The sequence below is a fragment of the Epargyreus clarus genome, unplaced genomic scaffold, assembly GCF_041222505.1.
Source record: "Epargyreus clarus isolate Ecla_fem2 unplaced genomic scaffold, WU_Ecla_fem_2.2 ptg000002l, whole genome shotgun sequence".
In the NCBI taxonomy this organism is placed as follows: Eukaryota; Metazoa; Arthropoda; class Insecta; order Lepidoptera; family Hesperiidae; genus Epargyreus; species Epargyreus clarus.
In genome coordinates, this window is record NW_027332210.1 from 8,931,969 (window position 1) to 9,076,147 (window position 144,179).

The window sequence follows — 144,179 nt, forward strand, 5'->3', positions numbered from 1 at the left end:
AATTATAGGATAACTGAATAATACAATACAATGAACGAATATTTTCAAAATAAGCAACCTCCTTATCATTTATTAGAAGTGTTTTTAAGCTGCTCGATGTTCCGAAATTAATTATATTTCTTTTTTCAAAAAATATTATTTAATTGAATCAAGTATAGGACGCTGAACCCAGATGAAACTCGTCAAATTAAAAATAAATTAATTACTTTATTTTTATATGTTCACACTAGTATGTCATGAGTTAAGAACACAAACAAAAATACAAACGCCCACTGAATACATATCTAAATTCATCATTCAAGTGTCCGCCGGGCATCGAACCCGGAACCACGGAATGTTCTACATACTAAACTCGCACTATACTAATCATCAAAAGCGTTAAAGATTTAAAAGAATGTGTATTTAACTTTAATACTTAACGAGAATTAGCTGCTCTACATAAAATAAAGTTAATAAAGTGCGCTCTCCTTTCCAGCTCATAAATCGCATCCGTTCGAGTTCATGACTGGCTCATAACTTAAAAAAAATAAAGACCCAGACAATGTAAGCGATTACATTCATAATTCGAACGTGGTTTGCCGCCCAAACGTGATGAACATGAAAAATTCGGTCTGTAGGGGAAATATTTTTCAGTGAAACCAGTATCCGCGCGACACGCGTCGAGTGAAGACGTGTCCCTGTGTCGTCCTTCTAAGTTTCCGCGCGAAAGTTTTCGTACATATTGTATTCAAAGTGACTCGAAATAATTTGATGATCGTGTTGAATAAGTGTTTACGATATTTTTATTTGTGCTAACGTGCCCTGTGATTGCGAGCTGCGCCCAATTTTAACTCGGTAAGTACTTTAAAAGTGTCTTAAACTTTATTTTATTGGAGATTTGATTATTGTTGCATCTACCAGTTTAGTGATAATGAAGAGGTTGTTGACCTCGAGAAAATGACGTAAGAACTGATAGGTTATTTTTGCGTTTTTGCATTTTTATGTGCAGCCTACATTGTGCGTATAAACGGAAAATAAAAATTAAGTAACTACTATTACAAAATATAATCTGCCTGATGCTCTTAAATGCTCTTAATTATTACATCATTTTGCGCATTTTTAGGCGAATATTTTTGAACAAAATAATACAAAAATAATTTTTATATCATTTACTAACGATTTTGTTCATACTATATATTTTGGGCAATTTAAAGAAAATATAATATTTGTCTGAAATATTTTTATGATTTCCATATAATAATGAAAAATATATTAAGAACTGATATAACCCGTACAATTTTCAAGTCTCCTCTTTTAAATACCTGCCCACTTTGGATTAAAAACCTTATCAACAATAAAACTATCTCAATTTTTTTCTTTCTGAGCCTACCACTTTATTCTACGAAGACAAGTATTTCTAAACTTTAATAAATTCGTAATGTGATTTAGTTTGAATTTATGGTCCAAATATAAATTATTTATAGCGACTTGTACTCTTTATCGCGTTGAAAGCTTTGTTTGATCTCATAGGCCATTATTTTTGAAAACGTGATCATAGGATTTTAGTCCGTAACAAATATCTATCTACCTTGGTAATTTATTATCAAAAATACCCACATAGGTTACGACATTGTTTAATGTTGTTTTAAGATGTTCTGTGTACTTGCGTACTAGAAAAGAAATTAAATTTAAAAATGTTTAATTAAGCGAAATTTAGTTTTTAAAAACAATTAAATTGCTAATAAATTGGGTTTTTGCTCTACTTGGCCTCGAGGCGACTCGAGTAGTGGAGTGAGCGAATGCTATTCGCAATTTTCCAGATTTGATCTTCGGCGAAGTAGATTAGATTAGTAGTAGAAAAAAAAGGTCTGGGTGTTTTTAACCTCTCATGGTATTCACGACACTGAGCGCATGACCGCGGTATCCCAGTGTGAAGGAATGTGTAAGTATTAAATAAATAGTACAAAATAAGAAGATTATCCTGCTTCTGGTTAGTATGATCTATTGTCAAGAATAGTTATGCAGGTAACTAAGTTAATGATTTATCCTTAACGAGTTCAATGATGATTAAATGACATTTCAAAATTAAGTTAAATCTTTTCCTTATATTATCGTATAACAATAATATTATGATGAACTTCGATGCAACAAAAAATAGCAATTGCATTTTTTGTAGTTACTAAATTCATTACAATTTATTATCAAATAAACATTTGCGTCCAATTGTTACCCTTCAATGTCATATTGGGTTTATAATTTCGTAATTTTCGCAAAATTTCGATGGAATTTTTTCTCATGGCCATGTTGCATTATTCTGATATGAAAGGGTTATGGTTAAGGGTTAAGGATTATGTTCTGATAGTGTAGTGAGTTCTATGGTTTCAGTAGATTCATAGTTCCCACACACACACATGACACCCAGGATTCAAATCAAATCAAATCAAATTCGTTTATTATGGAATGTAGGTGAGCTAGCTACATGTACAGTCATAAAATAATATTCCTCTACATACCCGCCGCAAGCGGGCATATAATAATTATAAGAAATACAAAAAAAGAAAACCATGCATAATGGATGTCATATACATAAAGACGAGTACACAAACGTTCAGATCCAAACAAATTAATTATATAGATGCCTGGCCAGGGATCGAACCCGAAATCCAACGTAACGACCGCTTAAATGATATAGGCCTGTAATATAACCTGAAAATATAATATGCCAGTGACTTAAAAAAATATTTTTTGAGGTATGCATGACGAGATTTTTCCTCCATTATGTGAGTTATAATACCAGAAGGTTGAATCGAATTCTATCGGACTTTACTAAAATATAGTTTTCTTATATAAATTACATTTTGATACAAAAGTATGAAGGGTGTTGCCTTTAATTCCAAAAGGTCGGGTTGTGGCTCATTTTCTTAGTTATATGATTTGTTGCTAATTTTAAACATGCCCCCAGAGGTTCCCGAGAAAAAGGGTTTTGACCGACAGAGGGACAACAAAGTGATGTAAGCTAAATAATTTAGTTCACTTAATTTCGTATTTAAATTTAGATTAAAAGCCTTGAGCGACTAGACCTTACCTTAGACGTAAATTGAGAAATATCTGGGATTTTAGGTTACTACTTTTGATAAGAGTTCAAAGTCCGGGGATTTTAAGATTTTACTATAAATGAGCGTTCAAAGTGTACTCGTCAGTCCTGAAGCTTATTGTCGGAAATAGATTTAAAAAATCTGATTCGTGATTTAATTTCTGACTTAGGACGAAAAGAGTTTCGGCCTTAGTCCACTATGCTGGCCAAGACTACCAATTTCCCATACCTTCGAGAAGTTTTTGAGAACTTTTTAAGTTTCGTCACGATGTTTAAGATGTGATACTTTCGATCCATTTGTTTGAAAACGATGTCAGAATCAATTTAAAACTTTTATTTAAAAGTGAAGGGAGAATGTTTTAAATTCCGAATAATTTATAACTTAATTCTTTTTCTTCTTTTATTTTTTCTATAAAAAAAGAACTGTTAGTGTGTGTGTGTTGAGCTCGATTAATAAAAATACGATATTGTAATGGGTATATTTGAAATTCCGAATATTTTTTTCCTTCTTTTGTTTTCCTTTAATTATAATCAACGAACTATTTATATGGTATGTGTGAGTTGAGCCTCGTATATACAGTGAGCTGTCCGTCCATATATAAAAGCTGGACCCCTCGTGTGTCTTTATTACGATCGAAACAAATGTTCTATAATGCGTTAGGGTGTTAGTGTGTCCATGTTTCTTGGTAAAAGACTGGATCAGCTAGGCTATCTGAAACACCATTTTATTCTCACGAAAACTGAAACTGTGAGGAAATATCAAATTTGTATCCTTTAAAAGACGATAGTACCAGAGCCGAACTTTTAAATGACGATATTTAGAGCAGTCGAGTGTACACATTATCTTAAGGGTATGTGACGATTTTTAATGTACATGTATGATGTATGAAATTATATGAGGGTAGGAAACGTTGAAGGGTCAAGTTTTATTATTTTCGAAATACTAACACTTGTCTTCATTTCAGGTAGATTTCATATCATTTTCGTGTCATTTCGTCTCATTTTGTTTTTAATGCGTATGTTTATTAAATACTGCTTGACTGGTTTTATGGAAATATCTCTGTTAGAACGACATTGATATAAAATATTTATTATAGTACAGATTACATAGAATCGTAAAACCTAAAAGGTTAAAAAGACTGGGTTATAAAATTAATGAAAACTTGCTTATCTTTGCGACTTTTCTTGTGTGTCCTTTTTGTAGATTTCTTTGGGTTAACTCTTACCTATTCAAAATATATTTAAAACTTTTTGTTTAAACCATTTTAAATATTTCTCAATATTTAAAACTTTAGGTGCAAATCCCGCTACTGGGCACCAATCACGAGGATTGAATTTGAAACTGCTTTTTATTTAATCTGTGACTAACATTATGTATATCATCTACATTTTTATCAAAATCGATTGAGCCAAGACCATATAGATATGACACAAACCAATGTCCTCTACATTTTATACACATTATTTAATAAATAACCCTAACATATAAAATAAAGGTTTAGAAATCACATAACGAAACATCATTTTATGTCTACATAATATGAAATATATTATGTAAATAGACCTAACATAGAAAACGGAGGATTGGAAATCACATAACGAATTTTATGTATATATTTATATACATGTCGTAATTTGCAAATTAGCAAACAAATGACGTGTGCGTGACGTTCGGAATCCAATGCCACAATAAAAGTTTCATTCGAATATTAACCTACATTTAACCAGAGATGGTAGGTACAAACGAATCTTGTTCTATAATATTACATTCATATAAATAATATATACAGGCTTTTTATATGATATGGTTAAGGTGGGTGTGTGGTAATGGAGATATGTATACTCCAACCTAGTCCTCAGGGAAGCAACGCATCTTTGCGAACCTCAAGCAGAACTCCCATCTTATCAGGAACTAGCTGACCTGGCTAACTTTGTACCGCCTCAAAATCTATTTATCAATTATATTTCATATAAAATATTTCGAGTGGTGAAAGAATTTTTAAAATCGGTCCAGTAATTTTTGAGCCTATCCATTACAACCAAACAAACAAACAAAGTTTTCCTCTTTATAATATTAGCATAGATATGTTATCCTATCTGGCGTTGATTAAAGATGCCCATGGGCGGCAATCGTTGCTTACCATCGATTACTTCTTTCATTACAAAAAATGTCTACATCACACACTTTAGAACGGGCATTTGAATTATGATTAGTCTAGCTGTTATCATTCAAAAACAGCAGTGATATAGTCAAATTTAAACTCTAAAAACTCTACCGATACCATTTTCAGAGGAGATCTATGTCATCCATAGAAACAACCTGAGAATGAATGCCCTACACTCGGTATAAAATATTGATAAACAGATTGCAAAATTGAAAAAGTTTATTTAGTTTCGACCTATATTTTTTATATTTAAAAAAAACCTTATAAATATTATTAGTCACCGAAACCGAAACAAAATGTATGGCTCCATTATAAATGACTACAACACAAACCACAACCGCGGGGCATAACTAGTCAACTAAACAACCAAAAAACACACGACTTAACTTTTCAGTGACAATAATTCACTTGAACCGTCGCCAACAAACAAACACGTTGAATTTGTCACAGTTTTTAACGCCACAACTCTTTTAACGCCCAAACTTGTGTTGAGTTGAGAGATGTATCTGTTAAACATCCAAACCATATAAAATGTATGTTTTTATTTATTTATTTAAATTTTATGAACCTTTTTTTATTAACGAGGGGGAAATCTTCAAAAGGTACCCGACGACGTGGGAGCGATGTCGTGTTATGTGGGATTTTCACCGCACTAAAACCCCCCCGGTTGCCGTCCTCAACGCTTGTTGGATAACTCCGGGATCCGACGGAACACTACCGGAGTCCTCCAAGCGCGATGCCCCGATCGGGCTCTGCCCTGGGAGAGCAGTTTTCGCTCCTCCCACACCATCTGGTGTTCACGACGGTATGTGAGCACGCATACCGCCGTCCTTCCCGGGGTCGCTTACTGGACGGTTCGAGCTCCCACTCTTGCCGCCCGCAACCCCGGAAGCCCCCTTTTAGTCGCCTCTTACAACAGGCAGGGGATACCGTAGCCCGAATTTTACTCGTAGCCCTATTCTAGAAACTTTATGAACCTACGGGAACACTTTGTGGTTCGACTCCGGCGGCACGACCGCTACACCTACTTCTGCTTATAACAGTAGTGATAAGCGCTGCTGTATTCCGCTTTGAAGGTAAGGGAGACTTATCTGAGGCGTAATAGTTCTCAGGGGTAGGAAAACATCTGTGGCCGACCTCAGGTAGGATTATCTTATCTGCGGATGATTACAGATATCCATGGGCAGCAGTAGCCATATATAGGTTGACTGCATGCTTGTTTGCTATTTCAGTATCGTTGGATTTGCCCAAATTGCGCGACTTCGACTTGATTGGATTGATTGGTTCGACTCCGGCGGCACCACCGCCACACCTATTTCTTCCTAATAACAGCAGTGTTAGGCGCTGCTGTGTTCCGGTTTGAAGGGTGTGGTAAGGGAGACAGACTTTTCCGAGGCGTTCCAGCTTAGTCCTCAGGGGTAGCGGCGCATCTGTGGCCGACCTCAGGTAGGAATATCTTATCCTATCTGAGGTTGATTACAGATGTTCATGGGCGGCAGTAGCCACTTACCATCAGGTGGACTGCATGCTCGTCTTCTACTCCTATATTATAAAAAAAAAAAAAAAAAGTATGGGTTTTTTATTTTATAACAATTACTAGCTATTAGAGGCAATTCACGTAGCAAGAAAAACGGTTTCCTTAGACTCAAACATGATGGGTGAACTTTAAATGGCTCAAAAACATTTTTAAAATTTTATACGCTTTGTTGAATAAATCTGATCATAGAAGCTTTGTAGTGAGAAAAGATTTAACTAGCCGGCTTTCAAAGTTCGCTAGTTCTTACATAATTCAGTCAAAAAGTGTTCGGAACTAAACCTATTGAAGAATAGTTTGTGGAGTTACGCCCAAGTTGGCTAAGATAGTGTTTTTTCTTATTTCCTGTTTTTAAGACTTGCAAATTTGTACTGGCGGACTAAGGGGGTAGGGGCGGTTCGCGCCCGGGTTTTTGTTCTTGTTCTTGCCCTGGGGAGCCTCCTAATGTCTACAGGTACACTTCCTACACTAGTACACTTCCACACAGGTACACTTCAGGTCAAATCCTAAACAAGGCTTTATATATTTGTATATAAGTACATACATTTTTTTCCTGTTTTCTCGGGAGGAATCCCTTCATGGGTTCCTCTCAGTTGCGGGCGGGAGTGGATATGCTGGACTCCTGGCTAAAACCCCACGATGTTCCTCTGGACGCCCTTTGTCGGGACGGATACTCTATTAGCACTCGTCCGCGGTCTCGACGGGCAATATAAGTACAACCTAGTTAACAACAAAGTTGTAAACGCTTGTCAAATTAAAAAAACTTCTTAGATTCGGGCCTGAGTCAACTATTTCGCCCCAGGTCTTATCCAACTCTCTGCACCAGGCCTGCGACGAGTTTCCGGTTCGCCATTGCAAATTTTGGTTCGTTTTTTGATGGATAATAATAAAAAAAACTATTGCTTTTAGAAAATCGTATCATTGTCAACATCAGAAAAGCTGTGATACATCGTCGATATTCGAGATGCCTCTATTGCGAACCATGTTTGTTGTTGCAACATTGCCAGCTTTGGACGGATGATATAGGCCATCGTTGCATACCTACTGGTCTATTGTTATCGGCTTTAGGCAGAAACGCTACTCCCTAGGGCTCCATGAACGGCAGTGATGTAAAGTTATTACGGGAAAATAACATACATTTTAATATCGTACTTTATAAAGTTAAAGGTGGTAGAATCTGAGACTTATGTTTTCCTTCACGTTATGTTTATATTCATACTCGGCTGGGGAGAGAAATGGTTTTCGAGCGTATGCCGTACAGAACATGTCTAAGAATTAGACACCAAAATCAAGATAGCCATAAAAACAAAAAACAAAGAATCAAATATGAGGCTTCCAAAAAAAATTCATGAATTTTGATAATTGAGTTGTCGCTAGATTCGTCTAAATTGTGGGAATGACATAGGTTGTATTATTTTGTAATAATCATGTTTTTTACTATAATTATCACTTAAAACAAATTCCATACGTCAAACCTAAAAAAATAGTTCCAATATCACTTAAAACGTGTGGTCCCTCGCCGGATGACCACCAATGGCCTGCAGGGTCATATGACCAATGGGTCATAAATCGTGTCAATTGGAAGCAAAATTACCATTACGCTGTTGACTGATTTATGAAGCAGCTAGTGAGCTGATAAGAATGCATTTGTTGTTTATGAGCTCGGAAAATAGGGTACTGGGAATTAATTTTCATTTGATACATACTAGCTTTTGCTCGCGGCGCCGCTCGCGGTCGGAGGTCGATGACAATTGGTGTTTTTATATATCCCTTGGGGACAATAGCTTTTTCAGGATAAGAGGTACTCTATGTCCTTTCCTGGACCCTTGACAACGTGTGTACACAATTTTATGAAAATCGGTTTGGTAGTTACGGCGTAGCAAACATACAAATTAATTTTCATATTGATAATATTACTTTGGATGAGGATACAAATTAGAGTGAGGATAATGATATTGAAATAATAAAAAATAAATAATGAATTGAGTAATATGTAAAATTGTAACGAACAAATAACTTTGCAGTGTATCGGAGTTCATGTTTCATATAAGAAGAGAAAAAAATATTAAAAATCTTTCAATCCACATTGGAGTAGTGTAGTTCAGTTTATATAAACTTCTCTAGTTGTGAGAAATGAAAGGAATTGCTGTTGCGAAGTGGAAGTAGTTGATTTCCGTTCAACAAGTATTCAAATTAATTTAAAATTTTTACTTGTTGTTACAAGTAACTGATGCATACGACCCATAATCCAAATGTTATTAAGATCATGTTTTTCATGGATTATGTAAGTAAAAACAATGTAGACAGAAAAATTAACCAGTTAATCAACAAACGATTGCCACTGACGACAATAAAACGGGTATTTAAACGTGAGGTTAACGATAACACTTGGATCTTCATTACGCATTTACGATACCCATAAAATACTTGGATGGAGCTCTTATCATTGTTTTAATGGCAAACAGTCCAGCTCACGGCCGGACCTAGTTAGGACCACTTATGTTTAGGTCCAATTCCTGATTTGTAATATAAAAAGAATTAAGTAACAAAAAACGACTGCTTTTAAATTTAGCTTATGTCACTTCCAGAATTTAGACGAGTCCAACGACACATCATATTATACGACAAGCCGTTTGTGCTGAAAAGCTAATGAATGAGATACACATACCCTGTCCACAGAAATCATGTTTTTTTTTAAATACACGTGTAACAGGCGAGCATGCAGTCCAACCTACTACCATCTCTTAAAACAATATTATTTTAATCATACTTTTACTTTTTTGCAGGAAATTTAACTTTTTAAGCAAAGTATAACAATTTGAGTTGGTCTTATACAATGGATAAGCGAAAAATTAATAAGGGTTTAAGTTTGTTTAACTATGTATGACGGAATATTTTACTGTTTTAAGGAGGAAATAAAACTTTCCTGAACTATGATGGTTTTAAAAGATGGTGGTAGGCCCCCCGATGTTAAGTGACTCCTGCCGCCTGCTAGGCATCTGTAATTAATTTCTGATTAGATTCCTGCCTGATGTCGACCACAGACGCGTTTCTACCCGATTAAACTAAAACATCTTGGAAAACTATATCTTTACATTAGAAGAGATCATCGCTTAAAACTTCTATTATTAAGCAGAAAAATATGTGGGGGGTAATTCTTCCGGAGTCGAACCACAAAGGGGTCTTACAATTTAATAATTTGAATTTATAAAATGCGACTTAAAATTATATTTGTACGCCATTTATGATAGAATGAGCGAAAATTCTTGATCATACGGTGTATAACCTTATTCTACAAATAAAGATTTTTGTATTTGTACTTGTATTATTGATATTGCTATTTTGTATTGGACTGTGTATTATCAGCTGTTGCAGTATATAAATTCCAGCGCTATTCCGATTGACTGTTGCTAATAGTTCTAGTTTTACCAGCTGTTTTCATCAGCTCATAGAAATTTCAATCGGCGTATATTTAACAAGTCGATAAGTCTGTCAATGGGTGTGGTGAAGCGAGGAGAGCTTCGCTGATTAAGTTGTTCAAGCGAAAATAGCTCTTATTTCAATATGTAAGCCTGTTTTTTTTATAGGGTAATCAAAAAATATGGGTCACACATTATATGGATGTCGATTGGCTTACATATGAAGCGAGAACGTAGTCCTAGTAGTAGGCTTGAGCTGTACTGTGTGGACTTCATTGCAGGTAACAGTGGTTACTTACCATCAGATGAATTGTATGCTCGTTTGTTACTTGAGTCTTTTAAATTATAGCTGTGGATATACAGACACAATATTTTGATTTAATTAGTTGTTAGAAACGATACATTTATTTTTGGTTTGTTTCGAAAATGACTTCATCGATTTTGATGCGTGTTTCAGGATGTATAGAAAATTTTATACATAATTCTAATAATATTATGTAAAATCTATACATTAATAATAGTGGGATAGATAATGTGGTTTTCCTATAAAGTCTTGATTTTGTCTTAACTGGCAGATAATACGTTACGTTACGTTTTTGATATTGTTCATTTCTGTCCTTAGATTTCCTGGAAGTTTTTCTAATTTAACAATAACGCCGTCTTTTCCCTTCTATAGAAATTATATTTCTCTTTCTATACAAATTTTCATTGTTTACTAGTGTAATTGCTCGTTTGTATTGGGATAGTAAAGAATTTTCTATTTTATGAAAAGGGGTATTTATTTTCTTTGTCTCTATTTTTTGACTAGAAACGGTGAATCTAAAAATGAGTGGTCGATATAAATATGAATTTACAGCGAACATAGATACTTTTAAAGGATATGACCTAAATACTTTTTTTAATTATTTCTTAATTATTTGTGGAAATAAACGAGCAATAAGCAATACGGTGTGATGGTCCGAGGAGTCAGAGGTTCGAATCCCAGGCACGCCAGCTCTGATTTTTCAAGAAGTTATTGTTAAGTGCATATTAGAAAATAACAGTTGCCTCAACCGCCACGAAAAATATTTTAAGAAAACCGACATGGATGAGAAACTTTTAAAGTTGTAAGGACTGACGACCACAAATTTACAATTATTACAAAATTTCCTCAAACATCAAGTAAACCTACCCTATAAATAAAATGAATGAGCGTTCAATTCAATTGATTTCCTTCAATTTAGTACTTAACTATAGTTCAAGTCTAGGGGACTTTATGGTGGCGTTATTTATACTGTCTGTAATATGAATTGCTGACTTTTGTCTGCACTATTCGATTAAATATTTAGTAGTTTAGCAAACTTTATAGTAAGTCATAAGAATAATTTATTGGTTTTGTTCAATATATTTTACTTTGACAGTAATTTTAAGTAATTATGGTTTTATTATTTTCAAACTTTAATTTCAGTTTCGATGAAATGAAATGAAAATTATTTATTGCCAGAATGTAGATGTGGTAGATGGTGACAAATATTTTATTTATAGACCCATTAATGTCCCACTGCTGGGCAAGGGTCTCCTCTTAGAGTAAGAGGGATTTATGCCATAGTCCACCGCACTGGCCATCTGTGAATTGGTAGACTTCACACTTCTGCGAACTTTTTTAAGAACTCTCTGAGGGGTTTTGAACGTGGGACCTCCCGATTGAGAGTGAATTTCAACCACTGCTTATAGTGCAGCTTTAACTTCATTAGAATATGTAGTAGTTTATACATTTCAGCGAGTTCAAAATATTCAAAATTTTGAACTGTCACTGAACCATTACTAAAATTATTTTTATTATAGCTTTGATTTCTATTTTGTTAATACCATATTTCCTTTACTTCTTCACTGAAAGATAGTAGCATAAAACACTTTGCAATTACATCTCACCAAGACACGTTATGTGACCGAAATTTAACCTAGATGTAATACTTTAAAGATCACGTGACACGCCGTGGTGAGTTGCATAGCATAATTTATGTAACTTTCGGTTTCGTAGCCCCAGTGAAGACTATAAATAGCTCTTTTGGAATGCAATTTCATAGACAAATAAATACAGTTGCCAAAGAGGCAACTTGTAGAACGTTGAAGATATTCGTATTGTAGAAACGTTTGAGTGAAATATTTGAAATTTTAGTATCAAAGAAAGAACCCTTCGTCGTTAGACTGAATAGGAGTAGCAGACAAGCATGCAATCCACCTGATGGCAAGTGACTAATGCCGTTAGAATAAATATTCCTACCTGAGGTCAGTCACAGATGCGCCGCTATCCCTGAGGACTAAGCTGGAACGCCTCGGAAATGTATATCTCGCTGATCACGCCCTTCAAACCAGAACGCAGCAGCGCTAAACGCTGCTGTTATGAGTTAAGTGGATAAGATAAAAGACATGTAATTGATTCTTTAGGAAGTAAGTTGAAAGTAATTTGAAATACCGAGACATCTATTTCGCAGTGTCAACAAAGTTTGAAGGGTTCGTTTCACGTCCGTACTCATGACCAGATGTAATATAACATACAAAAATCATAAAGCGATAGACTAGATTATATAGGAATTTAGTTAAAATGCAAAGAAATATTAAAACAATAAAAGTAACTTGAAATACTGAGACATCTATTTCACGGAGCGGGAACGCTGTGTCAACAAAGTTTGAAGGGTTCGTTTCACGTCCGTACTCATGACCAGATGTGTTATATCATACAAAAATCATAAAGAGGTAGACTAGATATTTGTTTGTATATTCTAAAATTATTTCGAAAAACTATTGGACTGGTTCCAATAATACTTTTGCTGTTAGAAGTCGTATTATTTTAAATTAACAACTTTATTGTTTTTTAATGTCTTGCTAGGTCGTTGAACTCCATTGCAGTGGCACTGTCACGTATCAAAGACTATTTAGTGCTAGTTAGGTGGTAGAACCCTTTTTGGTTCGACTCCGGTGGCACCACCGCCACACCTATTTCTACCTAATAACAGCTGTGTTAAGCGGTGCAGTGTTATAGTTAGAAAGGTGTGGTAAGGGAGACATTTACGTGTCGAATATTAAGTTTATGGAACTTTTTTTTTTATAATATACGAGTAGAAGACGAGCATGCAGTACACCTGATGGTAAGTGGCTACTGCCGCCCATGGACATCTGTAATCAACCTCAGATAGGATTAGATATTCCTACCTGAGGTCGGCCACAGATGCGCCGCTACCCCTGAGGACTAAGCTGGAACGCCTCGGAAAAGTCTGTCTCCCTTACCACACCCTTTAAACCGGAACACAGCAGCGCCTAACACTGCTGTTATTAGGTAGAAATAGGTGTGGCGGTGGTGCCGCCGAAGTCGAACCACAAAGAGTTCTACCACCTTCAGAACAACTTATTATACCCATCTATAGCATAATGGAAGTAATTGGAGTTTCAGAGGGTTCCAGGTTTAATTCTTGGCCAAGTTAACATCTAAATTACTTTAAACTTCTTTTCCGGGCCTGGGTGTTTGTCTACTCATTTTTACGTCTAACACCCACAAAACAAAATCTTAGTGATGCTACGAGTGTAAAAGCTGTTTTTATTTATTTTAGTCTTCAAAACTTCTTCTGTGAACTTTGTGTTCGAACGCAAAAATGAATTATGGCGTCTACTACCCCTCCTGACGTCACCGTTTTAATTTAGGGGTAACTTTGCAGACGCGAAGTTTCTGCATCCAATAAATACTTGTTGTGAAGGAATCAAGTTAAAGCCTTGCACGACATGTAAACAAGATATATATTTATTAAAATAAATAAAAATGAAATTTTGCATTACGAAAATTATGTTGTGATATCTTCATTTGGATATCGTAAGTACCTGAAGCCTTTATTCGACCTTACCACAACAGAAAAGTACTTCTACAGTTAACTACGAAAATGTATACTACGATTTTAAAACTAAAAGATTTTCGCTTAAAAACGGCGTCAAACTTTGTGTGTTTAACTGTTTTTAAACATATTTAAGAAGCGGACTTTCGATTTCTAAATATTGATTTTAAGGGCGGTGAAAGTTGTGTTTGTCGTAGTGGTGGTAATGTTAACATTAACACTTATTTCAACATTATAACAGCAGTGGAAATACTATGTAAACCCTTTAAAGAGAGGACAGTGAGAAGGTACACTTACCCGAGGCGTTTCAACTTAATCCTCTGGGGTACCAACGTACTTGCGCTAAAATAAGATTACGTATTTGCCCATACAAATTCCAATTAGCGCCCCTAGCGGATTGTGTCAGAACTAGGAAATCGTATGGGCCAATACGTAAACAAATACTAAAACAGTCATATTTGTCGAAACGTAAACACTCCTGGTAAGGGTACAGATAAATGATTGCATACCACTGTTTGAACGTGAATTGCCACGAACGTGTAAAATGTGGAATGAACTTCCTCCTTAAGTATTGCCGGCCATGACATGGGGCTCTTCAAAAAAGGTATAAAAATAGCCCTCCTTCAAAGCCGGTGTTGCATTGGCGACTCCTCTGGTGTTACAAATGTCGATAAACGACGTTGACTACTTAAAAATATATGACAGCACTGGAAATGTGGAATATGTAAACCCTTTAAATAGAGGACAGTGAGAAGGTACACTTACTCGAGGCTTCCCTGAGAATTCCAACTGAATTCTCTGGGGTAGCAACGTACTTGCGCTAAAATAAGAAGCGTTTCATCCACAACATAACATAAATCTGTGTTGTGAATACAAGTAATACCTATTAAATGTTTATTGTTTGCAATGTCTGGTCGGATCGTCTGTGTTTGCTTGAAGGGGTCAATTCGGTTTGGGGTTTCCGTGGCGGCTAAATGTGTCAATATTGGTCCTCAGCTGGGTCGGTGAATCAGATCGTAAAATATTGTCTAAGAGTTGACTGCGTGGTTGCTATACTATTTATCTGATTTTCAATGGAAACATTATTTCCCTCTCTGTCCACACCTGGGGTAGCTCTGGAGTTTATTCCACCATATCTAATGCGTAGTGGTGGAGGAAACACGGATTGTTGGCGGATTTCAAGCCCATAAGATCTCCGGCAAGGTATAATCTGCCCGGTAACCAATATACGTCTCCTTTAGTTACATGAACGTGGCAAATAAATGCATATTTTTCTATATGATACTTTGAAGGCGACGGTTCACAGTTGAGTACGCGTTTTCCCTTAAAATTAGAGGGTTTAGGTCCACTCAGCTGGCCAAATGCGGATTGGTAGACTTCACACGCTATTATTCGACATAAATAATGATATCCTCATGATATTTTTCTCACCCTAAATCAAGTTATAACAAAATTCTAATACATATACAACTCCGAAATCAGAATATCTAGAATTCATACTTCGGACCACCGATTCAGAGTCTAAGTTTCACACCGCTAGTCTATCACTGTTTCTTCTCCTCCAATACAACAGATAGAATAACCAGTTAGAACCTCGTTTATTCCTCTGTAAGCGTTGAAAGATAATTTATTAGCGATGTGGGCATTGGCGCGATCTCGAGTTTTAATTCAACGCTTTGCTCTTCGTATAATACACCAATTTACATTCACTATACTACAGCTTCAGCTGTCTGTCTGTTCATGGCGTGACTAGAATAATATATTTAATTGTGTTTGATAAAAGTTCATAAAAAAGGTATGCGGTTCATACGGTTGCGCTGTTTAGGGTTGGGGAGTGTACTGGAATTCTCTGGATATTAAATTAGAGTATGACAGCGTTTGTTCCAGAAAACAGTTCTCCCATAAATAAGTCCCCAACTTTTTTAATAAAAAGTAATATAGAATGAAGACCAAAATTGCATCAATTTAATTTCCTTCTCGTTTGTTCTTTATGACTCGTGAGTTAGAAACATAGACAAATGCCATTTTAAACACTCTTCACTGAAGCAAAGCCTTAAAGCCACAAAATCAAAATAAACCTAATTTTGCTTGACAACAAGAGAAAATGTGCTAATTAATACTTCAAGAGTGACTTGAGTTGAGGTGGCGAGCTAGCCAAATTACTAAATCCAGACGGAGTCAGGTCAAGAGGCTAGTATTAATTAAGTAAAGTTGAACGGCACCAAGATCGACTCGCTCAAACGGTTGTAGACACTTGTCGTATTGTTTAAGGGTAGCGAGAAGAGAGTAAAGCGATGAAATAAATATTAGCTATGTCAGTCACATTATGATATGAGTATTAGAAGAAAAAGTAAAAGTGTAGCAAGGTTATTAATGTGAATTGATATTTGGTGATGATTTTACGTTAGATCAGTCAGATTAGTCTGACTGATCTAACGTGATCCGTCAGACCCAGCTTAGGCTGGAACGCTTCGGAAAAGTCTGTCTTCCTTACCACACCCTTCAAACCGGAACACAGCAGCGCCTAACACTGCTGTTATTATGCAGAAATAGATGTGGCGGTGGTACCGCCGGAGTCGTACCACAAAGTCGCTCGCGATCAAACAGGTTATTTAGTATTATGGACATGACGTAACATTTACAATGGAGTTAAAATGTTATATAATTAAACATCTCCAATTTAGAGGAATTTTACGAGTTTTATTTTAATAACGGATATCGGTGCCATACCATTAGAGTCAACGCCTTTGCAAATATTATTAGTTTACTATATTTAGTTTATAGTGTCAAGCGATTCCTTTAGTGAAAACTAAAATTACTATATAAGTCCTAATAATATTGTTTTTTGATAACTTTCTAAACCATTTTCGTGGTCGTGGTCTCCGATATCTATATATATTATTAAAAGGTGGTGGAACCAGTATATTTCGGATGGGGAAGTACCACGGCCTACTATTATAAGTATTACTAGCAAGCCTTATTATTCAGTTTCGTTATTATTACCTTATATGAGATTCACAAAAGCAGTGATAGCCTAGTGGTTAAGAAACTCGGCCACCCCCTCGAGGGGTCCAATCCTCAATCAAATCCCAGGCCTCTGAATTTCAAAAGTTATGTGCGTATTAAAAAATAATTATCACTTGCTAAACGGTGAAGGGAAACATCGTGAGGAAACCTGCATACCTGAGAGATTGATGAAAAAAAAAATCAAAGGTAAAGTCTACCAATACGCACTTGGCCAGTGCGGTGGACTATGGCCTAATCCTTCTCATTATGAGAGGAGACCCGTGCCCAGCAGTGGGACAGTAATGGGTTGTTGATGATGATGATATAAGATTAGATCCGTAACCGAGATTGCCTATAGTTTCGCCGCTATCTCTGCCGACTAAGCTAGAATGCTTCGGATAAGTATGTCTTCCTTACTACACCTTTAAAAGCGGAACATAGCAACCGTTAACTGCTGTTATTACGCAGAAATAGGTGTGGCGGTGGTGCCTTCGGTGTGAAATCTCAAAGGGTTCTACCACCTTGTTGTTGTAAAGTGATATAAAAATAAGGTGCCAATTTGTTCTCGGTGGTCAAATCATTTAAGATTAACCTGAATTGGGACTTTTATCCTATTTTGTTGGACGCATGTCTCTCTGGCAAGACCAACATCAGATGGGCTGCTCAAATGAGCCGCAAATGCTGCTAGTATAAAAAACATCAATGAATTGAATATCCTCTCTTGGGAAAGCTAAATAAAAATGGCCGTCGATTTTTATTCGCATCTATCACAGTGATTCCCTAGACATTAATCACGTACGTACGTACGCCGGAGTCTATTTTATTTTATAAATTAACTACAGCAAGAATTTTTAATTTCCCAAAACATCCAATATTGCTCATTAAAATACCTCACTACAAAATTCCCAGTACATTAATTTGTTTTCACTTACATTTTGGAGTTTCTATACCAAATTTAATTAAGTAGCGATATCCTAGTGGTTAAGAGACTCGGTCTTCTTACCGAGGGGTCCTAGGTTAGGATCCCAGGCAGGCACCTCTGGTTTTTCAAAGTTATGTGCGTATTAGATATAAATTATCACTTGCTTAAACGGTGAAGGAAAACATCGTAAGGAAACATGCATACCTGAGAAATTAAAAAACAATTTTCAAGGGTATGTGAAGTCTACCAATACGCACTTGGCCAGCGCGGTGGACTATGGCCTAATCCTTCTCACTCAGAGAAGACCCTTCCCAGCAGTGGGACAGTAAAGGGTATGGGTATAAATTTGTTGTTTTCACTAACATTTTGGAGTCTCTATACCAAATTTATTACCGAAAAGATCCGTACTTAATTAACTTGAGCACTTGTAACAGATGAGAACAATAGAATTAATCTGTATGGATAAATCCGTAATTCTTCAGGTTCTCTTGTTTAATCTATCAGGTTTTGATAAATCTTCAAAAATGTTAAGATAAGCTTGTACGTATCATTTGTAACTTTAGAATAACCTTTGAACGGATTAAATTTGTTATCCTTTTGAATTTTATTTGTTAGGTAAGCTTAGATAAAGGTCTTCGAATTGGATGGTATAGTCCGCGTAAAACTGTTAGTCCGCTCTGAATATAGAAATGAATCGCGTCGCCATAGCAAATCGTATGACTACAACTGCTCGCAACAACTTCAGAGCGGACTAGCAGTTTGGCGCGCACCATACCACCAACGCATCTACTTGTAACATGAAGCAGTTTTTGCGTTTCGCTCATAAGGTTTGGATGCTGGCTGATCTTTGTACGAGGGAACCATCCTAGCCTTTAGGCGTGTCAACGCATCTATACTAGGCTGCCTGAATGTGGTAAAACGATCTGTGGTTCGACATACTCTTTCAGGACATTCCAGCTTAGAGCTCAGAAGAAGCGGCCCATTTGTGGCCGACCTTAAGTAGGAATATCTAATTCTATCGAGGGTTGTTTACGGATGTCCATGAGCGGCAGTAGCTTCTTAACATCAGGTGGACTGCATACTTATTTGCTACTCCTATATTATAAAAAAGGTTTTAGCTAGGACGTCTTTTCCAGTCGCGTTACTTTGGAGATCCCGGAGTCCTCTACGCAGCGCCGAGGACGGCCACCGGGGGGTTTTAATGCGGTAAGAATCCCACATAACCCCATGCCGCTCCCACAGCACAGGGTACCTTTTGAAGGTTTCTCCCTCGTAAACAAAAAAAAGGGACGTCTTTTCTGTATGGAGTTGCTTACAGATGTCCATCGGCGACAGACCATCTGATGGTAAGTCGTCTTAGCATCAGATGGTTATACAAAAATTGTTCAACAGTGGATTATAATAATAATAATATTAATTTAATTGTAATAATAACCAAGACTTATTTTTTAAATTACAATTAAAATGTTTAGTTACATTACAATTTTATATGTAGAGAACTGCAATGAGAAATAAATCTACAGTCTACTCTATTGCTTATCATCTTCAGGATTCCTTATAAAATGCTTTCCTATAGATAAACTTAAACTTTATTTAACTAATCAATCAAGCTGCAAATCCAGGCATCTTTGAAGAAAGTTTTCCTTTACCTAAGAGTCCAGTTAACGAAGTAGGTTGAAGTAATTTTATTTTTACAGCGTCACGGATTCCGACGTAACTCGTTTTTTATTGTTAACTCTATTGTTTTTCACTTTTATTGCTACTTTTGGAAGTTGATTAGAAAGTCTATCAACTGCCGTAAACAGAAAAATGGGAGTTTTCTTCGTTTTGTTTATGTTGAATTGTTCTGTTTTATTATCAAGATTTTTTATATTGTAATTGTACTGCGCAGATTTAAACGATGTTTTTATCGCAAAACAGCTTTATTGTCTTTTTATTTTTAAACTTTTATTTTTAATTTCATGGCCCAAAAACCTAATTATCAATGTATTCAACGATGAAACAATTTCGTTTATGCAAAATTAATTTCTATAATAATTAATTAATCCAAATAAATTGATATATGAAATATTCGTGAATTCAAAATATCATTCCATGCTATTGCTTAAGCTATGGATACTTAAATACAAATACCTTAGTTAAAAGTTAATGGCATTATTTGTTTTAGAAATTTTCATATCAATATTTAGTTCTGCCTTTCTTTATCTTACAACCTTTGACCATGTTTAATTTTGTAGATCAGTTACAATCTACAATACCGACCTACGCACTTCAAATTTCGCAACTAATGAATATTTTAAGCCAATTATGACGCATAACGACTTTCTCTCTTATCAAGACATAAGCCAAGGAAATGCATCGTGCATTTCCATGGAAGGAAATGCATTGTGCATTTCCATGGCTTATATCTGTTAAGTAACTTTGTAAAATGCCACTTAATTTGTAACAAGAAAGCCTATTTTCCAAGCAAATATTGCTAGAAGTAGCCTACTGCGTTGAATTTTGCAGTCTATTCAAGAAATATTAGAGTTTGTTTCGAATAAATAGAGTTACAGTAAGTTAAAAACTTGTAGGGATGTGAAAAAATTATCGATTTTTAGATTATTATTACCAATAATCGGATTTAAATATCTGTTATATTATTTAAAAATAAATTATTAAGTCGATTATTTTAAACTAGCGGTTGACTTCGCATGGTCCATGACCTACAATTTTAGAGTAACTTTGTGACCTTATTTATTTCTCCGTTAAATTTCAGCAAGTTTTGTCGACAATTTTTTCTTTTTCGCCGGCGAACTTTCATTTCACTTTAAAAAAAAACGTTTATTTTTAAAGAAACAAGAATCGATCATAAATTAATTGATTCGTTCACTTCACAAAGCCCTAGAAACTAATCGATATTTTTTAAAAAAGGAAGAAGTACCGAATAAATTAATCGATTCTTTTCCTTTTCACATCCCTAAAAACCAGTTATTCCAGTTTCAAGATAATCGCTGCTATGCTAAGTATTTGATAGCGAGTGCATGTGAATTTTCCACCGTTGACATGATTCGCATAACGTGCGTTTATTTATGGAACTAGTACGCTTTTTCATGAATATGCATATTGGCTTAGTGGGTGCTTTTATGAAGAAATGTTATTAAAGGATTTTTTTACTTTGCAATTTATTATAATTTTAAGTAATAAGGTGTGTTGCGATAATGCCTTGTAGTAGTATTTAATGTTTCTTGTTCTGGTTGTAAGGGCGAGATAAAGGGGAGACGTTCATACGAGGTTTTCTAGAGACGTAGGTGTCCAATACTATCTTGGGTTGGTTACAGATGTCCATGAGCGGCAGTACAGTTTGCTACTTTTGTATTTAAAAAGACGCTTTCTATCCTCACAGGCCCACATTAAGATTTCCTGTCATGAGTAGCATGAACACACACAAAGACGAATACATAAACATCCAGATCAAAAATACCATTATTCAGACATCAGTCTGGCTGGGAATCGAAGCCGGAACCTTGTGCGCATGACATCGGTATGGTGACCGCTCCGCCAATTTTTTGCCACATTACACAGACATGTTACACATTACAAATTATTATTTAAGTGTGTGTAACTACATAATTGTGGGTATATCTTTCATAACATAAACTAGAAAAAGTAAAAATGGCTGTTCCATTCTCTTAACAGAAACTGCCGCGCAGTTTAAGCTCTTAATTATTCTGCCTTTTCTCAAAACTAAATTAGCTTTCTCAACATTTAACTCATAATTAGGTAAGCTTTACTGCAGACACATTAAAAACTAAGAGTACGACTAAATTATGTGGCATACTAATGAATAGGATTGTAGACTTGTAGTTCGAACTAAGAAAAGGATGCTAGTTCGATTCCCGTGAGAAAAAAAAATGGAGACTTATTATGGCCATAAATGCCCTGAGGACTAAGTTGCAATGCCTTATGTAAGATTCATATATAAAACACTAATCAAATCAAATCAAAACATTTTTTTTTAATTCAAAATAGGTTCTTTACCGACCACTTTTTGAATGTCAATACAACTACCACTTCACAAGGTGTTTAGTTATGGAGAAGAAGCGGCGAAAGAAACTCCATAACACACATCTTTTAAAAAAATGTTTTTTACAATGTTAAACTTAACCTACTGGTACATGTGGAGTTGGAACTACTTCAGTCCACACCGTTTTGTCAGTCAAATAATCACTTAGTTTATAGTACGCTTCTTCACATAGCGTTTGGTTAGCGACATGTTTGAACTTTTTTTCTGTGAGATTCAAAATGTGGTCGGGTATTTTATTGTAGTAGCGAACTAACTAGAAAGCTAACGTTTTCATAGCATTTAAATGGCAAACTAACACGTAGTGCACCTGATGAGAAGTGGCCACTGCTTTTTTATAAGGTGTAGCGTTGGTACTGCTGAAGTCGAACCACAAAGAGTTCTACCATTTTCAATGCATTTTATTTCGTACATACAACTATTCCATGTATACAATTTGAATCCATCATACAGTCTCATCCGCACAAAGTCACAAAGCCCTAAATCCGCTCACGGTTCCATTCATGCAATGTCATTATTTGAGGACTAGAAGCGGATTTCGTTCAGTTTGTGAGTTTCTGTTGTCAATATGCGACGGGGAAATCCTGTCGTTCAGTTCAATATTTGTGAATATTGAAGCAGGATAAGGCTTGGTTCACGTGTGTAGTTTTTCGTGAATGATGCGAGCGAAAATATCAAATACTAGTAGTACTCCGTGAGTCTCCGTGACTCCGGTACTCTGTGAAATTGGAACGTGAATTCTAATTTCTATACACCCCGATTGCGATTTTCTTGAGAGGGTTAAAACAGGACGACTGAACTTGTGTTTTGAAAACCAGTAAACTTGAACTCCCTTTAGGACTGGAACACACTTTCATAATGCTGGATACATATAAACAATTTATGTTAGTATATATAAAAAAATCCACGCAGTTGTTCCTCTCATCTTAATATGCGAAAGTGTAGCGCCAGAGGCAGTGTCGAAAAAAAAACATAATTGAATGTTGGATTCGGGATTAAAACACGATCGTATATTTGGTGAGCGCCTTTCAAATGATATCTTCATATTTTAAGTACACATTTATATTTTTATCCAGAAATGAGATAACAGGTGTATTTTACAATGATAACATGATGGTGATAATAGGTGTAAGCCAACTAGAAAATGAAAATATACATTATTTACATTTATTAGTCTACAACACACATATACTATACATATGTATATCCGACGTAATTCATATAGGAATATGAAGAATTCGAAAGATTTTGCTATATTTTTTTATACTTGTAAGTAGATTTTCTTAATTGTCTATTCATTATATATCTCTAACTAACTCTACTTTTGCTGTTTGTGTGTTGCTTTATTGTATCCAAACAAGTGAATGAATTACCCCATTTCTTTAGGAATTGTGAAGAGTAGCCCAAAAAACTTCATTTATTTACGTGATCGTCAAAACTAACTTTGTTTCGTCCATTCGTTCACACGAATAAACTAAGGTTAGAAAAGGGCAATTTCGGAATCGCTAGACATTTCAATTTAACTTATATCACAAATAGTCTGATGATAAAAGTGGTGGAACATTCGCCGCACAATTTGTTTCATTAGACCCCAAGGTCGTTGGTCGGCGAACTTTCAGCTTTATGAAGTTTCTTTTAAATTCTGCAAGTTACACTGACGAGGCTTCGAACAAAATGTTCTGACACAATTTTTCGAAATTATCTACCAACACTGCTTTTTAAACTAAAAACTTATTTTTTAATAGGAGTAGTCCCTTACCACACCATTCAAACCAAAACACAGCAGCAGTTTACTGCTGTTATTAGGCAAAAATTGGTGTGGCGGGTGGTGCCACCGGAGTAGAACCAAAAAGGGTTGTACCACCTTAAACAAGCTGATTTACTTATAAGCTGATGAGGCTTCTAACAAAATGTCATCATCATCAACCCATTACGGTGCCACTGCTGGACACGGGTCTCCTCTCATAATGAGAAGGATTAGGCCACAGTCCACCGCGCTGGCCAAGTGTGAATTGGTAGACTTCACATACCTTTAAGAACTTCTTTTTTTTAAGATTTCTCAGGTAGGGACTCATGGGGTTCCCTCACGATGTTTTCCTTCACCGTTTAAGCAAGTGGTAATTCATTTCTAATACGCACATAACTTGAAAAATGAAAACAGAGATGCAAACTGTGATTTGAACCTCGAACCTCTGGATCTAGTGGCCGAGTTTCTTAACCACTAGGCTATCACTGCTTTGAACTTAACACAATGTCACTTAACAACAAAATGTCCTAACACAATTTTTGAGATTATCTGCCAACACCGCTTGTTAAACGAAAAACTTTTACGATTTCTGTCATAAACCCAATTTGGCCGTCAAAATAAACTCCAAAATTAAGGGTACACATTTCTTGTCAACTTTGCGATCACGCGACCATTTAGGGAGGAACTTAAATTAAGTCTGAGGGGATGTGTGTCCACAGATACGGCGAAGATATTCAAATACTAGCTCTTGCCCGTGACTTCGAACGCGTCCAATATAAAATACAAATCAAAAAAAATTTTTTTTATTCAAAATAGGTTCTTTACAGAGCACTTTTTGTTACGTCTACCGCCACTTTACAAAGTGTTTCGTTTCAAAAATTCAACATCTGTTTTGTAGCCCTTGAGGTGGATTTTCTAAAAATTTTTAGAGTTGTTGAATTATTTGTTACCAAAAGGCCACATATTCATTTGATGGGCTATGAATATATGCACTATGCATTTTTAAACAATTGTTCAATCCCCATTCATCTCTCCTAGGGCTGGCGTATCAAAAAATGTTTTCTAAGCGGGTGTTTACATTATGGAGTGTTGAATCCGTTTTCCAAATTTCATGACTGTAGCTTCAGTAGGGTAAGCTTGATGATTTATTAGTTGGCGACGGAATAGGGATTTTTTTTAAACGCTTTCTACACTCACAGCCCCGCACTAAGATTCCCTGTGTCGTGGGTGCCATGGATACATATATAGACAAATACAGACCCAGACCCAGAAACAGTCTAAATTCATCATTTTAGATATCTGTCTAGCCGGGGATCGAACAGAACTTTTGCGCGTCGGACCGGTATGGTGACCGCTCCGCCACGCGGGTCGTCAATTCTTTCGTGTATGTATAGAAGTTGAAACGTTTCGTGTACTATATCTATTGCTTGTACCCTTAGAATTGTGTGCATTCCCAGAATTAGTGGACGCACAGCCGTGCGTAGATAAAGGTGGTATGTTTAATCTCCTTGCTCTTCTGTACCCTTACCATGAATTTTTACGTTTTGACAAATATGACTGTTTTGGCATTTGTTTACGTATTTGCCCATACAAATTCCAATCAGCGCCCCTAGCGGATGTATCAGAACTATAGGGTCACTAACGTACCATTAAATGTCTAAATTGTCAAAATGGCGCTTTATGATTTGTCCCTCTCTTTTGCGAACATGTGAGGCAGACAAAAAGACTTGAGCATTCACGTATTGTTACGTTTACTCAGTCTACTGAAGCCAACGGAACAGGATTGAGTAAACGTAACGTAAAATTGTGGGATGTTTTGAAAACTCATGGTAAGGGTACTGTTCGCAAGAAATTCCTGCTATCTGTAGAAAAACCATCCTTTTGTTTACATTGTCCCTTGGTTTAAGAGCCGACCCTTGTACGCCCAATGTCGGCTACCTTATGTTTCGTAGGGCACCTTAACATTGTTGTTAAACATTCGACAAGGTACGTTCCTACCCTAATTGGTTCAAATGTTTCGAATTTGTTGATATAGATTTGTGTGAGTAATGACTTAGACTTCGTTTTTAGTGTTCCGTACTTAAAAGGATATAAATGGAACCTTATTATTAAGCCTCTATCTGTCCGTCTGTCACAGAACTCTATCTTGTGAACCATAATAGATAGATACTTGATTTTTTTACAAAGTATGTATAACAATGGTCGCTCTAACAATAAATACTCAAAATAAAAACAACTTGAAAATAAATAGGGTTCCTTATCCATTGAACCATAGTAGATAGTTGAATTTTTCACAATGCATTTACTTCTATGGCTGCTATGGTGACTAATACTGAAAAAATGGTATTACGGAACCCTCCATTTGCTACTTCGACTCGCACTTTACTCATTATTAATATCGAAAAAACATGCCAATTTAGCCTGAAACATGGTGGTCATAAAACCTAATAATCTGATGTTGTCAACACTGTCTATTTACGGCGGAATGTTGATGGAACACGCAACGTTTTTATGTAGACATAACTTAATATTCACCAGGAAATATTTAGAAAACTCTGCATAAAATTGAGAATTGTCAACACATATAGCGTTATTTATAGCTATTATTTCCCCTACTACGCATTCTACTCTCAGAATGTATTAGGTTAAAGGCCATACCCTAGCAATGTATTACACTTCAAATACCTTTGAGACAGAAAACTTTCAGGCATGTACCGCAAAAGGAAGAATAGTTCTGAAGTATAAAATTCGCTGTGGTAGAGCCAGTATACCTCAACCCGGTGGGTACCATCAGCACATTTATTACTACCCTTAAGCAGAATCACCCTTAAGCTTCCACTGTAATGCTTCTTGGTGTAAATGCCGACAGACTTACATCTAAGACGACCATTTTAGTTTTTAGGAGGTGCGACGCATTTGTGATCGGCTTCAGGTAGAACCTGCTCTATATGGACTTGGTCACAGATATCCATTAGCGTAGTGATCACTTACTTTAAGTGCGTATTGGTAGACTTCACATACCTTTGAGATTATTTTTTTTTAAAATAGAGGTTTCCTCACGATGTTTTCCTTCGCCGTTTAGCAAGTGATAATTAATTTCTAATACGCACATAACTTTGAAAAATCAGAGGTGCGTGCCTGGGATTTGAACTTCGGACCCCTCGATCGAGAGGCCGAGTTTCTTAACCACTAGGCTATCACTGCCTATTAGATGAACTGCAAGCAAGTTTCTCAATTGTTACTCTAATCATATAAATAAATAGTCAATCACTCAGTATCTCGGTCGTTACAATGGAAACAGTTCCCATAGAGTTTTGTCCTTAGTTCGCACCACCCCTACCTTAGGTACGTTGCTCTATAAAGTACCTATTTTTTATTCAACTCGGGTTTTGCTCAGAAGGGTTGACTACTGTAGGTAAGTTTGCAGAAAAGATAATTTTGTCAACAAACTCGACGACTAAGCAGTAGGTATGTGTGTAAAATAGGGTTACATGAACCTTTTTGCGTTTCGTAGTGGGCAAAGGAAAGATGTAATTTCGTCCTGTTTTTGTGTCTACCTGCTCGTACATCCATTTGTCCAGCCTTCTTTCCTACTATCCGAACATTCAATAGTTTTTCGAATAAATTCTGTTTACAACGCTTTTTGAAGAAAGCGTACCTTAAAGTTATTTTTTTCTCTTTTAAGTCAGAAAGTGGAAGTTTTTGAAATAGTCTTATTTGATATTGCCTACAATTGCTCCCGAGGACTGAGGCTAAGCGTATACTTGCTACCGTCGCTTGGTAGCATTACCGGTTTAGTTGAAGGTGGTAGAACCCTCTGTGGTTCGACTCAGACGGCGCCACTGCCACACCTATTTCTGCCTATTAACAGCTGTGTTAAGCGCTGCTGTGTTCTGGTTTGAAGGGTGTAGTAAGGGAGACATACTCCGAGGCGTTCCAGCTTAGTTCCTATTATTAGGATAGTGGTGTCTTTATGAGTAGGAGTATTGATAAACACAGTCGAACCACGAAACATTTCTACCACAAAATCCAGCAATTTGGATTATCCGAGATTGATGACTAAACCGATTTATGACATCACTGAATGAGCACCATTAATACCATAGGTGTAATAAAACTCATTTGTTATTGGGCCCTAAACGAATGGAGTCATTTGTTTTATTAGTTCAACGCCCGACCGCCGAAATGGTTGATTTACAAGATGAGTAAAATACATATAGTCTGATTCATAATTAGGTGTCCAAAATGTAAACAAAGGTGTTGACGTATCAAGAACATACCCTTCAAATGGTAGATTCTTATTTTTGACAATATTAAATTAATACAACAATAATAAAATAATAATCTAAAAAAATTAAGATCAATTCACATTGTCTAATATTTATATTACCTCAATTTCGTTCCATACAGTAATTGTAATAAAAAAACAAGGTTTATGGTAGAAAATTAAAATGTGATAATGGTAACACAATCGGAACCCAGAACATTTCTTGTGCCGTCATTTTTAAGTTTCGTAGCTGATGTTATTCATTTTCGTGATTGTAATTGAACTCGAATGTATTATTGTTTTCATAGCGCGTTTGCTAAATTGTGAATAATTGTAAAGTTTTCGTTTTATGTTGAGTTTGTTAAAATTTTTATTTCTTGTTCATTTTGACAGTGACATTTGTTTGTTTACATTTTGGACACCTAATTATGAATCAGACTATAGATTGATCACTCCTAACAAGAAAGTGTAACCAGTTTTGAGAATTGACATTGTTGCGTAAATAAAGTGTTGCCACGTCTCCGTTCTAAAATGTCCCTAAAATGTTTGAAATACTTATTTATTACGAAATTTACGTAGTATTAGTATTTCTAAAAATGTTTTTTAATTGTCAAGAATTTAAAAATAAATGATAAAATCATGTTTTTGTGACTTCAATTTTAAGACAGTGAAGAATTTTTTATTTTATTTATCACAGATTTACATCGATATTCGCTTGCGGGGGTTTAAGATAAAGTGAAGAGATGATCTCTTTTGACAACGTGTGATTTAATGGAATTGTTCTGGGTTCGATTTCCAGGCAGACACACGGTGGATTGGTTTGATCATCATCCTTTTGTGAAAGTTTTCAGTTTCAAAGGTATATTATGTGCGTGTGATTGGAGCGTGTATGTAGTTGTAAGTGTACATTTTGTAAAAAATGAAGGTTTTGGTAACGTATTAGTTTTTCATATTCTTCTCAGTAAACCCTATCATTTCATCGTACAAAATAATTAGTCTGACATCTCGGGGCGGCCATATTGAATTTAGAATGACGTCACTATTGTCATCTGACCCAAAAGTGCAAAATTTCAGCTTAATCGTTTGGGGTTAACTGGATAAAATTTAATTGCAAGATTTGACCTTCACATACTAACTTCGCAAGTTAAAGAAAAGATTGTCGATAAAGAAATGCCTACCTACTAGATTCCAAAGAGACTAGATTCTTTGATTAGGACTATTATTTTATTTAGATTTGGAGGCAGGTGTTCGGCAGCGGCTACTTATCCATGGTGATAGACTAAATTTTCTCAGCTATCACATAAAAAACTAATTCAATAAAATAGATTCAATCTAAACAGTTTCATTACAAAATAACATTCGCACAGACAGAGATGTGTATCTTACGATTTAAGTTAAGTGAATTACGAGATACCCTAAGATATTGGATTCGAAACATTTATTGTCGAGGAATACGAATAAATAGACTCCTAAAACAAGACTGGAGCAAAACGATATATATTGTAAAAAAATAGTTAAAATATACACGAAAAATGTAAAGTGTTTTATGTAAGTCAGTGATTATTTTGATTCACATTTTAAATAATTACCGAATGAAAAATATTTTTACTGTGTGCGATTTAAAAATCTTGCAAGTTGCAATGAAAAAATACCTTTGTAATAAATAATATCAATTTATACTTTTATTACGTCCACGATATAGCGACTTTAAAACTCGGTTTATTTATCTTATTAATTAATAATTAAAATATAAATTATGTGAATGGTAAGTTTTTTCCTGTAAAAATAATTATATTTTCGTACACACCTGAATTTTATCTCTCGTATTATTTGTCTTTTTGAATAACGAATTTTAAAACAATTATCTTCTACACATATTTTATTTGAATGGTGAATTCAGAAATTTATTAATCCTATCTATTAGGAATCCATTTCTTTATTTCGTCTGTAATTTAGACAAACGATTTTTGTAACGACCAAATAGCTCTTCAGATTTTCGCAAATTTACGACCGAGTATAAAATATCTGATTCAATCGAGTGTTTTGCAAGTATACTTATTACTATACTGTCCCTAATACTGTTATAATACTTTTGTTTTTATGCAAACCAAATTAAAAAGTTTCTGAAAATCAATATCCTTAAAATTAAAATCTTTGAAGTTGGTAGAACCCTTTGTGGTTCGACTCCGGCGGCACTACCGCCTCATTTCTGCCTATTAAGTAGTCTTAAGCGCTACTATATTCTGGTTTAAAGGGAGTCGTAAGGTAGACATGCTTTTCCAAGGCGTTCCAGCTTAGTCGTCAGGAGTAGCGGCACATCTGTGGTCGACGTCAGGTAGGAATATCTAACCCTTTTTGGGGTTGATAACAGATGTCCTCGGTCAGCAGTAACCACTTCCCATTTTTTTTCAGCCGTTTTAGTACAGTCAGGATTTTTATTTTTTAAATTATATAACTTGTATTATATTACACTAATTCACTTAAGTTTATATCAATGCAACCAACAGAGCATTTGCAATAAGAGTAACGCAAATAGTTTGCTTTCTTCCACTTTATTGTGTTTTAGCAGAAACATCTCGGCCAAGGTTTATTCTAATGCAAAATCTGATTTTCTTAGAGCGAGCTACTCTAACATCTAGGATATAACGCTACTATAGGCTAAGCTTTCAACTAGGGGTGTACAATGTACATTCAAACATGTTTTTATAATATAACAGTAGCAGACGAGCGTGCAGTCCACCTGATGGTAAGTGGCTACTGCCGCCCATGGACATCTGTAATCAACCCCAAATAAGATTAAATTCCTACCTGTGATAGATGCCTTCGTACCTTTGAGGACTAATTTGGAACGCCTCGGATAAGCTTGTGTCCCTTCAAAGCGGAACACGGCAGCGCTTAATACTGCTGTTAATAGGCAGAAATAGGCGTTTGTGCCGCTGGAATCGGTCTAGTTTCAAATTCACCTAATGGTAACCGGCTTTATAGAAAACTGTGAGAACTAGAATTCATTTTAAATAGTGAGTACAAATATTATATATCATTTTAATTTGGTAAAAAACTTGAGGGAAGAAGGGATGGTGAAGGGATCTTAAGATAGAAATTACCATGAGGATTTTAAACTTATTTAGCCCAAATTAAATCGAATGTCGATAGGACAGGACCTATGTAGCTATTACAATATCTACCAGATAATGACTTACAAGAAGAACATTACATGTAAGTTTCATCATGTGTGTGTTAAGATATATACAGGAAGTCTCAGAAAACACCCAGACCCAATGATAAATCTAAATTATTCTTTAAAAGGCGCTCTAAGTAACTGTGATATTATTTAAAACACTTCAATAATCAATATTTCAAAAGTGTTTCCCATACAGTCGCGTTTTGTTTGTAAAAGAAGTTCCTGACATCTGGCAACCCTTAACGCAAAAAGAATGCACTTAGCCGCTATGATTCCATTTAGATCCCGATACAGCTGTTGAGTGAGCTCCAAGTGTTGCTGCACTTGAGATCGGAAATCATATTGGATTTATGTTGATGTAGGTAAATTGTACCACTTTCTGCTATGCCACTTTTCCATTATTCTCCCACGGGTTCGAGATTGAGAAGCGTTTTTGGTCGTATTTTTGGACGTAATTTGTTTGCGTAAAGTGCCATTTTCATATATCCGTATATTATTGCTTTTTTATATATTCAGTTACGTTATAACTTAGCACTACGTAGTTATTACTACATTCACAATTATATTATACATAATACATTTCAGTTTCACATAAAATATTTATTTTTCAGTAGTGTGATAGTGTTATTATTTAAAATAATTAAGTTGTTACTATTTGTAACGGATGTCTAAGTACTAATAACTTATTAACATATAACTAGAGTCGCTTCTATAAGAGGTATTGTAACGTTTTATTACTTATTAATATAATGCTTACTAATATTATAAATCCGAAAGTAACTCTGTGAGTCTGTCTGTCTGTCTCTTCTTCACGCTTAAACTACTGAACCGATTTTAATGAAATTTTGTACAAAGATAGTCGGAGAATTGAGAAAGGACATAGGATAGTTTATATCCCGGAAATCCCACGGGAACTAGAGATGGAGATCTAAGATCGATTAATCGGAGAATCAATCTTTTGGACCAAAAAGTCGATTATTTTAATCGATATTAGTAAGGATTGAATCGTAAACTATGCATTTGATCAAGTGATGATCTTTAGCAAAGTTGTTGTCCATGAGCCCAGGAAGGTTTCAGAGTTAGTACGACCAATTTTCGCCAGATAGCGCCACTTTCATTCCAATGAAGGTACGAATTTTCAGTTTTATGTATGTTAGTATGTCATATTCTTTTCTTTTAATAACGGGCGAAGCCGCGGGCAAAAACTAGTAATCAATAAAAGTAATTAATCAATATTAAATTACGTCAATTATCTGGAACCCTACATACTTAAAAAAATTGGGAAAATATTCTGCTACTGAATTAAGAACTTGGCTATCACACTACCGTGCACAGATCCACAAACTCGTTTACATTACAACCTAACTTCAGTTCCACCTAATATTGTTTAAAGTCCACTTTATTCAATAGTCATAGATACTTTGGCGCGCCATACAAAATTACAAACTTTGGAGAAAATAACATGATTTTGCAAATGTGTTTATGAGTTACGTTTATTTGCGTGTGAAGTGCTTTTCTGTCGTGTTTGATATTTATTTTATTAAACACTTTAGAGTGGAATATCAAGTGGTTCTACGACTAGAATAAATTTTATTGTGCGTAAAGTTATTTTTGATGTTGCTCACGAATAAAATTGTATTGTTTGTTCATTGAAGTCCACTTGTATAAGTAGTTGGGTTATATATGCTTACGTCAAGTGTTCCAGCTTAGTTTCATAGACGCTATCTTTAAGGAATACGCTGAAACGCTTCAAGTCAGCAAAATAATAATGAAGGTAATCGTGATATATTTAAATTAATAATATTTTTACTGGTGTTTCCGCTTGACAAGCCTAGCGAAAGTCTATGCTATCATCATCAACCCATTATTGTCTCAATGATGGGCACGGGTCTCCTCTCATAATGAGAAGCATTAGTTCATAGTCTACCGCGCTGGCCAAGTGCGAATTGGTAGATTTCACATACTTTTGAAAAACTTTTTTTTTAATTACTCAGGTATGCAGGTTTCCTCACGATGTTTCCTTCATCGTTTAAGTAAGTGATAATTAATTTCTAATACGCACATAATTTTGCTAAATCAGAGCGTGCCTGGGATTTGAACCTCGGACCCCTAGATCAAGAGGCCGAGTTTCTTAACCACTATGCTATACCACTTACTATCTATAATAATAACGTATTTATTAATTTATATAGTAGTTATTCAGCCGCTCGTGTGCACGTATCCTTATTTTATAATCCGTACACCTATCTTTATTTTCGTGTCTAAGTATCACTTTTTGTGAATTTCGCGAAATATCATTTGTAAAGCTAAAGCTTTTCATTTCAACCTTGTTACGTAAAATTGGCGTAAGCTACCCTTGTGACTAAAACAAAACCTTTTTGCTGATTCTAGCATCTTGTATGAAATTAAGTTTCGAAAACCGCACTAATTGGGACCGAGTAACAACGTGGAATTAGTAACGCGTCGTGGTTAGGGATGGTGATTCTCTCAGAAATATCGATTCTTGAATCGATTTGAATCGAAGTGTTATAAATCGATTCACAAAAAATCGAGGCTTAAAGAATCGATTTCCCAAAAATCAATCTTCGTTTTATTCAGGGGCGAAGCTAGCAAAAAAAGGTCGTCAGGACAAAATAATCACTGAAATACGTATCCGTCTAAAAATTTCTATAACACATTTGTTAATATTCAATCAACTTCGTAAAAATCGAAATTTAATTTTCTAGGATGAAATATCGATTCACTGAATCGATTTATTCGAGATCGATTAAAATCATCGATTTTTTCGTCCAAAATATCGATTCTTCAATTAATAGATCTGACATCGCCATCCCTAGTCGTGTACAAGATACAAGTTTCACTTTGAACTTTAATGAAAGGATTATGTGTCACTTGAAATTAAAAAGATTGGGGATTAGAATTTTGTGTATTTTTTGCTTTTTTTTAACTAAATTGATTCGCTTATTTTTTCACTTATTCGCTAGTATGTCTGTTGGGGTCCTAAAAGTTAAAGATTGCTTCGTAATTCGTTTCTTGTGACATCGCTGTCACACACATTTCTGCCTAATAACAATTATAACATTAGTTTACGATGAAAAACTATGGTGAGTTACAGAGCCGGATTTAGAGGTCTAGAGGCCTTGGGGCAACAAAGGAGTGGAGGCCCCCTGGCTCCAAATTATTTTCCGAATAAAATGAACATTTTTTTCAGTTGAGTTTTTCAATAAATATTTTATTGTGAAACGCAGGTGGATTCTTCTAGTATTCATGTTTGTACAAAATACTGTAGAATAAATATCAAAGGAAAAGATATATATATTTTTTACTAGTGTTTACTAGTCGGAATTTAAAAAAAAAAATGACGTCTCTATTGTGGGGGCCCCTCTTTTGTGGAGGGCCCGGGGCCGTCGCCCCGGTTGCCCTCCCTTAAATCCGGCCCTGGTGAGTTAGAACATACCCGAGGCGTTTCAGCTTAGTTCTCAGGGGTAGCAAGCTGATTTCTAACAGATGTATCGTAGTCTAATCCAATAGGTAATTGATCACATTGTTATTCGGCCTATGGACTCTGAGCTTCAAATCTGGTGTTTGGGAATGGTAGGCACCACTCTAGGTACCTCCTACTACTAGGTACTAAAGGTTACGAAAATCTAGGCCATTTTAGGTAGAATCTATATAAATACAAAATCCTCTTCAATAATTCAATACTGATAAAATGTATCTCCTCCGAATAACATAAAAATTCTCAGTAATAATATCACTAATGGCATTCCTCGGCCCGTCAGTAAAATTGACTGATGGAGTTATTTACTTGTGTAGTCCATTTCGGAAAATGTTTGTCAATGTCAACATTTTATCAATGGTGAGGATAAAAATGATTTATATTCATATATTTTTAGTGCTTTTTGTTAATATTTATTTCTAATAGCCTGTATTTTAATACGTCTCCACAGACGAACGAAGTTAATAGACTTTTAATGTAAGAGATAAATTTCTCCTCCATAAAATAATAAAATCAAATATATGTTGCTCAACGGTCGCTCAAACAACAAATTAGGCGCCCGGGCGACAGCGGTTTGTGCAAGTAGATAAAACTACAAGATGGTAGCTTGCACAACCATTGCTCACGCGATAATAGCCAATTAGTAGAATGTCATGAAATATTTGTATTCGGCCTTTCAATATGGGAGTCCAAGGTTAATTCCCAGGCAAACCTCTGATATTGATTAATGCGTATTTCTAATAATTTGCTTTAATATTGAAAGATTGCCAATCAACCCCAAAGTTTGACAAATATTAATTGTCCATCAGGCATTTTTTTCAGTAATTAAGTACTAAGCGTGCTCTTCCTGTCACGCGTGTATACGCACGCACGCGCGTATCACTCGCACGCATGAATTACCTCGATGCAGTCTCTTCGAGACTCGTTTGCCTGTGTGTATGACACGATAGGATGAAAGTAGCATGCGTTTGGGTGAGACTATACGTGCGGGCGGAAACACGCGCGATAGGAAATAGTCCCTAAACTCATTCATTTGTACATCATAGTCTAAACATTATTGTCCCACTGCTGGGCACGGGTCTCCTCTCTGAATGATAAACTTCGCATACCTTTGAAAACTATTTTTTTCTTTTTTAAGATCTCTCAGGTATGCAAGTTTCCTCACTATATTTTCCTTCATCGTTTAAGCAAGTAGTAATTAATTTCTAATACCTACGCATATAACTTTGAAAAATCAGAGATGCATTCATGGTATTTGGACCTCGGATCCGTCGACCAAGAGGACGAGTTTCTAAACCACTAGACTATCACGGCTTCATGTCATTCATTTGTTACTAAGCCTGTAGCATATTTTAATAATATTTCTGCGAACTTCCCAACATGAACCATTTATAACAACACCTAGGAACCTCCTACACGCCAGTTCAAACATATGCCGTGTAAATCTCGGAACAGCTCAATTTATTCCCGCGACGTGGCATTACGAATGTATCAGGACATCTGGCCAATGGTCTGCAAATCACAATTAATATTTGAATTGCGCTTCAGTCATTTCAGGTACTGGTGTATAGAGAAGTTATTTCTATCTTATTTTTCCTATATAGGTACTTATAATGGTGAATTTCATATATCTGTGTGGTATTAGTGAAGCTCATGGATATTATTATTTTGTAGGATAATATGTACAAGTAGGATTTTATATTTTGCATCTGTAACTACGTGTATTATTGTCTGAGTGACAATGAAAACAGGCTGATTGGATGTATATTTGTTTTTAGACAAATACGGTTTCAGAAGTCTGATAATTCCTAAATCTAACCTCATTATTTAAAATCTGTTTCAGGTGCCTTTATAGAATATTTAGTAACTAAGTCGGTATGCTAATCTGCGTTGTGATGTGGTTACTAAGTTGGTCTGATACAGAGGAGTTCCCGAATTGGCATCCTGGCTAAGTAGCAAGCAAATAAATTAATAATTTTGATTTCCCTTCGGAGATATAATATCTGTACCTTTTTTTTTTGTTTACGAGGGGGAAACCTTCATGGGATTTTTACCGCACTAAAACCCCCCCGGTGGCCGTCCTCAACGCTTGTTGGAGAACTCCGGGATCTTCGAAGGAACACAACCGGAGTCCTCCAAGTGCGATGCCCCGATCGGGCTCTGCCCTGGGGGAGCACTTTTGGCTCCTCCCACACCATCTGGTGTTTACGACGGTATGCGACCACACATACCGTCGTCCTTCCCGGGGTTGCTTGCTGGACGGTTCGAGCTCCCACTTTTGCCGCCCGCAACCCCGGAAGCCCCCCTTTTAGTCGCCTTTTACGACAGGCAGGGGATACCGTAGCCCTATTCTAGTCCCGACACTACAGGGACAAGAATATCTGTACCTATGTGTTACACTAGAAATCCCCTATATCTAGTGTAACACATGTTTATCCGAATAAAATGTTTCATTCTTTCTTTCTTTCAAAATCCTAGTGTTTGTCTAGAAGCATAGAAAGCGTTATTTATTTACCTATTATTGTCCACATTGGCGACATTTCAAACAAAAATAATAAGCAGAAAGGAAGCAACAACAATATTTTATCGAAAAATCGCGAGATCGCAATCAAAATTGTTACCGACGTCCGCTTCCTAAGCGAAAATAAAACGTTTCTGTACAATGTTATTAAAACAACAAATGTTTATATATTAATAAAATTGAAGATTCTGTTTGTTAGGTAGCATTATTCTATTTTATAATTGTCTGTACCATTTAATTTTAAATGATCTTAAAACAAATTCGAGTTTAATGGCATAAAGATAAAATTTTATGATAGCTTATGATACTGTATACTCTCAAATTATATTAACTTAAGACTTTTACAAAGTATTAAGATAGCCTAGTGGTTTAAAATTCAGCTCCTCAAATCGGGAGTCCTAAGTTTGAACCTCAGGTGCTTTTGAAAATATCAAAGTGTTGATCCTTCTGCTCATGTCTGTCAGTAAAATATTTATAACTACCGAGAGTGTGCACCTCACGCTTTTTTACAATTAAATGTCTTTTTTTGTTGATAATAAAATTTTTCATTAAATTTTTTCTAACTTTAATTTTTATTTTTTTAGTTTGATTTCTATAAAGCGTGTACTATAGTTTTTTTAAACTATATTTATTTAATAATAAGTTCTCATTTATATAGTCACTGGCTAGTACGATTGTATGAGTTAGCTTGAAAAAGAAAAAGAACGCGTCTTGACGTTTGAGTTGTATTTTCAGCGAGAATAATAAAAGTTGTCAATTGGTTCAAGAAATAGTTATATTCTTTTCAGTACAAATATAACAGCTACCTGCTAAGTTCACAAGTTGAAGCATCACCATAAGAACTCTACTTCTTGAGTTCGGTAGAAGCCGTGTCAAGAAGCTCGTTAAGACAATACCTCATACACAAATTGCTCATTCCTGCGATCACTATCGAGCGCGACTGTACTCATGACGAACTGGCGCGGCTCCAAGTCTTTGATGTCCACTAATCTAGCTCGCCCATAGGATGAACAGTGTCGCAATTTCGTGGAATTTTCTACGCGAGTGTACTTGAGAATCACGGCGATGTTTGCAAAATGTGACGTTAAATGTACCTCATAGTTTAGTTTGAAGACATTTGTTTTGGCGTTTTTGAGTAAGTTAATATTCGCCGTTGTGGCCTTTAAGAGACGATTTTTAAAGTAAGCCATATTATACCCGTCAAAACAGAATACAGCACTAGTATTGTTGGTACAGTTGGTACAAAAACATAGCAACATAAAATTTATACAACCTAGACTAATGATCCTGATCCAGTAAACTAATCTAAATTTATTACTCGTCAGCTTGGCCGGGGAATCAACCCCGAAACTTTTTCATAGCAGACTGGACCCATTGGCGCCCACGGAGAGACCTACTCTGGCCTACCTGACTATTTCTGGCCTAGAAGTAAGAGAGAGAATCACAAAATTAACATTATGGTAAAAGAAATTTTCTGGAAAGTTCCAACAAACAATATTGACAGCGCCCGTCTAACTAGTTTGACGTCATCGCAATCAATGACGTTGCAAGCAAATTGCGTTTAAGCGATGCATTACCTCTTTGTAGGTTAAATGCAGTTAATGGGACGTACAGTCATTGTTCAACGCTTTTATAGGACACTTTGTAGCTGAATTACCTACAAGCTTGTATTCTACAGTTTCTTTTTTAAATATAGAAGTCGCTCATGGAAATAAAATCTGTCCGTCGCATCGTTCCGATCCGGTAGTGGTTTAAGAAAAAATATTGTAACTGACAATTTGTAAGTGCCGCCGTTGGCCTATACTAGTTGACCCGACAAACGTTATGTTGCCATATAAATAAAAAAATGTTAAGGGTGAACAACCATTATCACTTAGAGGTATGAAAAATAGATAGTAGCCGATTCCCAGACCAACTAAATATGCATATAAAATTTAGTGAAAATCGGTAAAGCCGTTCCGGAGGAGTACGGTAACTAACATTGTGACACGAGAATTTTATATAGAAGATTTCATTTCACAAATAAGAATCCTTATCTGAGGCTACAATACACACTATACCTATCCGAGGCGTTTAATTTTGAGATTCTGAAGGTGGTAGAACCCTTTGTGGTTCGACTCCGGCGACACCACTGCCACTCCTATTTCTGCCTAATAACAGCAGTGTTAAGCGCTGCTATGTTAAGGTTTGAAGGGTGTGGTAAGAGAGACATACTTTTCCGCGGCGTTCCAGCTTTGTCCTCGTCTCCTCGTCGCATCTGTGGCCGACCTCAGGTAGGAATTTAATCTTACCTGGGGTTGATTGCAGATGTCCATGTGTAAAAATGTAGTATTTAATAATGAACACATTGTTTTTTATTTTCTCTGATTTCCTTACCATGCTCTTTGTTTAAAAGCTTTCCATTAGTATAAAAGCTTGTAGGTAAGCTCATTGTTAGCTGCGTCTTGGCTTGAGAAGCTTCGTTATAACCTTTAAGGGAATGTAGGGCAGTATTCACTTAAAATCAAGATCGTAGAGTCCTTTGTGGTTACACTGTAGTGGTACCACCACTAAATACTATTACTAATCTTTAGGCGGTTAGGTTTTATTATTATTACTATTATTTTCTAATATGCATAAAAAATTTGAACTGTTGGTCTCGGTGTCTTAATTGGAGCGTCTTAAGTTCGAATCCCAGCCCTAATTTTTAAAGTAATATGCGAAATATTTATCAGTGTGCGTGAGGTCTACTGATCAGGAATTGGCCAGCGCGATGGTTTAAGGCTTAAGGCCCTTCTTAATCAGAGGCCAGACCCGTGTCCAGTAGTGGGACAGTAGTCGGTCGAGGACCATCTAGGGACATAATTTTGAAAAAATTACAGCATTTGAATCCCGGACTCCCAGTTGTAGAAACCAAATGAAAAACCACTATACTATAACTGTTTTTTATAGGCGTATACAAAATAAAAATATTTAATTTCATTTTATAGTGCAGTCATTAACATGAAAACGGTTTTTATATGGTTAAAAAGTTTTATTCATTCCCTTCTATACCAAAAGGCCACTTCATTAAGCTCGTTCGCGGCTCCAAGAAACGCAAAATTGGCGGTGTCGCAGACCAAAAAGATACGAGTAGATAGAGCATTTCAAACAACATATTGAAGTACACTATTGTGCTGATTTTTTCAGTGCACATGTGTTCAAACTTACATTAATTTAGTGCTCTAAATATATTGTGCATAAAAAGCTTATATTATTATCATTGTTTTTTAATGAAAGAGAACTAATGAATGCAATGTATAGTTCGCGTAAAACTGCTAGTCCGCTCTGAATATAGAAATGAGTCGCGTCGCCATAGCAAAGTGTAAGACTCCACCTGCTCGCAACAACTTCAAAGCGGGCTAGCAGTTTTGTGCGGACTACACCCCAGTAAGTGGCCACTGCTGCCCATGGACTTCTGTTATTAACCCTAATTACCATCGGAGCACCACATGCACTACTCTCTAACATATCTGTGATAGCGTGTCTTTTCCTGACCACACTACCAACAGTCTCAAAATCAAACCACACTACTTTAATGTTATTTTCTAGCCGTTGTCTATCCGTTTTTAGTCTAAGGGCAGTAGTACAAATTTATTTTATTGCACCTACACCCTCTGTTCTTTGGGGCAAGATGGGCGATTACTTTTAATGGTATGATCTACTTCGCGTAGACCAACTATCGTCTGATATAGACTTTGGGGTCTTAAGGGAAGGTTTAAAATCATTTGCCTAATTATTTTGTGTTTTAAGGGCTTATATTATACACAACACAAGTTTTGTTAACGTATATTACCTTGAATAGCTTAATTTGGCTGAAATGGGTAGCAACCCATGTGTTAGTTTTCTTTATAATATAAAAGTAGCAGTAGGTATAGTGTGCTACCTGATGGTTAGTGGGTTCGTCGCTCATGGACATCTGTAATCAACCCCAGATAGGATTACTTTCCTACTTGAGAACACCCACAGATGCGCTGCTACCCTTAAGAACTAATCTGGAACGCCCCGTAAAAGTATGTCTTCCTTACTACCCCCTTTAAACCAGAAAATAGCATCGCCTTGACGACCCAATTTTGTAAAACGCTTGCGATTTACTGAATCGCTTTGATACAAATATTTTGCTATTCTCCATAGCACGTCAGATTTTTTAAAAGTAGACAACCCTGGAACATACGTCATAAGCAGGTTTTCATATGCTTTCTCATTATGTTTGAGCAAGTGCTCTGGTAGGATGTGAAAGGGATTTTCTCTTCCGTAATGATTTTCTTTCATTTTCGCTTTATTTATTGAACCGTAATAAATAAATCCGTTCATATGTTCACATTGCATAAAATATATTAAAATTTTGGTGGTACGGAACCCTTCGTATGCAACTTTAACTTGCACATGGCCAATGGTTTATAGTTGACAACCCTAGAACATACATACGTCATAAGCAGATTTCCATATGCCTTCTCATTATGTTTGAGCAAGTGCTCTGTAGGATGTGAAGGGAATTTTCTCTACCGTAGAGATTTTCTACATAGCTTAAGCATTGTAATGAGAACAGTTTTGAATATATTTTTAGGGTTCCGTACTCAAAGATTAAATCGTAACTCTAAGCTTCCGCTGTCTGTCTGTCTGTCCATCTGCCATAGGGCTCTATCTCCTGAAACATAAGCAGATTTCCTATTATTGAAATTTCGTATTATACTCATATAAGGGTGGCCACTATAACACCAAATAAATAAAATAAAATAAAAATAAATAAAATACCACCAAACACTATAAATAAAAAAGTTGAAAATAAATGGGGGTCGCCATACAAAAACCAAATGCATTTACTTAAAAAATATGAACATTTTGATGGTACGGAACCCTCAGTGTGCAACTGACTTGCACTTTGCCAATTATTTAAAGTTGACAACCCTACAACATACGTCATGAGCAGATTTCCATATGCCTTCTCATTATGTTTGAGCAAGTGCTCTGTAGGATGTGAAGGGATTTTCTCTTCCGTAGAGATTTTCTTTCATTTTCTACAAAGCTTAAGCATTGTAATGAGAGCAGTCTTGAATTTCTTTCTTATATTTTTCTATTTTAATCGTATTGTGATACTCGCTTTTGTTTTAGGATTTGCTTTGAGTATTAGCTTAGGTAGGTACCTGATTTGTATTTCCGGCTATTTTGAAATTTAAATTATGACTTAATTAATAGTTCTTGTCTTATTTTGTGCTATTTCTACATTTTGTAAAAAAAATATTAATGTTTATACCTTTGGGCGGCCAAAATGTATTGCTATAAACACGGACGAAGCTGGAACGCCTCATGTACCTAAGTTTCCTTAATTACCTATAGTCACAGATTTTAAAGCCACCATACCTCATAACAGCAGTGTTAAAATTATCTCTCTAGTGACATTTAGTTTCTATGCCCTTATTTTAAATTAGAACATAGCTGCCCTTGCTGTTATAAGAAAGAAATAAGGTGCCGGAATGCCCAACACATTCGCAGCCGAATCCCGAAAGGTGCTAGCATATTTAAATAATACCTAAACTTCATAAACATTACGTTTGTGAACTATAAAAACTAATATTTTTTCCAAAACACAGGAAGTTTCAAATTTATACTAATTCCAATACGTTAAGCGTATGACAGGTGACATTGTGTTCGAAATTTAAAAAGATACAAATCGTCTAAATGTACAAGGATGACAGTTTTGACATTTTGACACTAAACAAGTGTATATCCAAGATAATTATTGTCACTAGTCCAAAATATTAATACTTTTTGACGGACGGATTTTTTTAGAAATAAGGTTGACATTTTCGTGTAGTTTTTTGTTTGGTTACGCACAATTTATTGTCAACTATCCAAATTATTTTAGATATTCGGTTACCAAAATTGTTACAAAAACATTTTAAGCCTCTTATACGTATGCTTATGGTGTTTTAATTGGTAATACGATATTTGTGTCGAGTATATTAGGACCAAAATAGAGCTACTCTTTTCCCGTCAAGTTGTAAACGATAAATGCAAAGTTGCACCTGTTCTCTCATTCATCATCATCATCATCATCATCATCAAGCCATTACTGTCCCACTGCTGGGCACGGGTCTCCTCTCAGAGTGAGAAGGATTAGGCCATAGTCTACCGTGCTGGCCAAGTGCGTATTGGTGCTCTCATTAAATTACTGCTAATTAGAAAAAAAAAATACTACATTTTGTCTTAATATAATTTTTAAACAGCAGTGGAAGCTTAGTGGTTAAGAAACTCGGCCTCTCGATCGAGGGGTCCGAGGTTTAAATCCCAGGCACGCACCTCTGATTTTCAAAATTATGTGCGTATTAGAAATTAATTATCACTTGCTAAATGGTAAAGGAAAATATCGTGAGGAAACCTGCATGAGAGATTTATAAAAAAAAATCTCTAAGATATGTGAAGTCTTAAGTATACGTACTTGGCCAGCGCGGTACTATGGCCTAATCCTTCTCATTATGAGAGAAGACCCGTGCCCAGTAGGACAGTAATGGGTTAATGATGATGATGATTATAATTTTTATAATTGGCTAAACTTAACTACTTAGTTATTATTGTGGAGCGTGGCAAACAAGACATAGCATATACATATGCTCGAAAAACCCTTACCCTCCACGGTCACATTAAAGTACTTTAACACTGACAGAACGGTCAGCTTAAATAGACCTTATTTAACTTAGAAAACCTAAGAAAGGATATTTGAAAATTCATCCATCAAGCTGAATAGAGGATCAAAGCTTAACTCATAGTTCATGCTTTTAAAATATAAAAACTTCATATTCACCAGATTCAATTTTAAAAAAGCCAAACGGTTCAACTTAGTCCTCAGGATTAGCTACGCACTGTAGCCTACTCCAGGCACAGCTACTTAATATAGCATAAGATGAAATTATAACATAATGTAATGAAAGTTTAAAAAAAAATGAATCGTTCAAGCTTTTAAAATATAAAACTTCCTATTCACCAGATTAAATTTCAAAAAGCCCCACAGCGCTGTTAGAGTTCGAAGCTTATGATACGCAAGAGCGAAGCATAGAGAAGCAAATATTTGTCAGATGCGCTTCGGAAGCTAGCTGCTTAGTCCATTAGTGGAGTACCGATAAATGTTGACAGAGGGCGCTCGAGTTCGAGCTTGTTAGTCAATGCAAACTTGGCTGCATTTTTAACTGGGGATAGCGATGCTTTCGGAAAAAGATCGATTCTTGAATCGATTCGAATTGAAGTATGATAAATGGTATCACTCAAAATTAGAGACTTAATGAATCGATTCTCCAAAAATCGATCTATTTAGATGCGAAGCAAGCGAAAAAAGGTCATCAGGACCAAACAATCACTGATATACGTATCCATCTAAAAATATCTATAACACATTTGTTTATATTTAATCAACTTAGAAAAATCGAATTTTGATTTTTTAAAGTGAAATATAGAAAAGTAAATATTTGTCAGATGCACTTCGGAAGCTCAGCTGCTTAGTCCATTAGTGGAGTACACGGTAATGTTGACAGAGGGCGCTCAAGCTTGTTAGTCAATACAAACTTAGCTGCATTTTTTACTGTTTTTAGAAATTGCCCTTATGTTTCCTTGCGAAATTAAAGTTGCAAATAAAAATTCGGTACGAAGTCCATTATACTTGTAAATGGTGGTAGAACCCTTTGTGGTTCGACGATGTCAGCGTCACACCTATTTCTGCTTAATAACAGTAGTGTTAAGCGATGCTGTGTTCTGCTTTGAAGAGTGTGGTTAGGAAGACATACGAGTACTTATCCGAGGCGTTCCAACTTAGTACTTAATGGTAGCAACTCACTTCTACTCATAAGTAGGAATCTCGTATCTGCGTTTGATTACAGATATTTATGGGTAGCAGTAGCGACTTGCATCCAGATCAAATTATGGAAGAATGTAATTTTACTCTTAAAAGTAATAAAAAAGCTATAAATAATACTTAGGAAGTATCAAGATTCAACGCAATATTGTTCATTGTCGTTAAAACGAAATAAAATTTTAATGCGCATATGACCATCCAATCAATTTAATTATAAATTAGAGTTAGTGACAGTCATTTTATCTTTATTAGTCATCAAGGAAACATTGATTATTAAAACATTTTTCTTAATATTCTTAATGTGTAACGTTTTCAAAGAATTTCATACAAATCCTAATAATAGTTCGATTATAATAAATTTATATGAATGTGTATCATTAAATAAATGAATAAAAATAAATAGCACATAATAATATGCTGTATTTGTTATCAATAGTATAGTTTTCATGTGCAATGAAAGCACAAAGCTAGTGGCTGCAGTCACATAACACCTCTTAAATGTTGGCAGAGGGCGCATTGAGACTCAGCGAACTTTTGTACCGCGATACAAATAAAAGGTAGTGGCTAATCCGCATAATCCGGTATTAGTTTTTATTTTACGTATTATAATGCGGATTTATTTATTTTTCTGTAACAACAAACTTTTGTTTCACATTACTTTAATATTAAAATTATTATTTTTATATGTTATTTATCTCCCTCTTTTGAAGGGGTAAAGTATATGGCATGCGGACCTAAGTCAAGCATGACACATTAAATAGAGTAGGTTGAAGAAATAGATGATGACGTAAGGAATTTGCGTGTTATGCGGCAGGTGTTGAGGATGGTAGCTTTCTGTAACAAGTGATGTGAATGTGTTGGCATTTGGAGGATATTGAGGCTTTGTGTGAGGGTTTTGGGTATTATACCAGTGGACGATAAAACTATAGGAACGATATGAACAATGCGCGCTTTCCATTGGGTTTTTAATTCAATGGCTAGGTCTTGATATTTTGTAAGCTTTTCCGAAATTGTGGACTGTATATTATGGCTGTTAGGGATGGCTATGTCAATGATGTAAACAATGTTACTTTTCTTATCGTGCAAAGTTATATCAGGCCTATTAAAGTGAATTGTTTTGTCGGTTATTATGGTCCGGTCCCAGTAAATTTTGCAAGTTTGATTTTCTAATATTGTGGCTGGTTTATACTTATAATATGGATTCTTTTTAAGAATGAAATTATACCTATGCGCTAAATGTTGGTGAACTATTGCAGCTACTTGGTCGTGACGATGTTTGTAATCAGATTGTACTAGGGATTTACAGGCACCGGTAATATGTTGTATAGTTTCTGGAGCTGAATTACAATGTCTGCATAAGTCTGAGGGTTGATTGGTGTCTTTAATGATAAATTTCCTATAATTTTTAGTGGCAATTATCTGATCCTGTATAGCGAGCATGAAGCCTTCTGTCTCGGGAAACAGTTCCCCTCTCATGAGCCAATCGTTCGATTTTTCTTTATCGACGTAATTTTGACTCAGATCGGTTCGGTGTCTTCCGTGCAAAGATTTACCAACCCATTTCGCTATTTTTTGGTCTACGGTAATAAGAGCTTCATTAGACTGTGAATTTGTGTTCTTTAAGTTAAGTGGTGTGAGTCTGCTATCTATTTCGGCTACCTGTTTGTGAAGAAGTGAATGTTGTGACTTACTGTGAAAATAGTGTCGAAGTAAAGATATCTGTTTATTATGTAAATTTTGTATGTCTATTATGCCTCTGCCACCTTCTTTGCGTGGTAATGTTAGTCTCTCTATTGAAGATTTGGGATGGTGTTTTCTGTGCTTTGTCAAATGTGTATTTATTGTTCTTTGTAGGTTCTTTAGATCGGTTTGTGTCCAGTTAATGATTCCAAATGAGTAAGTCAGGATAGGGATACTGAATGTGTTAATAGCTTTGACCATATTTCTTGAATTAAGATGAGTTTTAAGTACTAGGTTAAGGCGGTGTTTGAATTTATTTGTAAGTTCTGCTTTCGTTTCTTTTTGTAGTATTTTCCTCGACTGTTTAAATCCTAAGTATTTATAGGCACTGTTTACATCCATTGGTTCAATATCCTGGCCGGTCTCTAAAGCGTATTTGTTAGTTTCTATGTGTCCTTTGTTTATAGATAGAATTTTGCATTTGTCAACGCCAAATTCCATGCAAATATCTGTAGAAAATTGTTGGGTCAAATCTGCTAATTGGAAAAGATCGTTTAGATTACCGGCGTATAATTTAATATCGTCCATATACAATAGGTGCGTTAGGGAGAATCGATTGTCAGTAGTTATTAAATTATATCCGGCAGTACTATTATTAAGAAGTGTAGAGAGTGGGTTTAATGCTAAACAAAACCAAAGCGGGCTAAGCGCATCCCCTTGAAAGATGCCTCGAAGAATGCGAATTGGATCAGTTGTAATTGTGGAAGAGGGTTGTCTAATTTTGAGTACGGTTTTCCAAATTTTTTCATGGAGGTTTCTAGAAATTCTACAATACTTGGGTTAATTTTATAAAGTTGAAGGATCTGTAATAACCAACTATGCGGAACGGAATCGAAAGCTTTGCAATAATCTATAAACAGGGTGTGAATATCATGTTTTTTGGAGTAGGCTTCGTTAATTACTATTGCATCTATTGTAAGTTGCTCCTTGCATCCTTGGCTGTTCTTTCTACAGCCTTTTTGCTGTTCTGCAAGAATGTCATGGTCAGATAAATGAGAATAAATCGTCTTACTAATACAAGCAGTTAGGATTTTATAAATGGTTTGTAAGCAAGTTATAGGTCTATATTTCGAGGGGTCTTCTGTATTATTTTCTTTGGGTATCATATAAGTTATTCCATGTGTGATGTATTGGGGCATTAACTGCGGTGATTGAATGAATTTGTTAAGATGGTTATGTAAATATGGATAAATGCTAGTGAATTTTTTATACCAGTAATTGTGTATGTTATCTGTTCCAGGTGATTTCCAATTATGTGTGCTTTTAATTACATGTACGAATGTTTCAAATGTAATGTGTTCGAAAATCATTTCAGGAATGTTTTTTGTTGCTTCCTTAATAACATTTATCCATTCTGCTTTTAGGTTATGCTGAACAGGATTTTCACAAATATCACTCCAAAATTTATGTAGATTTTCCGGTGTTGGTCCTATACATTCTTGTCTTGCATTTGAAGTTTGTTTATTGTATGTAAGTCCTCTATAAAAAGCTTTTTCTGTGCTTGTGAATTGTGTGTTTTGCTTCTTTCGGGCGGTGCATGTAATGTATCTTTTCAATCTACTGGATGCTGTGTTTAACTTTTGTTTTAAAGTGTCCATGAAATGTTCTAGTTCAGTATTAATGTTTTCGTATTGAGCATGCACCTGATATTTTTTCTTTATTTTTTCTACTGCTGTCTTAATTCTATTGGTCCTATTTCCACGAATGTATTGTGTAAGTCTGCCTATTTCTGCTCTATAAATATCTATTTTGCTCTCGAGTCTTCTCTGCCATGGTGGCCTTGTGTCTCTCCTAAGGGTTCTACTCGTAATAGAATTAATTTTGGTGCCATTGCATATTACAGCTGTGTATGCTGCTGAGTACAAAATTGTTTGAAAAGTTATGAAATCTTGGTCATCAGTTAAAATAGCGGGTAAAATATTCTTATTTATATAATCAACTATTAAAGCTAACTTTTTGGAAGATTTTTGTGTAGGTAAGTATGGTCTCATTGTAGGATCTGTATTCTTAAAGGTATCTAACGCTAAATTAAAATGTTCTTTAATTTTCGCGTGGTCTATATGATTTCTATGGTTGTTTGTATGAATTTCTTGTTCTGTAGAATTTGTAGGTATTACTTGTGAATGTTGTGGAATGTCTTCGTTTGTCGTTATTTCTGTTGTGTCTGTAACTGGTTGTAATAGTGTATTCTGTACGTAATTTTCGTTAAACTGTGTGAAGGTGTTTGATTTTTCTAATTGTGTTTCAACGGTATGTCTTATTTCAAGTATTTTAGCGTCAGTTAACATTTTGTTATTCACTATGACTCTTCTTTGGTCAGATATTCTTTGTTCATGTGTGCTAAGTGTGGGTAGATTTGAATGAATTTGTTGTATAATTTCTTTCTGTGTGCTGTCATATTAGTTTCTAGTTCTGTTATTTCATAATAAATGCGGAGTATTGTCTCATTTATTTCGTCTGACCATCGCATCCTAGCTGATGTTTGTGTTAGTGAGGGAAGTGGTTGTTTGTTTTGTTGCAAATATGTGGTAACTTCATCTTTTATTTCTTGAAGTGTGTTGGTCGATAGTAATTTATTGTTAACTATGGCCCTGCGTTGATCTCCTATGTTTTGTTTGGATGCACTCATTTCCGGGTATTTTTCTATAAGGCTTTGTGTAACGAATCTAAGTATCCTCTCGTATGCGTTTCGAGTCTCGTTGTGATGAGATAGGTGCGCCATATGAATTATTATTATTATTTTTAGTGTTTTTATTTTCTATTTACAAACTACAAATCTATATACAATATATACAAAAAATATGATTTAAACAAAAAAGAAATATTAAAACTTAAGGAAATATAAAAAAATACATTTATTATTACTTATACTATTATTAGTGACAATAAATAAATTATGTTATTAAAATGGTACGAAAAATTGTAAATTTACATACAATTTGATTATTTTAAAATTAAAATAAAATTAACGTATTTTATTCATCGATTCATTAGTAATTATTGTTTCCATAAAATAAGTTTTAGTACAATTATTATAACGTTGTATTTTTACGCAAACAACTTATGGAGAAATAAAAACAACCGTTTCACGTATGAACACAATTAGTAACAACCCATGGTTATTTTTATGTGTGTCACAAATCCACCGATTTAACGACCAATCGTCAAAACGATATGGCTACATCAATCTGTTTAATACGCGACTGCATTAAGCCCAGTAAGATATTTCATAAACGACCGAATAAGGCACTTGTTTTATTGCAAACGATAGAATAAGATGCTTTGAAAAGTTGCTGAGTGCAATGTAAGCGAGTTAGAAGTTTGACTTCTTACAAATAGACACTATATAAAAAATATGGGAACGACAAAAAATATTATAATAATCGCCATTTAAATATAAAATTCTTTCTCTAACTTACTTTCTGTGCTTTCTTTTTGCTATATATATTCCATAAAAGTAACACAAACGTACAAATTATTTAACCTTTTATTTTCAGTTTCAATCAAGATTTTTTTCTTCTTAGATTTTTAATTTTTACGTGAACATAGTTTTAAATTCTTTATCCATTTTAAAACAAAATTAACGCAAATTGTTGTTTTAATCAATATCATTGTTCATTCATTAGAACATCATTTGCTTTTTCGTAACTCGCTCTATGTCTAACAAGTCAATGAATCTCGGTTTCTGCGACTGAAGGCGGATATAAATTTTATTGGCATTGATTTAGGGCGGCATCTGCCTTATCAGACGATAAATTTTAAGACACCTTTATTATCTATTTTCAGCATAACCCACCCCGACTATTATTCAGATCATTTTCTGTTTAAAAGAGTTAATCAAGTGTGAATTTCTACAAATCGGGAATATCAGAACAAAAACTATTCGAATCAAAGGGATAATTTAGTATTCAAATAAAGTCTAATTTTTAACCTTAAAATTTAGTTTTGAAGTAATTTACAATTATATTAGATCCGTGCACCAGCAACACTTAATAAAAATAGAAGTTTAAAAAGATTTCTATTTTGGTTGTACCATATTATTGATGTGAAGCCATTCTTGGGCTTCGGTGGAAGGTTGGGTATTTCCGTTGACATATGAGACGAAAACGAACGATTAATCCTTAGGAATAGCAATGTACCTGTTATCTACTTCAGGTAGATACTTCTTCTATAAGGAGTTAGTTACATATGAACATGGGCGGCAGTGACCACTAACCGTCAAGTGGATTATCACTATCTAACCGGATAATAAGTGTGATTAATGTTTTTATTATCACACTTTCAACTCAAAATGTTAAACAATTTAAATATTTCACCTTGTTTTACAGATCATATTTTTATTAATATTCATCATATTATTTATTAATATTGAAGTGTATACTTCCCTTGGCCGGAGTTATACGGATCAATAAGCACGGAGTGCATAACCAAATATCAGCATTTTTTACTATAAATATTGAAGTGTATACTTTTCGTGGCCGGAGGTATACGTCGGCCGGCGACACAGCAACGCACTTAAGTGTCGTTGTTAACAAGCAATCGAGATCGAATCAATGTTTTGTTATGTATTATCGATCAGTTATTCTTGATTAAAATTTTCGATAGCTTTTTGTGGATTAGGGTTGAAGACCGCAGCAGTTATGCAGTTGTATGTGTATCTTACGACTTTTGTGATGAATTTTATAGGAAACATAAACTTAATCCAATCCTTTTATCTCTTTTAACCGACTCCAAAAAAGGAGGAGGTTTCTCAATTCGACCGTACATATGCTTTTTAGGTTTGTCCGTGGATAACTTCATCGTTTATGAACCGATCTTGGTCATTTTCTTTACATGTTAATTGGAATTATTTTTAAAAAATACCTTAAAAAACAAACAAATGTTAAAAAAGTATCTTGTTCTTAACAAAACGTTTTCTCTGTCTTTTCGTAAATACTTTGTTGCTTAAAAACATAATTGCTGAGTAAAATTACTACGTTCGAACGAACACAGTAATATTTTATCATAACCTTGGGTTTAAATAATCAAGCACTGATGTAAAACAGCAGAACTTAAGATTACTTTGCTTTAAAATTTTATAAAAGAAGGTTTTATGAAGCCTAAAAACTTTTCGGAAACCAGAATCCCTAGTGATAGCTCTAAAATTACTTAATTTAATATAAGTTTCGGCTTTTGGCTTTGCTCATTACGCTATTCATTAGAAAAAATATTTTACTCTATAAAAATAAATAATATTGGTGTTAATTAATAATTTCCTATTCTATATTATGGTGAGATAAGGGAGACATATTTTTCTGTCATAGCTTAGTCCTCAGGGCTGGCGGCGCATCTGTAGCTGACCTCAGGTAGGAATCTGATTTCCATCTGGATTACTGATGTCTATGGGCGACAGTAGTCACTTACCATCAGGTGGATTGCATGCACTTTTTCTACTCCTGTATTCAAATAATATATTTTTTGACCGATCAGACACTACTACTATTATCTTTGACGATTTTTTTCTAAGATTGTTAAACATATTAGGTGGTAAAGACCCTTAACATTAAACTAAGAAGTTATTTCGAAGTTACAAATAACCTCTTTAATTGAATTTATTCTCACCATCAAACTTATCTCTTTAAAATCAATTAGTGAAGAAATTTAAACAGTTTTACGGTAAGGCTTTGATAAGGTTTAATTAAAGAAATACCATTGGGAGTGATAAGAAAGAATGATTTGCGATTTTATTAAGAGTAAGAATCCACTCGGAGGCTTAGCTTCTTGTAATTGAAGGACTTTAAATATAACAGAATATTTTATTCAATTCAATTTCTTTTTATCTGATTAACATATTATAATGCAATCTTAGGCCTCAGGAGTGGCAATGGACCTATAATTGGCTTCTGAGATACCCCTTATATTTGTTGGCAAGGGAGAAACCTTGAAAAGGTACCCGGTACCGTGAGAGCAATATCCGGATATATGAAGTTTTTAAGCTACAAAAACCTCTCGGTGGCCGTCCTCAGCGCTATGTGGAGGACGGCCACCGGAGGTTCCTTTCCCGGTGTCCTTCATCTCCAACGGAGTCCACCAAACAGATCAGCAGAGAAACCCCTGTTCGTTGAAATTTTGTGTAACTTCTTTTTCTGCCTAATAATATCAGAGCTTACCGCTGTGTTCTGATTTGAAGATTTTTTTTTTTTTTTTTTTTTTGGCGCCCAGATGTAGGTGGAAAAAGGGCTGACCCTCTACGGAGAGGGAGGAGTAAAAAATGCATCTAAGCACTTACAGGCCGCGACGGCCGGTGCCTGCGTCGTGTGGGGCTGAATGAAAGGTCCTCCTGAAGGGAGGACCATCCCACTAAAAACTCCTTTAAAGGCATTCGTCCAAGGGGACCGTACAGCCGACATCGGATAGCGACCTCTCGTTGCGGAACGAGAGGCGCTAGCGGCGCTCCCTAGAGAGCGACCGCTGGATAGATGACACTGAAGGTGTCAACGTATCGTGAATAAGACTAGAATCGTCGGGAAGACGATTCTCTATGGAGAGTTGTACGCCCCTGTGGGCGGCCAGAAGATTCTCCACATCGGTGGAGAGTTTGTTAGGAGCGTCGGTCAAGATATTTCTTGGCCGACGGCAATTGTAGCGGGTAGGAAGAGGGGCAGCATAGTCCGCTGCACCCTTGATTAAGGGGTTGGAATGATTTTCTGAGCGGTCGAAGAACGCTTCAGAGAATTGTCTAAGGACTTGTTGTATTGGAGCGAGCTCCAGGTCGCGGTGGAGGTCAGCGTTCCTGACATACCAGGGGGCATTAAGTGCCCGACGACAAAAAAAGATTTTGTATGACCTGGAGTTTGTCTAGGATGGAGGGATTCGCGTGAGCAAAGACTGGAGAGGCGTATGTTAACACCGGTCGAATGCAAACCTTATACAGCGTTCGCTTATTCCTGGCTGACAACTTGCTGTGTCTGCCAATCATGGCGTTGAGGCGGCTCATGTAAGAGCGGGCGGTATGGGTGACCTTAGAGACGTGGGGTCTAAAGGTGAGGCCCGGGTCAAGGGTAACTCCTAGGTATTTTACTGTGGGCCTCCATGGAATGGGGGCCCCAAGTAATTTGACGGAGGGCAGGTTGTTTAAGCGCCTGCGTTTGTGGTCGAAGCGCATTGCGGAGCTTTTCTCCGCATTGACTTCGATGCGCCATTTCCTAAACCAATCTCCTAACTCGTTGACCGAGCGTTGGAGTTTGGCGAGGACAGATGACTCCTTTTGCCCTTGGATGTAAAGAGCGGTGTCATCGGCGAAGAGTGATAGCTGCACCCCATTTTTGGGGATAGGAATATCGTTGGAGTACGATATGAATAATGTGGGAGCGAGCACTGAGCCTTGAGGGACTCCGGCTGTTATGGGGCGTGGTGAAGAGAGGATACCTTCGTGCCTGTAGCGGAAGGTTCTGTCCTGAAGGTAGGAAGCCACGATGCGGACTAGGCGATCAGGAAGACCAGATTGGTATAGCTTGTATACCAGTCCTCCATGCCAGACTTTGTCAAAAGCCTTGGCGACGTCGAAGAAGACTGCTAGTGTCTTGTTACGTCTTGGATAAAACCCGCTTGTGATGTACTCGACAATGCGGTGGACTTGTTGGGGGCACGAGTGCTGGTGGCGAAAGCCAAATTGGTGAGGAATGATGAGTGGGGGAGCATCTATTGGAAAGAGGTGCCCTCTTATGTGAACGATCACCCGTTCGAAAACCTTGCCCATTGCATTGAAGAGGCTAATGGGGCGGTGGTTGGAGGGAATATGTTTCGGTTTCCCAGGCTTGGGAATACCGATAACTGTTGCTGTCTTCCAGGCTGTTGGAAAGAAGCTGAGGTCGAGGCAGGCATTGAAGATAATGACCAGAAGGGTCAGTACCTGCTCGGGGAAGTGTTTAAGCGCCAGGTTGGAGATACCATCCGAACCTGGGGCTTTGCGAGGTTTCAAACCGCGGATGACGGTCCGGACCTCGTCTGTAGTGATTTTAATGGGAGCAGAGGTGACAGGGAGAGAGATCTTTTTAAGGACCTCCTCCTCCACCTTGTTAATGTGGATAGGGTCGCACGGTTGAGTGCTGGGGGAGCACTGCGCAGCGATGCTATCTGCGAAGCATTCGGCCTTCTCGGTGTCCTCGAAGGCTATGCTGCCGTCGGGACGCGTGAGAGGGGGAGTGCTAGAAAAGGCTTCGGTACGAAATCGTCTAGTGATTTTGTAGAATGCCTCATGAGAAGGTTGGATATCCTCCATGAGAGAGTTCCAGTTGGAGTCCCTCAGTTCGGCTAGCCGGGATCTGACTTTCCTTTGGAGGGCGTTAGCGCGCCTCCTAAGGACAGGGGTGGGATACTTAGCGGCCCATCTGAGGGCTGCGTTTTTAGTTTGGATTAGCTTCCTGACCTCGCGAGGTAGTTTGCGGTTCGGGACCTCTACCACCTTCGCGTTGTCATGAAGCGAAGTCTGAACTAGCTGGGTGAGTGAGTTGACCGAACTGTCTATTTTGTCCGTGCTAATAAGGTAGCCTGGGGGAATAGCATACGGTGAATCGGGGGCCTCTATGGCCGAGGTGAGAGATTTCTCGTACCCTTCCCAGTTGGTGAAGGTTTTCGAGGAAGTATGGGGAGTTGGATCATAGGGACCTAACTGGAGAGAGACTGGACGATGGTCTGAGCCCAGATCGTCCAATGTTTCGATCGCTCTTGTATTGAGCGCGACGCCTTTGAGTAGGGCGAAATCCAGCACGTCGGGTTCTTGGTCTTCCCGATCGGGGTAGTGGGTTGGCGCTATTGGAGAGAAGATATCAAAGTCCAGTGCGCGGGAAATGGTTAGGAGTTTATTACCGTTGGTATTAGTCAGACGACTGTTCCAAACGGTATGTTTACAATTGAAATCTCCAAATAGTACGACAGAGTCTCCGAGCGAGAGGAGGGCCTCCAAGTCGCTTTGGAGAGGGGCTTTATGGGCGGGGAGATAAATTGAGGCTATGATCAGGGACGGGTGTCCTGTCATGCCTAATTTGCATATGGTGGCTTCCATGTTGGTGAGCTTGGGTGTTTCCAGAGGGGTGCAATGGAATGATCTCTTGTAGTAGATGGCAGTGCCTCCGCCACGACGGTCGTCGGCTCTGTCATTACGTACAAGCGCGTAAGAGGGGAGACTTACGCCTTTAAGGGAGGGCTTGAGGAAAGTTTCCTGAACAAGCAACAGGTCGATGTCCCTGTTGCGGATGAACTCTTTGAGTTCGGGAATGCAAGGCTTTAGACCTCGTGCATTGAAGGAGATAAGCGAGACGCCTTTAGGTTTTTGACGACCGGGACGAAGGGGTTGAGTATGAACGTTACTCATTGAATAGATTTGAACAACGCTAAGTGTTCGGAGTAGATGGCGATGCGCTCCGCCTGGTTGGCGTTACGCATCTTTTGGGAGACGAGTATGATCTCGTCGAGGTCCACGCCCTTAACGCAGTCGACAAGGAACATGATATGTTCCCTTACCGATGCATCTTGGGTGGGACGGGGAGTGGGAGTGGCCTTAGGGGCCGGGGTTGGTGGGGCGGTCGCGGGTGCGACTTTCCTCCAACTCATGGGAGCGGTTGGGGTTTTGGAGGCCCCTAGCCGCGGGAAATTGGTCGAATTGACCGGAGGTGGGCCTGCTTTCGAGGGCTGCTTTTTGGCAACCTTCTTTTGAGCGGGACGGGGGGCTTTCGGGCAGCCACGGTAGTTAGCCGGGTGCCCGGAAGTGGTGCATAGCACGCAGGCAGGAGGGGACTCGTCTTCACGAGTCCTCTTGCACTCACGTGTGGCGTGGGGTTCGAGGCACTTGACGCACCTTGGGGGGGCAGTGCAGTTCGCCGCTGCATGGCCGTAAAGCTGGCAGCGGTGGCACTGGGCAGGGTAACCACGCTTGTTAGGTGGTTCCACCTTGATCTCAGAAAGGCCACAGATTGTGAGCTCCTTCTCCTTGAAAATGTCCTTGGAGGACGGGGTCTTGGCTAGAATGGCCAGGGCTAGAGGGTATTTGACCCCGTTGCGGTTGTACAACTTGTGTACACCTTCCACGGGGAACCCTTGGTTGACTAGATCCGTTTGGATCTCGTCGGTGGGAAGTTCGTAGGGGAGACCCCTAAGGACCGCTTTGATTTTGCGGTCCTCTTCCAATGCGTACGTGTGGTACGGGAGTTGTAGGTGGGTTAGGAGCCTAATGAGGCTCCTGAAGTCCTCTGTGGTGGGGCATGAAACGCGAATAGAATCGCGAAGGTTATGTGCCTTGGTGTAGTGGATCTTTCGTTCCTTGAGGGTCTTGGAGAAGTCGGACCATTTCGACTTATCCCTGAAGAAAATGTGTGGGGGCGGTTTGCACTTGGCAAGTGCCGGTTCGCAGCGCGTGGCTGGCTTGGGGGGCTTAGCCGCGGGGGTTGAGCTCTGGGGCTCGGTGGAGGCTTTTGGCACGGGGGCCAGAGTGGAGGCTTTTGGCACGGGGGCCAGAGCGGGGGCCGCTGGGGCTGGGGTGGCTTCGATAGAGGCCTCGGAAGAAGTCTCACTTGTCGCCTTAGCGACGCGTTTGACCGGTCGTTTCTTGGTCTTCTTCGACTTGACAGGGGTGAAACCCTGGTCGTCGTCGGAGGAGGCGGCGGAGATGAGAGTGTTCTCCGACGATTCGTCGGAGGAGGCGGGGCGTTTTAGCGAGATGGCGTCAAAGTCCATCTCGTGTCTCGGGGTGGCATCAGGGGATGCGGGTGAATCGGTAACGGACAGGGGATCCGTTACGGACTTTAAGGGCTCGCAAAGGGAGCGGAGTTTGACAGCGTCAATGGGGCGGTTGAGCTCCTTGCTCAAGAGGGAGGACAGAGCCTCGAAAAACCTATCCGTTACCATGTAGGCCATGGTAACCAGGGAGATTTGAAGATCTAAGAGAGACGTATTTATCCGCGGCATTACAACTTTGCCCTCAGGGGTAGTAACGCATCTGTGACCGACCTCAAGTAGGAAAGTAATATTATCTGGGGTTGATTGAAGATGTTTGACTGCTGCCGATAAGCAGTACCCACTTATCATCAAGCAACGACTCTATCGCCAACCTCAGGTAGGATTCTTATCTTATCTGGGGTTGATTATAGATACCTATCGGCGGCAGTTGCTACTTACCAAGCGGAGAGATTGCTCGTTTGCTACTCCTATATTATAGAAAAAACTTTTCCATTAAAAAAAGTCCAGGCGTCTGCAATCAAATCTTTCATTCCATAAATTAAAACCATTCAGTTGTTAATTAACAAGTTGCAGGTTATGAAGTAGATTGGTTTTAAATGTAATTAAGACTTTTCTCTGGGCTTGATCAAACTAAATTAATTATATTTTAACCTTATAAAGTTGCGCTGTTGTCACAGAGTCGCTAGTTAGACAAGAAAACTTTCCAGAAACTTCTGTTAGCAACTTTGAAGTTTTGCTACGAACTTTGAAGGTTTTGTACGAACTTTGTTTTTTTAAAGGACAATAAGTGCTTTGATGTTTTTCTAAAACACTACATTTTTAGTAAAAATTAATAAACCTAAAAATTATTAGCCGAAGGGCATTCTAAGCAGTATACTTTCAAAATTACTTTTGGGCATATTTCACCCTGCGGGCTAAATGTGGATCGAATTTCTCCTTCATCTTTGTATTTTTTTTCAATGTTTTTCCAATTTTTAAATGTTTATCACAACCCTTTAAAGTAACATGATTAATTTCTAACACACAAATTACTTTAAAAAACGAAGCTTAAGATTCGAACCTTGGACATTTAGTGAAGACCCCACTAATCAATTTACCTTCCGCATAAATTAAAATCCTCTAGAAGTTAATTAAAACCGTCGGGTATAGGTTACGGTCTAGATTGGATTTAAATGTAATTAACTGTTGGATCCCGGGGGATCGGTCGCTGCAAGTCGCAAGTGGAGTAGTTTTCTTGAACCCTCGTTATTAAGGTTAATTGTTTTAATGGGGTGTGCTGATTTAGGTTTATGGGGTAAACTGTTTACTGTTTTTAAGTGGCAAGATGGATAATGATCTCACACTAGTATTCTATGTTTTAGGTGCTGACACACACACACACACAAGCATTTACGCGCACACACACACACGCGAGCACGCACAAACACATATATATATCGGCGTCGGTATAGGTTACAGATTGAATTTAAATGTAATCAACAGTTGGATCCCAGGGGATTGGTTGCTGCAAGTAGTGGTGTGGTGATTTAGGTTTATGGGGTCTGTTTACTGTTGTCTCCCACAAAATTCTTTGTATAGGTGGTGACACGCACACGCACGCGATATACTCACACACTCACGAAAATAGGCACATGCACGTGCACACACTTACTTACTCACGAGCATATGCACGCGCAAGCAAGCACACACACAGCCGACAAAAGCTGCTACTCTTTATATCTCTCACTGTGGCCAACCCGTGTCAGATTTCAAACCATCAATAAGACTTCCTATAAGATTTAACTGCTACCCAATGATAACGAGGACCGATAGCTTAACGTGCTTTACGAAGCACGGAAGCGCTCGAAACTTTGCCACCCATCCAATTCTCAAATGCGCTTTATGTAGCTTTACTTTATAAGTTAGTTACTAATTATCTATCTATGCAAGCTGCTCTATACGTGGACCTAGCCAAGTAAACTATTTATCAAATTTTGATCGTAAATGATATAAAATTGGATCGTTTTAATTTTTCAAACAAGCAAAACCGGGATTAACTGTTGCCAACCAGAGCCATAAAATTTTTCTACGCAAAAAACCAGAGAACTAAAAAATTACCTTAGGACCGGAAGTAAAGGAAAGACGGAAGGACAGCATTATTTTTCCTGGACTCCCGATTAAAACATTTTAATCATTCTGACCCTTCGTAAAATTGATTGCCGGCCCTTGGGCTATGTAATTGGTATTAAGTACCTAATGGGCATTGAAACAAAAAATCCATCTACTTCTGAAAAAGGTGATTGGGTTATTTAAAACCTTTTCTTCAAACCCGTAAATGTACCCAAATTTCAGCGATAAATTGGTACAATTTATCCAAAGGTTATTTAAAAAAATGTCGCCTTCTAAAAGGGGACGTTGGGTCCATACTAAACCCTTGCTCCGAACCCCGTATTTTTAGCCTAATTTTATCGATAATTGATATAAATCTAAAGAATTATATTTAACTCGAAACAAACAACCCATCGATGGAAAATTATTTCATGTAACACCAATTGATAAAAATCAATGATATCTTTATTTTTTACTTTTCAATTTAGATCCTAAGTAGGCATATGTAATATTGGATAGATTGATTATTAATTAGTAGGAGGGAGTAGCAGACGAGCGTGTAGTGCATCTGACGGTAATCCATGGATATGTGTAAGCAACCCCAGATAAGATTAGTTTTCTATTTGATGTCGGCCACAGATGCCGCTACCCCTGAGCACAAAGCTGTCTTGCAAAAGTATGTCTTCCTTACCACACCCACTCTTTAGAATCGCTTTCTTAGTAGTTACTTCAAAGGTAACAAACAATCTACTTCCGAAAAGACGTCATACGATAGATCCCTACTTCGATCTCCTAAATTTGCCCCTAATCTCAGCAAGACATATATCAGGTAGACAAAGACCAGACAGTTGTTTACCTTGCCTGATTTATAACACAATATTGTGTGCTTGACCTCTGACCTATCTACCGAAAATATTGGAAATCATTTTACTATACTTAAAGGAAAGTTCCTTTATTTTGTTCTTCAAAGTAAGCGGACAGAACACAATAGGCTATCCCAGTTTATAGGGTTCTGTACCCAAAGGGAAAAAACGGTACCCTATTACTAAGCCTCCGCTGATTGTCCGTCTGTCCGTCTGTCACAGGACTCTATCTCTGGAACCGTAATATAAAAAAAAAACTAAAAACTTTGAAATAAATGGGGGCGCCGGTTTATCTATTAAACCGTATTACGTAGACCAATTGCTCGCAATGTTTTCACTTCTATGACTACTATAATAGAAATAAAATAAATTAAAAAAATTTGGTACGGAACCCTCAGTGTGAAAGTTCGACTGGTACTTGGCAAATCTTATATCGACGATGTAGTAGCAATAACTCGTATCTCATATTTTTACAAAAAGCGATTTTTGCAAATTTGGACTTAAAATGACGTATCCTCCTTAAGACACCAGGTCCTTAGGTTCAAAATTGAGCAAAATATTAAAGTGTAGTAAAGGTAAACGTTCTATGTCTTTTTAAAGTACCGATTCTTCTTATGTAAAGTAGAGTTTTTTGAGTTACGAGTTATTGCCAATTCGTCGTCGATATATAAAATTCTCGTGTCACAGTTTTAGTTACCGTACTCCTCCAAAACGGCTTTACCGATTTTCACCAAATTTTATATGCAAATTCAGTAAGTCTGAGAATCGGCTACTATCTATTTATCATATCCCTAAGTGATAAGGGTTGTTCACCCTTAACATTTTTTTAATTATGTGGCAACAACGTTTGCCGGGTCAGCTAGTTATATTATAATATTATGTTATTAATATTTCAAGAATTCATAAATCATAAAAAGTTAACCAGTATCTAACAGTAACATTTAACATATGTTACAACTTTTTATGGCCTGAGGTCCCAACTCAGACATTTACAATTCATGTTTAAACTACATTCTCGTACGTGACTCTCTGGATGTCTAACTTTGGTCATTATGACGTAAGGCTGTATTCAGTATGATATACTTTGGTGAGTTTTGTTATACTTAATCTAACACATAGGTTAAACTATGTAGTGATAGCAATAATAGCCTTGTGGCTAGTGGACAAAGTGAGATTTTTTTATACCTGGAGTTGTCAATCCCTTTGACCAGGTTAATAAACTGTTGTCCCTGTAGTTCCGGGACTAGAATAGGGCTACGGTATCCCCTGCCTGCCGTAAGAGGTGACTAAAAGGGGGCTTACGGGGTTGCGAGCGGCAAGAGTGGGAGCTCGAACCGTCCAGTATGCTACCCCGGGAAGGACGGTATGTGTGGTCGTATACCGTCGTGAACACCAGACGGTGTGGCGAGCGTCAAGCTCACCTGGGTGGAGCCCGACGGGGCACCGCGGTAAGAGGACTCCGGTTGTGTTCCGTCGGAGATCCCGGAGTTCTCCAACAAGCGTTGAGGACGGCCACCGGGGGGGTTTTAGTGCGGTAAAAATCCCACATAACCCGGCGTCGCTCCCACGTCGTCGGGTACCTTTTGAAGGTTTCCTCCTCGTTAAGAAAAACAAAAAAGAAGGTTAAATTATGTACTGATAGCAATAATAGTCTAATGGCTCATTATTACAAGCTTTAGCGATGACGGAAATCGTGAGAAAATCTTCATACCTGAGTTACTAATCCACATATGGCCAGGGTAGTGAACAAGCAATACCCTTGTAACCTGTGTAATTCCAATTGCAGATTGAAGTTCTAATATTTCATCGCTTTAACTTTGAACTATTTTTTAAACTTTGTACCCATTTGCAAAATAATATTATATCTTCATATGTGTTTTTTAACCTATTTTTATCTAAAGCATTCACATTTTTTTAATTCTAAATTTCTTATACATTATTGAGTCCTATAGATTTATTTTTGGACGTCAATATAATCTACCACCTCTTTCAAGTGGAACAAGAAACTCCATAATTTTCACTTTTGAACAAAGTAAAGTACAAATGTTTTAGCCCGCTATTATATATCTTTAGTTATTCATAACTCTAGTTCCGTTAAATATATTTTATACCTAAAACACCGTTCGAACATAATATATCTGCGCTTAGAACAAACGAACATTACAAATACTCGTATGTAGCAACTGCGATTTACATAATCCAACCGTGACACTTTGTGAGATCTAAAACTTTTATAATGATGTCGCCAGAGTGCAAGTGTACTTTGAAATATAAAAGTTTGTGAGCTTTTCACAAATGTTTGAGTTCTAGTAAAATCTACGCTTGGTTTAAACTAGTGTAAGCACAGGTTTATTCTTTTCGATATACGAGTATTTAGAAATAAATGTAAACAAAATTAAATTGTATGTCTGCGATTATTGTTACAATTTTATTGATTTAAAAAATATATGAAAAATAATAACAACATTGTGTGTATAAAAAGTATATATTACATACGAATTGTGCGCTACGATGACAATACATTAATTACATTATTTCTGTACATAAAAATCTGTTTTTTTATGTGCGATATTTTTTTTGAGTTAAATTAAAAACAAATTTGTTTATTTTGATGAAATGTTTTCTTTTTTTTTTGATGAAATGTTTATTTATTAATTATAACATTCGTTTTACACATTTCGTAGAAGCTGCTTTGTAAGCATAAATAAATTTATACTTGTGTCAAGCAGCCCCACTCTTCCATTACACATACATTATTATAATAAACAATAGACTGAGAGATCTAAATTGATTGATAATACAATATTAAAAACTTGATAACAATGATCAAATTAAATTTATAACAGTACCAAATTATTTAGCGTCTTGTCGTGAGTGTGTGCGTGTGCGTGTGTGCGTTCGTGCGTGCATGTGTGTGTGTGTGTGTGTGTGTGTGTAAGTGTGTGTCTGAGTAATTCATGTGAGCGTTGATATGTTGGTGTGTTTTAATAGATTTTCTGTAGTAATGAAACTTATAGATTGAAGCCAATGTGTAACCGTTTTTTTAATTTCATATGAATTCATGTTGTAGATGCCCAGGTTGTTATTTAGTTGATTGTATAAATATGCAGATTGCACCAAATATTGTCTTTCAGCAAATATGGTTTTTGTGCGAGGTACAGTAAAGACTTTGTTTTTCCTCCTCCTATTATTATCTGTATTTTGGTTAAACCCTGCAGTTTTATGTTTACGTAAAGTTGTAGCTAGTACATATAATTTTCGGATGGATAGCAAATTAGATTCTTTGTAAAGATCCTCCGTGGAATATCTGTAGGGTTTGGAGTACATTACTTTAAGTAAACAGCGCTGTCCACGTTCTACTTCTAAAAATTTGGTTTTAGTAGCTCCGCCCCATACAGTTATACAATAGCTTATTACTGATTGCGCTAAGGCCATATATATTTGGTTGAGTAGTTTTTTGGAAGTCACGTCTCTTAGAACTCTAAATATCCACATTAATTTTCTAATTCTTTCGTTAACATATGTTATATGCTGATGCCAAGATAACCGCTGATCTAAAATTATTCCTAGATATTTTGTATATGCAACTTTATCAATTTTTGTACAATTACAATCAGTTGTGTCTACTTTATTACATTGGTGTATTTTAAGGAAAAAATTATTATCTGGTTGAGTTTTATTATTAATAGTAAAGCAAATGTAGTTTGTTTTGGATATATTTAGAGTTAACATATTAATTTTCAGCCAATTTAAAACAACATTAAGACCTGATTGTGCTAGTCGAAAGACAGAACTCCATTTAGAACCTTCAAAAACGATTACAGTGTCATCTGCATATGAAAACACTTTGTTTATTTATTAATCGATCTCTGGTTTATTTCCCTTATCTCTACCATATAGCTATCTCTAGTATCTACGTACTTCTGCATTAGAAGGAGAAGTACAAATTATACATAGAATCCTACTAACAATTAAGCATAGCTATCTATCCTTAATTATTAGTTGAATATAGGCAACGACCACTACCTCACCCAATAACACCATTACAAACTCAACCAATGATATTTTACTGTGAACTCAACACCTAAATATTAGTTCCTTATCGTCCCACTACAGGAGCATGGCCTTAATCTCAAGCTTAAACTGCAACAGAGCTTTGAAAATATTTTAATAAAAGCTCACATAATGGCCTCTTACACCAGTTTACTTCCGCAGCTATAAGACCTCGAAAAGTGGAAGTTTTAATAGGCAACGCCGACGATATTTATAGATGTGGATTTTACAAAGCGATTTTTCGAAAACGAGCGCGTCTTATTCTTTTGTTAAGATATATAAAAATATTTTTCGAAAAGAGCTTCGTTTTATTTGTTTAAATATTTTATCGTTCCTACTGTGTTCAATAATATTAGATTAGAACTAAAAAATCTTAATGGTATGTGAAGTCTACCAATCCGCACTTGGCTAGCGCGGTGAACTATAGCCTAATCCTCCTCATTCTGAGATGAGACCCGAGCCAGACAGTAATACGTTAATAGACTGACGATTGCATTATTATAATAAATAAATTAATAATAACCTAAAGAATGTCTAAATTTATGGATAATTTATAGGCATGAACAATAGATGGTAACGCAATTTCAGGAAATTTTGATGTTAGTTTGACATAACTGGATGATGCACCTTCCAGCATTTTTCAAATTTTTAAGCTATATTTCTATAATAAAAAAAATAATGAACATAAAATATAATTGTAAAAAAAGGCTTGTAAAAATATGCGTGAATGCCAAAAAGTCACTTAAAATGCAACCAATCTGAATTTGTATTTTGCATATGAAGTAATAATCCTATAAACTTTCGTCGAAAAATATAAGAATACTTGTCCCATTCCGCCAAAAACAGTACATGCTACAAAAGGTTTTCAACCCGTATTTTTGTTCCAGATACATCACAACTGAGCCAAGACTGACGTGCCAAAGACAAGCAACCCATCAAAGATGTAACAAGTGTACCACGCACATGATTTCAATAGCCAACTTCACGCACACGAATACGAACTTGCCGATCCAGTACGAAACCCAGAATTACGTTTACAAAAATGATACCCACAACACGCGTCCGGAGAAGATATTCGAGAATGGAACGTTCCAGAACATCGGGAATTCGACGTTCGATCCGAGCGACAACTTCACGGAGTACGCTGAGATACCGTATTACATAAAGGCGACGTCGATGACGTTCTGCATAGTGATAATGTGCTTGGGCGTGATAGGAAACGTGATGGTGCCTATCGTGATACTGAAGACGAAGGACATGAGGAACTCAACGAACATTTTCCTGGTGAACCTGAGTATCGCGGATCTGATGGTGTTGTTGGTGTGCACGCCTACAGTGCTCGTGGAAGTGAACTCGAAGCCTGAAACTTGGGTGCTGGGGAAGGAATTGTGTAAGTACCATGTTTGTTTGGTTTCAGCAATTTTAGTGCTAGCAATACTATGATTGGATATTTAGTACTGTCTATGCATTGAACCTATAGTCCTCCATATGGCTTTAATGATGATTGATAACTATTCTTAATGAATCACATGGATGGTCATAAATATGATTACAGTAGGAATTATTATAAAAATTAAAGTTTGGGCTGTAGGGCGCCAAGAATGTTAGGTACATTTACACTCTCAAAAAAAATTACCTTCCGCAGTGTGGTAAAAATCAATGTATCTGTGAATTAAATTTTGGCGGTAACCTCCGATAACTCAATTTAAATGTTCCCAAGTGCATTTTACTGCAAGTGTATTATTTTCTAAATTTCGTTTTCCACCTCCGTATAGTGTGGACGCAAAAATATATACGAGTATAAGTACACAAATTTCTATACCTGTTTTTATATATTTTTTTAAATTAATTCAGCAAAGAAACTGTAAAATGAAACAAAACTTTTAATAAGGACTTTTACGGTTACAGTTTCAGTTTCAAAAGTTTCTTATTTTTAAACATTTAAATATTACCTTGTGAAATAAGTCAAGAGTACCTACGTTAGTTTAAGTACTTAAAATGTTTAGCAAACATAATTTAAATGCTCTTTAAGTACTCGTATGCCGTAGGACTCTTAAACTAAGAGACATTAAACATAGTTGAGATTTAACGTAAAACTGTATTTAAATGAGACCTAGTTAAAGTGGAACCTTGAGTTTGTTATAGCGATTTCAAAAACATTTTTTTACAATTTCTAGTAGGCAGAAATTGTATTTCGATACATATTTTGACTCCGTCATTTGTCATATTTCGATTGTAGGGGCGAAAAAATGGATATATATTTTTTTAATATAATATAGGAGTAGCAGACGAGCATACAGTCCACGTAATAGTAAGTGTCCGAGGTGGGCCACAAATGTGCCGCTAACTCTGAGGAATAATCTGGAACGCCTCGAAACAGTATGTGTCCTTTACCACACCCTTCAAACCATAACACAGTAGCCCTTAACACTGCTGTGCAGAAATAGGTGTGGCGGTGGTGCTGCCGGAGTCGGACCACAAAGGGTTCTACTACCTTACCACTTAGTTGTTTTTTTTTGACTTGTTTTTGGACATCTAACCAAGCCCAGATAAGATTATATTTCTACCCGAGACTTGTCACAGATGTGTTGATTTTCCGTGTCTCCTGAGGAGCCAGTTGGAACGCATCGTATAAGCATATCTCCCTTACCACACCCTTCAGACCGGAACACAGCAACACTACACTGATTTATAAGACACGAATCGATTTGGCGGTTTTACTTATCTTCGGAGTCAAACCAAGAGGGGTTCTACTTTAAAAATGCCCCCGGAGTCGAAAAAGTCTTCAAAAGTCAGACTTGTATCGATCCACGAACATTCATACTTAATGTTTTGCTTATTTCTTAAGAACCCACCTCGTATGCTAATGAGCCTGCGTCTCCACTAAAGCTTTTATAAACATTAATGTTATTGCACATAACCACAAATTTACCAACCAATTTGAGCCAAACGAGGCGCATTAACATCTCCGCTGTTTTGATGTGTCTGACCGTGAGAGAGCAAGCGATATGCTAGGGAACTATTGTTAATATATCGACGACCCGCCTGGCGGAGCGGTCGCCATACTGGGTTTGATCCCCGGTCAGACAAATATCTGAATGATGAATTTAGGTTTCTTTTTCTGGGTCTGGGTTTTTGTGTATTTGTCTCTGCGTGTTTCCATGGCACCCTAGATACAGGGAATCCTAGTGTGGGGCTGTGAGTGTAGAAAGCGTTTTATTTATTTACGAGCTTTTGCCCGCGGCTTCGCTCGCGTTACGAAGTAATATTATTTACTAAGAAGATTTATACAAACTTTCATGCCCTATTTTATCCCCTTGGGGGTAGAATTGATCAAAATCCTTTCTTAGCGGATGCCTACGTCATAACATCTACCTGCATGCCAAATTTCAGCCCGATCCGTCCAGTGGTTTGAGCTGTGCGTTGATAGATCACTATGTCAGTCAGTCACCTTTGAGTTATATATATTTAGATTTTATACCAAACTTGTTAGTCAGGACAGACATCGGCAAAAGAAGTGTAACTTGAAGCAGTGCCACCTATGGGGTTCAAGATTTAAATGATTAAAGATTAGCGTGTACGAACACCGTGACATTTGATATGCATATATTCTGATAAACACACATGTGTAATGATAAACAACTTATTATTTGTTCTAAATATGTATAGTACCTACCCAATGTATTATTTTTAGCGGTATATATTCTGTGATAAAAAACAGTGGGTAAACATGATAGAACTCTTAGTGATTCGATTTCTGAAGCGCCACCTCCACGCTTTTTCTGCCTTACAACAGCAGTGTTATGTGGTAATGTATTTTGGTTTGAAGTACATACTTTCATGAGATGTTCCAACTAATTCACTGGTAGCAAATTAGCAATGCATCTATGACAGTCAAGTACGATTTCAAATCTAATTGAGTTCGATTACTCTGTTCACGGACAACTGTGACTATCACATACCTGTTGCAAAAAGAAAATAATCGCTCAACTCTATTCGTTTCTCGCTCGCAATAGAACATATCCGCCCCCAAATTTTGAACGAAAAGGCATTATTATTCCATTAAAATGTCATTTTTGCAATGTACTGTTCGAGTGGCGCAGAAATGGAGCTCACATGTTAAAACGATCTCTGTAAGCTTTTTGATACGAATCAAAAATATGCGTTGACGGCTTGTTTGTGTATTTATTTTTATGATAATAAAATGAAAATATTTTATATCTCAAATGCAGTTATTAATTTTTGCTTCTTAGTGTTGGTAATTAAGAAAATTCTAAGCGTTCTAAGGTCAAGTTAGTAGTAATCAAGCAATTTGAGTAGTGTGAAGTAGGCCTTGCGTTTTGGTGAAGTGATATGGATGCCGACTGACTGACATATGAGGTGTCTATCTTAGTCCGTACAAGGATCACAGATACGTTGCCACATCTATGATCCACTGCAGGTAGAACCCCTTATCTCCATGGAGTTGGTCACACATGGCCATAACCGACGGTGACTACTTTCCATTACGTAGGCCGCTTACCTTATCGATACGTTAAGGTATATAAAAATTGATATATATATATATATACATTTGATAACTTCAATTTACTATCACAAATAATAAAAAAAAACTTATTTATTTGATACGATTAATTATGAAAATAAATGTTTAAAAAGCAACCACTACCAGTAGCACAAACTAGTACATACAAAATTATTTAGGAAGAACTCTTCAACCGGTGCATTCATATTAGTTATATCTGAAACGTTATCTTATTTTATCCAAACGATTCAGATCCAATTAAGAACAGTTTGGGTACAGTTAGGGTCGTTTATGAGGAAGTTTTGTGTGCTGGCCACCCCAAACCAATGGTTATTGTATGGTTACATTTTATGGGAACATTTTAAAGAAATGACAGTTGTTTGGGGAACTTGGGTTTTATTTTTAAACCACATACATTTTGAGTTCAAATTTGAAATTAGGGTTCCTGATTTTTTGCATGAAAGAAGTAACAAAAGCATCTATCAACCTTTGATATATAAGGATAAAGATAAAGATATGTTGCTATCTGAGGATTAAGGTAGAACGCCTCGGATAGGTATATTGTCTTACCACACCCTTCAAAACAGAATCAGCGGTGGTGAATACTGTGATGTAATGAATAATTAGGTAGAACCACTGCCGCACCTGGTGCTTCCGGAGTCGAAATACAAAGGACTAGCATCTTTAAAAAAAATGTACATCTTTGTTCACAACTGGTAGACACCTGTAGCACATTACAATACAATACTCGATTGAGCATACTGCATTTAAAAAAATAATTACTTCTTCTAAACGGTTAAGGAAAACATCATCGAGAAACCTATATGTTTCAGACTTCCCAGAAATACTTTCAAAAGTCTAAAAATTTGTACTTGGTTATGGAATGTGGCCTACATCGCTTTCATTTTGAGATGACACATGCTCAACAATGGATAAAAATGTTGTACTTTTAATTTTATACGTGGCTACAGTCGCCGGCGAAAACTTGTATGTATTTCAACAAAAGAAACAAACTTAATCAGTTGTAGGGTTCCGTACGCAAAAGGTAAAAACGGAATCCTATTCCTAAGAATTCGCTGTTTGTCCGTCTGACCGTCTGTCACAGGGCTATATCTCGGAAACCGTAATAGACACATGATTTTTTTACAGAGGATGCAGGATATTTTTCGGCATATTTTGGTCTAACTATTAAACCGTACCAGGAAGATGGTTGAAATTTTTACAATCCGTTTACTATTATAATTGACTGGTTTTATAATAAATACAAATAAGAACCATAAAACATATTTTAATATACTTATTTTAATTTTATTATACGTTGTTTAAGTCTCATTCATCATCACCCCAACGCCGTCTATTTTTGTGTCATATAACTAAGTATTGTTGAAAATAATAAAATGAATAAAAATAGGTACAAAATAATGAACATTTGATGGTAAGGAAGCCTCCATGTGCGAGTTCGACTCGTACTTAGCGAATTATTGCTTCATATACGGAACCGTACCGTGCATGCGATTTTCGTTTGTTTTTTTGGTTCAAAATTCATTTAGAATTCTTTATTAAGCTGACTTTTGCCCGCAGCCTCGGCATTGCAAAATTCATTTTTTGTTTAGCACTTTTAATCAAATGGTAGGCATCCGATGCAGGTGTTGCCAACTTTAATTAAAAACTGCCCAGAATTTTGTTTGCCAAAGGGGAAAAATTAGCTTTCAGATATTAGTTCCCTTTCAATTACAAAATTAGCTTAGTATTATTTAGCTGTATTTTTCTGTATTTATTCAAGTTATCGTAGTTATAGTAGTTAATATCTTGTCTAGTATAATCGTAAATTTTGAATTTTGAGGAACTCTTCGATATAGTGCCTACATCACCCTTCCTTTATCGCACCACTCGCCGAAGGATGAAGTTCCATCAACTGGACCCGTGGCCGTTCGGATTGCAAGGTCATTAATGCCACGTACGTGCAGAATAAACTTCTCCTCAGATATTCCCTGAGTGCTATGACAAGGGGCTCTTCGAGAAGGGTGCAAAAGGAGTTCTTCTTCAAAGCCGGTAATGCATCGGCGACTCCTCTGGTGTTGCAAATGTCCATAAGCGACGGTGACTGCTTTCACCAGGTAGCCCGTCTGTATTGTCGTCGGGTATACCTTTAAAAAAACATAACTTGCGCGCTTTTAGAATATGTATGTTGCTAATTATTTAATGTCCACATCGGAAAATTATTCCAAACAATAAATAAAACCACAGATCTATATTTTGTACAATAAAACTTATGTTCCGAAAAAAACTTTTCCAAACGAATATTTTATAAGTGTATAAAGAATTGCCATTCACAGTAATACATTTCGATTTTTTATCAAAACGATACAATATTTTACTTTCAAATTGTCCAAGAGCATTCGATTTCGATCATCGCTTTTTGATTAATAATAAGAGCCTCTTGTGATGATATGAATAAATTATTATATTACCTTAATTAAACCGGCGCTTCTTGTTTTAATTTTAATTCGGTTATTTTCCTGTACGTCTTTGGTACAATAATTAATAACCGTGTTATTTTACATTTCATGAGAATCGGTAGTTTGTTAAACTTTTACAAACATTATGCTTCAAACGTTATCTTTTATTACACTATTAGTTTTAATTATAGATATCTGGGCGATCTTTAATTGCTAATATTACTTTCGAGTGATGTAAATTAAGATAAAAGTACCTAAATTTTCTTCCACTTAATGTTAAAACTACGCTAACACAGCCATTTGCTGATAAATATATTTCGATTGGATTTCGATCCCTAACGGTTTTTTTTTAAGTTGATGTAGCAAAACTGCTCATAGTCGTAGTACAAGTATAATCGTGCTTATAGTATATGTTTGTATTGTATATGACACTACCGAGGATTAAAAGCATCGCTTAATATGTAAGGCAACCATCATAACAGCCTTCAACAGAAACGCAAAACTGCTTCATTTTGAAGGTGGTAGAACCCTTTGTGGTTCGACTCCGGCGGCACCACCGCCACACCTATTTCTGTCTCATAACAGCAGTGTCAAGCGCTGTTGTGTACTCGTTTCAATGGCGTGGTATGTATATATATGGTATATATATAAAATATGTGTATGGTATATATATAAAGTATGTCTCCCTTACTTTTCCGGGGCGTTCCAGCTTAGTCCTCAGGGGTAGCGGCCCATCGGTGGCCGACCTCAGGTAGGAATATCTAATCCTATCTGGGGTTGATTACAGATGTCCCTGGGCAGCAGTAGCCACTTACCATCTGGTGGACTGCATGCTCGTCTGCTACTCCTGTGTTAAAAAATAAATTGGTATGGCAGTCGTACCTCCATGTCAAACCATATTAGCTATACCACTTTTGAAAATATTATTTTTCGATAGAATCGTCACCCAGTAAAATAACTAGAACACATTTAGCAACAAATGAACATAACGAAATTATTAGGTTTAATTTTTTTACACGTTTAAACATGCGGTCACTTATGAATAATTAAACTATAATTCTTCTACTACTACTATTTACTGGAGAACTTTACAACCTGTAGCCACATGTAAATGAACCGGTAACGGCTAATTACTTAACACTTGTACAATTAGAGTTATGGCACCCACATCCTTCAATTAACTAGGGTATAGATAACTGGCATAAGCATAAGGGCAATATGGTGTAGGGCGTGACGTCACATATCTATGGAAAGTCGTGAAATTGAACTTTAACGACCCGCGTGGCGGAGCGGTCACCATACCGGTCTGACGCGCAAACGATCCCGGGTTCGATCCCCGGCCAGACAGATATCTGAATGATGAATTTAGATTTCTGTTTCTGGGTCTGGGTGTTTGTGTATTTGTCTATGTGTGTCCATGGCACCCACGACACAGGGAATCCTAGAGTGTGGGGCTCTGAGTGTAGAAAGCGTTTGTTTGTTATACCGTAAAATAGGAAGATACTACTTTGGTTTGTGAGTTTTCTACACTAATATTATAAAGAGAAAAACTTTGTTTGTTTGTTTGGTTGTAATGAATAGGCTCAAAAACTACTGGAGCGATTTTAAAAATTCTTTCACCATTCGAAAGCTACATTATCCACGAGTAACATAGGCTATATTTTATATGAAATATATTTGATAAATAGATTTTGAGGCGCTACAAAGTTTGCCGGGTCAGCTAGTCTTTAATAAGTTTAGAAAGACAAGCTTATAAATAGTTAAGAGACTTGTTTGATTATACAAGTCTCTTGTTTGATTAGAGTCGATATATATTTTTTATTTAACTGTGATTGTACCACCACACGTACTTTTATTTTTCTAGTAGCAGAGTAAAGTGTCTTTGTTTTTATTAGAACACCACGGCTAGGCAGATAATTTGAGGCCTTCCAACTTACTCCTTAGCTGTAGAAACACATTAGGAATTGGCTTCAAATGTCTTGTAATGGGTGACAGTAGTAACATGTTACATTTTCTTCTTACCTAATTAGTATGAAAATAATAATTTAATTATCTAGTCCACAAGCATCCGTACTAATTTTAGTTTATATTTGAGCAACATTACAATAGGTAGCTTTTCTTAAAAAGTCGTAAAAAGTTAAGTAAAGTTTTCGTAAGAAGTAAAAAAATTAAATCCGTCATAAAATACACACAAAAATGCATACATTGAATCATTAACATTATCAAATATTCTCAACTAAATCTTTCGTTCATTCATAATAGAGGTATCTCATTTGCTTATTCATTAAATTATTCAAGCTCACATCTATTTCTTCCAAGTTAACCCTACTAATACTAAACACTAAAATATAATCCGTATTCACAAAGTTATATTTAGCTCAACGTTTCTATAAATAGCTGCATACATTCTAAAATGCTCGCGGGAATAACACGAATTCACGAGTTGTTTGTATGTACTTCAGTTGATTTGAATTTCAAGGTAAATGTGAACTGAGTAAATAAATTGTTAGTATCGTCAGATTTATTACATACATTTTCATCCCATAAATATTAACAGCAGATGAGTGTGTGTATGAGTGTGCGTCTGAACTTCACAACTTAATTCCTGCCGCCCCTTTTCATCATCGGACGTCTAGACGAACCGCGGGATATCATCAATATCTAGTTGATATTCCTCTTGTGCGGACTAAGCGTTATAGCAACTCATTCCTGCTGCGAACCGCCAAAGAATGGAACACACTCCCGCCTTCGTTGTTTTCCGATACATACGACCTGGGATTGTTCAAGACAAGGGTGAATAGGCTAGTTCTAGGCAAGCGTGTTTTATCCAAGGCTGCATCTCACTTAACATCAGGTAACGTTGCAGCCAAACGCAAGCCTATAGTAAGATAAAAAAAAAATGAATTTTAAAAAGGTAGTGCTGTTTCCTTTAAAGTGTCTGAGTAACAAAGGCTTTGACCTTGCAGGCTCACTTACCATAAGTGGCTACTGCCGTCCATGGACATCTGTAATAAACCCCAGATAAGATTAGATGTCTAATCTGTGTCTAACCTGAGGTCGCCACAAATGCGCCGCTACCCCTGAGTTAAGTCAAATGTCTCGGCATAGTATGTCCCTTACCACCTCCCTCAAATCAGAACACAGCAGCGCTTAACACTGCTGTTATTAGGCAGAAATGGGTGTGACAGTGGTGCCGCCGGAATCGAACCACAGATGATGATACCACCTTCAAAAAATTTAGGAAATGGTTGACTTTTCAAAATCACAGACAGACACCTTTATGACGTGCTTTAATATCAAATAATATCGTTTCGTAACATATCAGTTATCGCATCGTGTTGTCTATTATAAAACTTCAATAACTCCAGTTATTACGATACCACTTGCGAGTGAGGGAGGAAATTTACTTTTATGCCAATAACGAAGATCGATCGGTGCTCACAGTGTGTTATGGGTAAAGGTAGGGCTCCAGTGTCAGCGAATTAAATCTTTATATATATTTCTTTTGTGCGTGTGTATGTCCCTGAACTCCTCCTAAACGACTGGACTGATTTTGATGAATTTTGTTGTGTGTGTTCAAGGGGACTTGAGGGGAGTTTAGATTCACAATTTAGTCCGTGGGAAAAGGTTTTTTTAATTATTTTTTAATTCGTAAGTAGTTGTTGATTTTGGAATGTTTCACATTGGATTCGACAGACTTCGCTACCATCGCAGTTTCAAATATTCTATCTATTTTTCAAACCCGTAATTGATAAGGGTTGTTCACCCTTAACATTTTTTTATTTATATGGCAACACAACGTTAGCCGGGTCAGCTAGTATATATATAAAAAAATATTTAGAGGTAGGTCAAGTTTGGTTCGGCGTGGGAAGGTACCACAGATTAACAAAATATGCAGGTACCACCGACAGAATTAATTCTAGCGTAAAGCATTCATCAGAAGTGTCAAGACATCTATGATCGATTTCAAGTAGAATCTGTTCTACATGGAGTTGTCTCATTTCTATGGGTGGCAGAGACCAATTCCCATCAGCCGATCATTACTAAAAAATTTTCGACGATGTTCAGATATGGTGAAGTTTTTAGGTCAGTGTTGTTATTTTTAGCTGAAGACCAAAATACTTTTATAACGTTTTTAGCAGCTACATAATATTCGTTTTAATACGATTAAATTAACATTATTACTAATGTTTAAATTGTTGATGTGACAGTAAGTAATATGAAGAAAAATATCATATGGCAATATTTTTATTCAAGTTATGGCATTCATCTTATTGAAACAAAGAATTCATGTAATAACTCAGATCTGCAATTACATCATCATTGCATCATTCATCCCGTAAAATTAATTTAATAGACCATTCAAATCATTCATTCGAGTTCGACAACATTTAAATCATTAAAAAAAAACAATTTCGTTATTTAAACGACTTGTTCTGTCTTTAATAAAAAAGAAATTGTTTTTATAAAACCCGCTAGCACTGCGACCACACCACATTTCAAACCATTCCGAACACATGCCGTATACAATGTGTTAAACGACATACACCAACACGTAATGCAGTTCAAACAGACCGTATTCCTGTATTATAAAGTTCATAATGACAAGAGCGGGAGCGGAAAGCGGAAAGCGAGTTCTAATTAAGTGCAGTAAAAGTGTTAGCGTTTTTCTCGAATTAAAATACAATTCGTGGAACAAGATGGGATGGTTTTATCGGTTTTAGGGTTCCGCATCGAAAGAGTAAAAACAGGACCTTATAGCTAAGCCACAGCTGTCCGTACGTCTCTCACAGGGCTCTATCTCTTGAAACGTAATAGATAGATACTGTATATGTATATCAGTGTGTATATGTGTGTATACACATACAGATCTATATCTATGTGTTATTGTAACAACAAGTACTAAAAAAGTTAACAATTAGAGGAGGTCCCCATACAAAAAGCTGTAATAGGAACACAGTTTTAATTTACACACTGTATTTAATTCTATGGCTGCTTTGATAACAAATTCTAATAACAATAAAAATATTTTATTACTCATTTTTGGTAGCAACACCATTTGTGTTAAATAATAAGCTCAATTAAATAAATGAATTTTGGAAGGTGGTAGAACCCTTTGTGGTTCGACTCCGGCGGCACCACCGCCACACCTATTTCTCATCACACCTAATAACAGCAGTGTTAGACGCTGCTGTGTTGCGGTTTGAAGGGTGTGGTAAGGGAGACATACTTTTCCGAGGCGTTCCAACTTAGTCCACAGGGGTAGCAGCGCATTTGTGGCTGACCTCAGGTAGGAATATCTAATCCTATCTGGGGTTGATTACAGATGTCCATGGGCGGCAGTAGCCACTTACCATCAGGTGGACTGCATTCTCGTCTGCTACTCCTATAATATAAAAAAAAGAATATGTTAATACAGAACCCTCCCTGCGACAGTTCGATACTTACTTGACCAGTTATTTTATTGACCGCTCGTGATTTTATCCTGGGCTTTGTGATGTGGGCGCTTAAATTTATCTCGTGGAAGTTACAGAACTCAGGGTAATATATTGTAATCAGAGTAAATAGAGTTTATGTAATTCGCTCGGGCAGTGGGTTTATTTTTACGGTAAACTTCTATAGGAATTGTAACTACTACTGTAGTAGTTTCTAAGATTACACTACTTAGATTTCTTCGCAATGATAAATAAATAGAGAAACAAATGATAATATATTTTATGTATTTCGTAGGACGTCTGTTAGAGAGATTTCACAAAAATTCTAGGCAATTGTTGTCGAAGTTCGAATTTTAATCGGCAATAATTGGTTAAACCGTTTATAATGTTTGTTAATTTTCTAGGCAATAATTGTCTGTTCAAACTTTAATAGGCAAAAATTGGCTAAGATGGATGATTACAAAACTGTGTTAAGGAGCTAATAGATGATAAGCGGCGACAGTTGTCGCTTGTGTATTAGATAACTGTCATTCAGATGTACCTCCTTTTGGGATTACATTTATAAGAGTTATATGTAGGCGACATTTCCCTAGAAAACTCTGCCTTCCTCTTTTCTAGGGCATGACGAGCAGTGGATTTGTGAAGGCCTACGATAGAATAGCCTATGTTATAGAAGTGTAGTGAAAATCCGTAGTAACTGTTGTAAAATTGGTCGCCACTCTTTTACGTTCATCGTTGGAAATTGGCACTGCTAACTTATGACGACAGGTGGATATAATCACATAGGTTCCTTTTAAGATTACACGTAGATAAACATTTTTTTCATTTATGTAAGGGTAAGTTTAATTAATATTAGCGCGACTCCCTTCCCGCAACTGGGGGAGGCTTAACGACTGTAAACTTACAAACCTCATTGAAATTACAGGCAGACAATACCTTGTTTTATTTCTTTACATAGTATCGTCGTCAATCTAATACTGTCTTAGTTCTCGGCAAGGGTCTCCTCACACAGTGAGAGGATCTTCCATAGTCCACCACACTGGTGAAGTGCGAATTGGTATACTTAACATACCTTCGAGAACTTGTATAAAGAACTCTCAGGAGTATAGATTACGATGTTTTTCTTCACCATTGTAGTAAGATAAAATTAATTTCTAATAAGCACATAACATAAAAAATCAGATGTGCCTGGGAATCGAACCTCCGCCCCCCAATTGGGAGGACGAGTTCAAACCACTGCTAATAGATAGGATAAGTTCTTTTAATTAAAAAACCAGTAGCGGATATAATATCTAGATTCTAGACTTCGCCGCGTCAAGCTTAAAGCCTTCGATATTAAATTCGCAAATGACATTGTGATTGGACATCTTGAACGTTATGGATTTCTGGATTTCATTTTATTTTATAGTAGTAGCTAGCGGCCCAAAGCCTGCGTTATTATTATTTTAGAATATACTATTAATGGAAACTATATTAATATTAAGGGTATTTTATTTCCTTGTATTATTTTTTTACAAGACACATTATCAAATTTATTAAGGTAAAATAGGATTTATTTCTATATTTATTTATTCATGTAAATTACTTGTATTTGGCAGTATCTTCATTTGATTTGAAGATAAGGATATTAAAGGTACACTTTAATCCAACATATTTCCTATTGTAATGTATCTAATTATACCGTTATTATGTATACAAGTTCGTATTGTTTTCTTCATTATTTGAACATTAATTTAATAAAAGGACCTCGAAACAAAATAATATTGTTTAATTTTAAACTGGCTCTCCAGGAAAATTATCTTTTTTGAATTGTGCGATTATTGCAAAGCAGCGATATCTGTCTGGCCGAAGATCGAACCCGGAACCCTGCGCGTAAGAACAGTGACCGCTTCGCTACGCGGGTTAGCGGCGTTTAAAAAGTTTAATAGCAGTTGCAAACTTAAAACGTTTTCGCTCGCAACTTGAATGCCTGTCAGAGACATTACTCTGTCCAGTGACAATGAGCTTACAACTTTGCTTTGTAAATAACTGATGGACATTGCAATTTTATTTCGATAGATTTTGATAATGATTAAAAACAAATCTCCGACTACTTAAAATTACCAACTTGACAACTCCAGCTCCAACATCAATAATTGATTATATGTACCACTTTAAAAGATGCAAATATGCATACGTATGGAGGTTCTTGCGCCGATTCTTCTCCATAGCGAAATACCTTCCGAAGCGGTGGTAGTTTGTTGACTTTCAAAAAGTATTATATATGAATCAATTTTGAATAAATGAGATTTGAATTTGAATTTGAATTTTAAAGAAATTAAAAAGGAAGTAGTCCGCAGATGGTGAGTGGCCATTGCCTTCCATAGACTATGTAATCAACCCGATAAGATTATTCTTACCTGAGGTTGGAAATAGATGCTCTCTACCCCTGAGGACTAAGTTGAAACATCTACAAGAAATATGACCGAATAGGTCTTTCTCTAGAGTGGTAAGGGAAACATACTTTTCCGATGTATTCCAGCTTAGTCCTCAGGGGTAACGGTGCATCTGTGGCCGACTTCGGTAGGAATATCTAATCCTCGTGTATGCTCGTCTGTTACTCCTGTATTATATAAAAGAGAGTTGGAATATAGAGAGATCTACCATTTCTTTTTGTTTACGAGGGGGAAACCTTCAAAAGGTACCCGGTGCCGTGGGATCGTGGGATTCTTACCGCATTAAAGTGGCCATCCTCGGCGCTGCTTAGAGTGCTCCGGGATCTCCACAGGAACGCAACCGGAGCCCTCTTAGCATGTTGCCCTATCGGGCTCCGCCCAGGTGACCTTGGCGCTCGCCACACCGTCTGGTCTGTACGACGGTATGCGAGAGGCATCTACCAACGTAATCTTTAATGCAACATCCCCTACATATCGTCAAAAACGATAACATATGTTTTGCCTGTTCCTGTTTTAAAACCGCTCAAAATTCGCTCAATACTCAGATGAGCTACATAAGATAAAATCAAAAACGATTCCGCTCATAACTTGGACACCCAACGGTTAGCGGGTGGCGTAGATATTAAATTTCCCAAATGACAATGAGATTGCCCAACTTGGCCGACCGTTATTCATTGCATCGATTTTATCTTTTACATCTTTTTGCGGAAGTTAGTACTAAGTAAGATCTTTGTATAACATACGAGTACATAATACACCAAATAAAACTTTAACTTAAATTAATTACTTAAATTTTAGACAAAAAAAACTTTATTGAAGCAAATTGGACGCACTTAGATATGTATGCTGATAGAACCTTTTGTGATTCGACTCCGGCGGCACCACCGCCACACCTATTTCTACCTAATAACAGCAGTTTTAAGCGCTGCTGTGTTCTGGTTTGAAGGGTGTGGTAAGGGAGACATACTTTTCCGGGGCGTTCCAGCTTAGTCCTCAGAAGTACTGACGTAGCTGTAGCCGACCACAGATAGGAATCTAATCTTATCTGGGGTTGATTACAGATGTCCGTGGCAGTACCCACTTACCATCAGGTGGACTGCATGCTTGTCTGCTACTCTTATATTATAAAAAAGTAAATTGTAGATTAAAAAAAGAAAAACATTGAGAAATGTAAAAGATAGTAAATATCAAGTAGAAATAAATAAATGTAAAATAATATAATTTGTATTAAGTTACCTTCAATCTGTATCACTTTCAACGCATGTTGTATATTTAGTTTTCATGCACAAAATTTAATATTTATGGCAACATTTCAATACAAATTAATTATTTAAAATATTTGCCATAGTTAATAGGGAAATCGGCAATAGTAGATTATTTTGGCTATTAGCTTAACCCGCATGTCCTACATTGATAAACAAATACATGGAAATGTTACATCATGACGCATATATTAAATGTAAATAGCGGACCGGATGAAATATTTTTTTTAAGACACAATAAATTAAACTTTTTTCTTTTTGGAAGGTGGCAGAACCCTTTGTGGTTCGACTCCGGTGGCGCCACCGCCACACCTGTTTCTACCTAATAACAGCAGTGTTAGGCGCTGCTATGTTCCGGTTTCAAGGGTGTGGTAAGGGAGACAGACTTTTCCGAGGCGTTCCAGCTTAGTCCTCAGGGGTAGCGGCGCATCTGTGGCCGACCTCAGGTAGAAATTTAATTATCAGGGATTACTTACAGTGTCCATGAGCCGAATTGACCATCAGGTGGACTGCATGGTCATGTACCACTCCTATATTATAAAAATAGATGCCTCCATCACACAAGCTCGTCATTAATTTATTATTTTTTTAGTATAGTTGTACCGTCTTCAATTTTTCTGCACACCCTAAGGTTGACTGGGAGAAAATATTATTTAGCATTAAGTCCACCTTTTGTACCACACTGTTTTTAACATGGTCAATAAAGAGTAAATAAATAAATAAATAAATAAATGATTATAACTTTATTGCAATTACTTATCTACCAATTTTTCTAAAGCAATGATTCTTAGTACAGTAAACAATTTAAGGTCACAAATAACGTAATATTTTGGTCCAGATCCGTTTTATTGTAGCCTTAAACGGCTTTCAGCAATTTCGGTAGACAAATGAGATTTAAAGGGCTGTGGATTTTGTTTAGGAAAACGGGATTTGAGTTAAGGTGCGTATGCACTGTACATGCTTGTAGTACACTAATAGAATCAAATATAAATACTAGGGAATACTTACAACAAAACAAAAACAACACAACAAAAACAAACACAAGATACAAACAAACAAAAACAACAACAAAACAAAAACAACATACAAACATTCGAAATACATAAAATTAATCTCGATTGCGTGAGAATTGTAATAACAAAAAAATGCGAATTTTGTGAACCACATTTTTGAAACTTATACAGCGAAGGCTTAGCAATAGGGTCTAATTTATCCTTTGACGACGGAACCCTATAAATACGGAACCCTAGAAACGGTTTCCATATAGATTGTATTTCAAAATAAAGGGATTTAATTTACCTTTCCCGTTTTCTATAAGTAAGCGAGATATAAATACAAAAGCCGCTTCACACTCGATATTACTTCAAATAGTATAGTCCGCGTAAAACTGCTAGTCCGCTCTGAATATAGAAATGAATCGCGTCGCCATAGCAAATTGTAGTCATACAATTTGCGATTCTGCTCGCAACAACTTGCAGCTGATTAGCAGTTTGGCGCGGATGAAACAAGTCTTTAAAATAATCAAAATCGCGGAATTTGGGAACCATATAATGGGGATGTATTTTTTTTAGAAAATGCTAGGTGAATCAAAACAAGCCTTTCTAAGGTCCATTAATTAGGATTGTGCGTAATGGACCTTATTAACGTAACAAATCGCGAGTCATTTCTCTTTAAGGTTTTCTTATTAAAACAATCTTTTGTTTACGTAGGTACAACTTATACAAAGAATTCCTTTGATTTTCGTCACTTTATTTTGTAATTAATGAATATTTGTAATCAACTGTGGTTTTCTTATTGAAGTACGACTTGAAGTATCACCCCTGAAGACTAAGGAAACTTTGGATAAGCGTAATTTTCATCTACAGACATAGAGCGTATCAGGCACGTGCCGTCGCACGTGGCCGTAGCGATATAGTACTCTTGTATACTATATGTATAAACGTGTTTATATCCACCGTAGCTTCGCAGACATGAAGCTTGCTTGTCACAACATTTTATAGAAAAATATGTTTGTGTCTGTTACGCTACGTGTCTCATACGTATAATGTCTGTAGATACGAGTATAAACTGAGTATTAGCATCTCTTTCTTACGCCCTTCAAGCTTAACACTGCTATTGAAGAAATTGAAATTGCTATTGAAGAAATTGAAAGAAAGTGGCAGTGGTACTTTCAATGTTTTAGGGTTCCGTACTCAAAGGGTAAAAACGGAACCGTATTACTAAGACTTCGCTGTCTGTCCGTCTGTCTTTCTATCAGAGGACTCTATCTCTGGAACCGTAATAGATAGAAACTTGTTTTTACAGAGTATGCGTAACAATGGCCGCTACAACAACAAATAGGTACTCAAAATAAAATAAAGTTGAATATTAAAACGGGTCTCCATACAACAAACCGGTATTTTTCTGCATTTTTCAATTTTACTAACCGTACTAGGAACACAGTTGAAATTCTTACTATCCATTTACTATTATAACTGTAATTATACTAAATACAATTAAGAGCAATAAAATATATTTTAATGTAGTTATTTTAATTTTATTATACGTTGTTCACGTATCATTCATCATTACCTCAACTCCATCTAAGATGAATGATGATAGATACACTGTCAGAGAAAGGTTTTTTTTATATAATATAGGAGTAGCAGACGAGCATGCAGTCCACCTGATGGTAAGTGGCTACTGCCGCCCATGGACATCTGTAATCAACCCCAGATAGGATTAGATATTCCTACCTGAGGTCGGCCACAGATGCGCCGCTACCCCTAAGACTGAGACTAAGCTGGAACGCCTCCGAAAAGTCTGTCTCCCTTACCACACACAGCACAGTTCGACTTATAGTTGGCGAATTATTTAAAAAGCTATGAAAACTTTCTGAATACACTGTGTGTAAGTTATATCCTTATTTGGCAACCACTACACTGCACCGACATACTATTTTGCTGCAGACATTACGTAAAATTCTTACTGTTCGCACAATGTTCCAAATGCATTGGCGATATGCCCAGACAATGAATTTTTTGTAGGCAAAGTTTGACTTCGTTTTAATGTTCACGCATTTTAAGTAATACCTAATCCATTTAGACATTAATTTTGTAGATTTAATATTTTGAGGTATTTGTAATTATCAAAGGAGAAATATGGTCTTAATAATAAGTACATTTAAGGCTTAGTATAGTATTCGTAGTATTTCAGGTTGAATAAACATACTCCGTAGTTTACTGGGTTCTTTAAATTATTGCCGAGGTTCGGTGTAACTAAGTAACCCAAGTATGGAAAAATTTAAAGTTTTGAAAATGAAACTTCAAATGAAAAGATATCAAATTAGAAAAGATTAATTCGGGATATTAATCTTTTCTCTATTTGATTTACGTACAAATAATTATTTACAAAAAACGTCTTGTCAAAACGGTAGACGGAACTAATTGATTTTCCCTGCGGCTTGACAACGCCTGAGTCCTAATTTACCATTCTTACCATTATGTTTCTTACAGGTCTAGCGGTCCCATTCGTAGAGTTGACCGTAGCACATGCCTCCGTGCTTACCATCCTCGCGATCAGCTTCGAGCGGTACTACGCGATCTGCGAGCCGCTACGAGCCGGCTACGTATGCACCAAGACACGTGCTACGCTCATCTGTGCACTCGCATGGTTCTTCGCTGCATTGTTCACGAGGTAACGACTTTTATTTTACCCTTACTTAATATGTGTGTTACCTTAACGTCATTCATAAGGTAACGTGACTTTTCTGTTACCTAACATTATTTAACATTTATCTAAGCTTGGACGGTACATTTACTTCAGTACTGTTCATGTTGTGGATGCTTAAACTTTTAAATTCGTAATTTTAATTGACTTCAGACAGAAGGTTATGTATGGGATATTTTTAAGAATCCGATTTGCACTTTTTATTTATATATTACTTCATATTTTTATCTAATACAAATTTCTGACTCGTTTATTAAATTACATAAATAATATTGACTTTTGATAATGTGAAATTTGGACTAAGTACACTTTAAAATTATGTTTTATGCCTATTGTTTTACCTTTCGACTTTTATAATATCGTAATATATGATACAAAAATTAAACAAAACAATTATTTAGTTTTAAATCTATAAATATTACTTTACATATTTTGAAAGTTTATAGCAAAATACGCTATTTTATCTAAAGCTCGGAATATTTTAAGCCTACTCAATCAGAATTAAGCTTTTCGTCGTACTCTTTTTTTATCTAACAAAATTATATACAACGTACAAAACATAAATATCAGCTTAAACGTTGATTATAATCTATTTTCTCTTTACACGGAGCTTTAGCTTAGCTTATGTTTAAGCTCGGTGTTAAAATTGATTTCCATTCCAGATTGACAGCGAAAATTGGAAATCTTTGTGTACAAAATGTGGTATGATTTAATAATGTTGTGTATTAACTTGTTACTATATATTAACTATGTATATTTCATTTAATATTTCCTATCAATTCGATGAACCGACATATGACACCATATCTTTAGGTGATTCTAAATAGGGCCGTAGGATACGAGCGTCAAAAAGATAATACGAGCGTCAGTCCGCGCTATCGAGGGGGGTTACTGTCGACGGTTCATGAGAGGCTGCGGCAACAGGATTCGTTGTTCCGTGGCTGCGACAGTCGTTGGTCGGTTGTCAGTCGCTGAAGACAATCGCCAGCGGTCGCCACGCGAACTGTCGCTCGTATATTGGCTCCCTTAGATCGGAGAATAAACCGGACAAATGAATAGAGAACGGGTTATTTAATTTTTTTAATTATCTGTCTGGCCGGGGATCGAACCCTGGACCCTCTGCTCGTCAAACCTACCGGTCTGGTGACGGCCCCACTACGACGACCCGCGTGGTGGAACGGTCACCGGACTACTATTCATATTCATAATATTTTAATAATATCATGAATATGAATAGTAAAAAATTAATTCAACAGCTACCCTTCGTATCTAATCGGCTTATGTCCATAGAGGATTACGAAATTTCAGTCAGTAACAATTTAGTTGGAGTTTCATGATCGTGTGCATTCGCATGGAAATGTGCATTTATAAGCCGATTAGAATTTTCGGACTGAAAATTATATTTTTGAATTTTCATAATTATGTTTTCATGAACTCATTTTTATAAAGGATAATTCATTTCTATTATATGTAAAAATGATGGCATTAAAAAAAGGAGAAGAATTATTATTTTAAAAAAAAAAACAAACCCACTGAGTTTCTTACCGGGTCTTCTCAGTAGAGGTCGCGTTCCGATCCGGTAGTAGTTTAAGAAAAATATTGGTACCTGACAATTTGTAAGTGCCGTCGTTGGCCTATACAAATAAATATATATTTCATTTCATTTCATTTCATATGCATATCTTATATATAAAATTCTCGTGTCACAATGTTAGTTACCGTACTCCTCCGAAACGGCTATACCGATTTTCACCAAATTTTACGAGTATATGCATATTCAGTAGGTCTGAGAATCGGTTACTATTTATTTTTAATACCCCTAAGTGATAAGAGTTGTTCACCCTTAACATTTTTTATTTATATGGCAACACAACGTTTGCCAGGTTAGCTAGTTATGATATAAATCTTGGATTTTTAAGGCGAGAAGACGAAATTGTTTTACCTCCAATTTGAGTTAACTTCGAGGGTTAAATATGCAAAAATCCTTTCAATTTCGCTTAACTTCTGTTAAAATTATTTCATTACGTTTAGCATCTGAAATTTGAACCCTGAGAGAACGGTGGATTCGTTAGCATAAGACGGCGAAATTGACAAAAATATTAGCCTAATAATTCGATGCTTTGAGAAATTTACAAAAGTCCTTTTAAACTATTTTTCATACTACTTATATGTGAATTTTGCAAAATTGTATTAAAGGCAGTGATAGTGATAGTGATAGTGGTTAAGAAATTCGGCCTCTCGATCGAGGGGTCCGAGGTTCAAATCCCAGGCGTAATCTACAGATATTTTAATTTTATTATACGTTGTTTACGTATCATTCATCATCACCCCAACGCCATCTATTGTTGTGTCATATAACTAAGTATTGTTAAATAATAAAATAAATAAAAATAAGTAAAAAATAATGAACATTTGTTAGTACGGAAGCCTCCATGTGCGAGTTCGACTCGTACATAATTATTTATAAATAATAATTATTAATAATTATTTTTAAAATTAAAAAAGACAAACCCACTGAGTTTCTTACCGGATCTTCTCAGTAGAGGTCGCGTTCCGATCCGGTAGTAGTTTAAGAAAATATTGTAACTGACAATTTGTAAGTGCCGCCGTTGGCCTATACAAATAAACATATTTCATTTCATTTCATTTCATTTCATTACTTGGCGAATTATTTAAAGAACTCGGGCGTGCAAGCTCCTCACGATGTTTTTCTTCACCATGTTAATGTTTTAACGCAAATACTTATAACGCAAGTATCTATAAATTTAAACAATTCTCTCCTGTTTTTTAGAAATGCTTTTCAATGGAATGGCATATGAAATGAGCCAAGATTTGAATATCAAAAAACGCTGACTTTTCTTTTACCAAAAGATAGTTTAAAGTCGAAAATCTACATGCTACAGTTATATTCAGTGTCAGAATTTGTAAATCATGTAAATGCCTTGAGTGTGATTTTTAAAATTCAATTTTTCTTAGGATTTATTTATTTTAGTGCTTATTTTCAAATGTCTGTGATATTCACGACTTTTTTGAAAGTTAATGATATTCGTTTCTTTTGTTATGAAAGTAGCCATTGTAGTTTATTTTGTAAACAATCATATTTTATGATCAGTACCCTTACCAAGAGTTTTTATGTTTTGACAAATATGACTGTTTTGTTGCATTTGTTTACGAACTTGCCCATACAATGTCCAATCAGCGCCCCTAGCGGACTGTATCAGAACTATAGTGTCAGTAAGGTAACCATAGATATATTATCTTACTGACGTAGGGAAGGTAACATTAAATATCTAAATTGACAAATGGCGCTTTATGTTTTGTCTCTCTTTTTTGTGAACATTTGAGGTAGACAAAAAGACTTGAGCACTTACGTATTGTTACGTTTACTCAGTCTACTAAGCAAACGGAATAGAATAATGGATTGAGTAAACGTAACGTAAAATTGTGGGATGTTTTGAAAACTCGTGGTAAGGGTACGATATGATATGATAATTTCGATAAAACCTTTGGCATTATTTTTTCAGAAGTTGTCAGAATAGTCTCCATAATGAAAAAGTATGTGTCTTCGTTTCTCTTATACGAAGCACACCAATTAATCATCATTGGTAGGAACGGATTTGTGAGCAACCTTAGATAGAACTGTAATCTTATCTGAGGTTGATTACAGTTATCCATAGGTGGCAGGAGCCATTTTCTATCACGTGGATTGAGTGCTCGTTTGCTCATCCTATATTATAAAAAAATCCTAATCGAATTGGGCCATTATTATTAAGTATTATAAAGAACCTGTTTTTGACATGTAGATTTTTTAAAATGTATATTGTATTTATCAATTAAAGATCGAAAATAGGGGATAATAAATTTACTGATTTGGTAAATACTAAAAAAACGATAAGGAAGATCCCTACAAGGAAAACGGTAATAGTGAAATGCAATACCAAGTAATACAAACACGATATCTACTTATCAACTTAGTAATTATATCCCGTATTCCCCCAGCCACTTCATTTCCATACCAATCTTGTAAAAATATAACCTTTTCTAAACACAATTATTTACTTGACACACAAATATCGACGTTACGCTCCAAGTATAGGGGACAAATTCGTTTATACATTTATATTGTTGTTTGCAAATAAATGGTTCTGAAAGTAGGCGAAAACGATTTAATGGTAGCTCAATATCATTAAATAAGGTTATTTTGACAACTAAGATTATCTGTTTGTACAAGTACTAAAAGTTTACGATCCAACTTTACTTGCACGTTATGCTTGAGGATTTTTAAGTGTCTGTGTGTGTGATGTGTTTTGAAGGTGGTAGAACCCTTTCTGGCTTATAACATCATTGTTAAGCGCTGCTGTGTTCTGGTTTGAAGGGTGTGGTAAGGGAGACATACTTTTCCGAGGTATTCCAGCTTAATATTCAGGGATAGCGGCGCATCTGTGGCCGACCTCGGGTAGGATTATACCTTCGGGTAATCCTATCTGTGGTTGATTACAGTTGACTCAATATCATTTAATAACGTTATTTTGACAACAAAGATTATCTGTTTGTACAAGTACTAAAAGTTTACGATCCAACTTTACTTGCACGCTTGAGGTTTTCTAAGTGTTTTGATAGGTACTTGTTTTGGGTTTCAAATGTCTAGTATTACTATAGTATGAGTGATATTAAAGGTAGAACGATGTGTGATTCGACTCCAGCACTACCACCACAGCTATCTCTGCCTTATAGCACTAGTGTTCTGTGCTAATGATATGGTAAAGAAGACATATCTGCTTATTCGAGGCGTTTCAACCTTGTTATCAAGGATACCAACGCATCTGTGGTAGATAGGATGTGGATGTAGAACTATTAGAGTAGTATTTCTAATCCTACCTACGCTTTATACAGATATCTACGGTTGGTGGTGATTGGTGACATTATATAGGGTGCATACATTAGATTACATAAAAATGTTATAAGCTCTCAAAATCTACAAAAAAGGCCAATAAAAATAAGTGAATGAATTGAGTAAAAGAAAAAGAGATCAAGAAAATATGGTAGAAATACGAATAGGTTAAAGAATGCGAAAGCAATAAGTATCAATTAGACTTTTTACAAGTTGTTTTGCGGTCAAACTTTGTGTTTTGGAGTCTACAAGTTCCAGGAAACTGGCAGGAATTCCAAATAGTTTGTTCGCATCGCCTTATAAAGTTGGAATGATAAAATGGAGTCCGGGGAATTGTAACAATAGGAAATAGTTTACAATTTACATAGTTTATGTTGGTAGTTTTTATGAGTTTCAAGCAGACTGCAAGTTATTTTAATGATTTTTAAAGGATTCATCCTTCAATTTTTTTCTCTTTGGTATGTATAGTATTTTCTTATGGGATAATATTTTCTATATCTTCTTATATGTATATAAAATTCTCGTGTCACAATGTTAGTTACCGTACTCCTCCGAAACGGTTTTACCGATTTACACCAAATTTTATATGCATATTCAGTAGGTCTGAGTATCGGCTACTATCTATTTTTTATACCCCTAAGTGATATGGGTTGTTCACTCTTAACATTTATTTATTTATATGGCAACACAACGTTTACCGGGTCAACTACTTAAAGATAATATTTTCATAAGTTTCGTACATTATTATAACGTACTAGCGTTTAGTTTAGTTTACGAAAGGTCGTATTCTTATTTTTTTATTATAATGTGGAAGTAGGAATTAAATGCTGTAATTCTTGGTATGGAGCCATCTGTAATCAAGTATTGTAAATCTATTGTAGGTCGGCCACAGTTGCGCCGCCCTGACGACAAAGATGGAATGACTGGTGTTCGTGTCTCTCCTATAAACGATAACACATCAACCTTTAACAATGCTGCTACTAATCAGAAATAGGAATAGCAGTGGTGCCTATAGTCGAGTCATGTCCAATTTATGTTATTACAATAAAAACCTAAGGGCATACCACCATCTTTTAAAAATCATCATAGTTCAGGAAAGTTTTATTTCAATAGTGTATCAACATTATTTTGTTTCGTACCTCGACCTCCTTAAAACAGATTTGTTTTATTCCTGCCGAGTGATGTAAAAGAATGAGTAATTTGTCTATTCCTTATCCAAGAGGAAAGGAGACATCGAAACTAGTGTCGTCTCTTTCGCACCACGGTCTTGATTGTGTTCCGTCATACGCAGTTGAACAAATTTAAACCCATATTAATTTTTCGCTTATCCATTGTATAAAACCAACTGAAATAGTCATATTTTGCTTAAAAAGTTAAATTTCTTGCAAGAAAAAGAATAAAAAAATTCGACCGACATAATACAAAGCTGCTTATTGTAATATTATAAAAACAATCTTACTTTAACGAGGTCGTGGTACGAAATTTCAATATTTGATTAAAATAATACTGTTTTAAGAGATGAAAGTAACCCCCCTGGTCGTCTTAACAGTGTAGTCAAACAGCAGAAATGCAAAATTATCAATAAATCCCCTTCATCCTTTACATAAAGAAATATCTCGTCATTCTCAATGTCGTATCTTAGACTAGCGGATCAAGATCGTCAGAATACCACAGTCACAGAAACTCAGTTTTATGTTACACATTACTTGCAGCAGCTCTGCATTTTATAGACGACTTGTAAACTTGTAGACCGACATATCATTTGTGGTAAGAATAAAATGTTCTTACAAGCTTTTTATTAGCTGGCTTTGTTGGTACGACTACTACTACTAAGTTTCAAACAACTTTAATTTAACTGATTATTTTTTTTAATATAGACGTAGCAAATGAGTGTGTTGTCCATGCGATGGAAAGTGGCTACTGTCTAAGATCATCTGTGATCAACCTCAAATAAGATAAGATTCCTACCTGATGTTGACCACAGATATGATTGCTACCTGACGACTAAGTTAGAGCGCCTTAAGTAACCTTAAGTTAAGTATCTTACCCTTCAAAGCGAAACACAGCAGCGCTGTGTTATTAATCAGAAATAGATGTGACGGTGGTGCAGCCAGAGTTGAACCAGAGAGAGTTCTACCACCTTTAATTTTATTTTGTATAGTCCTTCATGTTACATATTTCTAAATTTTCACTAAATTTAGTTGTAAATTGAGTCATTATAAGTTTATTAGAGATGGAAGAGCATGGTATAATGGTTAATAGGATGGTCCGAGCATCTCAATATAGTTTTTGAAAATGTATAAGATTTATTTAAAACGTTACTCATATGATAAAAAGTACCAAACTAAATTAATTTGAATCTGAAGGCCTACGGAAGCAATTACAAATTGTCCGATATAAAAATTTCCTTAACTACTACTCTGGTAGTACGGAACATTTGAACTAAAAAAATCGGTACTGATATTTCCGTATCAATCTATATATAGATTATTTTCCGCTGAAAAATCAAACATATAGTTGTCAACACCCGTAATCTAGTAGAACATGGTTTGTTAATTACCCTCATTTAAGAGTTTATAAGAGTTTTGTAATTTATCGTGACAGACAAATGTTCCTTCATTATACTTAATGGGCTATGAATAAAAGAATGGTTTTAAACGAAATTTAGAATTGAAAGAAATGTCGAGCTAGTATTTAAATAGCTGTGATAGATTCAGAAGTATGCTGACTTTTATTGTATAAAAGAAATGACAGTTATAAAAGATATCATAAAGGGTGAAATGCATTGCTATCTTTTAGAATAAAATTTAGGGTTTATTTTTATAATATAAGAGTAGCAGACGAGCATGCAGTCCACCTGATGGTAAGTGGCTACTGCCGCCCATGGACATCTGTAATAAACCCCAGATAGGATTAGATATTCCTACCTGAGGTCAGCCACAGATGCGCCGCTACCCCTGAGGACTAAGCTGAAATGCCTCGGAAAAGTCTTTCTCCCTTACCACACCCTTCAAACCGGAACACAGCAGTGCCTAACACTGCAGTTATTATGTAGAAATAGGTGTGGCGGTGGTGCCGCCGGAGTCGAACCACAAAGGGTTCTACCACCTTCAAATATTTCTTTATGTTTGTTAGATAACGCATAAATTCTGAAATGCATTGTTATCTTTTAGAACAAAGTTTGAACAATTTATGATTGCCATGTAAAGCATAATTTCGAGTGCTGTTGCTACTTAGTAGGTTGGTTAAGCACTGGTGCCGCAGTTGAATCCTATAGATATAATCCTGAAAAAGCTGTGATAGTTACAAAAATACGCTGCGATAGTTTTATAAAAGATATCATAAAGGGTGAAATGCATTGCTATCTTTTAGAAGAAATGGAACGATTTAGGTTTCCTATGTATATCATAGGTTCGAATGCTGCTGCTATAAGATAGGTGGACGACTGGTGCCGCTGTAGACGAATCTTCAAGTATTTTTTAAACATCTAAAAGATAAATTAGGTATCTAATAATAATATAATAAGGTTGAAGGTGGTGGTTCTATGTGGTTCGACTCCGAAACCGATAAGTTAAATATTGCGCTCTAAGTATCAGACCTGAAAAGCCAAATTGCATATGATTTCGAATGAAACTGAATCATCGCAACTTTTGTTTCGAAGCTTCCAAGAATTGTTTAAGCACCAAGTATACAGTATTACAAGTATACTTGCAGCTAAAACAATCGTAAGAATTCCCTTGTTGTGAAGAATCTCGCAGTGAAGAATCTTGCAGCTAAAACAATTCGTAAGAATTTCCTTATTGTGAAGAATCTCGCAGTGAAGAAGTTGGAAGTGTAGCGTGGAGAATTCTTAACGCTTATTGTAAATGTGGGGTTTATTTAAAGCGCTCGTAACTCAAGCTACGAGTGATATTGCGGTTCTACTTACCTTCCGCCTTAAAAACGTTTAGTTACCTGTTGTACTTGAAAAGAGGAACTATAAACGATAAATTTTGAACAACAATTCTTGGGTTTCGGCGTTCAGATGCCTAAAAACTTACATATAAAATCTTAGCACTCAGGAGTGGAGTCAAATACGTTATTTGTAATTGACTTTATATGGAATAATTTGTTCTGCATTAAAATAACAGGATAATGCTGACCGATGTTACTGCAAAGTACTCGTAGATAGGACCCGCCTTGTGTATTTTGAAATATTTATGAATAAATAGAATTAGAATGACTCAATATAATATAATTGTCATTTTCTTATCCACACTAATATTATAAAGAGAAAAACTTTGTTTGTTTGTTTGGTTGTAATGAATAGGCTCAAAAACTACTGGACCGATTTTAAAAATTCTTTTACCATTAAAAAGCTACATTATCCACAAGTTTTTTTTTTTTTTTTTGGCGCCCAGATGTAGGTGGAAAAAGGGCTGACCCTCTACGGAGAGGGAGGAGTAAAAAAAATGCATCCAAACACTTACAGGCCGCGACGGCCGGTGCCTGCGTCGTGTGGGGCTGAATGAAAGGTCCTCCTGAAGGGAAGACCATCCCACTAAAAACTCCTTTAAAGGCATTCGTCCAAGGGGACCGTACAGCCGACATCGGATAGCGACCTCTCGTTGCGGAACGAGAGGCGCTAGCGGCGCTCCCTAGAGAGCGACCGCTGGATAGATGACACTGAAGGTGTCAACGTATCGTGAATAAGACTAGAATCGTCGGGAAGACGATTCTCTATGGAGAGTTGTACGCCCCTGTGGGCGGCCAGAAGATTCTCCACATCGGTGGAGAGTTTGTTAGGAGCGTCGGTCAAGATATTTCTTGGCCGACGGCAATTGTAGCGGGTAGGAAGAGGGGCAGCATAGTCCGCTGCACCCTTGATTAAGGGGTTGGAATGATTTTCTGAGCGGTCGAAGAACGCTTCAGAGAATTGTCTAAGGACTTGTTGTATTGGAGCGAGCTCCAGGTCGCGGTGGAGGTCAGCGTTCCTGACATACCAGGGGGCATTAAGTGCCCTACGACAAAAAAGATTTTGTATGACCTGGAGTTTGTCTAGGATGGTGGGATTCGCGTGAGCGAAGACTGGAGAGGCGTATGTTAACACCGGTCGAATGCAAACCTTATACAGCGTTCGCTTATTCCTGGCTGACAACTTGCTGTGTCTGCCAATCATGGCGTTGAGGCGGCGCATGTAAGAGCGGGCGGTATGGGTGACCTTAGAGACGTGGGGTCTAAAGGTGAGGCCCGGGTCAAGGGTAACTCCTAGGTATTTTACTGTGGGCCTCCATGGAATGGGGGCCCCAAGTAATTTGACGGAGGGCAGGTTGTATCCACAAGTAACAAAGGCTATATTTTATATGAAATATATTTGATAAATAGATTTTGAGGCGGTACAAAGTTTGCCGGGTCAGCTAGTCTGAAATAAAAAAAATGATTTACTCTTTTTACATTAAAAGTCATTTTAAGCTTAAATGCAATTAAAAATTAAAGATATACTCTTTTGTAATTTAAAAATGTTCTTACAATGATAATTTCCTACAGGAATACCTTTAATTGAACCTACCCCACGACTAATACAGTCGATCTTTCTTTTATTTCACTAATTCGTTATATATCATTAATATATCGCCAATCTCTTATCTTTGGCAGTACGACAAGTAGCTTAAAGTATACAAAATATTCAGCAAAACAATTCAGGACTTAAAACGCGGACGCCACCCAAATATTTTAGTAGTTTCTATTCAGTTTTAATCTCATGACTGTAGACAGTTGTCCGACAGTTTAGTTGTGTTTTTTATACAAAAATAATTATTATTCTTACATTCTGTACCCTTAGCATGAGATTTTACGTTTTTACAATAAATACAGTTTTGGTATTTGTTTACGTATTTGCACATACATTTCCAATTAGCGCCCCTGGCGGATTGTATCAGAACTGATTGTATTAGTATGGGAAATACGTAAACAAATACAAAAACAGTCATTTTTGGTAAAAACGTAAAAACTCAAACTAAGGGTACTGTTACGAATTTCTACTCATAATACTTTTTAAATGTTTATGACACCGTTTAACACAAGTGGTAGAACTTGTAGAGTTTTGATTGTGATTTACTTTATACCTATTTCTGTTGTAAACTACATTGGAAGTTTTTTTATGAAAACGAAATTTTTCATTTGCACTTTGTTTCTTGTTTCTGTACAGTTAGAACATTACAGTAGCATTACCATGAGTTGGCATAGAAACGCCACTATAGAAATGGTAAATAGAAAACTATTGTCATTTTGCTAGTGAATAACATAACTACTATCGTTACGGTATTTCTTGACAACGTCTGTCAAATTAATGACTCATGGGACCGAATTTGTATGGCAATAGATCATAATGACATTCGCTAGCGATTTGATTTCGATAGGTTTTTTACGTATCGAGTTACGCCACTACGGATTTTAGTTCTACGAGTAACCACCAGAGGCGCTGTACAATTTTTCATACATTTATTTTACGCAGTCGCTAGCGAGTAATACTTTTGTAAACTCATGGTAGTCCTACTGGACAGCGATTTGATACGATACTTCTACTGAAATCTTGACGACAATGGGCATGATGGCAGTATTGAAAAATCGAAGAATAAATGATTTACTTAAAAACAATATATTGAAAGCATTCTCAAAAATGGCCCAGTTTTAATAAAAACTTTAGGATTCATTATATTTTCAATAAAATAAAAGTATAAAATACTGCAGTCGGCCATCTTGTCTAAAACGCTAATCGGGGCGAAATGACGTCATTTTTTTGGCGTGTCACCGTATTGCTTGAACTTTACTATGGGATATAGAAGCGTGACGTCACTCGCGGACGCCATGATACCCGCGAGCGTTTTCGTGCTTAATTCAAAATTTGTTTTAAAACTGCTAATATTTCCGTTAATACTGAATTTATTGCCGAAGTAATACGATTTTAGAATCAGTAGACATGTACCTACATTACAGAAGGGGAGTTCAAAATTTGTCATCACGCCCATTCTGTACATCTTGTACTCTTATATCACGTGATATAGGAGTGAAAACAAAATTGTGATCCTCTTGTAAACTATCAAGAGCACAGGCCTATGTTATGTAACATCTCACAGGTTGTAAAGATACACGTAAAACTGTATTTACAAAAATAATTGTATTTACTAAAAGTAATATTTTAAAATGTAATTGCAATATTCCTTATACGCGTGTCAATTAGAAGAGACGTGGACAGCGGATGTGGTGCTCACAAAGGCCCTTTTATCTATTTTATACAAAACCAACGACAACTTAGAAATACTCGTATGTAAAATGGGGTTCGTCCGCGCTTGTAGTCGTTTCTGCGTGACGTATGCCTTAAATTTATTACAATCGTTCTACCCGTCGCATTAGTCTGGATATTGGTACTAAGCGGTAGATGGCGTTGGCGTACAAAAAGCTATATTGCATTACTCTACGACAGTTTTGCGCCAAGAATAGAACAGAAGTACATTATTGCACAAGTGACGCAATAAATGCCATTCGAGCTTGACGGTTTTTATTTAATCTCTAGTCGAGTGAACTAGAACCGTTTTAGAAATTTAATAAAAGAAAAGGAGATATTATATAACAGTAAATAGAATGTTAACAGTTGTGGATAACATTGAATTCTTTATTCATAAATGCTATATACCTAACTCAAGCTTACTTTACATTTAAAAAGTTTAAAATTTTATGAATAGGGTTGTATTTGTGCTTAAAACATTTCGAATAGTATTTGGAAAGACATTTACTAAAATCTGTAATATTAAATGATATTTTGATATGAACTTAATATATAACGATAGTCGGTATAAAACCGCTCAATTATCTCATCTATTTTATATGTGGTAGCAATATCTGTCCTAATATTTTGGTACGATGATCTCTATATAATTGACGGTGCAGCGTGAATAATACAAATTCATCCATGTCTTTCGTCGCTTCTGTGTGATCTTAGTTAACTGACATAATGAAATGAACATATCAGTTATGACTCAGTTTCTTCAAATGTATTAGTATTTTTTATGACAAAATAAAGAAAATAAAGAGAGAGGTTTTCCTTTCACTCGCGTTTTCTTCTACTTATCTTAAATTTTTTATATTACAATATGTCAACATATATTCTAACCTTACGATTAAATATAAAACTTATTCTAAAAATAATATACATATATTCATAGCGAATTAATGATCCATTACAATGTTTGAGGCCCAGGACCCTCGAAAACAGGCTTTAAAACGCCGATGTGACGAAACTAACCTGGACATTGCATGTCGCTTGAATCACAGTTCGAACGACAATCAACAACCCTTTGAATAACAAGGTTCGTGAAATTCATATAAGTTACAGCTTCGATGTTTGACGCTTTCTATGTTTTTTGTTTTGCGAATCTCTACCAAAATCGCGCGCCATCTAGTGAGGGCGAGGCGTGTGCGCGTTTTGCAAGCGACTAACATTTTTTTACAGTATTGTATTCGACTTGTACTCCATACTACGTATTTAATTTTAAATATTAAGTATTGAGCGTGGAATTAAATCCATTTCGTGTAAAAGCAAACGTATAACAGCATACTTGTGAAGGAATACTTTGCGAGTATGGTTGCATATCATTCAAAACGCATTCTTTTGTATTTTGACAGTATGTTAGATTTTAAAGATTTATTGAAAAACATCTGAAAACCTATGTAAAGAATACATGAAGTAATTTGCGTGTTATATCTTTTGTTTATATTGGACGAATGACCTTGAAATGTAATGAGATATAACCTTCGATCACTAGCTTATTAGTGATCGAAGGATATAACTTATGTTGATAAAGTAAGAAGAAGAAGTCCTGATTCATAATGGCTAACTATTTACATCCATTGCGAGATTTCAGTTATGTTCTGTAATATGCACCATATTAAAGGATATAAGATAACGTGCTTTTCAATTATGTTTTATGATAACTCATAAGAGTTCAAATTCGATATGTATGTTGACGTCAAGAGCATCCAGTAAAGACGCAATTAAAAATACCTCAAGCCAAAATATAAAGCCAAGAATCGTGCTTAGAACACTATTGATGGTGCCATCTGCTAGGTTGTTGGTTCACCTTACAGTGACCATCAATCCAATTTTAGCCATACGAAAACCATTTAAAGACATGTCCTGTGAGATAGTGACTCTGAAATCCCACTGACTGAATCGCTAGGGATTATTGGAAAACGTTCAAACGGATTTTGGTAGAGATTCCGGATATAAAATATTACAGCACCTCATTTAACAAGCACTTTGCTTTGTCGCACGTTGTTTTAATTAATTTTACCCAAATGTTATTTAATTTAGCACAGAATAATTAACAAATCTCATTTCTATAAAGCGCACTGGAATTACTGTTTTCGGTTAATTACTTTATTCGAGTTATGATTATGTTGCGGGTTTTGTTACGTTAACACGGAATTGGTCTTTATTATCAAAAATAATTAGAAAACAATTATTTATTTGTTCATTACATTCATTCCTCATGCATTATCTAACAAAAAAACGGGAATTTGTTTAAACATTAGTCAGATTATATTAATAATGTTGTAATGGATGCTTGAAGCTGCTTTCAGACCACTTCTGTGTTAACTGGTAGTTAGTTCCTGTCATCGGATGTATCTTTATCGTTGGTTTCCTCTGTTTCAGTCCAGTGCTGGCCATCGCTGAGCTCCACACGGTAACGCGCCAGGACGGCACCGTCACACAATGCCTCACCCAAGCCGTCAACTTCTGGGAAATCACCTTCTTCGTTATGGTCATCATACTGCTTTACCTCCTTCCACTTATTATTCTTATCATTTTATATAGTGTCATCGCCAAGAATCTCATTTCAGCCGCCTCTAAGATTGTCATGAACAAAACTGTTGATCCGTACAATGCTAGAGCAAGGAAGCAAGTAATCTTGATGCTAGGTACTGTTGTACTTTGCTTCTTCCTATGCCTTATGCCGTACAGACTGATTGCTCTGTGGATCATAGTAACTCCAGCAGAACTATCTGAAAATATTAGCCCAGAACGATGGTACAACTTACTATACTTCTCTCGTATAATGCTGTACATAAATTCAGCTATCAATCCGATATTATATAACCTGATGTCGTCAAAGTTTCGAATCGGATTCTGTAAAGTATGCGTGTGTTACAAGAAATCGTCAGACAGATCACAGAATCGACGAGCACAAAGAACTATAACAAACGGATCAACCACAAGTAGTAGTTTGACACGAACAACAAACAGCTTGAAGAAACTATTCACACACAGAGGGAGTTTAGATAAAAGCGACACGGAATCAGAGAGCAAAGAAAGTAAGGACGACCCTAATAACGCGAAAACGAACGGCTTCTTCGAGCGAATCTTTACGAGCCGGCGATTTATTAGACAACAATCAGCCCCGGTTTGCTCCAATCCGAAACCGAGTATAAACAGGATGAGGAGCGAAGGCAATATGGCAGAAATATCTGACGTTTTAGAAGATCGTAAAACGAAAGAGACAGGTGATGCCACGAAGTTTATCGGTCATTCCAATGCTAGTGCTAAAAGTAATAGGTCGGATATCGAACTAGACTGCTCTAGTCGAAACCACTCTTTACGACGGAGTGTTTTAATAAATAGTGCTAAAGCAAAAAGTTTAGAGGGTGAGAGCAAGAAATTCGTGTCGTACCAAAAGATTAAAGTGGACTGCGTGGTTGGCTTCCAGAAATCGAAGAGTGTAGAATATGACTTCCCAGAAAGTTTTGTATGACTGATATTGAACCTTTTAGGTAGGTTTTAGGACAATTGTATTTGTTTAGGTTTAGTCGTGATGTTTATGTAGACTAAGTTTCTTCTTTAAAGGGTTACTAAAAATTGATATAAGTTTGAAAATCAATTATTAAAAACATATAGTTTTTAGATCACTTACAAATGAAAAAATATTTCTCCGCAATTTTTCTTCGATTTTCTGTCTTAACTGCACATGTCGGCATTGTTCCGCGTAAATTACACCATGACAGCCATTAAATGGCTGAAATAATTGTCAGCCGTTTAAATCATTTAATGGCGTCCTTCAATTAGAAGTCAGTGAGATATCTATACTTATCTATATTTTTTCCTTAAATTTTGAAGTAGCATATAAGTGGTCAATGCCACATATGGACACCTCTTACTTACCACATATGGATACTCTTTATGGAACAGGGGTTCTACCAGAAGCCGACCACAGATACGTTACCAATTATGAGGACGCATGTTTGCGTTATATGTATGTCAGTCGGCATCCTTACCCTTTCACCAAAACTCAAAAACTGCTTCAGTCTAGAAATGAGTTTGGTGATGGTATCCCCTAGTCCAGCTATATTGGTTCTCCCACTTTCAATCGCAAGTTTATATGGATACGTATTAGAGAACAATAATAGATGCAAAAGATTTTATGAAGGTGGTTCCCTTTGTGTGTCGACTCCGGCGGCACCACCGCTACACCTATTTCTGCCTAATAATAACAGTGTTAGGCGCTGCTGTGTTCCGTTTTAAAGGGTGTGGTAAGGGAGACATACTATTCCGAAGCGTTCCAGCTTAGTCCTCAGGGGTAACGCTTCTGTGGCCGACCTCTGGTAGGAATATCTAATCCTATCTGGAGTTGATTACGGATGTCCATGGGCGGCAGTAGCCACATACCATCAGGTGGACTACATACTCGTCTGCTACTCCTATATTATAAAAAAAATGTATTTCTAGTAATTATTTTCAGCCTTATTTTAGTATAACTTCAGTGGTAATTTTATCGTTATCTGCTCAATAAAATCGTAGTCCAGGTTACAGGTCCTTTAGTTGTCAGTAGTTATACAATAATCCTTGAACATCTGTACCACTGACACTTAGTCTGAAGTGGCTATCACAGCATGAATTGCTACTGCCACTCAAACCCCATAAATATATTTATTGCTCTTGATAAATTGCATCAGTTTGACGTCATCACCTACGTCATTTAACTGATAGGGATGTTACATAAGCTTATGTTCTTCATTGTTTACAAATTTATCTAGTAGGAACTTTAGAATTTTGCTTTAACTCTTGAATATTGTAAGGTTGGTAGAATGAAATTGGTTTTTAAGGTGGTAGAACCTTTTGTAGTTTGACTCCGGTGGCACCACCACCACACCTATTTTTGCCTAATAACAGCAGTGTTAAGCGTTGCTGTGTTTTGTTTTGAAGGGTGTGGTAAGGGAGACAAACTTTTCCGAGGCGTCCCAGCTTAGTCCTCAGGGGTAGCGGCGCATCTGTGGTCGACCTCAGGTAGGAATATCTAATCCTATCTGGGGTTGATTACAGATGTCCATGGGCTGCAGTAGCCACTTACCATCAGGTGGACTGCATGCTCATCTGCTACTCCTATATTATAAAAAAAAACACTGTGGCTCGGCTACGGCGGTGCACCGCTATATCTATTTCTACCTAATAATAACAGTGTTAAGCGCTGCTGTGTTCTGGTTTGAAGGGTGTAGTAAGGCAGACATAGCGGCGCATCTATGGCCGACTTCAGGTGGGAATCTGGTCTTGTCTGTGGTTAATTGTAGATCATGTGAATGGGTGGCAGTAGCTACTTAACATCAGGTGGACTGCATGCTCGTCTGCTACTTCTATACTACAAAATATGCAATGTCCCGTGATATGCAAAAGCACAAAGTCCTTTGGGGCTTTGAGCAACTTTATGTAGATAATAATAATAATATTCCCTCAATGAAATAAGAAAAAGTATAAATAAACCGAGTTTGTGAATCAATTCGTTCCATAAAGAAATGGTGTTGTAAATTGACGTCAAGAAAAGCACAGGTTCAAAGTAATAAAATTATTCCCTTTGGGGGTTTAATCAGTGATTCTGAAACCTTGTATCAATTTAACCCTTAGATATGTATAGTATGAATGACGTTAGAAGTGATAGAAACAGGGATTAGGCAATTTAAACATCCATTTATGTCTGTTTTGTAAAGGTCAGTTTATAAAGAAGTTGGTTTTTGGTGAAATGCTAGAAAATGCTATTTATCTAGAAGTATATTGGATATGTAGTCTCGGAAGAAGTTACACTTTAATGGCGTGATTTTAAAATATTATGTGTTACATTAGCGCACGCAACTCCGTTCCACGCTAGAAAAAAACCTTGGACCTGTTTACGCAAAACGCCAAAAGATGTATAACTTCAGAAAAATGCATAATATCTTTGTGAATGATGGAAAACGGCTGCTATATAAACTCACCTTGTAGTATTTGTATTTCATTTAAGACTGTTCTGATTTTTCAATTACTATTTTATTTGAGTTTAAAAATTATTTTGTGCTGTTCTATTACAATAGATCAGTAAATACAGTTGTCATTTTAATTTTAGGCCCTATACGCACCAATCCGTATTAAATGTGACCTGTCAAGGCAGGGATAGCCTAGTGGTTAAGAAATTCGGCCTCTCGATCGACGGGTCCGAGGTTCATATCCCAGGCAACTATTGGATTTCAAAATTATATGAGTATTATAATAGAAATTAATTACCACTTGCTAAACGGTGAAGGAAAATGTCGTGAGGAAAGCTGCATATCTGAAAGATTTGTAAAAAAAATAAAAACCTGAAAGGTATGTGAAGTCTACCAATACGCACTTGGACAGCGCCGTGGATTATGGCCTAATCCTTCTCATTATGAGAGGATACCCGTGCCCAGCAGTGAGACAGTAATGGGGTGATGAAGGATACGTTATCGTATGAATTGGCTTCCAGTTTAAAATACAAAAGTTTCATAAATAGATTGTGTAACTAAAGTTAATCCTCAAAAATTTAAAATCTATCTACCCGTCTGGTGACACAGATTATGTAGTTATCTTAAAAAGGGGTGCAAATCGTTTTCACGATCTATTAGGCAAACTATTCGTCACAGAGAATATTTGTATCACACAACAATTAAAACTAGCACCCTCTAACTTTTGCACACTTGAACCAAAAATTGTAACGTTCCAATAGACATGTTGCGGATCTGCAGCGGCGACGGAAAAAAACGCTTCGTGAGTTCTCACGGTATCCGTTTGGTGTAAATGGAACTTTATCATTCTATTTGTGCGTATAGGGTTATCTTCTTAAAATTTACATACAATTGGGGCTGAATCTGCTGCCAGATGTGACACTCGTATTATATTACCTACAGACACCATACGTGACAGACACGTAACATTAAAATATTACTTAAATTATACGGATTCACAATATTTATATTATACAACTCTTTGTTTCGGCTCTAATCCACCCATTTCTACTTAATCACAGGTGTGTAAGTGCTTTGTTTTTGTTGGCGTGATATGGGAATGATACGTATTCCGAATTTCTCAGGAATAGCTATGAGTGTATGGTCCGTTTTATTGAGGAGTCATATTAGAGGATGATTACAGATTTAAAGGTGGTAGAACCCTTTGTGGTTCGGCTCCGGCGGCACCACCGACACACCTATTTCTACATAATAACAGCAGTGTTAGGCGCTGCTGTGTTCCGTTTTGAAGGGTGTGGGTAAGGGAGACAGACTTTTCCGAGGCGTTCCAGCTTAGTCCTCAGGGGTAGCGGCGCATCTGTGGCCGACCTCAGGTAGGAATATCGAATCCTATCTGGGGTTGTTTACAGATGGCCATGAACGGCAGTAGCCACTTAAGTAAAAAAGAACAAATAACAGTAAAAAAGAAGAAAAAAAGATACATATGGGCGGCAATGGCCACTTGCCATCAGATGGACTGCATGCTAGTTTGCTACTTCTATTGTAACAATAGCATGCAGACCATCTGATGATAAGTGGCCACTGCCGCCCATGGACCATTCCAGATAAGAAAAGACATTAGTTTACTCTGAGGTAAGCCACAAAGCCGTTGCTTCACCTAAGGAGTATGTTGGTACGCCTCATAGGTACATAACTCCCTTATATGTATACCTTTCGAACCAGAACATAAGCGCTTAATACTGCTGTTATTAGGAAGAAATAAGTGTGGCGGTGGTGCCTCCGGAATCGAACCACGAAGATTTCTGTCATATTCAAACACCTTGTTAGTAGATACAACAACTTGTGTCTGTGCCGTATCTGTTACGTGCCTGACACGTTACGTGCTTGTAGGTGTAAATAAAACTATAAAGGTAGTTATTTTTTATATTAAACCTGATTTTATTAATATCTCAAAATTGTTCGAAGAATTTAATATGACTGGAGTGGAATGTGCAATATTGTCATAGTTATGTAAGTGTTTTGTGAGTACACGAATGTTAGCCAAAATATTTATTCTAAGATATTATAGTACGGGAGCCGGTCGCGTGGTTACTGCATCTGTCTGATTATAAATAATCCACACGATGTCAGGGTGCCTATATAAGTATTGACGCATTGACCTAGAAGAAAGACGCAATGACGCAGAAGTGATGGCTTAGTGGTATCCAAGGACCGAATATCAAATACGCCTTAATTTTTCATGTTATGTGCGTATTAGAAACTAATTATTTATCACTTATTTTACAAGTAAAGGAGAATTTTGTTTGTAAATCTACACGCCTAAGTGTTCTTAAAAGGAAATTAAAGGATGTGTGAAGTCTGTCAACCCACAGTTCGCCAACGCAGCAGACTATGGCCTGAATTCTTTCATTCTGAGAGGAGAGTCATGCCAACAGGATAGTTTTCAACAACAAATCCTTTCACTACAATAAATACTTTTAAAATATAATTACTTGAATCAACATTTTATATACTCGTATTAAGTAAGCAAAACAAAAAATTACTTTTATTTAGTTCTATATTTTAACAAGTTCGACATTATCATATATATTTTCATCAAATAACAGATGGTTGAAGTTATCACGCAACCGGCTCTTACACTATTACGTATAAATATTCATATTGTAAATGCCTATTGGTGTAAAAATATAAAGAGATAATTTGAAAAGATTTTTTGTCTATTATTTAACTTATAGCCCCTTGGAAGACCACTTGGTTTGTTGAAGATTGCTGCTGTGTTCTGTACCCTTACCATGAGTTTTCACGTGTCGACAAATATAACTGTGTTGGTATTTGTTTACGTATTTACTCATACTATACGTATTTACCCATACTATTTCCAATCAGCGCCCCTAGCGGATTGTGTCGGTACTTGGAAATAGTATGGGCCAATACGTGAACAAATACCTAAACAGTCGTATTTGTCGACACGTAAAAACTCATGGTAAGGGTACTGGTATGAGGTAAGGATATTACATGAGGCGATCCAACTTAGTACTCGAATGTGTCAACGTAATTAAATTCAATTAGACCCCTAATTACTCCCTTATTTGAATAATTGATATGTAAATATTTTGGATTTGGATTGGACAATGAAACGGAAATGCTTTAGACAAAGAACCGGAAACCGGAAATATGCATATTTTAAATTGTCTTGCTAAACATTTTTGTACTTCCGTTTACAAATCCGTGTTGTAGAATATTAAAGGGCTTGTGGTCAGTCCCAAATTTGGGGATCAGTACCCAGCAATGGGATAAATAGAGAATAGTAGCGAACTTTTTCAAAAATATTTAAACAATGAAAGGTAATCGTACCTCCAATTCATTAATAAGGTGTATACTATTCTATTGTTACCATTGTGATAAACAATACTGCTACTATTCAATGACTAAGTGGGATTTGTAAAAAGCATTAAAGCCTGAAATGGATCTGAAGGTTTTTTTTTTTTTTTTTATAATATAAGAGTAGCAGACGAGCATGCAGTCCACCTGATGGTAAGTGGCTACTGCCGCCCATGGACATCTGTAATCAACCCCAGATAGGATTAGATATTCCTACCTGAGGTCGGCCACAGATGCGCCGCTACCCCTGAGGACTAAGCTGGAACGCCTCGGAAAAGTCTGTCTCCCTTACCACACCCTTCAAACCGGAACACAGCAGCGCTTAACACTGCTGTTATTGGGTAGAAATAGGTGTGGCGGTGGTGCCGCCGGAGTCGAACCACAAAGGGTTCTACCACCTTTATAATATTCTGAATTCTGAATTCTGGTTATATTCTGAATGCACAGTGCTTTTTTTGTATACAGGGTGTAAAAATCCGAACAAAAAAGGGGATATTTTAAATGAGTTGAGTCACACAGTCGTCGAAATTCGCCCAAATTATACATTTCCAAATTTTGAAATTGAAAACACTAAAGCTAGTCATGATGAAGGTTTCCCCCTCGTCAACAAAAAAAAAGGTAATATACGTACAAGTTAACGGTAAGTGGTCACAATTTTCCATGAACGCATTATTTGATCTCGCAAAGACGATAACGAACCTAATTAATTTACATTTTAATAAATTAATTTCTCTTTGTAATAAGTTCTGAGTTTGTATTTTATAATTAAAGATAACAATGCAATGTTTTCAAGAGACTTGCTATTAAATAATCCGCTTCACCCAACTATATTTTTTAATAAAAATAACCTAGGTTTATAGAAATAAATTACATTAAATTGCAGGAAAAAATAACGTTTTAACCCTCTACTAGTATATAATAAAAGTTTGATATGAATATAAAAATACTATCTAAAATAAATCACCCTGTATATGTGGGCGTTTAACTGCACTCCTGTACCCATTGTTACGATCAGTATAATGTGCTATAAGTAACCGCGCCCACAAATCCTTCAATTACTAAGTAGGCCATTGTTTACACTACATTAAGGTATAAATAGTCTGCGAGATTGAATTAAGAATACCATGAGATTTTTGTTTGTATACAGGATGTAGAAAATGTTGATTTGTTTATTTTCCAATTGGTATTTTAATTTAAATTTTTAACTCTTTGCATTTTAAAGTTTCGTTTAACTAAAAAAAACTAGTGTATTACAATAATTATTTGCGATCATAATGATATGGTGTGTTACAAATTAATGTTAATGGAGCGTCCCGTGATAAGTGGCCTTTTGTTTGTGCATATAATATCATATCTGTCAGATTTGAGAGACAAGTAAGAATGACAGATAATATGAAGCATGATACGAAAAAGAAAGGGAGTTAAATAACGTTAAAAAACAGATAGCCTAGTGGTTAAGAAACTCGGCCACTTGACCGAGGGGTCCGAGGTTCAAATCCCAGGAACGCACCTCTAATTTTTCGAAGTTATGTGCTTATTAGAAATTAATTATCATTTGCTAAACAGTGAAGGAAAACATCATGAGGAAACCTGCATACCTGAGAGATTTATAAAAAAAAAATCTCAAAGTTATGTGAAGTCCACCAATACGCACTTGGCCAGCGCGGTGGACTAAGGCCTAATCCTTCTCATTCTGAGGGAAGACCCGTGCCCAGCAGTGGGACAGTAATGGGTTGATGATGATGAAAAAAACAGTGACGAAATCGTGGACAAAACCGCTATAATAACGTATTAAATAGCACGCTATTTTGCTATTTATCAACGTTATTCACTTTAAGCACTAAGTACTTAGCTACTTAGTAGCTACTTAGCCACAGAACTTGCGAATGGCAATAACTTACAGCGGCATTGTGTGCAAACAATACGAAATCTTAAACGGTGCCATTAACATAACTGAGTTTAAACAATACCTTCTTATATTATTTATAGTATGGATTCACCCAATATGTCGTCCATAAATATACGGTTCGTAAATACTGGAATTCTGTGATGTGTTGGAACACACACAAGCAAAATATACAAATCCCATTTTACGAGTACCATTTAAAGGTGGTAGATATTTCGGGTCTTGACTTCGAAGGCATCGCTTCACCTATATCTGCTTAGGAAGAGCATTGTTAAACGATGTTGTTTTTTGATGTTATGGGTGGGACAAGGCATTGACATGAGGTATTTCAACTCATTTTTCGGAGGTTGTACCTAAATGTAAAGTCAGGTAAATTTCAATTTAATTTGTGATTTTTGATAGAGGCTCATGCAACAGCTACTATAGACCATCGAGTAGATTGCTAAGTACAAATGGCAAATAGTAGCAATTAGCGATATCGTAATGCTGTAAACTTCGGACTCAGTACCCCTACCATGAGTTTTTACGTTTTGATAAATATGACTGTTTTGGTATTTGTTTACGTATTTGCCCATACAATTTCCAATCAGCGCCCCTAGCGGATTGTATCAGAACTAGGAAATCGTATGGGCCAATTCGTAAACAAATACCAAAACAGTCATATTTGTCAAAACGTAAAAACTCATGGTAAGGGTACAGTCTGGAATCTCGGGTTGAAATTTCAGTGACGCACTTTCGATGATTTTTCGATGATTTTGTGTATTAATTATCACTTGCTTTTACGGCGACATCATGAGGAAACCTGCATGTATAAGAGACTTTTGTGACTGGTCGATTGTTCAGATAAAATTCGTTTAAATACTTTTAAAATTAATAATTACTCCAAAGAAGTAAACTTTTCACGTAGCGTACATAAGTACACACATACTTTCAGTCCACTGAGAAGAGTAATAATAATAATATTTATTAATCAATAAAATGTTTACATAATATTGCCGCTTTTTATAATAATTTGGTACATTAGGTAATGATTAGCTGACAATCTTTTGGCACGCCTTACAGCCCAGACTGCATGACGGAGTTTAATATGTGGGGTGTCGTTGGATTCATATAAATTATGGAAGTAACATAGGTTATAATTATTTTTTTTTTTTATAATAACTCCTAGTTACCTATCTATCTATGAATCTATGATGACTGCAGATATCTTCACTATGAATCATGTTCCAATCTTGTTAACCTAAACATACCAGCGCCTGAGACTGATATTGCAAGAAGCTGAGTTATAGCTTATTGTATGATAACAATAACAGCGTAGGCTTGAATATCCCATTAACATACATACCGGATAGAATCTGCGCCATAATTTTGCACCATAGTTAGATTGGGTATAAATTAAAAACTGGTTCTGTGCCAGTTAGAATACGGGTTCCGTACACAATGTTATGAGATATTTATCAAATTTATTTTTTCTCTTAGTAACCGCTTACTTTTAACTGCACGTAAACTCATTAATAATAAGTAATGTCTTCTAAATTCACGAATCGTAATCATTTCGAGTATTTTATAACGTATTTTTACCTACAATAAAAAACAAACAGGAGAAACTAAGAATCCCTGTAAATTTTGTCAAAGTCTACATCAATTGGTAATTAAATACTTAGTATTGTTTAACAAAGGTCGACGTAATTGAATTAGGGCTTGGTAGTCGCTAGTAACTGACGTAGTAATACCACCAATTTGTATTTTCAGAGCACCTAGCGCTTCCTACGCAGAGCTTTGACTTGGAGCTTTAATGCAGAGCTTACACGATGACAAATATGAATAAGAATGGAGAAGTAAAGAAATCTCTGGAATTTCATGTATAATATAGGAGTAGTAAGTGGCTACTGCCGCCCATGGACATCTGTAATCAACCCCAGATAGGATTAGATATTCCCACCTGAGGTCGGCTACAGATGCGCCGCTATCCCTGAGGACTAAGCTGGAACGCCTCGAAAAAGTAGGTATGTCTCCTTCAAAACGGAATATAGTAGCGCTTATCACTGCTGTTATAAGGCCGAAATAGGTGTGGCGCTGGTGCCGCCGGGGTCGAACCATACAGGATGCTACCACCTTCTTTACTGTCTGTCTACTTATATCATGCTCGCCTACTACTATCATCTTATAAAAATAATAATACGTTCGGTTATTCAAATCAAATCAAATCAAATCAAATAACTTTATTGTGGAACATAGATTTAAAAACATAGGTGTACATTGGGTAATTCATATTCCGGCCTCATGGGCATACAATATTATTAAAGAAAATTATAATTACTATTAATATTATCATTAAACATTAACATTTAATATAAAACATTAAAATTAATTCGATGTATTTATTTTCAAAACGTACTTCGCACCATGTAACCTCGCCCTAATAACAAGAGTAACTAAATATTCGTCTTGGGATATGAGTATTTTATTTAAGCAAAGGTTACTTACTCTCTCTTACATGTAATTCGTTATTTTACGTGATTCGCGGAGTCTTTCTATCTTTGTAGATACGATTTTTCCTGGGAGAATAATACTGAGTAATGGTGAATTTCTGATTCTGTATATATTTTTTTATATGTCGATACCATTCAATTTTATTCCCTATATACTTTTTTAGAAATCGAAGTGGCAACCAAGCATGTATGAAGGTGGTAGAACCCTTTGTGGTTCGACTCCGGCGGCACCACCGCCACACCTATTTCTACCTAATAACAGCAGTGTTAAGCGCTGCTGTGTTCCGGTTTGAAGGGTGTGGTAAGGGAGACATACTTTTCCGAGGCGTTCCAGCTTAGTCCTCAGGGGTAGCGGCGCATCTGTGGCCGACCTCAGGTAGGAATATCTAATCCTATCTAGGGTTGATTACAGATGTCCATGGGCGGCAGTAGCCACTTACCATCAGGTGGACTGCATGCTCGTCTGCTACTCCTATATTATAAAAAAAAAAATGTAATCCACGTTGATCATAAGTTGTAAATTTCATCTATGTATTTGTATGTATGTATATATAAATGTATATTTGTGTGCCTGCAACATCAAAAAGGATTTCAAATATTCTATCAGAGGCCTATCATCATCAGAAGTCATCAGATATTTTTTACGATATAGAAGTGACAATCAATCGCATATCACATCTCATGATACGTAGCTACTGCCGCCCATGGACATATAAAGAAGGTCTGTGCTTCTACGTTACCAAATTCAGGTTATAGACGCAGTACTGTATACTTTTTTTTTTGTTTACGAGGGGGAAACCTTCAAAAGGTACCCTATGCCGTGGGAGGGACACGGGGTTATGTGGGATTCTTACCGCACTAAAACCCCCCCGGTGGCCGTCCTCGGCGCTGCGTAGGGGACTCCGGGATCTCCAAAGGAACGCAACCGGAGTCCTCTTAGCGCCTTGCCCCATCGGGCTCCGCCCAGGCGAGAGTGGTGCTCGCCACTCTGTCCGATGTGCACGACGGTATGCGACCACACATACCGCCGTCCTTCCCGGGGTCGCTGGCCGGGCGGTTCGAGCCTCTTTTAGTCGCCTCTTACGACAGGCAGGGGATACCGTAGCCCTATTCTGGTCCCGGAACTACAGGACAGTACTGTATACTACACGAAAGGTTTCAGGGTGTTTTTCCCTATAATAATTTTGTTATCGTTTTAATTAAAGGCATAAGATTTCGTATGTAAGTTTGATGTTTGTGTACTGGATTCGATCCCTGGCAAAGTAAATTGCTTCAGTATTTTTTTCTTTTTCTGTTGAGTCGGTAGAGATACTCTATCACTGAATTAGCTTACAACGATAGGGGTAGAGTCAGGTATGTTGGTCCAGTGCCAATTAGTAGAGTTGGTTCCATACAACAGCCTTTTGAGTTCCACTGCTGGAATTTATTTTCTTATTTAATTTATTTTGAAAATAATAAGGAGAACTTCTTAACCTTGGGATATATTCCCTAATGTTGTCAGTGAATAAAAAGTAAATTTTAACATTACTGTTTTAAACTATAATAAGACATTTAATATTTAATTTCATTTAAAGCATTTCTTTATATGTTTTATAAAAAATATAATTTACAAATTAATAACATAAATTAATAGAAGAAGTGGAACTGGAGCTTAATAATAGAAAATTATAACATTTTTATACGTACTCATTTATTTTGTAATACGCTTCGTTTAACCTGATTTAACTTTGTTCCTTAGAGATTCGTAATATGAGCTGACATTTTACTGTAAGATTTAGCTTCCTCACACAAATCTATATTTAGATACGGCCACTTCAATTATATTTATAATTAATGAAATTAAATGATATTTTTACTTAATAAAATTTATCTGTGTGAGCTTCGGGGGCACCAAATTGTCACTTATATTTTCTCTTATACCTTACCAGATTGGTACATAACCTCAACTAAGAGCATCCGGCGATAAACTCAGTAGGTTTTATTATCTTCTTTAATAACCTACTATATTTTTACATAATATTTATACAAAATTCGCTTCATTAACTTGCTTTACATTAATTACATTTCAAACAGTAAGCTTTGTAGCAATATACACTTAAATGTCTTAATAACAATTAAACTTCGAAAATTATCTCCCTAGGATTCGAATGCGGAATACGTAAAACAGAAGAGACGCCTAGACCTACATTATTTCGAAAGGTGTTTGTCTAGCATTCGAAGGCTCACCTAAAACACAAGAAAGGCATATATTTATTTACCCACTACCTAAAAAGCCCGCCAATTACTAAATAGTCAGGGTTGCCAACCGTAGAATTTTTCTACATACATAAACAAATAAAAATCTCGTATTTTGCCTTTTGACTCTCTTAATCTCGGAAATCTCTGAAATGTGTATTTATCAGCTAAAAAAATGTATATAAGTACTATGTCAATGAAAAAAAAACGTCGCCAGGACGAAGCAATCACTGAAATATTTGTTTGTCATCGTAAAAGGTCTACACTTTTAAAATGGGTGCCTCATTCAACTTTCCAGCTCGAGTATATATGACCATTTCGATAGTACCCGCTAATTCCTTTTAAAATAAATACCACCTTCCTATAATCAAAATCTCGTACATATTTGTATGAGGCTGCTAGCGTCCAGCGTAGCAAAAAAGCAATGATTAGCTTAGAGGTTAAGAAACTCGGTCTCTTGATCGAGGGATCCAAGGTTTAAAACCCAGTAAAACGTAGCCAGTAATCCAGTGACACCTCTAATTTTCAAAGTTATGTGTATATTAGAAATTAATAATCACTTGCTTAAATAGTGAAGGAAAATATCGTGAGGAAACCTGCATACTTGAAGTATTAAAAAAACGGTTTCAATGGTATGTGAAGTCTACCAATCGCACTTGGCCAGCGCGGTGGACTATGGCCTAATCCTTCTCATTCTGAGACATGTACCCAGCTGTGGGAGAGGAATGGGTTGATGATAATGATAGCGTCCTCGTACCTCGAACGAATGTCCACAAATCTCGTATTTGTACAAGTAAGCATACGGTTGGCAACCTTGCAAATGCTCTTATTAATAAACTTCCCCAAGTATGTGTTTTACATACGAGATCTAATTAATGCTTACGAGGAGAGCATATTAATTTACTCAGAATACATAAACACTTTTTGTTTTTCGGAAACTTGAAGGAACTAGGGTTGCTAATTAATTAAAAGGGATGAATCTGTGAAGCCAAAAGCTCATGTAGCGAAGTGAAATAGATCTTCACTTAACTAATTTACATGTAAAGGTTTTGTGAACCCTTTCTTGTATATCTTTGATTATATTAAAAGGTAGAACGGTAGTAGAACTAGCAGAGTCAGGAAGATACCACCACTAAACTGATTTCTAGTATAAAGCAGACTTTGCGTTTCAGTGGAAGGGTTAAGATGCCGACTGAGTTACATATGAGGCAACTTAGTCCTCAGAGCGTCAATCCATCCGTGATCGTCTTCAGGTAGAGTCTCCGTTCTATATGGACTTGATTGCAGATGTGTATAGGTAGTGGCACTATCAGCATTTTATAACCATCTGACCTAAATTGATCCCTAACCTTTAATATTAGAGACAAGCTGACCCGGCAAACTTTGTACCGCCTCAAAATCTATTAATCAAATATATTTTATATAAAATATAGCCTATGTTACTCGTGGATAATGTAGCTTTCGAATAGTGGAAGAATTTTTAAAATCAGTCCAGTAGTTTTTGAGCCTATTCATTACAATCAAACAAACAAACAAAGTTTCTTCTTTATAATATTAGTATAGATGTGGAGATGCTGGCATAAAGATGAAACATTTGTTACGTCTTTAAAAAACCTAAACGAGTTTTACGGAAATATTATATTAATAACTAGCAAAAATTGCTTACTAAGCCTGTCAGCAACAAAGAAATATTTTCAAAAAACTTACCAATAAGCTTAAGTGAAATCTGCAAACGGCGTTTTGGCGGCTCGCCAGCGCAGCTGTAATAGTTTTGTGACGGCATTTTTGTAATTAACCCTTTAATTCTAGTTGACGTCCAGATGTTTTTGTAATGTTCCGAAATTTAGCGTAAAATTTATTATTTTTGTCAAGTATGTTGCAATATTAAAATGATAGTGACGTCACGTTTTTATTGATTAACCCTTTAATTCTAGTTATGTTTTTGTAATGTTCCTGAAGGTCCAAAATTTAGTACAAAATTTTTTTTTTTTTGTCAAATATGTTGCAATATTGAAATAATGTGTATATATCTAGTATCTTGGGTGAACTTCCTCGAGGCAGCGATTTGGCTCATTTATTTTATTTATAAAATTTTTGTGTTAATTGTTTTGTGTTAGTTTTAGGTATATGGTTATGTAAAATAAGATAAAATTATGTTGCAAAATATATTAATAATATTGGCAATAATATTTTTGGATGTGGACACAATTAAAAGTATAGATAGTGACGTCATAAAGTCAGCATTTATCGATTAAACGTTTAATTCTAGTTTAATTAACGTCCAGATGTTTGTGTAATGTAATGTTTTTGGACGTTCAAATTTAGCGTAAAGCTTATTATTTTTGTCAAGTATGTTGCAATGTTAAAAATGATAATGACGTCACGTTTTTATTGATTAACCGTTTAATTCTATTTGTAGTCCAGATGTTTTGTAATATAATGTTTTAGACGATATTTAGCGCAATATTTATTTCTGTCAAGTATGTTACAATATTAAAATTATGTAAACCCAATTAAAAGTATAGATAGTGACGTCATGTCGTCAGTATTTATCGATTAACCGTTTAATTCTATTTGACGTCCGGATGTTTTTCTAATGTAATGTTTTTGAACGACCAAAATTTAGATCAAAGTTTATTATTGTTGTCAAGAAATGTGGTGTAAAGTTTATTTATTGTATAGGGTATGTTGCAATATAAAAAAAATTGGACCCAATTATAAGTGTCGATAGTGACGTCACGTAGTCATTTATTGATTAGCCGTTTATTTCTAGTTGACGTCCAGATGTTTTTGTAATGTTATGTTTTGATCGTCCAAAATTTAGTTCGAAGTTTATTTTTTGTCAAGTATTTTGCAACGTTAAAATAATGTGAACTCAATTAAACTTGTGCAGTGATAGACGTCAGAAATGTGGTGTAAAGTTTATTTTTTGTATGGGATATGTTGCAATATTCAAATAATGTCTGCGTAATTATAAATTGTGTAGGCAGTGACGTCTTCACCATTTTGTAATTAACCGTTTAATTCTATTTGACATCCGGATGTTTATGTAAAGTAATGTTTTTGGACATCTATCTATACTAATATTATAAAGAGGAAAACTTTGTTTGTTTCTTTGATTGAAATGAATAGGCTCAAAACTACTGGACCGATTTTAAAAATTATTTCACCATTCGAAAGCTACATTATCCACGAGTAACATAGGCTATATTTTATATGAAATATATTTGATAAATAGATTTTGAGGCGGCACAAAATTTGCCGGGTCAACTAGTCAGTAATATAACGTAAAGTTTATTTTTGACATCATACTTTTGTCATCTCCATCATCATTATTAAGCTTACGACTTGTATAAGATTAACTTTCAGAGCTAGTCCTCTTAATTTCTTTTTGTAGAGTTTATTTTACTACTAAAAAAATAGCATCATGCTCAAAGCAGGTCCGGCTTACAAAATATAAAAAGTTGTTTTGTTGAGAACCAAAATGGAAATTTATGTTCTATTCGTAGTTTACGCAAAACAGAAGCTTCTGAAAAACTGAATCAACATTTAAATTACATTCAAACGTAGATTTGTGAAATATTTTTAAAAGCATGCATGCATGCAGTCCACCTGATGGTAAGTGGCTCCTGCCACCCATGGACATCTGTAATCAACCCCAGATAGGATTAGATATTCCTACCTGAGGTCGGCCACAGATGCGCCGCTACCCCTGAGGACTAAGCTGGAACGCCTCGGAAAAGTCTGTCTCCCTTACCACACTTCAAACCGGAACACAGCAGCACCTAACACTGCTGTTATTAGGTAGAAATAGGTGTGGCGGTGGTGCCGCCGGAGTCAAACCACAAAGGGTTCTACCACCTTCAAATGAGATGAGATGAAAACTTGCTGTAAATTTAACTCTCTTTGCACGCCCTTCAAACCAGTATACAGCAGTCAGTAACACTGTTCTTATAAACATGAAATAGATGTGATAATAGTTCAATTATAAAAAGGTCTAACGGTGAGATGAATTACTGTTAACAAGCAAGTCTACTACTTAATTTATTCATAAAGTGTTCTAACGGTGAAATGAACTACTTTCGTCACGAAAATCGACTACAAATAATTAGTATAAAACTAATATTAATATTTTCTTTTCAGTCCAATCCTGGGAGTGGCGACATTCACCCACGAGCGATACTTCGATGGAACAGAGCAGCCCGTCTGCTTGACCCAAGCAGACACCTTCTGGTCGGCCTTATTCTTCATCCTCATCATCGCGATCTTCTTCATCATCCCTCTTGGAGTACTCCTCGTGTTGTACAGCGTCATCGCCAAAAACCTCATGGAGAACCCAGTGATTATCTCACAGCATAGTAAAAACTCCAACAACGCTGGTAATGTTGTAAGGTATAGGAAACAAGTCATCCTCATGCTAGGAACAGTGGTTTTATCATTCTTCGTATGTCTCCTACCCTTCAAAGCTCTCACTCTTTGGATCATCGTATTCCCCCCAGAGACAATAATGTCATTAGGTATCGACGGTTATTATATACTTTTATATTTTTGTAGAGTTATGTTATATTTAAATTCGGCTATAAACCCAATATTATACAATTTGATGTCATCGAAATTTAGAGACGGGTTCGTTAAGCTGTTAAGGATAAATAAATTGATGAGATGTGGACGGAACTTGAGAGAGAATATGCAAAGACGAGACACATTTAATACGACCACTTCTACTGGATTTTCGAGCAGTCAAAACACGTCGGATTCCTTTTGGAGACGGTACAGCAACAGAGCATCCTCCCAAAGACACTTCATTAATAGAGACAGCAAGAAAGTTAAGGAAGCGAAAGAAATTTTCGAAACAAAGGTCCAACAAATGAAAGTGGGTGAAATAGTCAGCGTTGAGAACACTAGGCGTAACAGTATGAAAATAATCGCCGCGATGAACGAACTGAACGATAATTTAGGCGATATTATCGATGATAGTGTACACAGTAACGTTATCGTTAAAGCTGTTAACGGAGTAGCTGATATACAAGTCGACGTTCATAATATCGATGTACAAGATACAGAGAACAATAAACAAATACAAATACTGAACCTAGATGTTAAGACTAACAATGTATATTCTGTAACGTTAGACGTTAAGGACAAGTGTGAGAGGAACAGATTCGTGTGCGTGCCGGCGCAAGAAAATAGAAATATATTTGTATACGACTTTAAAAGTAACGAAAGTTTTGTCTAATATAGTTTTGTATTGAACGTATTATATTGTGTACCTCGGTTCAAAGAAATAAGACATACTCGTAAATATTAAGAAAATAACAATGTTTAACACATTAATATTTTTAGCAAAACTAATTTAATTTTGTTAGGTCAAAACCTGTTTCTTTTATTATCACATGATATTAATACTTTTTTTCGAGATTTGTATAAAAAGATTGAATTTCTGCAAATTTTGTATACAGGATGTTTTCCTTTTTCAGATGATACTCAACAACCTATACCTACCCAAAACGTGGAGATTATATCTGTTTTTGTCTTATTTCCCTGAACTATCATAATTCAGTATTCAATGCGTTTGGCCGCATGCCAAGTAAATAAATGCATTTAGCTAGACTAGATAAAATATAGGAACAAATGAAAAAGATATCGTAGTGAAGTGGTTGAAACTACGTCACAACTATTTCTGCCTCATAACATCTTAACGTTGTTGTTCACGTGTATGTGGAGATGTCGGCAATGACCACTTTTTTAATATTATGCATGAAGTGAACGAACATGTGTCTTGATGGTAATCGCTAAAGTGGTGTCGCTATCTGGACATCTATAATCAACCCCCGATTGGGTTCAAGTACCACCTGAAATGACACTGACCACTTAGTTACTTCGTTCAAATATTTCCTTTCTTTCCACATATCAAACCTGAACACAGTGATTAACACTGCTGTGTTCTGGTTAATTGTGATGTCAAGATGTGATGTCAGGATGTGATGTCAGGATTAGTTGTGATGTCAAGATGTGATGTCAGGATGTGATGCCAGGATTAGTTGTGATGTTACATCGGGAGTCAAACCACGAAGGTTCTACCTTTAAAGCAACGCATCTGCAGAACATCACATAGGCCTCCAATTATATTTGGAGTTACAGATGCACGCAGTGACCATCAGGTACTCTACCCGGTTGCTATTACAATCAAATAAAAAGTGTATATTAAATGTATATTGACATATTAACTAATGGACGGCAGATCTAGTACTCAATTCAAGAAAAAAATATCGATAAAAATATATGACAAGTATTATTTTTTAGCAACTTAAATAAATCTTTACCGTTACTAAGAAACCCTGTTAATTTTATTTCACATTTGGGACCACATATTTTCCCAGAAATTCCCAGAATTCGGTGGACGCACCGCCATGCGTCTTTAATCAATGTTTTTATTAAGTTTGCTTTTTTTATTAAGTGATACTTTGCTTCATTTTATTGCACATAATGCCAATTGCACTGCCTCTTTTTGGTCTTTAGCTATACCTAATGTCAGTAATTCCACCATTGTATCTCTTTTTTGTATTTGTAGTTGGAAGTGAAACCTATATACTAAGATCTGAAGTCCTTTCGTTAGTATATCAATGATTGTATATGTATAGTAAGTTCCTATATATTTCAATTTTTATACATTGATGTTAAAAATGGACAATAGGTACTCTATTATAATAATGTAACATTTCCTCTATAATGTACAATTAAGGGCCTCAACAGATGTGCTACGTTTAGCTTTTGCGATTGGAGATTTAGGTGTTTTTCTGATAAAACTAATTTTTAATATTTTTAAAAACTAATGTTTAAATGCAGCAACTAAACGCTACACACATAGGTTCGAGCGCCAGTCGCAGCTTTGAAGGTAGTGGAACTTTTTGTGGTTCGACTCTGACGGCACCACCGCCACACCTTTTTACCTACATTTCTATCTAATAACAGTTTAAGCGCTGCTGTGTTCTCGTTTGAAGGTATTCAGGGGTAGCGGTGCATGTCTAATCTATCCAGAATCTAATCTTATCTAGTGTTGATCACATATATCCATCGCGACAGTCTCAATTTACCATCAGATGGACCATTTTCGTCTGCGACTTCTATATTATAAAAAAATCTCCAAAACGCAATAACGCTGCTAAAAGTAGCTAGTCTGCTTAGGCCAAATGTTTGATATTCATTATAATCAGATAAAATTACGATGCATTTAAACAACTAGAGATCTCAAATATCTACATGCCTTTATGTGCTACAATAAACATATTTTAAACGTTTTATCGATGCATTTTATTTCATCAACCCTTTTATTTTAATAGCACCAACTTTATAATTGGGTTTTTATAAGCTTTTTAATAAAATCCCTGTTAGTATGTGAATGTCAAATCGTACAACTGAGTTTTAAACCAGATAACCTTACTGATTCCGTTGAAATTTTGCAAATATGTTTGGTTTGGATGAATACATAATAAGCTTAGTGACGTCATTCTAAATTGAATCTGGTGGACGCCCCAAGATGGGTGAGTATTTTTTTGTGCATTCCTATAATACAAGTATCAAATTAAACGGTCATCTGAAAAAATACGAAAAAAGCTTGTCTTGAAAACTTTTAAAATATTAATCCATTACACATGTAAATCTACTAACAAGTAACAAATTCATAACTGTATCTTGTTAGATCCCTGTATCCTCTTAGAATGATAATGACTAAAGTTTAAAGGTAAAACGAAAGTGAGAAAAGTAATTCTCTCTGCACCGGCCCGTGCCTGATATGGTCTATGTCTGTTGTAAATTGAGATTTGCTGTTTGCTCTCTAGAAAAAATAACTGTTATTTTTTGAAAATATTTCTATAAGATCTCTAATCTTACGGGCCACCCAAAACGGAAAGTAGAACATACACAGATTGAGATAAAAACATTTTAAGCTATGTCGGCTTTTTTGACATAGATTAAAGTGGATAGTTAAGGTAAGCTATATAGTTAAGTACGAGTATATGTCTTGAGAACAGACTTTTTTATTACCTATAAAAATATTGTAATAAAACAACACTTATTGGTATCTGTACATAGACTTTAAATCATAAGGTATAAATTAAAATTTATTTTTATTATATATTTATTTAAATACAATAACGCATGGTGATTCTGGTCAAAGGTAAAGTGCAATTTCAAGAGTTCTTAAGCCTTTTTCTTGTCACGCGTGTTTATGTCTAACCAACATGCGTGGTTTGAAATGCTGCAGTCTTTTAGTACCCTGAAGGTTTGAAGGTTTGAAGGTGGTAGAACCCTTTGTGGTTCGACTCCGGCGGCACCACCGCCACACCTATTTCTACCTAATAACAGCAGTGTTAGGCGCTGCTGTGTTCCGGTTTGAAGGGTGTGGTAAGGGAGACAGACTTTTCCGAGGCGTTCCACCTTAGTCCTCAGGGGTAGCGGCGCATCTGTGGCCGACCTCAGGTAGGAATATCAAATCCTATCTGGGATTGATTACAAATGTCCATGGGCGGCAGTAGCCACTTACCATCACGTGGACTGCAAGCTCGTCTGCTACTCTGATATTATAAAAAAAAAAAAACCCTGGATGCGCGTGACTTGTGACAGGAAACTTTTCCTGTGTCTGAAATGAGAGGTTGCAACTTTGCATGCAATGACTAGATGAGCTTGGGGGCACATACATGCGTAATACATAATAAATAGTATAGTAATACATAATACATAGTACACAAGAAAATGGCCCAGTAAGTGATAATGGCGCAATTTAAACCCGTCGATTCAGCAGCATGAAATAGGTTACACGACTTACTTATTTTAATAAGCACTTGACAATACACATATATATTCTTTACGGGGTTAAGAGGGGGATAAAACTCATTCTGCATGCAAATATTTAAAAATATTTGACGGTGGTAGAACCCTTTGTGGTTCGACTCCGGCGGCACCACCGCCACACCTATTTCTGCCTTATAACAGCAGTGCTAGGCGCTGCTGTGTTCCGGTTTGAAGGGTGTGGTAAGGGAGACAGACTTTTCCGAGGCGTTCCAGCTTAGTCCTCAGGGGTAGCGGCGCATCTGTGGCCGTCCTCAGGTAGGAATATCTAATCCTATCTGGGGTTGATTACAGATGTCCATGGGTGGCAGTAGCCACTTACCATCAGGTGGACTGCATGCTCGTCTGCTACTCTTATATTGTAAAAAAAAAAAAAAAAAAAAACATGTTATTTCGTACGTTCTACCTAGACATACACACTAAATTGTCAACCTAACTTAGTTTGGGCATATACGCTTCATAAATCACAGACGACGCCGGGGCGCGCGACTAGCTCGCGGGTTAGACAGCAATAAAGACAAGTTATGAGCAATTATACATACATATCGTAATACCAATCGCATCTATACTCAAATTAAGATGATATCTGACTTTCCCGTTCCGTACTGCTTAATTTGCAAGATTTTATCAATAATCTAGTAGTGCCTGCGGGTTCGTCCGCGTTTCACAAAAATAACATGACATACATATAACTGGAAATTTGTACCTTCATTGGAATTACAGTCACGCCATCTATCGAAAATTGGTCGTACCAACTTTGAAACCTTCATGACCTCATGCACAACAACTTTGCTTTGATCACATGGTCAAATGCATAGTTTACGATTCTATAAAGGATATATAGACAAACATTAATTTGTATATATATAGATGAATCATATGTAAGTATGTTTATTTAATTTATCTGTGCCTAAGAGACTTTTGGAAATGTCCTCGTGTTATTAATGAGGGTCTTATCCAAAATCCATCTGCGACTCGCTTAAGCCTACAAAACAATGCGCCTTACCAGATTGGATTTACAATTTAAAGTATTTAATAAAGTGTGCGTATTCGTTTGTAAATTTTCACCGATGTAACGTTAATCGACGTCAGATGCTCGGGGATTGGATGGGAGACCGTTGGTGGTTACATGTGCACTTTCTTGCTCGTCCGGATAAGTTTATTCTGAAAATTTATTAGTTTTAACGATTGAGATTTTTTTTAATATATAGGAGTAGCAGACGAGCATGCAGTCCACCTAATGGTAAGTGGCTACTGCCGCCCATGGACATCTGTAATCAACCCTAGATAGGATTAGATATTCCTACCTGAGGTCGGCCACCGATGCGCCGTTACCCCTGAGGACTAAGCTGGAACGCCTCGGAAACGTATGTCTCCCAGGATTAGATACACAGATATGAGGACTATCAACTGATGACATTGTTTTAAAACCTGTGCCACTCAGCGGTCGCTAAACAACAAATTGGACGTCTTAAAGTCAAGCCTGTCATCCCTGAAGCTTTTGGAGCCAAACACGTATTGGTAGTATGTATGAAATAAATATTTTTGCAATCGCACCTATCCAAGGTGGAAAGGATTATGCATGTTGATAGCTTGTTTGTAAATAGTTTTCATCATAATCATCAATATTCGCAGGGCGTTTGGACAGTTTGAAAAACCTAGGTGGACTATTAAACCATCTGCCTTTCACCAGTCTGCATTGGAACAACGTGGTAGAGTAAATTCCAGACCTCTCCCACTTGTAAGGAGAAAGTCTGTATCCCAGCTGTGGGATATAATAGTTTCAACCAAGTCTACGATTTTCAGTGATAAAGAAAATAGCCAGAAGGGTATGTGATGCTAAAAAACCAATACATTCTAATTTACAGAGATCCGAAGACATTGATTGATCTATAGTTTACCCTTGCAACGAAATCAGAAAACTTTTGTATAGGGGACATCACACTAGATTTATTGCAATCAATTTCCTGTTTTTGTATTTGATTTGATGTATATACTTTTTCATCAAAATGTAACATTGTTTATGAAGTGAAAATAACACACAAAGACAAACATTCAGTAGAACATTTTTATATAAATAATGCTTAATAAACGAGCCTGCAGTCTACCTTTTTTTTATAATATAGTAGTAGCAGACCAGCATGCAGTCCACCTGATGGTAAGTGGCTACTGCCGCCCATGGACATTTGTAATCAACCCCAGATAGGACCAGATATTCCTACCTAAGGTCGGCCACAGATGCGATGCTACCCCTGAGGACTAAGCTGGAACGCCACAGAAAAGTCTGTCTCCCTTACCACACCCTTCAAACCGGAACACAGCAACGCTTAATACTGCTGTTGTTAGTTAGAAATAGGTGTGGTGGTGGTGCCGCCGGAGTCGAACCACAAAGGGTTCTACCACCTTCTAAACCTTCTACCTTCTACCTTATCGTAAGTGGATTCTGCACTTGTATCCGACCGTGTAATCGACCCCAGATACGGACTCCAGAAACAGGAATCCTACGACGTTGATTACAGAAGAGTCGCTGCGATGAAGACTAAGGTGGAACGCTTCAATTATCAGATCGGTTGAGATTTTTATTTTATTTTAGTTTATCTTTTTACATCTTCTCATCTTATCCTTAAATACAGTATACAAAAGTTTTAAACCTCTGTTAAATTGTGCAAGTTTGACTTCAACTGTAAAAAACATAAATCTATTTTTTATTTCGTCGTATTAAAAACTTTATAGAATTTGAGAGCTCCTATGGTTATTTTTTATGGATCCTTTAATTTATTTATTTAATTCGTAGTTGCACAAACTTTTTTAAATTTCATAAACGTTCATTTGTTTACATTATTTTATTAACTTTTTAGGAGCCCATTTCAATTCGCATACTGCGCCGTACCATCATTAATATCAAGGGTAGCTCCTCTGTTTGTAAGAGCGACATTGACTAATCGTCCCCAAACCGATCTAGAACCGCTTAAGTTTTGGAAATTAAACTAAAGGACATAGTTTTCTTATGCCGTTGACTAAGCTAACTTGAGCTAACTTGGATATAATTAATAATGAGGGTCCATCCACGTCAACTGGCCCTATAGCGGTTTGCACAGTCATTTTTTATATAAAACTAGTGGTGCCCGCGGCTTCGCCCGCATTTTAAAGAAACAATATGACATACATAAAACTGAAAATTTGTACCTGCATTGGAATGACAGTGGTGCCATCTGTTGAAAATTGGTCTTACCAACTCCCAAACCCTCGTGGGCTCTTGGACAACAACTTTGCTAAAGATCATCACTTGATCAAATGCAGTTTCCGATTCTATAACTACTTACGAATTAAAAATTAATTAAAAAAACCTTTCCCCACGGACAAAATTGTGAATCTAAACCATTCTCAAGTCCCCTTGAACACACACAATAAATTTCATCAAAATCAGTCCAGTCGTTTAGGAGGACAGGAGTTCAGTGACATACACACGCATATAAGAAATATATATAAAGATAGGAGTAACAGGCGAGCACGTAGTCCACTTTATGGAAGTGGCTACTGCCGCCCATGTATATCTGAAAGCAACTCCATGTAAAACATGCATTCTACCTGAAGCCGCTTACAGATGCGTAGTCACTTCTAAGGACTAAGGATCGTTGTCTCATATTTTTTAACAATTTTGAAGTAGCAAAGTAAGTAGCTACTGCTGCCCACATCTGAAATCGACAGTAAAGATAAGAGTCCGACCTGAGATCGTCCACAGACTGACTAAGCTGGAACGCCTCGGAAAAGTCTGTCTCCCTTACCACACCCTTCAAACCGGAACACAGCAGCGCCTTACACTGTTGTTATTAGGTAGAAATAGGTGTGGCGGTGGTGCCGCCGGAGTCGAACCACAAAGGGTTCTACCACCTTTATTCCGCCTCATATGTAAAGCTTAGAAAGGAATGTGGAACACAACAAACACACAACCATTCATATTTATACATATAGATATTGATCTCGCTTGCTCACTGCAACCTTATCTCGCTACTCAGCGCTACATAAATGCATCAGCGGGGAATCGAATTCGCTACCAACGTATTGTTTCATGTTTTATTCAATGCATGTACGCCGTTATGAGTACAACTTATTCTACAATAGTGGCATAGCAATGGTTAATATATCTATTCAGATATTATTTTATCGTACTATTCAAGAATAGCTGTGATAGCCTTATTTCATCAGACCCCAGATTACTTATGAAGGTGGTAGAACCCTTTGTGGTTCGACTCCGGCGGCACCACCGCCACACCTATTTCTGCCTAATAACAGCAGTGTTAGGTGCTGCTGTGTTCCGGTTTGAAGGGTGTGGTAAGGGGGACATACTTTTCCGAGGCGTTCCAGCTTAGGCCTCAGGGGTAGCGGCGCATCTGTGGCCGACCTCAGGTAGGAATATCTAATCCTGCCTGGGGTTGATTACAGATGTCCATGGGCGGCAGTAGCTACTTACCATCAGGTGGACTGCATGCTCGTCTGCTACTTCTATATTATAAAAAAAAAGACATTACTTAGCATCAGATAGACTGCAGTCCACCTGAACACAGACACACAAACACAAACACACACACACACCAACACACACACACACACACGCTCACACAGGTGCACACCAGTATTGTTAGCGGCGCGCTCGTGCTTGTAAAAAAATATATTTAGAAACCACATGATATATATTATTAGATTTATCATCACACATTAACAAACAAAATAAAAAGTAGGGCTCTCTATTATAAAAATCTTAGTTGGGCGATGTTAAAACATAAACACCTGTTGTTACAATATCTGTTTTTTTGTCAAAACTGATTTGGACGGACCTTTTTTAAAATAGACTATTTTACTGAAAGTGACATATTTTATTTAAAAAAGATTATATTTTACTTAAAACTCACAAACAATATTTAAAAAAGCAATTCTAATGACGACCATGGTTTTCTATGTTCTATTTTCTTTTTTCAAACCACCAAATATATTTTTTAACCGAAGCGCGATAAAAATAACCGGTTATATACAGCTAGTGATGTATCACCCATAAAGTAACAGTATGAAAATAAAACCGCTTCGGTATTTCATTACCGCATTCCCTTTTCGCATTTGGCGTCCGACCAGATAGACACTTAGATTCAATACGAAATCACACTGTGTGATGGGACATAATAGGTAAAAATATCGATAACCAGTTTAAAAAACATAAAGATCGAAGATCTGTCTTGCATAGTAACTATTTTTTACCTGAATGCTGAGGGTAAAATTTTTCGAGCGTGTATGTATGTATGTATGTCTGTCTGTATGTATGTATGTATGCATGTATGTATGTCTCATTCTTTGGCCCGCTTTACAGCCCAAACAGCTTGTTGGATTTTAAGATATAAGGTGTTGTTGGATTCGTCCAAATTGTGAGAGTGATTTAGGTTAGGTTAGGTTAGTAATCACCCACAAAACAACGTATGAAAATAAAACCGCGTTGGTATTTCATTACCTCTTTCCCTTTTTACATTTGGCGTCCGACCAGATAGACACTTAGAGATTCAATACGAAATCACACCAGTGTGATGGGACATCATAGGTAAATTAATCGATAACCAGTTTTATAAACACAAAGATCTAAGATCTATCTTGCATAACAAAGTATTCAGAATTAATATTATATTCTGATCGACAAGTCAAGCAAATATGTGTAGTTTTTTATATGCGAAAACAGCTAAATGGTCTGTTGTTTTTATTAAGTGACTTTATAGATATAACTGTACACTGTATGTTTTCCTATTAAAATAAAATCGATAAAGATATCGATTTTCTATTGCGTATAAAAGTTTAATGTGTGCGTCTATTGCAAAGTAACTATTTTTCTTAACTATACAATAGCTAATTAACAGAAAATATATTTTTTTATATTAAAAAACATTGCTGAGTTTCAACGAAGATGAGGGGGGAGGTCTTAAAGGTACTCGACCACGTTGGTACTTAGTAGATAGATTAGTAGACTTAGTAGATGGATTTTGACTTGCACAAGCCACGAACATACGTAAACTTCCATCAATTCTTATTATTCAGTATGGAATAATATTTAAAAGCTTCTTACAGAATTCAATGACATTACAACAGTTGTAATAGTGTTATCGACAAATCAGTAAGCACATGCCCATCCCTTACAACAAAGGTCAATGTGATCGGTGGGCTAAGGCCATTTTTCTCAATCAGCCGCTTTTTCTCAGTGAATAATTTGGGAAAAGTATCACTTTCGCTCGGATTTCCAGCGCTTATTTCGTGATTTGTCAGTAATATATCGTGTTGCGTTGCAATATATTGAAATCATTGTTTCACGTGAAATATGTTTATCGATATGACTTTTGGATATTTATCGTCTCTTGTCATCTGATAGAGTTGTCATGTGACTTGATTTGATACGTGATATCTGATACTACGTTCACTCGCTGGGCATTTACTGGAAACTCAAACCGTAAACTCACAACCGTGTGGATACGTCGCTAGTATTTGCGGCAAATTCCCTTTGATTTACTAAAATGCGATACTATGTGATCATTCTTGCACACAAACCAAGGCAAACACTCTATCTGCAGGTTTAAATTTGTAAGGTTTGTTGAGATTTGGCAATCGTGCGTGGTGTAGTAGTACATACGTGTAGTTTTTCTATCAAATCAAATCAAATCAAATCATTTTTTTTTATTCAAAATAGGTTCTTTACAGAGCACTTTTTGAATGTCAATACAACTACCTTCACAAGTGTATCTTATTTGTAATTAGACTTTTTTTTATAAGATAAGGATAGCCGACGAGCATGCAGTCCACCTGATAGTAAGTGGCTAATGCCGCCCATAGACATTTGTCATCCATCCCAGTTAAAATAATATATCTACAGGAGGTCGCTACCAAATGCGTCGCTACCCCTGAGGACTAAGCTGAAACGCCTCAGAAAAGTATGTCCTCCCTATCACACCCTTGAAACCAGAACACTGCTGTTATTAGGCAAAAATAGGTGTGGCGGTGGTGCCGGACTCGAACTTCAAAGGGTTCTACCACCTTCAACTTATAGATATTTAAAAAAAGCAAAACCAAACTACAAGCTACAAGCCTGACTCTTAAGATACCAAAGTCATAATCGAGAAAGTAATGACCTGTCACTCTAGCGATTAACTCGAGCACGCAGTTACAAAGTCATAAAACTAACTATAGTTAATTTTAATAGTGACCGTTAGGAGTTATCTAACTAAAGTCGTTGCTTCAATAGTGTATATTATAAGTTTGGCCATTTAATGAACTTAATAATAGAGTAATGTTAAATGTGTAATGAACATATTTTTGGAACAAAAAAATTCGACATTTTGTTGCTCATTTGTAATTGGGGTTTAGAGCAATTTGTTTTTAATTAATGTACTCGGACATTAAAAATGTAATATTAAAACTACTAACTTAAAATGTAAACTAAAATAATATAACCTCACTTACGTACTTAGAAAGCTTTTTTATCATATAGGAATAGCAGACGAGCATGCAGTCAGCCTGATGGTAAGTGACTAGAACCGCCCATGGACATCTGTAATCAGCCCCAGATAGGATTAAATATTCCTACCTGAAGTCGGCCACAGATGCGCCGCTAACCCTGAGGACTAAGCTGGAACGCCTCGGAAAAGTATGTACTTTCAGTTGTGTACCTGTGTGGCAAGGAAGACATCTTGCTTACCACACCCTTCAAACTAGAACATAGCAGCGCTTAACACTTCTGTTAGTAGGCAGCAATGGGTGTAGCGGTGGTGAAGCCGGAGTCGGACCACAAATGATTCTACCACCGTCGAACTACTACCTAACCGAACCTACCTACCTACTCTGTTATAGAGGGTACGATTACAGAGATAGAGACTACATACTTAATATTGGAGCAACGTCAAAATGTAGTAGTGTTACTTTCCCCGTCGAGGTATACTGGATATACCAGGTAACCCGCAGAAATTACGCTAGCACATACAAAACTTGAGAATCTGTAGACATTTTTTAATAAATGAAGTACTTCAGAAAATAATTTAGACCCGTTTTAAATTGATTACGCTTTTAAATAAAACAAAAGATATTCCGCGCGTAAATCAATCCCGCCCAAGTCTTGTTTGAATTTTAAAATGGGTCAATTTGGCATCGCAAATTCACGCATTAAAAATCGCAAATACATGTAACAATTCTTTTCGAAAAATTTTAATGATATGACATTATTCTCACGTATGAATTTCATTATTCTTACATTGCAGACATAGGCTGTAGTATTTTTATATAGAATATGATTAGCAGACGTTTGTAGTCCACCTGATGGTAAGTGAATACTGCTGTCCATGGAAAATTGTAATCAACCCCAGATAGGAATATATTCCTATCTGAAAGAGGACACAGATGCACCACTACCCTTGTGGACTAAGCTAGAATTCCTTCGAATAGTATGTATCCCTAACCACACCCTTGAAACCAGAACACAGCAGCGCCTAACACTGCTGTTATTAGTTAGAAATAGGTGTAGCGGTGGTGCCGCCGGAGTAGAACCACAAAGGGTTCTACCACCTTCAAACTATTACCTACCTAAGAGTATACGATGTGTGGTCCCGATGGAAAAGAGACATCTAAATTTAGGTAGTAGATAGGTATATATTATACTGTAGATTCGTTGAAGTTCAATGAAAAGGTTTAATCACTGGAGAAAGTTTCTGTCTCTAAAGTTCGAAGGCAGCTGTGGTCACGAGAAGCTTTTATCTTAAGTATGAAAATCTTAATTACAATGGATTTATGTATATAAAAATGAATGTTGGTATGTACATACTCGTATATAGTTGACTATTTGACAGTATGATTCGACCAGGAAGGTACATTCATATGTATATTTCTAAAAGCAATTCTAGCATTTTGATGTAAGGGTAGTATGTAGGGTGACTTACTTAGTTTTTTAGGTACATCATCATCAACCCATTACTGTTCCACTGCTGAGCACAGGTCTCCTCCCGGAATGATAAGGATTAGGCCATAGTCCACTGCGCTGGCCAAGTACGTATTGGTAGACTTCACATACCTTTGAGATTTTTTTTTATAAATCTCTCAGGTATGCAGGTTTCCTCACGATGTTTTCCTTCACCTTTTAAGCAATTGATAATTAATTTCTAATACGCACATAATTTGAAAATCAGAGGTGCGTGCTTGGGATTTGAACCTCGGATCCTTCGATCGAGAGGCCGAGTTTCTTTACCACTAGGCTATCACTGCATTGTCCCTGTAGTTCCGGGACTAGAATAGGGCTACGGTATCTCCTGCCTGTCGTAAGAGGCGACTAAAAGGGGGCTTCCGGGGTTGCGGGCGGCAAGAGTGGGAGCTCGAACCGCCCGGCCAGCGGCCCCGGGAAGGACGACGGTATGTGTGGTCGCATACCGTCGTATACGCCAGATGATGTGGCGAGCGTCAAGCTCACCTGGGCGGAGCCCGACGGGGCAACGCGCTAAGAGGACTCCGGTTGCGTTCCTTTGGAGATCCCGGAGCCCTCAACGCAGCGCAGAGGACGGCCACCGGGGGGGTTTTAGTGCGGTAAAAATCCCACATAACTCGGCGTCGCTCCCACATTGTCGGGTACCTTTTGAAGGTTTCCCCCTCGACAAAAAAAAAACATAAATAAAAAAAAGGCTATCACTGCATGTCCCTGTAGTTCCGGGATCAGAATAGGGCTACGGTTTCCTCTGTCTGTCGTAAGAGGCGACTAAAAGGGGGCTTTCGGGGTCGCGGACAGCAAGAGTGGGAGCTCTAACCGCCTGACTAGCGACCCCGGGAAGAACGATGGTATGTGTGACCTCATACCGTCGTACGCTCCACACGGAGTGGCGAGCTTCATAAGCATCTGGGCGGGTCAGACGGGGCCAAGAGGACTCCGGTTGCGTTCCTTTGGAGATCCCGGAGTCCTCTACGCAGCGCTGAGGACGGTCACCGGGGGGGTTTTAGTGCGGTAAAAGTCCCACATAACCCGTCGTTGCTCCCACGGCGTCGGGTACCTTTTGAAAGTTTCCCCCTCGTCAACAAAAAAAAAGGTTATCACTGCAATTCTTTTTAGGTACATATGCAGGCAAACCCGCGGCCAATAATCTAGTTCACTATAAAGATAATCTAAAAATATTTTACCTTTATTCTAAACCACATAACGAACCGTATTTCGTTCACTTGGTAACGCACAATGACAGGCCACTAGAAGATTAAGTGTGTATACAGTAGGTCCTCGCCATACTTTATAAACACGGTCTGTCGTATTCCACTGAAAATATGTTGCGCCAGAATTGTTGATAAGAGCTTCTTTATAACGATTGTAATATGACATTAAACCCAGTTCTTACTTCTCAAAGGTCGCTCATCATCGAGTACAAATACAACATACAACAAGTAGATTTTAGGTGGTAGAACCCTTTGTGGTTCGACTCCGGCGGCACCACCGCCACACCTATTTCTACCTAATAACAACAGTGTTAAGCGCTGCTGTGTTCCGGTTTGAAGGGTGTGGTAAGGGAGACAGACTTTTCCGAGGCGTTCCAGCTTAGTCCTCAGGGGTAGTGGCGCATCTGTGGCCGACCTTAGGTAGGAATATCTAATCCTATCTGGAGTTGATTACAGATGTCCATGGGCGGCAGTAGCCACTTACCATCAGGTGGACTGCATGCTCGTCTGCTACTCCTATATTATAAAAAAAAAAAAAAAAAAAACAAATGTATATACAGAGTGAGTTTTAGGTGCGAAAAAGTCACGAGGATTTTGAGAAAAATAAAAACTGTATAATTCGATTTAAAAAAAAAATATCATAAAAATATACAACTGCTACAATTGCTGAATAAATAAAACTTAAGCATTTCACTCATACAATTTAGATAAATCCATCGAAATCTCCTCATATGTTACAATTTCTAAGCTTCAAAGTAATAACGAATATCAAAGAAACAGAAAGGACGAATTTTAAAGAAAATATATGTACGTTTTTGCATTATATACAATACAAAACCTGTGTTAATGCGTGCAGAAAGCGTTTTCGAGCTAGTTTAGCTTTTTACCATAGCCCTTTAAAATAACGTAGATTCGCATAGCATTTTTCTTTCGTCTCCGCGCACGGATCCGGAAAAGCTGCCTTTGATTTAAATTAACAACTAACCTTTACCTATGAAATCAATCTTTTATACCTACTTGACGTTCTGGATCATCCTACTCCGCACAGCGACCCAAAGAGAGTCGCAATAAATCAGCCTCGTTAGCTCGCGATATTATTTATGGCCGCGACACGACATTCGGTTAAAACGATACAAAATTCGAGTAACCCACCGTTACTGAGTCTAACGTGACATAATGTTAAATCGGAAACCACGGCCAATTTATAAAGATAAAAAGGTAAATAGGGAATTTGAGGATAGCGACATACGAATGATCTTCCTTGTGAGGTATTACCGGAACTCTATGATATGATGGTAGAACCCCTTGTGGTTTGACTCCGGCGGCACCACCGCCATACTTATTTGTACATTATAATATAACTGTTAAGCGCTGCTGTTCAATTTGAAGAGTGTGGCAAGGAAGACCTTAATTTTCCGAGGCGTTCCAACATTGTCCTCAAGGGTATCAATGCATCAGTGGCCGACCTCACGTAGGTTTTTTTTTCTTGGATTGATCACAGATTTTCATGAGGTAGCTACTAGATATCTCAACGTATGCTGGTGCTTGGTGCTTTGCTACTGCCATATCGTAAAACACAACGTGGGGTTTGAAAAAAACGAGCCCTTGGATCTACAATATTCTTTTCTATTATATTCTTCTATGGTATTATTTTAATTGCACTCATAAGTTGAAATATCTTAATACCTTCGAGGATCCCAAGGCGTTGTAAAAGTATTTTAATTATTTGCGTACAAAACATTATTATGAAACTTTTTTTAAATAAACGTTAAAATTTAAAAAAATATCTCATACCAATTAAGTCCTTCTTTAAAAATATTTCAAAAATAACCTACTTAAATACTGAAAACATTTAAAAACCTCATCATTACGTTTACGTTTGTCAAAAATAACTTCTTAATTAGATTTGAAGGAAGACACCTGCAAATCGAAATCAAACTAGTCCACAAACATTAGTTCAAATATAAAAGATCAAAGAGCTTAATGGAGTCTATTCAACGTAGTGATTTAATATAATAATTATAATACAAACCATACTTTGGCATGCGATTCGTTTGTGTAACATACACTACTCGATTTCCTGAAGAGAGATGCTTTTAACTGTCTTGTTGTGTTTGTATTTCATATTTTAGAGCAATAGTTCCATCGAGCTTTGTATAGGTACTTTGGAGTCATATTTCGGTTATAGTTGTAAGATTGCAATGACATGTTGATGAAAAGTCTTCAGGAAAAAAGGTTTTTGTAGTTCGACTACAACGACTCCATTATCCTACTGCTGGGGACAGCTCTCCTTTTAGAGGAAAAGTAACTATTTATTTAATTAATTAGAATAGTATCCCATTCATATAAATTCATAAAAGGAATTTAACTAATCTCAAAAAATAACATAGAATAAGCTTTTAAAGTAAAAATAAAATATATGCTACTATATCTATTTATATCTTTTACAATTTACTTTTTGTACTCTTACAATACGCCACTTTTTAAAAGAACTTCCATGTCGTGCCTCGTGATGTTTTCCATTGTTTAAGCGTATCTTAATTAATTTCTAATACACGCATAATTAAAAAAGAGACGATCATGCTTTGAATTCTAACCTAAGACAATCAGATTGAGTGATTAAAAGGCAGACATATACGACATATACGAGTATTAAAGAATAGAGGCAGTGATAGCCTAGTGGTTAAGAAACTCGGCCTCTCGATCGGGGGTCCGAGGTTCAAATCCCAGGCACGCACCTCTGATTTTTCGAAATTATGTGCGTATTGGAAATTAATAATCACTTCCTAAAAGGGCCAAGGAAAACATCGTAAGGAAACCTGCATACCTGAGAGATTTATAAAAAAAATCTCAAAGGTATGTGAAGTCTACCAATCCGCACTTGGCCAGCGCGGTGGACTATGGCCTTTTCATTGTGAGAGGAGACCCGTGCCCAGCAGTAGGACAGTAATGGGTTGATGATTTGATGCGAGTATTTGAAGGTGGTAGAACCCTCTGTGGTTCGACTCCGGCTGCACCACCGCCACACCTATTTCTACCTAATAACAGCAGTGTTAGGCGCTGCTGTGTTCCGGTTTGAAGGGTGTGGTAAGGGAGACAGACTTTTCCGAGGCGTTCCAGCTTAGTCCTCAGGGGTAGCGGCGCATCTGTGGCCAACCTCAGGTAGGAATATGTAATCCTATCTGAGGTTGATTACAGATGTCCATGAGCGGCAGTAGCCACTAACCATCAGGTGGACTGCATGCTCATCTGCTACCATTATATTATAAAAAAAAAATTGAGGGGCAGTGGCCACTTACCATAAGACTGACTGCATGCTCGTTTGCTATTTAAAAAAACTCTATACTACAAAAATCACACTATAATTTTTTTAAACCGAGAACAGACGACTTAATTCTAAAAATAAACGAAGAAGTGACAAACTTATTTAAATAAAGTAGACATGGCGCCGGATATGTTTATAAACATTCACTCAGGAACTAAGATGTAGGATTATTATCTAATATATCAACAGCTAATAGTAGTAGCGTCTCGATAAAACACTCTTATATTCTGAGTTACTAACTGATATATAGAATTTGTATGGTTGCGTGTTTCGTTAAATTTTTAAAGTTAGTGAATTCCTCTGTGGCTCGATTCCGGCAGCACCACAGTAGGCGAAGTGTTCATTTATTTCTGCTTTATTACAATATTGCGCTATTGTGTTTTAGCTTGAAGGATGTGCTAAAGGAGATACATCTACGAAAGGCATTCTAATTTAGTCCTCTGTACAGCAACGCATCTTTGTCGCAAGTAGAAATCCAATTCTGTCTCTGATCGATTACTGATATACGGTTGTGACCATTACTGACTGTCCTGAGACCTCAGATATGAATTTCATCATCCACAGATGCGCCGCTACCCCTGAGAACTAATCTGGAACGCCTCGGAAAAGTATGTCTCCCTTACCACACCCTTCAAACCAGAACATGGCAGCGCTTAACCCTGCTGTTATTAGGAGTCGAACCACAAAGTGCTCTACCACCTTCAAATCCCTTTTATCCGGAAAAAAATATTTTTCCAGAGGCCTCTGTCTACAAGCGAAGCCGCGAGTAAAAGCTAGTATTAAGATATTTTACAATACAATATAGGTATAATAAAATAGACTCCGAACACATAATTTAAATCTGGCAATATAATATACACATGTATTAAGATATTAGTCAGTCACGGTAGTTTGTCAGTTCGTTGACCCCGTCGATTATTTTCATTCCACGAATATAGTGTCGCCGGTCACGACGAAATGAGATAAAATATCAGGAAATCTTGTATTGGGAACAGTAGGGATTTCACTTTTGTTTTACGTAGAAGCATACGGATATTTTTTATGAATACTAGCTGACCCGGCAAACGTTGTGTTGCCATATAAATAAAAAAATGTTAAAGGTGAATAACCCTTATCACTTAGGGGTATAAAATAATGAGTAGCCGATTCTCAGACCTACTGAATATGCATACAAAATTAGGTGAAAATCGGTAAAGCCGTTTCGGAGGAGTACAGTAACTAACATTGTGACACGAGAATTTTATATATAAGATAAAGCAGTGATAGCCTATTGATTAGAGCTCGGTGCTTTCAGTCAGGATGTCCGAGGTTCAAATCCACCAGCACCTATAATTTTTCAAAGTATGCGTCGACAATCAATCAACTCTCCACTGTCTCTTCTGAATGTGAAAGAGATTCAGGGCATAGGTAGTCCACCGCGCTGGCCAAATGCGAATCGGTAAAAAATCTCAAATGCCCTTAACAAAGTACAAAAAAGTACAAAAGGTAAAAGGTACCTGTACCTTTGATATTTTTTAAACTCTTAAACGAGCAGATTTCCTCACGATGTTTACCTTGTTGATAATTATTTTCTAATACGCACATAACTTTGAAAAATTGGAGGTAATTGCGTGGAATTTGAACCTCGCCCCCGAATGAGACGCCGAGTCTCTTAACCGATTACAAAACGAGAAGGGCTGTTTTTTACATAAAAATATTTAGGGTTTCTTCTAATAAACATTAAGAATCATATCTCCAAATTAACTTTTATATAATTTTGTAATATAATGATAAAGTATGGTCACCAAGGCGAGGATGTAACAAAGTGAATTTAAAGGAAGTTACAACGTAAATAAGTTACCTGAGAACATGCCTAGGTGTTGAATTGTTATTTAATGGTCACGATTTGTCGTTAGCGACTCTACCTTATACTTCTTGGATCGAAAAAGTCTTAGCGACACAAAAAGCTTACAGATTTTCTGTAAATTATTAAGAGCAGGTTTATAGTTAATTGTAGTTTTATTGTTTAGTGATACAACTTTTCTATGTTACTTAGAATATATAAAAAATACGTTATATAGTAAATAGCCAATGAATAAGAAAAAATGAAGACTACAAAATAATTAAGTATTAAGTTATTATGTGAACTTATATCGGTTCTCGCTTTAATCAAAATATTTTTTACCATCACTAAAAGACTTTGTTATATTATTTTTATATTTATATTTAAATTAATGAAATAAATCCAATCCTATTGAATATAATTTATTTACAGATATGATTATAATTTATTTAGAAATATTGATCCTCGAAATAACGATATAATGTTAGCAAATGTCCGTTATATTAAAGTTATGGAGAAAAATCTTTATTTTAATTATTTCAAAGTAAATTACGATTAGTCGTCCTCCTGTCGAAGTCGTGAGCTATAAATCCACATTCTCAAGTAACTACCCTAAGTTCTGAGACATGAAGCTTAAATTTCAGCACATTAAGAGTTCGTCGACGTTACCTTTATACGTTTTATAGAATCATAAAAAGTTACTGTCATTACAATGTAACATTATGCTACCAAATCTTAGTAGATTTATTTTAGATTTTAGATTGAATTAGTATTCATGGGAAGTTTATGCCTTTCTGACTAATTGTTATTTAATGTTTATCTTAAATAAATATAGTTTACTAATAATAGAGTAGCAGAGCATGCAGCCCACCTGATGGTAAGTGGCTACTGCCGCCCATGGACATCTGTAATAGACCCCAGATAACATTAGTTAGTTAGTTCGACCTCAGGTAGGGGTCGATACAGATGCGCCGCTAATCCTGGGGACTAAACTAGAACGCCTCGAAAAAGTATGTCTCCCTTACCCTCAAACCAGAACACAGCAGCGGTTACCACTGCTGTTTTTAGGCAGAAACAGGTGTGGCGGTGGTGCCTCATGAATCCAACTCTAAGGGGTTCTACCTTCTGATGTTAAAATCCGTTCATTCCGTTCAGGCCCTTAGGCTGTAGAGCGTGCCAAAGAATGAGACATTTATTTAGTTAATTAGAACGGTGTTTAGACATATAAGTTCGAAAAACATTACCTTCCGTAGTCGAATACAATAACATAGTTATACCAGGCCAATATCAAATTTAACATGAAACACAGATAAGCCAGATCTAATTATATCCTAATTATTATTGTGAACAGAAACGTGACTAGAAAGTTTAATTACGTTGTTATTTGGGCTACTAATTTTATCAAACACCTAAAATATTAATAAACAATTCATCATCAACAACCCATTACTGTCCCACTACTGGGCACGGGTCTCCTCCCATAATGAGAAGGATTAGGCCATAGTCCACCGCGCTGGCCAAGTGCGTATTGGTAGACTTGACATACCTTCGAGATTTTTTTTATTAATCTCTCGGGTATGCAGGTTTCCTCACGATGTTTTTCTTCATCGTTTAGCAAGTGATAATTAATTTCTAATACGCACATAACTTTGAAAAATCAGAGGTGGGATTTGAACCTCGGACCCATCGATCGAGGGGCCGAGTTTCTTAACCACTAGGCTATCACTGCCAGTGGTTAGGAAACTCGACATAAATAATTAGTATTAAACAATATCATATATTATTTGCATTGAAACAAATGAGCATGCAGTCAGGGTAAATGGCTACTGCTGCCCATGGATAGATTTTGAAGGTGGTAGAACTTTGTCGACTCCGGCGGCACCACCGCCACACCTATTGCTGCCTTATAACAGCAGTTTTAAGCGCTGCTGTGTTCTGGTTTGAAAGGTGTGGTAAGGGAGACATACTTCTCCGAGGCGTTCCAGCTTAGTTCTCAGGAGTAGCGGCGCATCTGTGGCCGACCTCAGGTAGGAATATCTTATCCTATCTGAGGTTGTTTACAGATATCCATCTGCGGCAGTAGCCACTTACCATCAGGTGGACTGCATGCTCATCTGGTACTCCTATATTATAAAAAATAATACAAAAATAAAATTCCTACTTGAGATTAGCAATATAGGCATTGCTACCTCTAAAGACTAAGTTGGAACGCCTCGGGTCTCCCTTACCACACCCTTCAAAGCAGGACACAGCAGCTCGGAAAAGTATGTCTCTATTACTACAAGCTTCAAACCAGAACATAGCAGCGCTTAACACTGCTGTTATTAGGCAGAAATAGGAGTGGCGGTAATGCTGTAATCAACCACAAAAAGTTCTACCTCCTAACGCTACTAAAACGATTTATGTACCTACCTACACTATTTGCCTAATGTCATTATCCTGGAAACATTCCTACAGCCTAGGCTATGTATGACGTAATGCATTTTAATTTCCCCCGGGATCCCCAAGTTGTTTATTTGACAAACAGCGCAAATTTAGGCTTCGGGCCTCTGTATTTTGTATAAGGGTGGGTCGTAAATGGCCTGAGTTGGCCTTAAGATGATAAAAGTTTTAGTGTTACCAGGAAAGGGTGGAAAAATTGCGATGGACAGGATGATTTATAACATACGTGAAGGAACGGACTTCCTAAGGTACGCTGGATACTATTAAAACGCAGAAGGTATTCCAGAAATACAATAAATTCATCCAGAACAATCAACATTTACAATATAATAATATGTCTCTATCTACTTATTCATCAGACTTCCATTACAAAAGACATTGCAAAAGTCAGATGAATTTCATAAGTCAACCCGGTTCAACTCCGGTGGCACCACCGTCACACCCATTTCCATATAACAACAGTGTTAAGCGCTGTTGTGTTCTGGTTGAAGAGCTGTGGTAACGGAGACAGACATACTTGTCCGACGCAACTTAGTCATCACAGGTCATCATATTAGTCTCACCTGATGTAGATCTGTTGCCGACCTCAGATAGGAAAATAATCTTATCTGGGATTGATTACAGATGTCCATAAGCTGCAGTAGACACGTACCAGGTAGACTGTATGCTCGTCTGCTAATCCTATATTATAAAAAAAAACAGATGTTGCAGAAGTCCATAGGTGGCAGTGACTACTCTTCAGGTGGACTGCAAGCTAACTGACCACTTCAATTTCACAAAAATGTATAATTTAGGCGATAAAGCTATTCAATTACAGAATATTTGCATCACTTCAAAGTTTGTCTACTGGCGTGGTCACTACGCCCAGCGAACTTAAACAGAACTTGTAGTATGTGCTCTTGAACACAGTTTGAACTGCATGAGCTCTTGACCCAGCTACCAACAAGTTTAGTTTGCAACAAGAACTAAAGTAATTAACGGTTTCATATTTGTATGCTCTTCGTAATATACACATAGAAAGTAACTAAATTGGAAGGTGGTAGAACCCTCTGTGATTTGACTCCGAATCCAACGCCATACTTTCTTCGGCCTAATAGCAGTGTTAAGCGCTGATGTGTTCTGGTTTGAAGGGTGAGGTAAGATAGACATACTTTCCCGAGGCGTTCCAGCTTAGTCCTCAAACGTAGCGGCGTAACTGTCGCCGACCTAAGGTAGGAATGAAATCCTATCTCTGGTCGATTATCAATCACAGCTATTTCATAATTCAGTGCAACCTAAATAAACATTTTCCCACCACATTAACGTAACGTCAAAAACATCAATCAACTGAAGCAAATCGTTGTAATTCAAGAGTAAACATAATTTGGAACCATTTAGGTGCATACAAACAGAAGTGCGAACAATGCACTGTATTAATGCGACAAAAATAAGATTTTTACATAAATATTTTAGCTGCGTGCCGCATCGTTCATTATATGTGTTTGGTTTAAGTATAAAACGATAGCGTATCGCTTGCTCGACTTGGGAAAATTTGAATATAAAATGTAGATTGAAAGTAATTGTACCATCCATAGCTTATTTACAAAATACAAGCGCAGTTTTTTACCATTTTTATTTTATTCTTCGTTCGTTACTTATTCTGCCGGTCTGTACATTTCGATATATACTCGTAGATAGAGTCCAATTGTATTGAAGCTTATTTTAGATATCTATTGATTTATAAAAAATCTCACAAACGTCACGTATTTTTTAATATAAATGGCTAATTGTGTATCATACTTTGTCATAGTAAAGTTTGCTGCGGCTATAAAATCATTATCACGTTGAAGACATCTTTATATAAGAGTATTTTTTTATGTTGTGTATTTTGGAAATAAAGTTGTTTTTCTCTATCTTTCTCATGTTGACCTAGCAGTGCGATATTACATGTAAACATGTTAATTTCTTGAGTGGAGTGGAATGCTGATATACGCGAAAGGAAAAGTTACCCATATTCTTATAACTTGTACCATGCTCCAGGGTATAAATATTGTGGCGCTTCTGCATTTCTCAACGTGTCTTCGTGTAATGCACGATCATTTATGTGCAAACGGCGTTATAAATATACTTTTTGGATGTTTTCGACTCTGTTCAACGTTGCGTCGAAATAGCGCGTTATTTTAGTACTTCGCAGGCGTTAAAGATTGATGAATACAAGTATTACGAAATGAGGTGTATGTAACATGTGGATTTGCTTAATTATAATGTATAAGGATATACACACTTCGAGCATGATTTTTACATTTACAAAATAAAAATGGAATTATTACTTGTAATAAAACATTATGTAGTAACTCAACATCTATAAGGATTGATACACACCAATCCATCGATCGACAATCGATAGACGCTAGAACGGATCAGATGCCATCGAAATTTTGAAAAGCTAATTGTTGCAATTTGTGGCCATAGGTACCACACCAATCGTACAATCGTACAATTCTGAAGGTGGAACCGCCACACCTATTTCTACCTAATAACAGCCGTATTAGGCGCTGCTGTGTTCCGGTTTGAAGGTCGTGGTAAGGGAGACAGACTTTTCCGAGGCGTTCCAGCTTAGTCCTCAGGGGTAGCGGCGCATCTGTGGCCCACCTCAAGTAGGAATATCTAATCCTATCTGGGGTTGATTACAGATGTACTGCATGCTCGTCTGCTACTCCTATATTATAAAAAAAATCGAAAATCGATAAAGGATATCGATCAACAATCGATCGACCTTAGTGTTAAACGCTGCTGAATTAAACACTAGTTTAGGGCATTCCAATTTAGTCCTTAGGCTATGCCTTTTTTTTTTTTTTTGTTGACGAGGGGGAAACCTTCAAAAGGTACCCGACGCCGTGGGAGCAACGACGGGTTATGTGGGACTTTTACCGCACTAAAACCCCCCCGGTGACCGTCCTCAGCGCTGCGTAGAGGACTCCGAGATCTCCAAGGGAACGCAACCGGAGTCCTCTTAGCGCGTGGCCCCGTCTGGCTCCGTCCAGATGCTTATGAAGCTCGCCACTCCGTGTGGAGCGTACGACGGTATAAGGTCACACATACCATCGTTCTTCCCGGGGTCGCTAGCCAGGCGGTTAGAGCTCCCACTCTTGCCTTAGGCTATGCCTATTATTACCTCAACTAGTAGGTTCTCCAAGCGGTGGGTTGTAGATGTCAATTTATAAAATAAATATAAAGATTTCCTCCCTTATTCGAAACACAATGATAGGTAACCATATATGTTTGTATGTATAGAAGAGTATTATTGTACACGAAACAGTAGACATTGGCTATTGGCTACGTGCCTATAGAAATGTAGACAATCCGACCTTCGGTTTTTAGGGTCGGATGTTGGTGAATTCTTTTTGTAACAAAAGTATAGATTGAAGAATGGATAGATGGGAATTTCTTACGAAATGTAGGCGTAGTAAAGTAATTTGTTTCAATATAGAATGTAAACAAAATTGAAGGTTTTGTTGTCGTCATATTATGATAGCGAATGTGAGAAACTTAACTTATTTTTAACTTCTTAAATTAGGTTTTTAATTCTGCATAATACATAGTATGTTACAACTGATTAGGATGTTCTCTAGTACATAGTTAATGTCTACAAACAGGGAGTTTCGGGTTCGATCTCTGGCCAGAAAAACTACCTTTCTGTTTTGGGTCTAGTTTATTATGTACTTTTTTGTGTCTGTCTACAGTTCAACGACGAAAAGAATAGATTGATGATTCTAGGGAAAAAATATTTTTTTATTTACTTCCTGAAATCAAGTGCATGGCTGGGACTCGAACTCTGGTCTTACTAAGCCAATCACAGATCCGTTCGCTAAACAAATATATACGCAAAAATATTTCCTCTGTATTGTATATACTCTGTAACACATTACAACGGTAGAATATCTATTCAGTTAATCAATACAAAAACCAAGGGAGAGCTGTTTGGTTTTATTACGGGAAAGAGTAAACTACAGTTAGAAAGGTTTCGTTTAACCTGATTTGTTTTTGTTTACTTGAACAAATCTGTTTCATTTAAGGTTGAAGGGTAATACATGAGTAACAGTAGTTGCCAACGGTCTCCGATTATCATTGCCTGTAGTCGGCTACTGTTGCCAAGTGTTGTCACCTGTAGCCGATTCTTGTCGGCTGTCGCTAGCGGACTCGCCAACTGTGTTCAGCGACCGACGCCGATTGTAGTAGCCTATTATTAGTGAGTGTCGCCTATAGTCGCCAGTTGTCGCCTGTCGTTAGCGAACCCCGTCTTCTGCATTCAGCAACCGTGGCCGATTGTTGTAGTCTGTTATCAGTGACTGTCGCCGACTAATGTCGCCAGACGTCACCTGTCGCTAGCGAACGTCCCCCAATGTTTTCAGGGACTGTCGCCAATTATCACCACTCGTCAGCAATCGTCAGCAACTGTTGCCGACTGTCGCCGACTGTAAATCGTTCATGTACAACCTTTTAGTTTTGCTGATTATGAAACCACTGTACAAAAACCTCGACTTATTTCCATTCGACCGACTTCTTTGCTTTCCGCAACGTAATATTTTTATCCTAAATAGCCTAAACGTAATTTTGGCGCGCAATTATTAAACTTTTCCCAGTAGTTAAACCTACTGCGTTGTTGCGTTAACAAGCCAACATTTTCCATACAACGTACATTGCTGCTTATAAATGATTAAGCAACTACAATCTTAAGCAAAACCAGTAATGTATAACGCACATTAGTGATGTTAGCATTGGATAATGTAAGTTTAGGGTATTTTGGTGAAAGTTGGTCAGAACAGAAGAAATATGATGTTCCGAACTTGTCCAATATAAAAAAATTGCCCGAAAAAAATGTGTAGGAGGAACTGCGCCTATAAAATGATATTGGCGCAAGTTTTTGAGTGGATTGTCAGAATAAATTATTATTAGGACCCTTTGTATGAAAGGAGGAAATTCCTTTTGTCGGA

The 144,179-nt window shown here is 36.6% G+C and overlaps 1 protein-coding gene across 2 annotated transcripts; it reads left to right on the forward strand.

Annotated features, from left to right (window-relative positions):
• The first annotated feature begins 655 nt into the window (after positions 1-655).
• Positions 656-119,848, forward strand: Ethr (ecdysis triggering hormone receptor). Of its 2 annotated transcripts, none has more exons than XM_073079856.1 (4): positions 656-834; positions 65,466-65,968; positions 84,189-84,369; positions 116,714-119,848. In XM_073079856.1, the coding sequence occupies exons 2-4, from the start codon at positions 65,542-65,544 to the stop codon at positions 117,804-117,806; spliced, it is 1,701 nt and encodes a 566-aa protein (XP_072935957.1). In that variant the 5' UTR covers positions 656-834; positions 65,466-65,541; the 3' UTR covers positions 117,807-119,848. The 2 variants fall into 2 exon arrangements, with proteins under 2 accessions (XP_072935957.1, XP_072935949.1); XM_073079848.1 differs by lacking the exon at positions 116,714-119,848 and adding an exon at positions 98,985-100,354.
• The last annotated feature ends 24,331 nt before the right edge of the window (positions 119,849-144,179 follow it).

Excerpts from the sequence above, each read along its gene's own strand:
- Ethr (XM_073079848.1), top strand. The coding sequence starts at position 65,542 with ATGATTTCAATAGCCAACTTCACGCACACGAATACGAACTTGCCGATC. Across the intron at positions 65,969-84,188 it reads GGTGCTGGGGAAGGAATTGT|GTCTAGCGGTCCCATTCGTA; the intron begins GTAAGTACCATG and ends TGTTTCTTACAG. Across the intron at positions 84,370-98,984 it reads TTCGCTGCATTGTTCACGAG|TCCAGTGCTGGCCATCGCTG; the intron begins GTAACGACTTTT and ends CCTCTGTTTCAG.